This window comes from Hydractinia symbiolongicarpus, chromosome 7 (assembly GCF_029227915.1).
Source record: "Hydractinia symbiolongicarpus strain clone_291-10 chromosome 7, HSymV2.1, whole genome shotgun sequence".
In the NCBI taxonomy this organism is placed as follows: domain Eukaryota; kingdom Metazoa; phylum Cnidaria; class Hydrozoa; order Anthoathecata; family Hydractiniidae; genus Hydractinia; species Hydractinia symbiolongicarpus.
The window spans coordinates 14,527,875-14,672,053 of record NC_079881.1 but is presented as its reverse complement, the minus strand read 5'-3'; the positions used below and the strand labels follow the sequence as shown (position 1 = coordinate 14,672,053).

General features: G+C 37.9%; 4 protein-coding genes across 5 annotated transcripts; 3 read left to right on the top strand and 1 right to left on the bottom strand.

Annotated features, from left to right (window-relative positions):
- The first annotated feature begins 45,535 nt into the window (after positions 1-45,535).
- Positions 45,536-48,605, top strand: LOC130648523 (uncharacterized). Its single transcript, XM_057454575.1, has 5 exons — positions 45,536-45,629; positions 45,813-47,072; positions 47,177-47,779; positions 47,879-48,108; positions 48,501-48,605. Exons 1-5 carry the CDS (start codon positions 45,536-45,538, stop codon positions 48,603-48,605), a joined length of 2,292 nt encoding a protein of 763 aa, XP_057310558.1.
- A 5,049-nt stretch (positions 48,606-53,654) lies between these two features.
- Positions 53,655-119,089, top strand: LOC130649096 (eukaryotic translation initiation factor 3 subunit L-like). The gene is given in 19 exon segments (XM_057455300.1): positions 53,655-54,125; positions 64,567-64,582; positions 66,443-66,528; positions 66,655-66,689; positions 66,778-66,857; positions 66,935-66,996; positions 71,538-71,601; positions 85,314-85,471; positions 85,599-85,844; positions 99,599-99,769; positions 99,851-99,913; positions 100,118-100,208; positions 100,211-100,287; positions 115,069-115,142; positions 115,212-115,269; positions 115,433-115,471; positions 115,605-115,697; positions 118,608-118,688; positions 118,773-119,089. Coding segments are annotated over 19 exon segments (1,548 nt in total). The 5' UTR covers positions 53,655-54,101; the 3' UTR covers positions 118,803-119,089.
- On the bottom strand, positions 112,269-115,099 carry LOC130649097 (uncharacterized). 2 transcript variants are annotated; one of them, XM_057455302.1, is made up of 4 exons: positions 113,665-115,099; positions 113,514-113,587; positions 113,070-113,344; positions 112,269-112,991 (listed from the first exon to the last, which is right to left on the bottom strand). In XM_057455302.1, exons 1-3 carry the CDS (start codon positions 113,697-113,699, stop codon positions 113,079-113,081), a joined length of 375 nt encoding a protein of 124 aa, XP_057311285.1. In that variant the 5' UTR covers positions 113,700-115,099; the 3' UTR covers positions 112,269-112,991; positions 113,070-113,078. The 2 variants fall into 2 exon arrangements, with proteins under 2 accessions (XP_057311285.1, XP_057311284.1); XM_057455301.1 differs by having other exon boundaries at positions 112,269-113,344; positions 113,665-115,097.
- A 4,619-nt stretch (positions 119,090-123,708) lies between the features above and the next one.
- Positions 123,709-124,431, top strand: LOC130648521 (uncharacterized). The gene has a single exon (XM_057454574.1). It carries the CDS (start codon positions 123,709-123,711, stop codon positions 124,429-124,431), a length of 723 nt encoding a protein of 240 aa, XP_057310557.1.
- Positions 124,432-144,179: the final 19,748 nt, after the last annotated feature.

Here is a 144,179-nt window from a genome sequence, read left to right as displayed (position 1 = left end):
GTATATTCCTTTTAATCTCAATGGACTTCGAAGCATTAAGTCGTTTTCCTGACCGCCAGATTCTCGGAACGCTGCTAACTACATGTAGGCATTCCAAGGCTGTAATATGGCCATTTACGACCTTATAAAGAGTCTACACGTAAAGCACGTGATCCACAAGCACAGACAAGTTGCTATCGGTATATTCCTTTTAATCTTAATGGACTGCGACGTATTAAGTCGCTTTCCTGAGCGCCAAGCTCTAAAAACGCAGCTAACTGTGCGCACAGGCATTTAAAGCATGTAATATGGCCATTTACGGGCTAATAAGGAGACTACACGTGAACCACGTGGTTCCAGGAGACCAGACAAGTGGCCATCGCTCTATTTCTTTCAATCTCAATGGACTTCGTAACATTAAGTCATTGTCCTGACCGCCAGGTTTTCAGAGCGCTGCTAACTACGTGTACAGGCCTTCCAAAGCTGTAATATGGTTATTTACAGCGTAATACGAAGTCTACACGTAATTCACGTGGTTCCAGGTGCCCAGAACAGTTGCCATCGCTCTATTCCTTTCAATCTCAAAGGGCTTCGAAGCATTAAGTCGTTTTCCTGACCGCCAGGTTCTCAGAACGCTGCTAACTACGTGTACAGGCATTCCAAGGCTGTAATATGGCCATTTACGGACTAATAAGGAGACTACACGTGAACCACTTGGTTCCACGAGCCCAGATAAGTGGCCATCGCTCTAATCCTTTCAATTTTAATGGACTTCGATGCATTAAATCGTTTTCCTGACCGCCAGGTTCTCAGAACGCTGCTAACTTCGTGTACAGACATTCCAATGCTGTAATATGGCCATTTACCCAATAATACGGAGTCTACACGTACTTCACGTGTTTCCAGGTGCCCAGACAAGTAGCCATCGCTCTATTCCTTCCAATCTCAATGGACTTCGAAGTATTAAGTCGCTTTCCTGACCGCCAGGTTCTCAGAACGCTGCTAACTACGTGTACAGGCATTCCAAGGCTGTAATATGGCCATTTACGCCATAATACGGAGTCTACACGTAATTCACGTGTTTCCAGGCGCCCAGACAAGTGGCCATCTCTTTATTCCTTCCAATCTCAAGAGACTTCGAATAACTAAGTCGTTTTTCTGACCCCCAAGCTCTCGGAACCCTGCTATCTACGTGTACAGGCATTCCAAGGCTGTAATTTAGCCTTTAACGACCTTATAAAGAGTCTACACGTAAAGCACGTGATTCCACAAGCACACACAAGTTGGTATCGGTATATTCCTTTCAATCTCAATGGACTTCGAAGCATTAACTCGTTTTCCTGACCGCCAGGTTCTCAGAACGCTGCTAACTACGTATACAGGCATTCCAAGGCTGTAATTTGGCCATTTACGACCTTATAAAGAGTCTACACGTAAAGCACGTGATTCCACAGGCACAGACAAGTTGCTATCGGAATATTCCTTTTAATCTCAATGGAATTCGAAGCATTAAGTCGTTTTCCTGACCGCCAGTTCTCAGAATGCTGCTAACTACGTGTACAGGCCTTCCAAGGCTGTAATATAGCCATTTACAGCGTAATACGGAGTCTACACGTAAATCACGTAATTTCACGTGGCCAGACAAGTTGGTATCGATATATTCCTTTTATTCTCAATGGACTTCGAAGCATTAAGTCGTTTTCCTGAGCGCCAGGCTCTAAAAACGCTGCTAACTGTGCGCACAGGCATTTAAAGCATGTAATATGGCCATTTACGTGCTAATAAGTTGACTACACGTGAACCTCGTGGTTCCAGGAGACCAGACAAGTGGCCATCGCTCTATTCCTTTCAATCTCAATGGACTTCGAAGCATTAAGTCAATGTCCTGACCTCCAGTTTCTCAGAGCGCTGCTAACTACGTGTACAGGCATTACAAGGCTGTATTATGGCCATTTACGGCGTAATACGGAGTCTATACGTAAATCACGTAATTTCATGTGGCCAGACAAGTTGATATCGGTATATTCCTTTTATTCTCAATGGACTGCGACATATTAAGTCGTTTTCCTGAGCGCCAGGCTCTAAAAACGCTGCTAACTGTGCGCACAGGCATTTAAAGCGGACTAATAAGGAGATTACACGTGAACCACGTGGTTCCAGGAGACCAGACAAGTTGCCATCCCCCTATTCCTTTCAATCTCAATGGACTTTGAAGCATTAAGTCAATGTCCTGACCGCCAGTTTCTCAGAACGCTGCTAACTTCGTGTACAGGCCTTCCAAGGCTGTAATAAGGCCATTTACGGCGTAATACGGAGCCTACACGTAAACCACTTGGTTCCACGAGCCCAGATAAGTGGCCATCGCTCTATTCCTTTCAATTTCAATGGACTTCGATGCATTAAGTCGTTTTCCTGAACGCCTGCTTCTCAGAACGTTGCTAACTACGTGTACAGGCATTCCAAGGCTGTAATATGGCCATTTACGACCTTATAAAGAGTCTACACGTAAAGCACGTGATTCCACAGGCACAGACAAGTTGCTATCGCTCTATTCCTTTCAATCTCAATGGAATTCGAAGCATTAAGTAGTTTTCCTGACCGCCAGGTTCTCAGAACGCTGTTAACTACGTGTACAGGCCTTCCAAGGCTGTAATATAGCCATTTACGGCGTAATACGGAGTCTACACGTAAATCACGAAATTTCACGTGGCCAGACAAGTTGGTATCGGTATATTCCTTTTAATCTCAAAGGACTTCGAAGCATTAAGTCGTTTTCCTGACCGTTAGGTTCTCAGAACGCTGCTAACTACGTGTACAGGCCTTCCAAGGCTGTAATATAGCCATATACGGCCTAATACGGAGTCTACACGTAAATCACGTAATTTTAGGCGGCCAGACAAGTTGGTATCGGTATGTTCCTTTTAATCTCAATGGAATTCAAAGCATTAAGTCGTTTTCCTGACCGCCAGGTTCTCATAACGCTGCTAACTATGTGTACAGGCATTCCAAGGCTGTAATATGGCCATTTACGACCTTATAAAGAGTCTACACGTAAAGTACGTGATTCCACAAGCACAGACAAGTTGCTATCGGAATATTCCTTTTAATCTCAATGGAATTCGAAGCATTAAGTCGTTTGCCTGACCGCCAGGTTCTCAGAACGCTGCTAACTACGTGTACAGGCCTTCCAAGGCTGTAATATAGCCATTTACGGCGTAATACGGTGTCTACACGTATATCACGTAATTTCACGTGGCCAGACAAGTTGGTATCGGTATATTCCTTTTAATCTCAATGGACTTCAAAGCAGTAAGTCGTTTTCCTGTCCGTTAGGTTCTCAGAGCGCTGCTAACTACTTGTACAGGCATTCCCAGGCTGTAGTATGGCCATTTACGGCGTAATACGGAGTCTACACGTAAGTCACGTGGTTCCAGGAGCCCAGACAAGTAGCCATCGCTCTATTCCTTCCAATCTCAATGGAATTCGAAGCATTAAGTCGTTTTCCTGACCGCCAGGTTCTCAGAACTCTGCTAACTTCGCGTATAGGCCTTCCAAGGCTGTAATAAGGCCATTTACGGCGTAATACGAAGCCTACACGTAATTCACGTGGTTCCAGGAGCCCAGACAAGTAGCCATCGCTCTATTCCTTTCAATCTCAATGGACTTCGAAGCATTAAATCGTTTTCCTGAGCGCCAGGCTCTAAAAACGCTGCTAACTGTGCGCACAGGCATTTAAAGCGTGTAATATGGCCATTTACGGACTAATAAAGAGACTACACGTGAACCACGTGATTCCAGGATACCAGACAAGTGGCCATCGCTCTATTCCTTTCAATCTCAGTGGACTTCGAAGCATTAAGTCAATGTCCAATAATATGGCCATTTACGGACTAATAAGGAGACTACACGTAAACCACTTGGTTCCACGAGCCCAGATAAGAGGCCATCGCTCTATTCCTTTCAATTTCAATGGACTTCGATGCATTAAAACGTTTTCCTGACAGCCTGGTTCTCAGAACGCTGCTAATTACGTGTACAGGCATTGCAAGGCTGTAATATGGCCATTTACGGCGTAATACAGAGTCTACACGTAATTCACGTGGTTCCAGGAGCCCAGACAAGTAGCCATCGCTCTATTCCTTCCAATCTCAATGGAATTCGAAGCATTAAGTAGTTTTCCTGACCGCCAGGTTCCCAGAACGCTGCTAACTACGTGTACAGGCCTTCCAAGGCTGTAATATGGCCATTTACGACCTTATAAAAAGTCTACACGTAAAGCACGTGATTTCACAAGCACAGACAAGTTGCTATCGATATATTCCTTTTAATCTCAATGGACTGCGACGCAATAAGACGCTATCCTGAGCGCCAGGCTCTAGAAACGCTGCTAACTGTGCGCACAGGCATTTAAAGCGTGTAATATGACCATTTATGGACTAATAAAGAGACTACACGTGAACCACGTCATCCCAGGAGACCAGACAAGTGGCCATCGCTCTATTCCTTTCAATCGCAATGGACTTCGAAGAATTAAGTCAATGTCCTGACCGCCAGGTTCTCAGAACGCTGCTAACTACGAGTACAGGCCTTCTAAAGCTGTAATATAGCCATTTACGGCCTAATACGGAGTCTACACGTAAATCACGTAATTTTACGCGGCCAGACAAGTTGGTATCGGTATATTCCCTTTCATCTCAATGAAATTCAAAGCATTAAGTCGTTTTCCTGACCGCCAGGTTCTCAGAACGCTGCTAACTATGTGTACAGGCATTCCAAGGCTGTAATATGGCCATTTACAGCGTAATACGGAGTCTACACGTAATTCACGTGGTTTCAGGTGCCCAGACAAGTTGCCATCGCTCTATTCCACTCAATCTCAATGGGTTTCGAAGCATTAAGTCGTTTTCCTGACCGCCAGGTTCTCAGAACGCTGCTAACTACGTGTACAGCCATTCCAAGGCTGTAATATGGCCATTTACGACCTTATAAAGAGTCTACGTAAAGCACGTGATTCCACAAGCACAGACAAGTTGCTATTGGAATATTCCTTTTAATCTCAATGGAATTCGAAGCATTAAGTCGTTTTCCTGACCGCCAGGTTCTCAGAACGCTGCTAACTACGTGTACAGGCATTCCAAGGCTGTAATATGGCCATTTACGCCATAATACGGAGTCTACACGTAAATCACGTGATTCCACAAGCACAGACAAGTTGCTATTGGTATATTCCTTTTAATCTTAATGGACTGCGACGTATTAAGTCGTCTTCCTGACCGCCTGGTTCTCAAAACGCTGCTAACTACGTGTACAGACATTGCATGGCTGTAATATGGCCATTTACGGCGTAATACGGAGTCTCCACGTAATTCACGTGGTTCCAGGAGCCCAGACAAGTAGCCATCGCTCTATTCCATTCAATCTCAGTGGATTTCAAAGCATTAAGTCGCTTTCCTGACCGCCAGGTTCTCAGAATGCTGCTAACTACGTGTACAGGCATTCCAAGGCTGTAATTTGGCCATTTACGACCTTATAAAGAGTCTACACGTAAAGCACGTGATTCCACAGGCACAGACAAGTTGCTATTGGATTATTCCTTTTAATCTCAATGGAATTCGAAGCATTAAGTCGTTTTCCTGACCGCCAGGTTCTCAGAACGCTGCTAACTACGTGTACAGGCATTCCAAGGCTATAATATGGCCATTTACGCCATAATACGGAGTCTACACGTAAATCACGTGATTCCACAAGCACAGACAAGTTGCTATTGGTATATTCCTTTTAATCTCAATGGACTGCGACGTATTAAGTCGTTTTCCTGACCGCCTGGTTCTCAAAACGCTGCTAACTACGTGTACAGACATTGCATGGCTGTAATATGGCCATTTACGGCGTAATACGGAGTCTACACGTAATTCACGTGGTTCCAGGAGCCCAGACAAGTCGCCATCGCTCTATTCCATTCAATCTCAATGGACTTCAAAGCATTAAGTCGCTTTCCTGACCGCCAGGTTCTCAGAATGCTGCTAACTACGTGTACAGGCATTCCAAGGCTGTAATTTGGCCATTTACGACCTTATAAAGAGTCTACACGTAAAGCACGTGATTCCACAGGCACAGACAAGTTGCTATTGGATTATTCCTTTTAATCTCAATGGACTTCGAAGCAGTAAGTCGTTTTCCTGTCCGTTAGGTTCTCAGAGCGCTGCTAACTACTTGTACAGGCATTCCCAGGCTGTAATATGGCCATTTACGGCGTAATACGGAGTCTACACGTAAGTCACGTGGTTCCAGGAGCCCAGACAAGTAGCCATCGCTCTATTCCTTCAAATCTCAATGGAATTCGAAGCATTAAGTCGTTTCCCTGACCGCCAGGTTCTCATAACTGTGCTAACTTCGCGTATAGGCCTTCCAAGGCTGTTATAAGGCCATTTACGGCGTAATACGAAGCCTACACGTAATTCACGTGGTTCCAGGAGCCCAGACAAGTAGCCATCGCTCTATTCCTTTCAATCTCAATGGACTTCGAAGCATTAAATCGTTTTCCTGAGCGCCAGGCTCTAAAAACGCTGCTAACTGTGCGCACAGGCATTTAAAGCGTGTAATATGGCCATTTACGGACTAATAAAGAGACTACACGTGAACCACGTGATTCCAGGATACCAGACAAAAGGCCATCGCTCTATTCCTTTCAATCTCAGTGGACTTCGAAGCATTAAGTCAATGTCCTGACCGCCAGGTTCTCAGAACGCTGCTAACTACGAGTACAGGCCTTCTAAAGCTGTAATATAGCCATTTACGGCCTAATACGGAGTCTACACGTAAATCACGTAATTTTACGCGGCCAGACAAGTTGGTATCGGTATATTCCCTTTCATCTCAATGAAATTCAAAGCATTAAGTCGTTTTCCTGACCGCCAGGTTCTCAGAACGCTGCTAACTATGTGTACAGGCATTCCAAGGCTGTAATATGGCCATTTACAGCGTAATACGGAGTCTACACGTAATTCACGTGGTTTCAGGTGCCCAGACAAGTTGCCATCGCTCTATTCCTCTCAATCTCAATGGGTTTCGAAGCATTAAGTCGTTTTCCTGACCGCCAGGTTCTCAGAACGCTGCTAACTACGTGTACAGCCATTCCAAGGCTGTAATATGGCCATTTACGACCTTATAAAGAGTCTACGTAAAGCACGTGATTCCACAAGCACAGACAAGTTGCTATTGGAATATTCCTTTTAATCTCAATGGAATTCGAAGCATTAAGTCGTTTTCCTGACCGCCAGGTTCTCAGAACGCTGCTAACTACGTGTACAGGCATTCCAAGGCTGTAATATGGCCATTTACGCCGTAATACGGAGTCTACATGTAAATCACGTGGTTCCAGGAGCCCAGACAAGTGGCCATCGCTCTATTCCTTTCAATCTCAGTGGACTTCGAAGCATTAAGTCAATGTCCTGACCGCCAGGTTCTCAGAACGCTGCTAACTACTTGTACAGGCATTCCCAGGCTGTAATATGGCCATTTACGGCGTAATACGGAGTCTACACGTAATTCACGTGGTTCCAGGAGCCCAGACAAGTAGCCATCGCTCTATTCCTTCCAATCTCAATGGAATTCGAAGCATTAAGTAGTTTTCCTGACCGCCAGGTTCTCAGAACGCTGCTAACTACGTGTACAGGCCTTCCAAGGCTGTAATATGGCCATTTACGACCTTATAAAAAGTCTACACGTAAAGCACGTGATTCCACAAGCACAGACAAGTTGCTATCGGTATATTCCTTTTAATCTCAATGGACTGCGACGCAATAAGTCGCTATCCTGAGCGCCAGGCTCTAGAAACGCTGCTAACTGTGCGCACAGGCATTTAAAGCGTGTAATATGACCATTTACGGACTAATAAAGAGACTACACGTGAACCACGTCATTCCAGGAGACCAGACAAGTGGCCATCGCTCTATTCCTTTCAATCTTAATGGAATTCGAAGCATTAAGTCGTTTTCCTGACCGCCAGGTTCTCAGAACTCTGCTAACTTCGCGTATAGGCCTTCCAAGGCTGTAATAAGGCCATTTACGGCGTAATACGAAGCCTACACGTAATTCACGTGGTTCCAGGAGCCCAGACAAGTAGCCATCGCTCTATTGCTTTCAATCTCAATGGACTTCGAAGCATTAAATCGTTTTCCTGAGCGCCAGGCTCTAAAAACGCTGCTAACTGTACGCACAGGCATTTAAAGCGTGTAATATGGCCATTTACGGACTAATAAAGAGACTACACGTGAACCACGTGATTCCAGGATACCAGATAAGTGGCCATCGCTCTATTCCTTTCAATCTTAATGGAATTCGAAGCATTAAGTCAATGTCCTGACCGCCAGGTTCTCAGAACGCTGCTAACTACGAGTACAGGCCTTCTAAAGCTGTAATATAGCCATTTACGGCCTAATACGGAGTCTACACGTAAATCACGTAATTTTACGCGGCCAGACAAGTTGGTATCGATATATTCCTTTTAATCTCAATGGAATTCGAAGCATTAAGTCGTTTTCCTGAGCGCCAGGCTCTAAAAACGCTGCTAACTGTGCGCACAGGCATTTAAAGCATGTAATATGGCCATTTACGGGCTAATAAGGAGACTACACGTGAACCACGTGGTTCCAGGAGACCAGACAAGTGGCCATCGCTCTATTCCTTTCAATCTCAATGGACTTCGATGAATTAAGTCAATGTCCTGACCGCCAGTTTCTCAGAGCGCTGCTAACTACGTGTACAGGCATTACAAGGCTGTATTATGGCCATTTACGGCGTAATACGGAGTCTATACGTAAATCACGTAATTTCATGTGGCCAGACAAGTTGATATCGGTATATTCCTTTTAATCTCAATGGACTGCGACGTATTAAGTCGTTTTCCTGAGCGCCAGGCTCTAAAAATGCTGCTAACTGTGCGCACAGGCATTTAAAGCGGGCTAATAAGGAGATTACACGTGAACCACGTGGTTCCAGGAGACCAGACAAGTGGCCATCGCTCTATTCCTTCAATTCCAATGGACTTCGAAGCATTAAGTCAATGTCCTGACCGCCAGTTTCTCAGAGCGCTGCTAACTACGTGTACAGGCATTCCAAGGCTGTAATATGGCCATTTACAGCGTAATACGGAGTCTACACGTGAACCACGTGGTTCCAGGTGCCCAGACAAGTGGCCATCGCTCTATTCCTTTCAATCTCAATGGACTTCGAAGCATTAAGTCAATGTCCTGACCGCCAGGTTCTCAGAACGCTGCTAACTACGTGTACAGGCCTTCCAAAGCTGTAATATAGTCATTTAGTCATTTACGGCCTAATACGGAGTCTACACGTAAATCACGTAATTTTACGCGGCCAGACAAGTTAGTATCGGTATATTCCCTTTCATCTCAATGAAATTCAAAGCATTAAGTCGTTTTCCTGACCGCTAGGTTCTCAGAACGCTGCTAACTATGTGTACAGGCATTCCAAGGCTGTAATATGGCCATTTACAGCGTAATACGGAGTCTACACGTAATTCACGTGGTTCCAGGTGCCCAGAAAAGTTGCCATCGCTCTATTCCTTTCAATCTCAATGGGTTTTGAAGCATTAAGTCTCTTTCCTGACCGCCAGGTTCTCAGAATGCTGCTAACTACGTGTACAGGCATTCCAAGGTTGTAATTTGGCCATTTACGACCTTATAAAGAGTCTACACGTAAAGCACGTGATTCCACAGGCACAGACAAGTTGCTATCGCATTATTCCTTTTAATCTCAATGGAATTCGAAGCATTAAGTCGTTTTCCTGACCGCCAGGTTTTCAGAACGCTGTTAACTGCGTGTACAGGCCTTCCAAGGCGGTAATATAGCCATTTACGGCGTAATACGGAGTCTACACGTAAATCACGTAATTTCACGTGGCCAGACAAGTTGGTATCGATATATTCCTTTTAATCTCAATGGAATTCGAAACATTAAGTCGTTTTCCTGAGCGCCAGGCTCTAAAAACGCTGCTAACTGTGCGCACAGGCATTTAAAGCATGTAATATGGCCATTTACGGGCTAATAAGGAGACTACACGTGAACCACGTGGTTCCAGGAGACCCGACAAGTGGACATCGCTCTATTCCTTTCAATCTCAATGGACTTCGATGCATTAAGTCAATGTCCTGACCGCCAGTTTCTCAGAGCGCTGCTAACTACGTGTACAGGCATTACAAGGCTGTATTATGGCCATTTACGGCGTAATACGGAGTCTATACGTAAATCACGTAATTTCATGTGGCCAGACAAGTTGATATCGGTATATTCCTTTTAATCTCAATGGACTGCGACGTATTAAGTCGTTTTCCTGAGCGCCAGGCTCTAAAAATGCTGCTAACTGTGCGCACAGGCATTTAAAGCGGACTAATAAGGAGATTACACGTGAACCACGTGGTTCCAGGAGACCAGACAAGTGGCCTTCGCTCTATTCCTTCAATCTCAATGGACTTCGAAGCATTAAGTCAATGTCCTGACCGTCAGTTTCTCAGAGCGCTGCTAACTACGTGTACAGGCATTCCAAGGCTGTAATATGCCCATTTACAGCGTAATACGGAGTCTACACGTGAACCACGTGGTTCCAGGTGCCCAGACAAGTGGCCATCGCTCTATTCCTTTCAATCTCAATGAACTTCGAAGCATTAAGTCGTTTTCCTGACCGCCAGGTTCTCAGAATGCTGCTAACAACGTGTACAGGCCTTCCAAGGCTGTAATATAGCCATTTACGGCGTAATACGGAGTCTACACGTAAATCACGTAATTTCACGTAGCCAGACAAGTTGGTATCGATATATTCCTTTTAATCTCAATGGACTTCGAAGCATTAAGTCGTTTTCCTGAGCGCCAGGCTCCAAAAACGCTGTTAACTGTGCGCACAGGCATTTAAAGCGGACTAATAAGGAGATTACACGTGAACCATGTGGTTCCAGGAGACCAGACAAGTGGCCATCGCTCTATTCCTTTAATCTCAATGGACTTCGAAGCATTAAGTCAATGTCCTGACCACCAGTTTCTCAGAACGCTGCTAACTTCGTGTACAGGCCTTCCAAGGCTGTAATAAGCCCATTTACGGCGTAATACGGAGCCTACACGTAAACCACTTGGTTCCACGAGCCCAGATAAGTGGCCATCGCTCTATTTCTTTTAATTTCAATGGACTTCGATGCATTAAGTCGTTTTCCTGAACGCCTGGTTCTCAGAACGCTGCTAACTACGTGTACAGGCATTCCAAGGCTGTAATATGGTCATTTACGACGTTATAAAGAGTCTACACGTAAAGCACGTGATTCCACAAGCACAGACAAGTTGCTATCGCCTTTAAAGCGTGTAATACGGCCATTTACGGACTAATAAGGAGACTACACGTGAACCACTTGGTTCCACGAGCCCAGATAAGTGGCCATCGCTCTATTCCTTTCAATCTCAATGGACTTCGAAGCATTAAATCGTTTTCCTAAGCGCCAGGCTCTAAAAACGCTGCTAACTGTGCGCACAGGCATTTAAAGCGTGTAATATGGCCATTTACGGACTAATAAAGAGACTACACGTGAACCACGTGATTCCAGGATACCAGACAAGTGGCCATCGCTCTATTCCTTTCAATCTCAATGGACTTCGAAGCATTAAGTCAATGTCCAATAATATGGCAATTTACGGACTAATAAGGAGACTACACGTGAACCACTTGGTTCCACAAGCACAGACAAGATGCTATCGGTATATTCCTTTTAATCTCAATGGACTGCGACGTAATAAGTCGCTTTCCTGAGCGCCAGACTCTAAAAACGCTGTTAACTGTGTGCACAGGCCTTTAAAGCGTGTAATATGGCCATTTACGGACTAATAAGGAGACTACACGTGAACCACTTGGTTCCACGAGCCCAGATAAGTGGCCATCGTTCTATTCCTTTCAATTTCAATGGACTTCGATGCATTAAAACGTTTTCCTGACAGCCTGGTTCTCAGAACGCTGCTAATTACGTGTACAGGCATTGCAAGGCTGTAATATGGCCATTTACGGCGTAATACGGAGTCTACCCGTAATTCACGTGGTTCCAGGAGCCCAGACAAGTAGCCATCGCTCTATTTCTTCCAATCTCAATGGACTTCGAAGCATTAAGTCGCTTTCCTGACCGCCAGGCTTTCAGAACGCTGCTAACTACGTGTACAGGCCTTCCAAGGCTGTAATATGGCCATTTACGACCTTAAAAAAAGTCTACCCGTAAAGCACGTGATTCCACAAGCACAGACAAGTTGCTATCGGTATATTCCTTTTAATCTCAATGGACTGCGACGCAATAAGTCGCTATCCTCAGCGCCAGGCTCTAAAAACGCTGCTAACTGTGCGCACAGGCATTTAAAGCGTGTAATATGACCATTTACGGACTAATAAAGAGACAACAGGTGAACCACGTCATTCCAGGAGACCAGACAAGTGGCCATCGCTCTATTCCTTTCAATCTCGATGGACTTCGAAGAATTAAGTCAATGTCCTGACCGCCAGATTCTCAGAGCGCAGCTAACTACGAGTACAGGCCTTCCAAAGCTGTAATATAGCCATTTACGGCCTAATTCGGAGTCTACACGTAAATCACGTAATTTTACGCGGCCAGACAAGTTGGTATCGGTATATTCCTTTTAATCTCAATGAAATTCAAAGCATTAAGTTGTTTTCCTGACCGCCGGGTTCTCAAAACGCTGCTGACTACGTGTACAGACATTGCATGGCTGTAATATGGCCATTTACGGCGTAATACGGAGTCTACACGTAATTCACGTGCTTCCAAGAGCCCAGACAAGTAGCCATCGCTCTATTCCATTCAATCTCAATGGACTTCGAAGAAATAAGTCGCTTTCCTGACCGCCAGGTTCTCAGAATGCTGCTAACTACGTGTACAGGCATTCCAAGGATGTAATTTGGCCATTTACGACCTTATAAAGAGTCTACACGTAAATCACGTGATTCCACAGGCACAGACAAGTTGCTATCGGAATATTCCTTTTAATCTCAATGGAATTCGAAGCATTAAGTCGTTTTCCTGACCGCCAGGTTCTCAGAACGCTGCTAACTGCGTGTACAGGCCTTCCAAGGCGGTAATATAGCCATTTACGGCGTAATACGGAGTCTACACGTAAATCACGTAATTTCACGTGGCCAGACAAGTTGGTATCGATATATTCCTTTTAATCTCAATGGAATTCGAAGCATTAAGTCGTTTTCCTGAGCGCCAGGCTCTAAAAACGCTGCTAACTGTGACCACAGGCATTTAAAGCATGTAATATGGCCATTTACGGGCTAATAAGGAGACTACACGTGAACCACGTGGTTCCAGGAGACCAGACAAGTGGCCATCGCTCTATTCCTTTCAATCTCAATGGACTTCGAAGCATTAAGTCAATATCCTGACCGCCAGGTTCTCAGAACGCTGCTAACTACGTGTACAGGCCTTCCAAAGCTGTAATATAGTCATTTACGGCCTAATACGGAGTCTACACGTAAATCACGTAATTTCACGTGGCCAGACAAGTTGGTATCGGTATATTCCTTTCAATCTCAATGGACTTCGAAGCATTAAGTCGTTTTCCTGACCGCCAGGTTCTCAGAATGCTGCTAACTACGTGTACAGGCCTTCCAAGGCTGTAATATGGCCATTTACGACCTTAAAAAAAGTCTACCCGTAAAGCACGTGATTCCACAAGCACAGACAAGTTGCTATCGGTATATTCCTTTTAATCTCAATGGACTGGGACGCAATAAGTCGCTATCCTCAGCGCCAGGCTCTAAAAACGCTGCTAACTGTGCGCACAGGCATTTAAAGCGTGTAATATGACCATTTACGGACTAATAAAGAGACTACAGGTGAACCACGTCATTCCAGGAGACCAGACAAGTGGCCATCGCTCTATTCCTTTCAATCTCAATGGACTTCGATGCATTAAGTCAATGTCCTGACCGCCAGTTTCTCAGAGCGCTGCTAACTACGTGTACAGGCATTACAAGGCTGTATTATGGCCATTTACGGCGTAATACGGAGTCTATACGTAAATCACGTAATTTCATGTGGCCAGACAAGTTGATATCGGTATATTCCTTTTAATCTCAATGGACTGCGACGTATTAAGTCGTTTTCCTGAGCGCCAGGCTCTAAAAATGCTGCTAACTGTGCGCACAGGCATTTAAAGCGGACTAATAAGGAGATTACACGTGAACCACGTGGTTCCAGGAGACCAGACAAGTGGCCTTCGCTCTATTCCTTCAATCTCAATGGACTTCGAAGCATTAAGTCAATGTCCTGACCGTCAGTTTCTCAGAGCGCTGCTAACTACGTGTACAGGCATTCCAAGGCTGTAATATGCCCATTTACAGCGTAATACGGAGTCTACACGTAAACCACGTGGTTCCAGGTGCCCAGACAAGTGGCCATCGCTCTATTCCTTTCAATCTCAATGGACTTCGAAGCATTAAGTCGTTTTCCTGACCGCCAGGTTCTCAGAATGCTGCTAACAACGTGTACAGGCCTTCCAAGGCTGTAATATAGCCATTTACGGCGTAATACGGAGTCTACACGTAAATCACGTAATTTCACGTAGCCAGACAAGTTGGTATCGATATATTCCTTTTAATCTCAATGGACTTCGAAGCATTAAGTCGTTTTCCTGAGCGCCAGGCTCTAAAAACGCTGTTAACTGTGCGCACAGGCATTTAAAGCGGACTAATAAGGAGATTACACGTGAACCATGTGGTTCCAGGAGACCAGACAAGTGGCCATCGCTCTATTCCTTTAATCTCAATGGACTTCGAAGCATTAAGTCAATGTCCTGACCGCCAGTTTCTCAGAACGCTGCTAACTTCGTGTACAGGCCTTCCAAGGCTGTAATAAGCCCATTTACGGCGTAATACGGAGCCTATACGTAAACCACTTGGTTCCACGAGCCCAGATAAGTGGCCATCGCTCTATTCCTTTTAATTTCAATGGACTTCGATGCATTAAGTCGTTTTCCTGAACGCCTGGTTCTCAGAACGCTGCTAACTACGTGTACAGGCATTCCAAGGCTTTAATATGGTCATTTACGACGTTATAAAGAGTCTACACGTAAAGCACGTGATTCCACAAGCACAGACAAGTTGCTATCGCCTTTAAAGCGTGTAATACGGCCATTTACGGACTAATAAGGAGACTACACGTGAACCACTTGGTTCCACGAGCCCAGATAAGTGGCCATCGCTCTATTCCTTTTAATCTCAATGGACTGCGACGTATTAAGTCGTTTTCCTGAGCGTCAGGCTCTAAAAACGCTGCTAACTGTGCGCACAGGCATTTAAAGCGTGTAATATGGCTATTTACGGACTAATAAAGAGACTACACGTGAACCACGTGATTCCAGGATACCAGACAAGTGGCCATCATTCTATTCCTTTCAATCTCAATGGACTTCGAAGCATTAAGTCAATGTCCAATAATATGGCCATTTACGGACTAATAAGGAGACTACACGTGAACCACTTGGTTCCACAAACACAGACAAGATGCTATCGGTATAGTCCTTTTAATCTCAATGGACTGCGACGTAATAAGTCGCTTTCCTGAGCCACAGGCTCTAAAAACGCTTTTAACTGTGTGCACAGGCCTTTAAAGCGTGTAATATGGCCATTTACGGATTAATAAGGAGACTACACGTGAACCACTTGGTTCCACGAGCCCAGATAAGTGGCCATCGCTTTATTCCTTTCAATTTCAATGGACTTCGATGCATTAAAACGTTTTCCTGACAGCTTGGTTCTCAGAACGCTGCTAATTACGTGTACAGGCATTGCAAGGCTGTAATATGGCCATTTACGACCTTATAGAGAGTCTACACGTAAAGCACGTGATTCCACAGGCACAGACAAGTTGCTATCGGAATATTCCTTTTAATCTCAATGGAATTCGAAGCATTAAGTAGTTTTCCTGACCGCCAGGTTCTCAGAACGCTGCTAACTACGTGTACAGGCCTTCCAAGGCTGTAATATAGTCATTTACGGCGTAATACGGAGTCTACACGTGAACCACGTGGTTCCAGGAGACCAGACAAGTGGCCATCGCTCTATTCCTTTCAATCTCAATGGGCGTCGAAGCATTAAGTAGTTTTCCTGACCGCCAGGTTCTCAGAACGCTGCTAACTACGTGTACAGGCCTTCCAAGGCTGTAATATAGCCATTTACGGTGTAATACGGGGTCTACACGTAAATCACGTAATTTCACGTGGCCAGACAAGTTGGTATCGGTATATTCCTTTTAATCTCAATGGACTTCGAAGCATTAAGTCGTTTTCCTGGCCATTTACGGGCTAATAAGGAGACTACACATGAACCACGTGTTTCCAGGAGAGATGCGATGCGATGCGATAGCCACTTGTCTGGACAAGTGGCCATCGCTCCATTCCTTTCAATCTCAATGGACTTCGAAGCATTAGGTCGTTTTCCTGACCGCTAGGTTCTCAGAACGCTGCTCACTACGTGTACAGGCCTTCCAAGGCTGTAATATGGCCATTTACGGTCTAATACGGAGTCTACACGTAAATCACGTAATTTTAGGCGGCCAGACAAGTTGGTATCGGTATGTTCCTTTTAATCTCAATGGAATTCAAAGCATTAAGTCGTTTTCCTGACCGCCAGGTTCTCAGAACGCTGCTAACTATGTGTACAGGCGTTCCCAGGCTGTTATATGGCCATTTACGACCTTATAAAGAGTCTACACGTAAAGCACGTGATTCCACAAGCACAGACAAGTTGCTATCGGAATATTCCTTTTAATCTCAATGGACTTCGAAGCATTAAGTCGTTTTCCTGACCTCCTGGTTCTCAGAACGCTGCTAACTACGTGTACAGGCCTTCCAAGGCTGTAATATAGCCATTTACGGCGTAATACGGAGTCTACACGTAAATCACGTAATTTCACGTGGCCAGACAAGTTGGTATCGGTATATTCCTTTTAATCTCAATGGACTTCGAAGCATTAAGTCGTTTTCCTGTCCGTTAGGTTCTCAGAACGCTGCTAACTACGTGTACAGGCCTTCCAAGGCTGTAATAAGGCCATTTACGGCGTAAAACGGAGCCTACACGTAATTCACGTGGTTCCAGGAGCCCAGACAAGTAGCCATCGCTCTATTCCTTTCAATCTCAATGGACTTCGAAGCATTAAATCGTTTTCCTAAGCGCCAGGCTCTAAAAACGCTGCTAACTGTGCGCACAGGCATTTAAAGCGTGTAATATGGCCATTTACGGACTAATAAAGAGACTACACGTGAACCACGTGATTCCAGGATACCAGACAAGTGGCCATCGCTCTATTCCTTTCAATCTCAATGGACTTCGAAGCATTAAGTCAATGTCCAATAATATGGCCATTTACGGACTAATAAGGAGACTACACGTGAACCACTTGGTTCCACAAGCACAGACAAGATGCTATCGGTATATTCCTTTTAATCTCAATGGACTGCGACGTAATAAGTCGCTTTCCTGAGCGCCAGACTCTAAAAACGCTGTTAACTGTGTGCACAGGCCTTTAAAGCGTGTAATATGGCCATTTACGGACTAATAAGGAGACTACACGTGAACCACTTGGTTCCACGAGCCCAGATAAGTGGCCATCGTTCTATTCCTTTCAATTTCAATGGACTTCGATGCATTAAAACGTTTTCCTGACAGCCTGGTTCTCAGAACGCTGCTAATTACGTGTACAGGCATTGCAAGGCTGTAATATGGCCATTTACGGCGTAATACGGAGTCTACCCGTAATTCACGTGGTTCCAGGAGCCCAGACAAGTAGCCATCGCTCTATTTCTTCCAATCTCAATGGACTTCGAAGCATTAAGTCGCTTTCCTGACCGCCAGGCTTTCAGAACGCTGCTAACTACGTGTACAGGCCTTCCAAGGCTGTAATATGGCCATTTACGACCTTAAAAAAAGTCTACCCGTAAAGCACGTGATTCCACAAGCACAGACAAGTTGCTATCGGTATATTCCTTTTAATCTCAATGGACTGCGACGCAATAAGTCGCTATCCTCAGCGCCAGGCTCTAAAAACGCTGCTAACTGTGCGCACAGGCATTTAAAGCGTGTAATATGACCATTTACGGACTAATAAAGAGACAACAGGTGAACCACGTCATTCCAGGAGACCAGACAAGTGGCCATCGCTCTATTCCTTTCAATCTCGATGGACTTCGAAGAATTAAGTCAATGTCCTGACCGCCAGATTCTCAGAACGCAGCTAACTACGAGTACAGGCCTTCCAAAGCTGTAATATAGCCATTTACGGCCTAATTCGGAGTCTACACGTAAATCACGTAATTTTACGCGGCCAGACAAGTTGGTATCGGTATATTCCTTTTAATCTCAATGAAATTCAAAGCATTAAGTTGTTTTCCTGACCGCCGGGTTCTCAAAACGCTGCTGACTACGTGTACAGACATTGCATGGCTGTAATATGGCCATTTACGGCGTAATACGGAGTCTACACGTAATTCACGTGCTTCCAAGAGCCCAGACAAGTAGCCATCGCTCTATTCCATTCAATCTCAATGGACTTCGAAGCATTAAGTCGCTTTCCTGACCGCCAGGTTCTCAGAATGCTGCTAACTACGTGTACAGGCATTCCAAGGCTGTAATTTGGCCATTTACGACCTTATAAAGAGTCTACACGTAAATCACGTGATTCCACAGGCACAGACAAGTTGCTATCGGAATATTCCTTTTAATCTCAATGGAATTCGAAGCATTAAGTCGTTTTCCTGACCGCCAGGTTCTCAGAACGCTGCTAACTGCGTGTACAGGCCTTCCAAGGCGGTAATATAGCCATTTACGGCGTAATACGGAGTCTACACGTAAATCACGTAATTTCACGTGGCCAGACAAGTTGGTATCGATATATTCCTTTTAATCTCAATGGAATTCGAAGCATTAAGTCGTTTTCCTGAGCGCTAGGCTCTAAAAACGCTGCTAACTGTGACCACAGGCATTTAAAGCATGTAATATGGCCATTTACGGGCTAATAAGGAGACTACACGTGAACCACGTGGTTCCAGGAGACCAGACAAGTGGCCATCGGTCTATTCCTTTCAATCTCAATGGACTTCGAAGCATTAAGTCAATATCCTGACCGCCAGGTTCTCAGAACGCTGCTAACTACGTGTACAGGCCTTCCAAAGCTGTAATATAGTCATTTACGGCCTAATACGGAGTCTACACGTAAATCACGTAATTTCACGTGGCCAGACAAGTTGGTATCGGTATATTCCTTTCAATCTCAATGGACTTCGAAGCATTAAGTCGTTTTCCTGACCGCCAGGTTCTCAGAATGCTGCTAACTACGTGTACAGGCCTTCCAAGGCTGTAATATGGCCATTTACGACTTTAAAAAAAGTCTACCCGTAAAGCACGTGATTCCACAAGCACAGACAAGTTGCTATCGGTATATTCCTTTTAATCTCAATGGACTGGGACGCAGTAAGTCGCTATCCTTAGCGCCAGGCTCTAAAAACGCTGCTAACTGTGCGCACAGGCATTTAAAGCGTGTAATATGACCATTTACGGACTAATAAAGAGACTACAGGTGAACCACGTCATTCCAGGAGACCAGACAAGTGGCCATCGCTCTATTCCTTTCAATCTCAATGGACTTCGATGCATTAAGTCAATGTCCTGACCGCCAGTTTCTCAGAGCGCTGCTAACTACGTGTACAGGCATTACAAGGCTGTATTATGGCCATTTACGGCGTAATACGGAGTCTATACGTAAATCACGTAATTTCATGTGGCCAGACAAGTTGATATCGGTATATTCCTTTCAATCTCAATGGACTGCGACGTATTAAGTCGTTTTCCTGAGCGCCAGGCTCTAAAAACGCTGCTAACTGTGCGCACAGGCATTAAAAGCGAACTAATAAGGAGATTACACGTGAACCACGTGGTTCCAGGAGATCAGACAAGTGGCCATCGCTCTATTCCTTTCAATCTCAATGGACTTCGAAGCATTAAGTCAATGTCCTGACCGCCAGGTTCTCAGAACGCTGCTAACTACGTGTACAGGCCTTTCAAAGCTGTAATATAGTCATTTACGGCCTAATACGGAGTCTACACGTAAATCACGTAATTTCACGTGGCCAGACAAGTTGGTATCGGTATATTCCTTTCAATCTCAATGGACTTCGAAGCATTAAGTCGTTTTCCTGACCGCCAGGTTCTCAGAATGCTGCTAACTACGTGTACAGGCCTTCCAAGGCTGTAATATAGCCATTTACGGCGTAATACGGAGTCTACACGTAAATCACGTAATTTCACGTGGCCAGACAAGTTGGTATCGGTATATTCCTTTTAATCTCAATGGACTTCGAAGCATTAAATCGTTTTCCTAAGCGCCAGGCTCTAAAAACGCTGCTAACTGTGCGCACAGGCATTTAAAGCGTGTAATATGGCCATTTACGGACTAATAAAGAGACTACACGTGAACCACGTGATTCCAGGATACCAGACAAGTGGCCATCGCTCTATTCCTTTCAATCTCAATGGACTTCGAAGCATTAAGTCAATGTCCAATAATATGGCCATTTACGGACTAATAAGGAGACTACACGTGAACCACTTGGTTCCACAAGCACAGACAAGATGCTATCGGTATATTCCTTTTAATCTCAATGGACTGCGACGTAATAAGTCGCTTTCCTGAGCGCCAGACTCTAAAAACGCTGTTAACTGTGTGCACAGGCCTTTAAAGCGTGTAATATGGCCATTTACGGACTAATAAGGAGACTACACGTGAACCACTTGGTTCCACGAGCCCAGATAAGTGGCCATCGTTCTATTCCTTTCAATTTCAATGGACTTCGATGCATTAAAACGTTTTCCTGACAGCCTGGTTCTCAGAACGCTGCTAATTACGTGTACAGGCATTGCAAGGCTGTAATATGGCCATTTACGGCGTAATACGGAGTCTACCCGTAATTCACGTGGTTCCAGGAGCCCAGACAAGTAGCCATCGCTCTATTTCTTCCAATCTCAATGGACTTCGAAGCATTAAGTCGCTGTCCTGACCGCCAGGCTTTCAGAACGCTGCTAACTACGTGTACAGGCCTTCCAAGGCTGTAATATGGCCATTTACGACCTTAAAAAAAGTCTACCCGTAAAGCACGTGATTCCACAAGCACAGACAAGTTGCTATCGGTATATTCCTTTTAATCTCAATGGACTGCGACGCAATAAGTCGCTATCCTCAGCGCCAGGCTCTAAAAACGCTGCTAACTGTGCGCACAGGCATTTAAAGCGTGTAATATGACCATTTACGGACTAATAAAGAGACAACAGGTGAACCACGTCATTCCAGGAGACCAGACAAGTGGCCATCGCTCTATTCCTTTCAATCTCGATGGACTTCGAAGAATTAAGTCAATGTCCTGACCGCCAGATTCTCAGAACGCAGCTAACTACGAGTACAGGCCTTCCAAAGCTGTAATATAGCCATTTACGGCCTAATTCGGAGTCTACACGTAAATCACGTAATTTTACGCGGCCAGACAAGTTGGTATCGGTATATTCCTTTTAATCTCAATGAAATTCAAAGCATTAAGTTGTTTTCCTGACCGCCGGGTTCTCAAAACGCTGCTGACTACGTGTACAGACATTGCATGGCTGTAATATGGCCATTTACGGCGTAATACGGAGTCTACACGTAATTCACGTGCTTCCAAGAGCCCAGACAAGTAGCCATCGCTCTATTCCATTCAATCTCAATGGACTTCGAAGCATTAAGTCGCTTTCCTGACCGCCAGGTTCTCAGAATGCTGCTAACTACGTGTACAGGCATTCCAAGGCTGTAATTTGGCCATTTACGACCTTATAAAGAGTCTACACGTAAATCACGTGATTCCACAGGCACAGACAAGTTGCTATCGGAATATTCCTTTTAATCTCAATGGAATTCGAAGCATTAAGTCGTTTTCCTGACCGCCAGGTTCTCAGAACGCTGCTAACTGCGTGTACAGGCCTTCCAAGGCGGTAATATAGCCATTTACGGCGTAATACGGAGTCTACACGTAAATCACGTAATTTCACGTGGCCAGACAAGTTGGTATCGATATATTCCTTTTAATCTCAATGGAATTCGAAGCATTAAGTCGTTTTCCTGAGCGCCAGGCTCTAAAAACGCTGCTAACTGTGACCACAGGCATTTAAAGCATGTAATATGGCCATTTACGGGCTAATAAGGAGACTACACGTGAACCACGTGGTTCCAGGAGACCAGACAAGTGGCCATCGCTCTATTCCTTTCAATCTCAATGGACTTCGAAGCATTAAGTCAATATCCTGACCGCCAGGTTCTCAGAACGCTGCTAACTACGTGTACAGGCCTTCCAAAGCTGTAATATAGTCATTTACGGCCTAATACGGAGTCTACACGTAAATCACGTAATTTCACGTGGCCAGACAAGTTGGTATCGGTATATTCCTTTCAATCTCAATGGACTTCGAAGCATTAAGTCGTTTTCCTGACCGCCAGGTTCTCAGAATGCTGCTAACTACGTGTACAGGCCTTCCAAGGCTGTAATATGGCCATTTACGACCTTAAAAAAAGTCTACCCGTAAAGCACGTGATTCCACAAGCACAGACAAGTTGCTATCGGTATATTCCTTTTAATCTCAATGGACTGGGACGCAATAAGTCGCTATCCTCAGCGCCAGGCTCTAAAAACGCTGCTAACTGTGCGCACAGGCATTTAAAGCGTGTAATATGACCATTTACGGACTAATAAAGAGACTACAGGTGAACCACGTCATTCCAGGAGACCAGACAAGTGGCCATCGCTCTATTCCTTTCAATCTCAATGGACTTCGATGCATTAAGTCAATGTCCTGACCGCCAGTTTCTCAGAGCGCTGCTAACTACGTGTACAGGCATTACAAGGCTGTATTATGGCCATTTACGGCGTAATACGGAGTCTATACGTAAATCACGTAATTTCATGTGGCCAGACAAGTTGATATCGGTATATTCCTTTCAATCTCAATGGACTGCGACGTATTAAGTCGTTTTCCTGAGCGCCAGGCTCTAAAAACGCTGCTAACTGTGCGCACAGGCATTAAAAGCGAACTAATAGGGAGATTACACGTGAACCACGTGGTTCCAGGAGATCAGACAAGTGGCCATCGCTCTATTCCTTTCAATCTCAATGGACTTCGAAGCATTAAGTCAATGTCCTGACCGCCAGGTTCTCAGAACGCTGCTAACTACGTGTACAGGCCTTTCAAAGCTGTAATATAGTCATTTACGGCCTAATACGGAGTCTACACGTAAATCACGTAATTTCACGTGGCCAGACAAGTTGGTATCGGTATATTCCTTTCAATCTCAATGGACTTCGAAGCATTAAGTCGTTTTCCTGACCGCCAGGTTCTCAGAATGCTGCTAACTACGTGTACAGGCCTTCCAAGGCTGTAATATAGCCATTTACGGCGTAATACGGAGTCTACACGTAAATCACGTAATTTCACGTGGCCAGACAAGTTGGTATCGGTATATTCCTTTCAATCTCAATGGACTTCGAAGCATTAAGTCGTTTTCCTGACCGCCAGGTTCTCAGAATGCTGCTAACTACGTGTACAGGCCTTCCAAGGCTGTAATATGGCCATTTACGACCTTAAAAAAAGTCTACCCGTAAAGCACGTGATTCCACAAGCACAGACAAGTTGCTATCGGTATATTCCTTTTAATCTCAATGGACTGGGACGCAATAAGTCGCTATCCTCAGCGCCAGGCTCTAAAAACGCTGCTAACTGTGCGCACAGGCATTTAAAGCGTGTAATATGACCATTTACGGACTAATAAAGAGACTACAGGTGAACCACGTCATTCCAGGAGACCAGACAAGTGGCCATCGCTCTATTCCTTTCAATCTCAATGGACTTCGATGCATTAAGTCAATGTCCTGACCGCCAGTTTCTCAGAGCGCTGCTAACTACGTGTACAGGCATTACAAGGCTGTATTATGGCCATTTACGGCGTAAAACGGAGTCTATACGTAAATCACGTAATTTCATGTGGCCAGACAAGTTGATATCGGTATATTCCTTTCAATCTCAATGGACTGCGACGTATTAAGTCATTTTCCTGAGCGCCAGGCTCTAAAAACGCTGCTAACTGTGCGCACAGGCATTAAAAGCGAACTAATAGGGAGATTACACGTGAACCACGTGGTTCCAGGAGATCAGACAAGTGGCCATCGCTCTATTCCTTTCAATCTCAATGGACTTCGAAGCATTAAGTCAATGTCCTGACCGCCAGGTTCTCAGAACGCTGCTAACTACGTGTACAGGCCTTTCAAAGCTGTAATATAGTCATTTACGGCCTAATACGGAGTCTACACGTAAATCACGTAATTTCACGTGGCCAGACAAGTTGGTATCGGTATATTCCTTTCAATCTCAATGGACTTCGAAGCATTAAGTCGTTTTCCTGACCGCCAGGTTCTCAGAATGCTGCTAACTACGTGTACAGGCCTTCCAAGGCTGTAATATAGCCATTTACGGCGTAATACGGAGTCTACACGTAAATCACGTAATTTCACGTGGCCAGACAAGTTGGTATCGATATATTCCTTTTAATCTCAATGGACCTCGAAGCATTAAGTCGTTTTCCTGAGCGCCAGGCTCTAAAAACGCTGCTAACTGTGCGCACAGGCATTTAAAGCATGTAATATGGCCATTTACGGGCTAATAAGGAGACTACACGTGAACCACGTGGTTCCAGGAGACCAGACAAGTGGCCATCGCTCTATTCCTTTCAATCTCAATGGACTTCGAAGCATTAAGTCAATGTCCTGACCTCCAGTTTCTCAGAGCGCTGCTAACTACGTGTACAGGCATTACAAGGCTGTATTATGGTCATTTACGGCGTAATACGGAGTCTATACGTAAATCAGGTAATTTCATGTGGCCAGACAAGTTGATATCGGTATATTCCTTTTAATCTCAATGGACTGCGACGTATTAAGTCGTTTTCCTGAGCGCCAGGCTCTAAAAACGCTGCTAACTGTGCGCACAGGCATTTAAAGCGGACTAATAAGGAGATTACACGTGAACCACGTGGTTCCAGGAGACCAGACAAGTGGCCATCGGTCTATTCCTTTCAATCTCAATGGACTTCGAAGCATTAAGTCAATGTCCTGACCGCCAGTTTCTCAGAGCGCTGCTAACTACGTGTACAGGCATTCCAAGGCTGTAATATGGCCATTTACAGCGTAATACGGAGTCTACACGTGAACTAAGTGGTTCCGGGAGACCAGACAAGTGGCCATCGCTCTATTCCTTTCAATCTCAATGGACTTCAAAGCATTAAGTCAATGTCCTGACCGCCAGTTTCTCAGAGCGCTGCTAACGACGTGTACAGTGTTCCAAGGCTGTAATATGGCCATTTACAGCGTAATACGGAGTCTACACGTAATTCACGTGGTTTCAGGTGCTTAGACAAGTTGCCATCCCCCTATTCCTTTCAATCTCAATGGACTTCGAAGCATTAAGTCAATGTCCTGACCGCCAGTTTCTCAGAACGTTGCTAACTTCGTGTACAGGCCTTCCAAGGCTGTAATAAGCCCATTTACGGCGTAATACGGAGCCTACACGTAAACCACTTGGTTCCACGAGCCCAGATAAGTGGCCATCGCTCTATTCCTTTCAATTTCAATGGATATCGATGCATTAAGTCGTTTTCCTGAACTCCTGGTTCTCAGAACGCTGCTAACTACGTGTACAGGCACTTAAAGCGTGTAATATGGCCATTTACGGACTAATAAAGAGACTACACGTGAACCACGTGATTCCAGGATACCAGACAAGTGGCCATCGCTCTATTCCTTTCAATCTCAATGGACTTCGAAGCATTAAGTCAATGTCCAATAATATGGCCATTTACGGACTAATAAGGAGACTACACCTGAACCACTTGGTTCCACAAGCACAGACAAGATGCTATCGGTATATTCCTTTTAATCTCAATGGAGTGCGACGTAATAAGTCGCTTTCCTGAGCGCCAGGCTCTAAAAACGCTGCTAATTACGTGTACAGGCATTAAAAGCGAACTAATAAGGAGATTACACGTGAACCACGTGGTTCCAGGAGATCAGACAAGTGGCCATCGCTCTATTCCTTTCAATCTCAATGGACTTCGAAGCATTAAGTCAATGTCCTGACCGCCAGTTTCTCAGAGCGCTGCTAACTACGTGTACAGGCATTCCAAGGCTGTAATATGGCCATTTACAGCGTAATACGGAGTCTACACGTGAACCACGTGGTTCCGGGAGACCAGACAAGTGGCCATCGCTCTATTCCTTTCAATCTGAATGGACTTCAAAGCATTAAGTCAATGTCCTGACCGCCAGTTTCTCAGAGCGCTGCTAACTACGTGTACAGTGTTCCAAGGCTGTAATATGGCCATTTACAGCGTAATACGGAGTCTACACGTAATTCACGTGGTTCCAGGTGCCCAGACAAGTTGCCATCCCCCTATTCCTTTCAATCTCAATGGAATTCGAAGCATTAAGTAGTTTTCCTGAACGCCAGGTTCTCAGAACGCTGCTAACTACGTGTACAGGCCTTCCAAGGCTGTAATATAGCCATTTACGGCGTAATACGGAGTCTACACGTAAATCACGTAATTTCACGTGGCCAGACAAGTTGGTATCGGTATATTCCTTTTAATCTCAATGGACTTCGAAGCATTAAGTCGTTTTCCTGGCCATTTACGGGCTAATAAGGAGACTACACATGAACCACGTGTTTCCAGGAGAGATGCGATGCGATGCGATAGCCACTTGTCTGGACAAGTGGCCATCGCTCCATTCCTTTCAATCTCAATGGAATTCAAAGCATTAAGTCGTTTTCCTGACCGCCAGGTTCTCAGAACGCTGCTAACTACGTGTACAGGCCTTCCAAGGCTGTAATATAGCCATTTACGGCGTAATACGGAGTCTACACGTAAATCACGTAATTTCACGTGGCCAGACAAGTTGGTATCGGTATATTCCTTTTAATCTCAATGGACTTCGAAGCATTAAGTCGTTTTCCTGTCCGTTAGGTTCTCAGAACGCTGCTAACTACGTGTACAGGCCTTCCAAGGCAGTAATAAGGCCATTTACGGCGTAAAACGGAGCCTACACGTAATTCACGTGGTTCCAGGAGCCCAGACAAGTAGCCATCGCTCTATTCCTTTCAATCACAATGGACTTCGAAGCATTAAATCGTTTTCCTAAGCGCCAGGCTCTAAAAACGCTGCAAACTACGTGTAGGCATTCCAAGGCTGTAATATGGCCATTTACGACCTTATAAAGAGTCTACACGTAAAGCACGTGATTCCACAAGCACAGACAAGTTGCTATCGCCTTTAAAGCGTGTAATACGGCCATTTACGGACTAATAAAGAGACTACACGTGAACCACGTGATTCTAGGATACCAGACAAGTGGCCATCGCTCTATTCCTTTCAATCTCAATGGACTTCGAAGCATTAAGTCAATGTCCAATAATATGGTCATTTACGGACTAATAAGGAGACTACACGTGAACCACTTGGTTCCACAAGCACAGACAAGATGCTATCGGTATATTCCTTTTAATCCCAATGGACTTCGAAGCATTAAGTCGCTTTCGTGACCGCCAGGCTTTCAGAACGCTGCTAACTACGTGTACAGGCCTTCCAAGGCTGTAATATGGCCATTTACAACCTTATAAAAAGTCTACACGTAAAGCACGTGATTCCACAGGCACAGACAAGTTGGTATCGGTATATTCCTTTTAATCTCAATGGACTTCGAAGCATTAAGTCGTTTTCCTGGCCATTTACGGGCTAATAAGGAGACTACACATGAACCACGTGTTTCCAGGAGAGATGCGATGCGATGCGATGGCCACTTGTCTGGACAAGTGGCCATCGCTCCATTCCTTTCAATCTCAATGGACTTCAAAGCATTAGGTCGTTTTCCTGACCGCTAGGTTCTCAGAACGCTGCTAACTACGTGTACAGGCCTTCCAAGGCTGTAATATGGCCATTTACGGCCTAATACGGAGTCTACACGTAAATCACGTAATTTTAGGCGGCCAGACAAGTTGGTATCGGTATGTTCCTTTTAATTCCAATGGAATTCAAAGCATTAAGTCGTTTTCCTGACCGTCAGGTTCTCAGAACGCTGCTAACTATGTGTACAGGCATTCCAAGGCTGTAATATGGCCATTTACGACCTTATAAAGAGTCTACACGTAAAGCACGTGATTCCACAAGCACAGACAAGTTGCTATCGGAATATTCCTTTTAATCTCAATGGAATTCGAAGCATTAAGTCGTTTTCCTGACCGCCAGGTTCTCAGAACGCTGCTAACTAGGTGTAGAGGCATTCCAAGGCTGTAATATGGCCATTTACGGCGTAATACGCAGTCTACACGTAATTCACGTGGTTCCAGGAGCCCAGACAAGTAGCCATCGCTCTATTCCTTTCAATCTCAATGGACTTCGAAGCATTAAATCGTTTTCCTGAGCGCCAGGCTCTAAAAACGCTGCTAACTGTGCGCACAGGCATTTAAAGCGTGTAATATGGCCATTTAAGACCTTTTAAAGAGTCTACACGTGAACCACGTCATTCCTGGAGACCAGACAAGTGGCCATCGCTCTATTCCTTTCAATCTCAATAGACTTCGAAGCATTAAGTCAATGTCCTGACCGCCAGTTTCTCAGAGCGCTGCTAACTACGTGTACAGGCATTCCAAGGCTGTAATATGGCCATTTACAGCGTAATACGGAGTCTACACGTAATTCACGTGGTTCCACGTGCCCAGACAAGTGGCCATCGCTCTATTCCTTTCAATCTCAATGGACTTCGAAGCATTAGGTCAATGTCCTGACCGCCAGGTTCTCAGAACGCTGCTAACTACGTGTACAGGCCTTCCAAAGCTGTAATATAGTCATTTACGGCCTAATACGGAGTCTACACGTAAATCACGTAATTTCACGTGGCCAGACAAGTTGGTATCGGTATATTCCTTTCAATCTCAATGGACTTCAAAGCATTAAGTCGTTTTCCTGACCGCCAGGTTCTCAGAATGCTGCTAACTACGTGTACAGGCCTTCCAAGGCTGTAATATAGCCATTTACGGGCTAATAAGGAGACTACACGTGAACCACGTGGTTCCAGGAGACCAGACAAGTGGCCATCGCTCTATTCCTTTCAATCTCAATGGACTTCGAAGCATTAAGTCAATGTCCTGACCTCCAGTTTCTCAGAGCGCTGCTAACTACGTGTACAGGCATTACAAGGCTGTATTATGGCCATTTACGGCGTAATACGGAGTCTATACGTAAATCACGTAATTTCATGTGGCCAGACAAGTTGATATCGGTATATTCCTTTTTATCTCAATGGACTGCGAGGTATTAAGTCGTTTTCCTGAGCGCCAGGCTCTAAAAACGCTGCTAACTGTGCGCACAGGTATTTAAAGCGGACTAATAAGGAGATTACACGTGAACCACGTGGTTCCAGGAGACCAGACAAGTGGCCATCGCTCTATTCCTTTCAATCTCAATGGACTTCGATGCATTAAGTCAATGTCCTGACCGCCAGTTTCTCAGAGCGCGGCTAACTACGTGTACAGGCATTCCAAGGCTGTAATATGGCCATTTACAGCGTAATACGGAGTCTACACGTGAACCACGTGGTTCCAGGAGACCAGACAAGTGGCCATCGCTCTATTCCTTTCAATCTCAATGGACTTCGAAGCATTAAGTCGTTTTCCTGTCCGTTAGGTTCTCAGAACGCTGCTAACTACGTGTACAGGCCTTCAAAGGCTGTAATAAGGCTATTTACGGCGTAAAACGGAGCCTACACGTAATTCATGTGGTTCCAGGAGCTCAGACAAGTAGCCATCGCTCTATTATTTCAATCTCAATGGACTTTGAAGCATTAAATCGTTTTCCTAAGCGCCAGGCTCAAAAAACGCTGCAAACTACGTGTAGGCATTCCAAGGCTGTAATATGGCCATTTACGACCTTATAAAGAGACTACACGTAAAGCACGTGATTCCACAAGCACAGACAAGTTGCTATCGCCTTTAAAGCGTGTAATACGGCCATTTACGGACTAATAAGGAGACTACACGTAAACCACTTGGTTCCATGAGCCCAGATAAGTGGCCATCGCTCTATTCCTTTTAATCTCAATGGACTGCGACGTATTAAGTCGTTTTCCTGAGCGGCAGGCTCTAAAAACGCTGCTAACTGTGCGCACAGGCATTTAAAGCGTGTAATATGGCCATTTACGGACTAATAAAGAGACTACACGTGAACCACGTGATTCCAGGATAGCAGACAAGTGGCCATCGCTCTATTCCTTTCAATCTCAATGGACTTCGAAGCATTAAGTCACTTTCGTGACCGCCAGGCTTTCAGAACGCTGCTAACTACGTGTACAGGCCTTCCAAGGCTGTAGTATGGCCATTTACGACCTTATAAAACGTCTACACGTAAAGCACGTGATTCCACAGGCACAGACAAGTTGATATCGGTATATTCCTTTTAATCTCAATTGACTGCGACGTATTAAGTCGTTTTCCTGAGCGCCAGGCTCTAAAAACGCTGCTAACTGTGCGCACAGGCATTTAAAGCGGACTAATAAGGAGATTACACGTAATTCACGTGGTTCCAGGTGCCCAGACAAGTGGCCATCGCTCTAACTCCTTTCAATCTCAATGGATTTCGAAGCATTAAGTCAATGTCCTGACCGCCAGTTTCTCAGAGCGCTGCTAACTACGTGTACAGGCATTCCAAGGCTGTAATATGGCCATTTACAGCGTAATACGGAGTCTACACGTGAACCACGTGGTTCCGGGAGACCAGACAAGTGGCCATTGCTCTATTCCTTTCAATCTCAATGGACTTCAAAGCATTAAGTCAATGTCCTGACCGCCAGTTTCTCAGAGCGCTGCTAACTACGTGTACAGGCCTTCCAAGGCAGTAATAAGGCATTTACGGCGTAAAACGGAGCCTACACGTAATTCACGTGGTTCCAGGAGCCCAGACAAGTAGCCATCGCTCTATTCCTTTCAATCACAATGGACTTCGAAGCATTAAATCGTTTTCCTAAGCGCCAGGCTCTAAAAACGCTGCAAACTACGTGTAGGCATTCCAAGGCTGTAATATGGCCATTTACGACCTTATAAAGAGTCTACACGTAAAGCACGTGATTCCACAAGCACAGACAAGTTGCTATCGCCTTTAAAGCGTGTAATACGGCCATTTACGGACTAATAAGAAGACTACACGTGAACCACTTGGTTCCATGAGCCCAGATAAGTGGCCATCGCTCTATTCCTTTTAATCTCAATGGACTGCGACGTATTAATTCGTTTTCCTGAGCGCCAGGCTCTAAAAACGCCGCTAACTGTGCGCACAGGCATTTAAAGCGTGTAATATGGCCATTTAAGACCTTTTAAAGAGTCTACACGTGAACCACGTCATCCCTGGAGACCAGACAAGTGGCCATCGCTCTATTCCTTTCAATCTCAATAGACTTCGAAGCATTAAGTCAATGTCCTGACCGCCAGTTTCTCAGAGCGCTGCTAACTACGTGTACAGGCATTCCAAGGCTGTAATATGGCCATTTACAGCGTAATACGGAGTCTACACGTAATTCACGTGGTTCCAGGTGCCCAGACAAGTGGCCATCGCTCTAACTCCTTTCAATCTCAATGGACTTCGAAGCATTAAGTCAATGTCCTGACCGCCAGGTTCTCAGAACGCTGCTAACTACGTGTACAGGCCTTCCAAAGCTGTAATATAGTCATTTACGGCCTAATACGGAGTCTACACGTAAATCACGTAATTTCACGTGGCCAGACAAGTTGGTATCGGTATATTCCTTTCAATCTCAATGGACTTCAAAGCATTAAGTTGTTTTCCTGACCGCCAGGTTCTCAGAATGCTGCTAACTACGTGTACAGGCCTTCCAAGGCTGTAATATAGCCATTTACGGGTTAATAAGGAGACTACACGTGAACCACGTGGTTCCAGGAGACCAGACAAGTGGCCATCGCTCTATTCCTTTCAATCTCAATGGACTTCGAAGCATTAAGTCAATGTCCTGACCTCCAGTTTCTCAGAGCGCTGCTAACTACGTGTACAGGCATTACAAGGCTGTATTATGGCCATTTACGGCGTAATACGGAGTCTATACGTAAATCACGTAATTTCATGTGGCCAGACAAGTTGATATCGGTATATTCCTTTTTATCTCAATGGACTGCGCGGTATTAAGTCGTTTTCCTGAGCGCCAGGCTCTAAAAACGCTGCTAACTGTGCGCACAGGTATTTAAAGCGGACTAATAAGGAGATTACACGTGAACCACGTGGTTCCAGGAGACCAGACAAGTGGCCATCGCTCTATTCCTTTCAATCTCAATGGACTTCGAAGCATTAAGTCAATGTCCTGACCGCCAGTTTCTCAGAGCGCGGCTAACTACGTGTACAGGCATTCCAAGGCTGTAATATGGCCATTTACAGCGTAATACGGAGTCTACACGTGAACCACGTGGTTCCAGGAGACCAGACAAGTGGCCATCGCTCTATTCCTTTCAATCTCAATGGACTTCGAAGCATTAAGTCGTTTTCCTGTCCGTTAGGTTCTCAGAACGCTGCTAACTACGTGTACAGGCCTTCAAAGGCTGTAATAAGGCTATTTACGGCGTAAAACGGAGCCTACACGTAATTCATGTGGTTCCAGGAGCTCAGACAAGTAGCCATCGCTCTATTATTTCAATCTCAATGGACTTTGAAGCATTAAATCGTTTTCCTAAGCGCCAGGCTCAAAAAACGCTGCAAACTACGTGTAGGCATTCCAAGGCTGTAATATGGCCATTTACGACCTTATAAAGAGACTACACGTAAAGCACGTGATTCCACAAGCACAGACAAGTTGCTATCGCCTTTAAAGCGTGTAATACGGCCATTTACGGACTAATAAGGAGACTACACGTGAACCACTTGGTTCCATGAGCCCAGATAAGTGGCCATCGCTCTATTCCTTTTAATCTCAATGGACTGCGACGTATTAAGTCGTTTTCCTGAGCGGCAGGCTCTAAAAACGCTGCTAACTGTGCGCACAGGCATTTAAAGCGTGTAATATGGCCATTTACGGACTAATAAAGAGACTACACGTGAACCACGTGATTCCAGGATAGCAGACAAGTGGCCATCGCTCTATTCCTTTCAATCTCAATGGACTTCGAAGCATTAAGTCACTTTCGTGACCGCCAGGCTTTCAGAACGCTGCTAACTACGTGTACAGGCCTTCCAAGGCTGTAGTATGGCCATTTACGACCTTATAAAACGTCTACACGTAAAGCACGTGATTCCACAGGCACAGACAAGTTGATATCGGTATATTCCTTTTAATCTCAATTGACTGCGACGTATTAAGTCGTTTTCCTGAGCGCCAGGCTCTAAAAACGCTGCTAACTGTGCGCACAGGCATTTAAAGCGGACTAATAAGGAGATTACACGTAATTCACGTGGTTCCAGGTGCCCAGACAAGTGGCCATCGCTCTAACTCCTTTCAATCTCAATGGATTTCGAAGCATTAAGTCAATGTCCTGACCGCCAGTTTCTCAGAGCGCTGCTAACTACGTGTACAGGCATTCCAAGGCTGTAATATGGCCATTTACAGCGTAATACGGAGTCTACACGTGAACCACGTGGTTCCGGGAGACCAGACAAGTGGCCATTGCTCTATTCCTTTCAATCTCAATGGACTTCAAAGCATTAAGTCAATGTCCTGACCGCCAGTTTCTCAGAGCGCTGCTAACTACGTGTACGGTGTTCCAAGGCTGTAATATGGCCATTTACAGCGTAATACGGAGTCTACACGTAATTCACGTGGTTCCAGGTTCCCAGACAAGTTGCCATCCCCCTATTCCTTTCAATCTCAATGGAATTCGAAGCATTAAGTAGTTTTCCTGAACGCCAGGTTCTCAGAACGCTGCTAACTACGTGTACAGGCCTTCCAAGGCTGTAATATAGCCATTTACGGCGTAATACGGAGTCTACACGTAAATCACGTAATTTCACGTGGCCAGACAAGTTGGTATCGGTATATTCCTTTTAATCTCAATGGACTTCGAAGCATTAAGTCGTTTTCCTGGCCATTTACGGGCTAATAAGGAGACTACACATGAACCACGTGTTTCCAGGAGAGATGCGATGCGATGCGATAGCCACTTGTCTGGACAAGTGGCCATCGCTCCATTCCTTTCAATCTCAATGGAATTCAAAGCATTAAGTCGTTTTCCTGACCGCCAGGTTCTCAGAACGCTGCTAACTATGTGTACAGGCATTCCAAGGCTGTAATATGGCCATTTACGACCTTATAAAGAGTCTACACGTAAAGCACGTGATTCCACAAGCACAGACAAGTTGCTATCGGAATATTCCATTTAATCTCAATGGACTTCGAAGCATTAAGTCGTTTTCCTGACCTCCAGGTTCTCAGAACGCTGCTAACTACGTGTACAGGCCTTCCAAGGCTGTAATATAGCCATTTACTGGCTAATAAGGAGACTACACGTGAACCACGTGGTTCCAGGAGACCAGACAAGTGGCCATCGCTCTATTCCTTTCAATCTCAATGGACTTCGAAGCATTAAGTCAATGTCCTGACCTCCAGTTTCTCAGAGCGCTGCTAACTACGTGTACAGGCCTTCCAAGGCAGTAATAAGGCATTTACGGCGTAAAACGGAGCCTACACGTAATTCACGTGGTTCCAGGAGCCCAGACAAGTAGCCATCGCTCTATTCCTTTCAATCACAATGGACTTCGAAGCATTAAATCGTTTTCCTAAGCGCCAGGCTCTAAAAACGCTGCAAACTACGTGTAGGCATTCCAAGGCTGTAATATGGCCATTTACGACCTTATAAAGAGTCTACACGTAAAGCACGTGATTCCACAAGCACAGACAAGTTGCTATCGCCTTTAAAGCGTGTAATACGGCCATTTACGGACTAATAAGAAGACTACACGTGAACCACTTGGTTCCATGAGCCCAGATAAGTGGCCATCGCTCTATTCCTTTTAATCTCAATGGACTGCGACGTATTAATTCGTTTTCCTGAGCGCCAGGCTCTAAAAACGCCGCTAACTGTGCGCACAGGCATTTAAAGCGTGTAATATGGCCATTTAAGACCTTTTAAAGAGTCTACACGTGAACCACGTCATCCCTGGAGACCAGACAAGTGGCCATCGCTCTATTCCTTTCAATCTCAATAGACTTCGAAGCATTAAGTCAATGTCCTGACCGCCAGTTTCTCAGAGCGCTGCTAACTACGTGTACAGGCATTCCAAGGCTGTAATATGGCCATTTACAGCGTAATACGGAGTCTACACGTAATTCACGTGGTTCCAGGTGCCCAGACAAGTGGCCATCGCTCTAACTCCTTTCAATCTCAATGGACATCGAAGCATTAAGTCAATGTCCTGACCGCCAGGTTCTCAGAACGCTGCTAACTACGTGTACAGGCCTTCCAAAGCTGTAATATAGTCATTTACGGCCTAATACGGAGTCTACACGTAAATCACGTAATTTCACGTGGCCAGACAAGTTGGTATCGGTATATTCCTTTCAATCTCAATGGACTTCAAAGCATTAAGTTGTTTTCCTGACCGCCAGGTTCTCAGAATGCTGCTAACTACGTGTACAGGCCTTCCAAGGCTGTAATATAGCCATTTACGGGTTAATAAGGAGACTACACGTGAACCACGTGGTTCCAGGAGACCAGACAAGTGGCCATCGCTCTATTCCTTTCAATCTCAATGGACTTCGAAGCATTAAGTCAATGTCTTGACCTCCAGTTTCTCAGAGCGCTGCTAACTACGTGTACAGGCATTACAAGGCTGTATTATGGCCATTTACGGCGTAATACGGAGTCTATACGTAAATCACGTAATTTCATGTGGCCAGACAAGTTGATATCGGTATATTCCTTTTAATCTCAATGGACTGCGACGTATTAAGTCGTTTTCCTGAGCGCCAGGCTCTAAAAACGCTGCTAACTGTGCGCACAGGTATTTAAAGCGGACTAATAAGGAGATTACACGTGAACCACGTGGTTCCAGGAGACCAGACAAGTGGCCATCGCTCTATTCCTTTCAATCTCAATGGACTTCGATGCATTAAGTCGTTTTCCTGAACGCCTGGTTCTCAGAACGCTGCTAACTACGTGTACAGGCATTCCAAGGCTGTAATATGGCCATTTACGACCTTATAAAGAGTCTACACGTAAAGCACGTGATTCCACAGGCACAGACAAGTTGCTATCGGAATATTCCTTTTAATCTCAATGGAATTCGGAGCATTAAGTAGTTTTCCTGACCGCCAGGTTCTCAGAACGCTGCTAACTATGTGTACAGGCCTTCCAAGGCTGTAATATAGCCATTTATGGCGTAATACGGAGTCTACACGTAAATCACGTAATTTCACGTGGCCAGACAAGTTGGTATCGGTATATTCCTTTTAATCTCAATGGACTTCGAAGCATTAAGTCGTTTTCCTGGCCATTTACGGGCTAATAAGGAGATTACACATGAACCACGTGTTTCCAGGAGAGATGCGATGCGATGCGATGGTCACTTGTCTGGACAAGTGGCCATCGCTCCATTCCTTTCAATCTCAATGGACTTCGAAGCATTAGGTCGTTTTCCTGACCGCTAGGTTCTCAGAACGCTGCTAACTACGTGTACAGGCCTTCCAAGGCTGTAATATGGCCATTTACGGCCTAATACCGAGTCTACACGTAAATCACGTAATTTCACGTGGCCAGACAAGTTGGTATCGGTATATTCCTTTTAATCTCAATGGACTTCGAAGCATTAAGTCGTTTTCCTGTCCGTTAGGTTCTCAGAACGCTGCTAACTACGTGTACAGGCATTCCAAGGCTGTAATAAGGCCATTTACGGCGTAAAACGGAGCCTACACGTAATTCACGTGGTTCCAGGAGCCCAGACAAGTAGCCATCGCTCTATTCCTTTCAATCTCAATGGACTTCGAAGCCTTAAATCGTTTTCCTAAGCGCCAGGCTCTAAAAACGCTGCAAACTACGTGTAGGCATTCCAAGGCTGTAATATGGCCAATTACAACCTTATAAGGAGTCTACACGTAAAGCACGTGATTCCACAAGCACAGACAAGTTGCTATCGCCTTTAAAGCGTGTAATACGGCCATTTACGGACTAATAAGGAGACTACACGTGAAACACTTGGTTCCACCAGCCCAGATAAGTGGCCATCGCTCTATTCCTTTTAATCTCAATGGACTGCGACGTATTAAGTCGTTTTCCTGAGCGCCAGGCTCTAAAAACGCTGCTAACTGTGCGCAAAGGCATTTAAAGCGTGTAATATGGCCATTTACGGCGTAATACGGAGTCTACACGTAAATCACGTAATTTCACGTGGCCAGACAAGTTGGTATCGGTATATTCCTTTCAATCTCAATGGACTTCAAAGCATTAAGTCGTTTTCCTGACCGCCAGGTTCTCAGAATGCTGCTAACTACGTGTACAGGCCTTCCAAGGCTGTAATATAGCCATTTACGGGCTAATAAGGAGACTACACGTGAACCACGTGGTTCCAGGAGACCAGACAAGTGGCCATCGCTCTATTCCTTTCAATCTCAATGGACTTCGAAGCATTAAGTCAATGTCCTGACCTCCAGTTTCTCAGAGCGCTGCTAACTACGTGTACAGGCATTACAAGGCTGTATTATGGCCATTTACGGCGTAATACGGAGTCTATACGTAAATCACGTAATTTCATGTGGCCAGACAAGTTGATATCGGTATATTCCTTTTAATCTCAATGGACTGCGACGTATTAAGTCGTTTTCTTGAGCGCCAGGCTCTAAAAACGCTGCTAACTGAGCGCACAGGTATTTAAAGCGGACTAATAAGGAGATTACACGTGAACCACGTGGTTCCAGGAGACCAGACAAGTGGCCATCGCTCTATTCCTTTCAATCTCAATGGACTTCGATGCATTAAGTCGTTTTCCTGAACGCCTGGTTCTCAGAACGCTGCTAACTACGTGTACAGGCATTCCAAGGCTGTAATATGGCCATTTACGACCTTATAAAGAGTCTACACGTAAAGCACGTGATTCCACAGGCACAGACAAGTTGCTATCGGAATATTCCTTTTAATCTCAATGGACTTCGAAGCATTAAGTCGTTTTCCTGTCCGTTAGGTTCTCAGAACGCTGCTAACTACGTGTACAGGCATTCCAAGGCTGTAATAAGGCCATTTACGGCGTAAAACGGAGCCTACACGTAATTCACGTGGTTCCAGGAGCCCAGACAAGTAGCCATCGCTCTATTCCTTTCAATCTCAATGGACTTCGAAGCATTAAATCGTTTTCCTAAGCGCCAGGCTCTAAAAACGCTGCAAACTACGTGTAGGCATTCCAAGGCTGTAATATGGCCATTTACGACCTTATAAAGAGTCTACACGTAAAGCACGTGATTCCACAAGCACAGACAAGTTGCTATCGGTATATTCCTTTTAATCTCAATGGACTGCGACGCAATAAGTCGCTATCCTGAGCGCCAGGCTCTAAAAACGCTGCTAACTGTGCGCACAGGCATTTAAAGCGTGTAATATGACCATTTACGGACTAATAAAGAGACTACACGTGAACCACGTCCTTCCAGGAGACCAGACAAGTGGCCATCGCTCTATTCCTTTCAATTTCAATGGACTTCGAAGAATTAAGTCAATGTCCTGACCGCCAGATTCTCAGAACGCTGCTAACTACGAGTACAGGCCTTCCAAAGCTGTAATATAGCCATTTACGGCCTAATTCGGAGTCTACACGTAAATCACGTAATTTTACGCGGCCAGACAAGTTGGTATTGGTATATTCCTTTTAATCTCAATGAAATTCAAAGCATTAAGTCGTTTTCCTGACCGCCAGGTTCTCAGAACGCTGCTAACTATGTGTACAGGCATTCCAAGGCTGTAATATGGCCATTTACGACCTTCAAAAGAGTCTACACGTAAAGCACGTGATTCCACAAGCACAGACAAGTTGCTATCGGAATATTCCTTTTAATCTCAATGGACTTCGAAGCATTAAGTCGTTTTCCTGACCGCCAGGTTCTCAGAACGCTGCTAACTACGTGTAGAGGCATTCCAAGGCTGTAATATGGCCATTTACGGCGCAATACGAAGTCTACACGTAATTCACGTGGTTCCAGGAGCCCAGACAAGTAGCTATCGCTCTATTCCTTTCCATCTCAATGGACTTCGAAGCATTAAATCGTTTTCCTGAGCGCCAGGCTCTAAAAACTCTGCTAACTGTGCGCACAAGCATTTAAAGCGTGTAATATGGCCATTTAAGACTTTTTAAAGAGTCTACACATGAACCACGTCAATCCAGGAGACCAGACAAGTGGCCATCGCTCTATTCCTTTCAATCTCAATGGACTTCGAAGAATTAAGTCAATGTCCTGACCGCCAGGTTCTCAGAACGCTGCTAACTACGTGTACAGGCCTTCCAAAGCTGTAATATAGTCATTCACGGCCTAATACGGAGTCTACACGTAAATCACGTATTTTTACGCAGCCAGACAAGTTGGTATCGGTATATTCCTTTTAATCTCAATGGAATTCAAAGCATTAAGTCGTTTTCCTGACCGCCAGGTTCTCAGAACGCTGCTAATTATGTGTACAGGCATTCCAAGGCTGTAATATGGCCATTTACAGCGTAATACGGAGTCTACACGTAATTCACGTGGTTCCAGGTGCCCAGACAAGTTGCCATCGCTCTATTCCTTTCAATCTCAATGGGCTTCGAAGCATTAAGTCGTTTTCCTGACCGCCAGGTTCTCAGAACGCTGCTAACTACGTGTACAGGCATTCCAAGGCTGTAATATGGCCATTTACGACCTTATAAAGAGCCTACACGTAAAGCACGTGATTCCACAAGCACAGACAAGTTGCTATCGGTATATTCCTTTTAATCTCAATGGACTGCGATGTAATAAGTGGCTATCCTGAGCGCCAGGCTTTAAAAACGCTGTTAACTGTGTGCCTTTAAAGCGTGTAATATGGCCATTTACGGACTAATAAAGAGACTACACGTGAACCACGTCATTCCAGGAGACCAACCAAGTGGCCATCGCTCTATTCCTTTCAATCTCAATGGACTTCGAAGCATTAAGTCGTTTTCCTGTCCGTTAGGTTCTCAGAACGCTGCTAACTACGTGTACAGGCCTTCCAAGGCTGTAATAAGGCCATTTACGGCGTAAAACGGAGCCTACACGTAATTCACGTGGTTCCACAAGCACAGACAAGTTGCTATCGCCTTTAAAGCGTGTATTACGGCCATTTACGGACTAATAAGGAGACTACACGTGAAACACTTGGTTCCACGAACCCAGATAAGTGGCCATCGCTCTATTCCTTTTAATCTCAATGGACTGCGACGTATTAAGTCGTTTTCCTGAGCGCCTGGCTCTAAAAACGCTGCTAACTGTGCGCACAGGCATTTAAAGCGTGTAATATGGTCATTTACGGCGTAATACGGAGTCTACCCGTAATTCACGTAATTTCACGTGGCCAGAGAATTTGGTATCGGTATATTCCTTTCAATCTCAATGGAATTCAAAGCATTAAGTCGTTTTCCTGACCGCCAGGTTCTCAGAACGCTGCTAACCATGTGTACAGGCATTCCAAGGCTGTAATATGGCCATTTACGACCTTATAAAAAGTCTACACGTAAAGCACGTGATTCCACAAGCACAGACAAGTTGCTATCGGAATATTCCTTTTAATCTCAATGGACTTCGAAGCATTAAGTCGTTTTCCTGACCTCCAGGTTCTCAGAACGCTGCTAACTACGTGTACAGGCCTTCCAAGGCTGTAATATAGCCATTTACGGCGTAATACGGAGTCTACACGTAAATCACGTAATTTCACGTGGCCAGACTAGTTGGTATCGGCATATTCCTTTTAATCTCAATGGACTTCGAAGCATTAAGTCGTTTTCCTGTCCGTTAGGTTCTCAGAACGCTGCTAACTACGTGTACAGGCCTTCTAAGGCTGTAATAAGGCCATTTACGGCGTAAAACGGAGCCTACACGTAATTCACGTGGTTCCAGGAGCCCAGACAAGTAGCCATCGCTCTATTCCTTTCAATCTCAATGGACTTCGAAGCATTAAATCGTTTTCCTAAGCGCCAGGCTCTAAAAACGCAGCAAACTACGTGTAGGCATTCCAAGGCTGTAATATGGCCATTTACGACCTTATAAAGAGTCTACACGTAAAGCACGTGATTCCACAAGCACAGACAAGTTGCTATCGCCTTTAAAGCGTGTAATACGGCCATTTACGGACTAATAAGGAGACTACACGTGAAACACTTGGTTCCACGAGCCCAGATAAGTGGCCATCGCTCTATTCCTTTTAATCTCAATGGACTGCGACGTATTAAGTCGTTTTCCTGAGCGCCTGGCTCTAAAAACGCTGCTAACTGTGCGCACAGGCATTTAAAGCGTGTAATATGGCCATTTACGGCGTAATACGGAGTCTACCCGTAATTCACGTAATTTCACGTGGCCAGAGAATTTGGTATCGGTATATTCCTTTCAATCTCAATGGAATTCAAAGCATTAAGTCGTTTTCCTGACCGCCAGGTTCTCAGAACGCTGCCAACTACGTGTACAGGCCTTCCAAGGCTGTAAAATGGCCATTCTCGGCCTAATACGGAGTTTGAACGTAAATCACGCGATTCCACGAGTCCAGACAAGTTCCTATCGGTTTATTCCTTTCAATCTCAATGCACTACGGAATATTAAGTCGTTTTCCTGAGAACCACGTCCTAAGAGTGCTGCTAACTATGTGCACAAGCCTTTAAAGCGTGTAATATGGCCCATTACGACCTAATACGGAGTCTACAGGTAAATCACGTAACTCCACGAGCCCAGACAAGTGGTCATCGGTCTATTCCTTTCGATCTCAATGGACTACGACGTATTAAATCATTTTCCTGAACGCCAGGCCTAAGAACCCTGCTAATTACGTGGACAGGCCTTTAAAGCTATGGCCTTTTACAGCCTAATAAGGAGACTACAGGAGAACCACGTGGTTCCACGAGCCTAGACAAATGTGGCCATCGGTCTATTCCTTTCAACCTCAATGGACTACGCTTTTAAAGCGTGTAATATGGCCCAATATGGCCTAATACGGAGTCTAGAGGTAAATCACGCGACTCCACGAGCCCAGACAAGTGGTCATCGGTCTATTCCTTTCAATCTCAATGGACTACTATGTATTAAGTTGTTTCTGTGAGCGCCAGGCCCTAAGAAGTCTGCTAACTACGTCGACAGGCCTTTAAAGTATGTATTATGGATATTCACGGCCTAATAAGGAGACTACACGTAAATCACGTCGTTCCGCGAGCCCAGAGAAGTGACCATCGGTCTATTCCTTTTAATGTCAATGCACTGCGATGTACTAGGTCGTTTTCCTTTGCGCCAGGCTCTAAGAACGCTGCTAACTACGTGTACAGGCCTTCCAAACCCTAGTGTTTTAAAGATCCGTTCAAAAACGAAGAGAAACTTCTCCTTTTTACCTGTTTATCCTGAGGAAGTTCATAAAGTGATACTGAGCCTAAATGCAAAAAAGGCAGTCAGTGGCCCAATTCCAACGAGAATAATTCAGATAGTTGCAGACAAAATGTGCTTGCCACTTACAAACTGCATAAATTTTTGCATCACTGACGGTATATTTCCATCAGTACTGAAACTATCTGAAGTTATTCCCGTTTTCAAAAAGGGTGACAACTCTCGGAAAGAAAATTACCGACCAATTAGTATTTTAAATAGTTTTTCTAAAATTTTGGAACGGCTTCTATTTAATCAGATTTCTAGCTATTTTTAACCAATATTTTCATCATTATTATGTGATTTTAGAAGTAAATATAGCACCCAAAATGCTCTATTTCGCCTAATTGGTAAATGGCATCAGTGCTTAAATAAATCTGGGGTGGTGGGAACTGTCTTAATGGACTTGTCAAAAGCATTTGATTCCATAGATCATGGCCTTTTAATCTCAAAATTGGCTGGTTATGGTTTTGATAGAAAAAGTCTTTACCTTATGAAAAGTTATCTCTCTGGACGTTTTCAAAGAACCAAAATCTGCAGTTCTTTTAGTGAGTGGCTCTCAATTGTTTTCGGCGTTCCACAAGGTTCTAATCTCGGTCCACTTCTGTTTAATATATTTATAAATGACTTATTATTATTTATTGAAAAAACTGATATTTGCAACTTTGCTGATGATAATACAATCTACACTTGTGGATCTCAATTAAATGAAGTCATTGCTGACCTTCAGCATGACTTAAATAAGGTATTAGCCTGGTTTGAAAACAACCAATTGGTTGCTAATCCAGCAAAGTTTCAGATGATGTTTTTAGGTTGTCCACACAGTGATACTTTATCGCTAAGAATAAACAATAACTTCCTAGTCGCATCGGAATCTGTAAAATTATTAGGCATTACTATTGATAGATGTCTCACTTTTAATGAGCACATCTCTAATCTATGTAAAAAAGGAAATAGCAATGTCAGATGTCTTTACAGAATGAGACGATTCATTAGTTTTGAACAATCAAAGTTCTTGCTTAATTCTTATATTTTATCAATATTTACCTATTGTCCCATTATATGGATGTATTGCAGTGCTGTGCAGTATAAATTAATCATTTCAACACACAAACGTGCATTGAGAGCTGTAACAAAAGACTATCATTCCAGTTATCAGGACTTGTTGGTAAATTGTAACAGTGTGCAAATTCACGAACTGCATTTATGTACAATCTGCATAGAGATTTATAAAACATTAACAGACGAAAATCCGTCATTTATGCAGTCTTTTTACGCTAAAAGACGTATCAGTTACAATTTGCGCAGCAAAAATAGTCTACTTTTACCATCCACAAGTTCAACACGCTTTGGTACTAGATCTTTTTTGTTTCGAAGTTGTTTGTTATGGAACTCTTTGCCTGACAGAGTGAAAAGTTCTCTCTCCATCAAGAGTTTTAAAAAGGAACTTATCTCACCTAATCTTTCAGATCTCTGCACATGTAGGCTACATAAGTCGGCTATTCTCGTCTCTTATTTTTAATGTTTGGTATATCTTTGTGTTTTTTTTTGTTTATTTTTTTTTTTTTTTTTTTTTTTACTTTAGTTGGTGTAAATTAGTATTTACCATTTACTATGTAAAACCAACTTTAAATAAATGAAATAATAATAATAAATAATATGGATATTTACGGCTTAATACGGAGAATACGCGTAAATAATGTGATTCCACGAGCCTAGACAAGTGGCCACCGGGCTATTCCTTTCAATCTCAATGGACTACGATGTATTCGTTTGTTTTCTTGAGCGCCAGGCTTTGAGAACGCTGCTAACTTCGTGGACATGCCTTTAAAGCGTTTAATATGCCCTTTTACGGGCTAATAAGGAGAATACACGTAAGTCACGTTCTTCTACTGGGCCAGGAAGTGGCCATCGCTGTATTCCCTCCAATCTCAATGGACTACTACGCATTAAGTCGTTTTCTTGAGCGCCAGACACTAAGAACGCTGCTAACTACGTGTATAGGCCTGCCAAGTCTGTAATATGGCCATTTACGCCTAATACTGATTCTACACGTAAATCACGTGATTCCACGAGCCCAGTTGCTATTGGTTTATTCCTTTTAATCTCAATGGGCTACGACGTATTAATTTGTTTTCCTGCGCACCAGGAACTAAGAACGCTGCTAACAACGTGGACAGGCCTTTAAAGAAGGTAACTTAGATATATACGGTTTAATAAGGAGAAATCACGTAAATCCCGTGGTTCCAAGACCGCAAACTAGTGGCCATCGGTCTATTCCTTTCAATCGTAATGGACTACGCCTTTAAAGCGTGTAATATGGCCCATTACGGCCTGATACAGATTCTACACGTAAATCACGTGATTCCACGAGCCCAGACATGTTGCTATCGGTTTATTCCATTCAATCTTAATGGGCTATGACGTATTAAGTCGTTTTCCTGAGCGCCACGCCTTAAGAACGCTGCTAACTACGTGAACAGGCCTTTAAAGGCTGTAATATGGCCTTTTGCAGCCTAATAAGCAGGCTACAGAAGAACCACGTGGTTCCACGAGCACAGACAAGTTGCCATCGTTCTATTTCTTTCAATCTCAATGGACTACCATTTATTTATCTTTTTTCTAAGTGCCAGGCCCTAGAAAGGCTGCTAACTACGTGGACAAGCCTTTAAAATATGTATTATGGATATTCACGGCCTAATAAGGAGACTACGCGTAAATCACGTGGTTCCACGAGCCCAGACAAGTGGCCATTGGTCTATTCCTTTCAATCTCAATGGACAACGCTTTTAAAGTGTGAAATATGGCCCATTACGGCCTAATACGGAGTCTAGAGGTAAATCACAACAAGACATGTGGCCATCGGTCTATTCCTTACAATCGCCATGGATTACCATGTATTAAGTCGTTTTCTTGAGTGCCAGACCCTAAGAACGCTCCTAATTATGTGCACAGGCCGTTGAAGTATGTAATTTGGATATTTACGTAAATCACGTGGTTCCATGAGCCTAGACAACCTGATAGCCCGCTCGATAGTATCTGTAAACTTAGAGTTGCTAATCCCGATAATCCTCTTTTAGGTTACTTAAATATAAACAGTCTGAAAAATAAAATTGTCGACGTCAGAGAGATCATGTCTAAATTTTCTCCTGACTATTTCGTACTTGCAGAAACTAAACTGGATGAATCTTTTCCAACTGCTCAATTTAATATTGACGGATATGAAATTAGAACCCGAAAGGACAGAAACATACATGGAGGAGGTTTAATTGAGTATGTTGGGAAAGGGGTCATTTGTAAACAGTTACACAATATTGGAATTGTAGAGAATGAAATTATCTGTTCTGAAATTACTATTAGAAATAAAAAATGGATTATAATTAGCATTTATCGGCCACCTTCATATTTGAACTTAACACAATTTTTCTATGAATTGGAAAAAATTCTAAACAATGCTCTTTCTAAATGTGACAATATTATTGTTCTGGGTGATATTAATATAGATTTTTATAATCCAAGTGATAGTGGCTATGGGCAGATGCAGTCACTTTGTGATATTTTCAATCTCAAAAACCTCATTAAAGATAAAACATGCTTTGCAGGAACAGAAGGCTCTTCAATTGATGTCTTATTGACAAACAGATATAGGTCTTTTCAAAATAGTTCAGCGTTTGAAACAGGGTTAAGTGACCATCATCTAATGATAACTGCATTTTTAAAAATGCATCTAGCCCGTTTACAGCCAAAGAAAATATTCTATAGAAACTATAAAAATTTCGATGAAAAGACGTCTTTGGCTGATGTAAAAGCTGCTGACTTTTTTTGTGACACTGCCGATCCTGATTTGAACTATGAAAATCTTCAAGTAATTTTTAGAAATATTGTAGATAAACATGCTCCTTTGAAACAGAAAACATTGCGTGGAAACTATGCTGCCTTCATGAATAAAGAATTAAGAAAGGCTATATACTCTAGGTCAAGGTTTAAAAATAAATATAACAATGATAAAACTGAGGAAAACAATGCCAATTATAAAAGACAAAGAAACAAATGCGTAAAATTACGAAATATAGCTGTTAAGGAATATTTTAAAAAAATAACCCAGGCCGGAGCAGTCGAAAATAAAAATTTTTGGAAAGTTATGAAACCTTTTGTAACCAATAAAAATTGCTTAAGTAATGCAAATATTACGATAATCCAAAACGATAATTTGATTACAGATGAAAATGAAGTGGCAACAACATTGAATAGCCACTTCATAAATATTGTTGAAAATAGCAGTGGTATTAAACCTACCTCTATTGATTTTAAATCTACAGAAATCTTACAGATAAGAAAAAGTTGATTGAGAAAATTTTAAAAACCTATAAAAATCATCCAAGTATCCTAAAGATAAAAGAAAATATTGAAAATGTGTCCGAAAATTTTCAATTTAAGGAAATAGGTGATGAAGAAATCAAAAAAGTATTTAAAGTAATAAACACTAAAGCGTCTGCAGGCGAAGATAAGATACCGCCAAAACTTGCAAAACTAGCTAGTGAGCACTTAATATTGCCCCTCAAAAATGCCTTAAATAGTAGCATCCGTGCCAGTTTTTTCCCAACTAAAGCTAAGCGTGCGGTTGTTACACCAATTGACAAGGGAAGCAAGGAAAAGTACAGTCTCAATAATTTTAGACCTATTAGTGTATTAAATTTTTTCTCTAAGTTTTATGAAATAATAATCAAAGAGCAAATAATGTCTTTCATGGAAAAAAAACTTTCTGTGTACTTATCTGCTTACAGGAAAAACTATAGCACCAATCACGTATTGATACGCCTATTAGAGGATTGGAAAAAAAAACTGGATCTGAATTATGTGGTTGGTTCAATATTAATGGACTTATCAAAAGCTTTTGACTGTGTCCCCCACGATCTACTTATAGCCAAACTTCATGCTTACGGTTTTGATTTAAAATCACTTGAGTATATTCTATCGTATCTTACAAACAGAGAACAATCCACACGAGTAAATGCGGAGTATAGTATATTTGAATTAATTTTGTCAGGTGTGCCTCAGGGTTCTGTGTTGGGCCCAATTATTTTTAATATATTTATGAATGATTTATTTTATTTTATTGTAAATAGTGACCTACATAATTACGCAGACGACAATACGATATCAGCTTATTCAAACACTATTAAAAATCTCATTAAGACTTTAGAAAGGGAATCCGAAATTGCCCTTTCTTGGTTAAATAATAACAAAATCATAGCAAATCCAAACAAATTTCATTCGATCCTTCTATCAAGAGCCAAAATTGATAACTCGAAGCTTGACATAAACATTGGCGATAGAGTCATACAATCAGAAAGGTCCGTAGTAAAACTTTTAGGAGTAACAATTGATGATAAATTAAATTTCAACTTGCACATTAGTAATCTTTGTCGAAAAGCCTCAGCCCAGCTGAATACATTATTTAGATTTAAAAATGTACTATCTTTGCAAACAAGATCTATTTTAGCACAAAGCTTCGTGTATGCAAATTTTAATTATTGTCCCTTAGTTTGGCATTTCTCTTCTTCGAAATCTCTTTTGAAAATTGAAAAACTCCACAACAGGGCTTTAAGTTTTATTCATGATGACCCAAGACCAGTTGATTGCCCCCCAAATAAACATTATATGGAATTACTAAGGCATAGATATTTATGCATAGAAATATTTAAAATTCGGAGAAACATCAGTCCTTCTTTCATGAAAGATATTTTCCTTTTTGAGGAAACTGATAGGCCAGTAAGAAGTCAAAACATGAACAACCTAAAAACCATCAGTGTGAAAACAAGCACCTTTGGTCTAAACAGTTTGCGATGTTTAGCCCCAAAAGTTTGGAATAAACTTCCTTTTCATACGAAGAGTTGCGAAGATCTAGTTAAATTTAAGCAAATGATTAAAAAATGGAATGGCTCTCACTGTTCATGCACAGAGTGTCGGCAATTGATTCCATAACTTGCGTAATCAATACGAAAATGGGAGAGGGGGAATGTTTATCTTTTATTTATTATTTATTCATTATTTATTTATTTTCTTTTCATCTAAATTGTAAATATATAAAAATATTTGGTCGGTTTTGATTAGTTTTTTGCAAAATATTATTTTTTTTAAAGAACTATTGTATATAATAACCGACGGTAAATAAATTAAATCAATCAATCAATCAATCAGACAGGTGGCCATCGGTCTATTCCTTCCAATCACAATGAACTACGATGTATTAAGTCGTTTTCCTGAGCAGCAGGACCTAAGAACCCTGCTAACTACGTGGTCAGACCTTTAAAGTAGGTAACTTGGATATTTACGGCTTAATAAGGAGAATACACGTAAATCACGTGGTTCCATGAGCGCAGACAATTGGCCATCTGTCTATTTCTTTCAATCTCAATGAACTACGATCTATTAAGTCGTTTTCCTAAGCGCCAGGCCCTAAGGACGCTGCTAACTATGTTGACAAGCCTTTAAAGCGTGTAAAATGGCCTTTTACGGCCTAATAAGGAAAATACACGTGAACCACGTGCTTCCACCAGCCCTGACAAGTGGCCATCGGTCTATTCCTTTCAATCTCCGTGGACTACAATGTACTAAGTCGTTTTCCTGAGCGCCAGGCTCTAAGAACGCTGCTAACTACGTGCACAGACCTTTAAAGTGTGCAATATGGCAATTAACGGCCGAATAAGGAGACTACACATGAACCACGTGGCTTCACGACCCCATACAAGAAGTCATCGCTATATTCCTTCCGAACTTAATGGACTTCGAAGCAATAGGACGTTTTCCTGACCGCCAGGCTCTCAAAAAGCTGCTAACTACGTGTACAGGCTTTTAAAGTATGTAATATGGATATTTACGCCCTAATACGGATTCTACATGTAAATCAGGTGGTTCCACGAGCACAGACAAGTGGCCATCGGTTTTATCTTTTCAATCGCAATGGACTACTATGTATTAAGTCGCTTTTTTGAGCACCAGGCCCTAAGAACGCTGCTAACTACGTGCACACACCTTTAAAGTGTGCAATATGGCAATTTACGGCCTAATTAGGAGAATACACGTGAACCACGTGGTTCCACGAGCCATGACAAGAAGTAATCGCTATATTCTTTCCGAACTCAATGGACTTCGAAGCAGTAGGACGTTTTCCTGACCGCCAGGCTCTCAAAAAGGTGCTAACTACGTGCACAGACCTTTAAAGTGTGCAATATGGATATTTACGCCCTAATACAGATTCTACACGTAAATTACGTGATTCCACGAGCCCAGACATGTTGCTATCGGTTTATTCCTTTCGATCTCAATGGGCTATGACGTATTAAGTCGTTTTCCTGAGCGCCAGGCCGTAATATGGCCTTTCGCAGCCTAATAAGAAAACTACAGGAGAACCACGTGGTTCCACGAGCACAGACAGGTTGCCATCGTTCTATTTCTTTCAATCTCAATGGACTACTATTTATTTATCGTTTTTCTAAGTGCCAGGCCCTAAGAAGGCTGCTTACTACGTGGACAAGCCTTTAAAATATGTATTATGGATATTCACGGCCTAATAAGGAGATTACGCGTAAATCACGTGTTTCCACGAGCCCAGACAAGTGGCCATTGGTCTATTCCTTTCAATCTCAATGGACAACGCTTTTAAAGTGTGAAATATGGCCCATTACGGCCTAATACGGAGTCTAGAGGTAAATCACAACAAGACATGTGGCCATCGGTCTATTCCTTACAATCGCCATGGATTACCATGTATTAAGTCGTTTTCTTGAGTGCCAGACCCTAAGACCGCTCCTAACTATGTGCAAAGGCCGTTGAAGTATGTAATTTGGATATTTACGGCATAATAAGAAGACTACACGTAAATCACGTGGTTCCATGAGCCTAGACAGGTGGCCATCGGTCTATTCCTTCCAATCTCAATGAACTACGATGTATTAAGTCGTTTTCCTGAGCAGCAGGACCTAAGAACCCTGCTAACTACGTAGTCAGACCTTTAAAGTAGGTAATTTGGATATTTACGGCTTAATAAGAAGAATACACGTAAATCACGTAGTTCCATGTGCGCAGACAATTGGCCATCTGTCTATTCCTTTCGATCTCAATGGACTACGACGTATTAAATTGTTTTCCTGAGAAGGCTGCTAACTACCTGGACATGCCTTTAACCCGTGTAATATGGACTTTTACGGCCTAATAAGGAGAATACACGTGAACCACGTGGTTCTACCAGCCCAGACAAGTTGCCATCGGTGTAATCTTTCAATATCAAAAGACTTCGAAGCATTAAGTCATTATACTGATCCCCAGGCTCTCAGAACCCTGCCAACTACGTGTACAGGCCTTCCAAGGCTGTAATATGGCCATTTTCGGCCTAATACGGAGTTTGAACGTTAATCACGTGATTCCACGAGCCCAGACAAGTTGCTATCGGTTAATTCCTTTCAATCTCAATGAACTACGGAATATTAAGTCGTTTTCCTGAGAACCACGCCCTAAGAGCGCTTCTAACTACGTGGACAAGCCTTTAAAGTATGTAATTTCGATATTCACGGCCTAATAAGGAGACTACACGTGAACCACGTGGTTCCACAAGTCCAGACAAGAAACCATCGCTATATTCCTTCCGAACTCAATGGACTTCGAAGCAATAGGTCGTTTTCCTAGCCGCCAGGCTCTCAAATAGCTGCTAACTACGTGTACAGGCCTTTAAAGCGTGTAATATGGCCCATTACCGCCTAATACGGAGTCTACAAGTAAATCATGTGGTTCCACGAGCCCAAACAAGTGGCCATCGCTATATTACTTTCAATCTCAAAGGACTACGAAATATTAAGTCGTTTTCTTGAGAACCAGGCTCTCAGAACACTCCTAACTACGTGGACATCCCTTTAAAGCGTGTAATATGGCCCATTACCGCCTAATACGGAGTCTACATGTAAATCACGTGGTTCCACCAGCCAGACAAGTGGCCATTGGTCTAATCCATTCAATCTCAATGGACTACGAAACACCAAGTCGTTTTCCTGAGCGCCAGGCTCTAAGAACGCTGCTAACTACATGCACAGGCCTTTAAAGCGTGTAATATGTCCCGTTACGGCCTAATACGGAAGCTACAGGTAAATCAACTGACTCCGAGAGCACACACAAGTGGCCTTCGGTCTATTCCTTTCAATTTCAATTGACTACGATGTATTAAGTCATTTTCCTGAGCGCCAGGCCCTAAAAACGCTGCTAATTACGTGGACAGGCCTTTAAAGGTTGTAATATGGCCATTTACGATTTAAAGCAGAGTCTACACGTAAATCACGTGGTTCCACGAGCCCAGACAACTTGTCATCCGTCTATTCCTTTCAATCTCAATGGACTACTATTTATTTAGTGGTTTTTCTGAGCTCCAGGCCCTAAGAATGCTGCTAACTACGTGGACAAGCCTTTAAAATAGTTATTATGGATATTCACGGCTTAATAAGGAGACTACGCGTAAATCACGTGGTTCCACGAGCCCAGACAAGTCGCCATTGGTCTATTCCTGTCAATCTCAATGGATTACTATGTATTAAGTCGTTTTCTTGAGCACCAGGCTCTAAGAACGCTGCTAACTACGTGGACATGCCTTTAAACCGTGTAATATGGCCTTTTACGGCCTAATAAGGAGAATACACGTGAACCACGTGGTTCCACCAGCCCAGACAAGTTGCCATCGGTCTAATCTTTCAATATCAATAGACTTTGAAGCGTTAAGTCGTTTTAATGACCGCCAGGCTCTCAGAACGCTGCCAACTACGTGTACATGCCTTCCAAGGCTGTAATATGGCCATTTTCGGCCAAATACGGATTTTAAACGTAATTCACGCGATTCCACGAGCCCTGACAAGTGGCCATCGGTCTATTCCTTATAATTTCAATGGACTACGAAATACCAAGTCTTTTTCCTGAGAACCACGCCCTAAGAACGCTGGTAACTACGTGGACAATCCTTTAAAGTTTGTTTTATTGATATTCACAGCATAATCAGGAGACTACACGTTAATCACGTGGTTCCACGAGGCCAGACAACTTGTCATCGGTTTATTCCTTTCGATCTCAATGGACTACGACGTATTAAATCGTTTTCCTGAGCGCCAGGCTCTACGAAGGCTGCTAACTACCTGGACATGCCTTTAAACCGTGTAATATGGACTTTTACGGCATAATTAGGAGAATACACGTGAACCACGTGGTTCTACCAGCCCAGACAAGTTGCCATCGGTGTAATCTTTCAATATCAAAAGACTTCGAAGCATTAAGTCATTATACTGACCCCCAGGCTCTCAGAACTTTGCCAACTACGTGTACAGGCCTTCCAAGGCTGTAATATGGCCATTTTCGGCCTAATACGGAATTTGAACGTTAATCACACGATTCCACGAGCCCAGACAAGTTGCTATCAGTTAATTCCTTTCAATCTCAATGGACTACGGAATATTAAGTCGTTTTCTTGAGAACCACGCCCTAAGAGCGCTTCTAACTACGTGGACAAGCCTTTAAAGTATGTAATTTCGATATTCACGGCCTAATAAGGAGACTACACGTGAACCACGTGCTTCCCCCAGCCCTGACAAGTGGCCATCGGTCTAATCCATTCAATCTCAATGGACTACGAAGCATTAAGTCTTTTTCCTGAGCCCCATGCTCTAAGAACGCTGCTAACTACGTGCACAGACCTTTAAATGGTGCTATGGCCTTTCGCAGCCTAATAAGAAAACTACAGGAGAACCACGTGGTTCAACGAGCACAGACAAGTTGCCATCGGTCTATTCCTTTCCATCTCAATGGACTACTATGTATTAAGTCGTTTTTGTGAGCGTCAGGCCCTAAGAAGGCTGCTAATTACGTGGACAGGCCTTTAAAGTATGTAATATGGATATTTACGCCATAATACGGATTCTACACGTAAATCACGTGATTCCACGAGCCTAGACATGTTGCTATCGGTTTAGTCCTTTCAACCTCAATGGACTACTATGTATTAAGTCGTTTTCTTGAGCGCCAGGCTCTAAGAACGCTGCTAACTACGTGGACAGGCCTTTAAAGTGTTAATATGGCTTTTTACGGCCTAAAGGAGACTACGGATGAACCACGTGGTTCACGTCCACAGACAAGTGGCCAACGATCTATTTTTCATAGTGCCCTACCTAGGACAAAAGTTTTCAAAATCGGGCACCGGAAGCAAGACAAATATTTTCGCCCGTCTTTGTATAACTCCCGACCTTGTGTGGGACACCTGTCTGTCATAAGTGTCGCGTGTTCTTTTGAGGCAAAGCTTTGACCACATTAGTGCTTTTGACTGCAAGGAGAAGAAAGAAATAATGGGAGAAGATTTTGGACGCACAGTCAGTTTTTTCGATATTTGTTAAGGGAAATTTAGGATGTGTGTTCTTAGATCTGGTTTAACATGCTTTAAATTTTCTGATCATTTTTTAACCAAAATTGCCAACATATTTAAATTCAGCACCAAAGTCTATTGAAACATAGACATTTTCAAGTTTATACACTATGTACAATTATTAGTAGCCAAACTTTAATATTTTATGAAGAAATGACCACCCAAATCAACTATAATGCACTCAAACTCTTATAAAATTTTAAAACTTTAAATTACAATAAATCCGGTTCTAATAGACCACTTTCCACATGACATAGTTGTTTTGATTTTATTTTGAGAACAATGGGCATGCGCGCAATTTTGTGTAGGTAAAAAAGCAGGACCCGCACAGGGTAAAGTGGTTATTAAGGAAGATTAAAGATTTTTTTGGGTAGCATAAGATCCAAGAGGAACTGGAATTAAATTTTAACTATATAAATGAGTTGCAAATGTTTACAAAGTTCCGTATATGCGGGTGCATCCTGACAGGCAAGAAAAGAAGGACCACATAGCCAAATTGAATCTTTAAAAAAAATAAATTGGAATTTTTTTTTCTCAACTATTATCTTTCTGTTTAATTACCTATTTTAGCATCAGTGTATTTTTTTACACTTAATATTTTTGATCGTTGCGGTCTGTTGTTCATATTTTTTGCCTGTGCACATGCGTGCGCATGTCCATTGTTCTCGATGCAAAATCAAAACATTACGTCATGTTGCAACTTATCTATTCTTAAAAAATTTCATCAATTTTGAGCGAATATATCTCTCTTGGATGGATTTCTTCGATTACTTTGGTCTGTTGTTCATATTTTCTGCCTACAATAATGCTTGCGCATGTGCAAAAAATGAAAAAAACTTTTTAACTTTTGTAAACATTGGCAAGTCAAGTATAATCTTTTGGTATTCAAAAGTTCCTATCTTAGATAATTTTCGCTGATAAATCCAATTATACCACTCTTATCCTCGAAAGATTTTTTTTTAAATTTGATAATGTTAATCTGGTCTAAGAATAGCTATAGTCAGCTACGAGTAGTTATGGTACCCCTAGCTCTAACAGGAAAATATATAATCCTGGCCCAAATATTTCTCAGCTATTCGGCGATTAGGTTCAGCTATGTTGCTGTAGTGATGATTGACATTTGGCTTAATTGACTTTGTGCTACATCCACCATTTTTTTTTTAAATTTCGCTGGGTTAAAACAAACCTAGTTCGGGGAAAAATGCTAATAAAATGGAAATAGAAAATAACTAGCTAACGAATGGTAATCACAATCAAAATCTGTCTGGAAATGATGCTTAGCTATCTAGATTTAGCTCTCTCTTCACCTAAAATACGGAAACTTTTCACCTAAAAAAATTGTTATGATGTCAACCGAATCACTGATTAGACGTGACATAGTTGTTTTAATTTCATTTTGAGAACAATGGGCATGTGTGCACTTTTGTGTAGGTAAGAAAGCAGAATTCTTGCAGGGTAAAATGGCTATGAATAAAGAAAGTTTTTTTATATATAAGATCCAAGAGAAACTGGATTTAAATTTGAACTATATATACTCTTCTATATATTCTTCATAAAAAGGTTCACTAATTTTATGCTATTATTTCTTTTTTTGGATGGATTTTTTTATTACTGTGGTCTGTTGTTTATATTTTCTACCTACAGAAATGCTTGCGCATGTGCAAGAAAACCGCAAACGTTTTAGCTTTTGTGAAATTCAGGATATGTCTATTCAGATCAAGGATTTAAGGATTAAAGAGAATTGAAAAATAGAAGTACTTGTGCCACCTTGGCTTAAGTTTTAATAAAGTCATGAATTTTTATTGGAGAGTGAGCTGGCTTTCAAAAACTGCGGGCAGCAAGTGATGAGATAGAAAACTCATTTCAATGTTTTTGAACGAGCTTCTTCTTCTCCTTCTCCTTCTCCTTCTCCTTCTCCTTCTCCTTCTCCTTCTTCAAATTGTTGCTGCATAACTTTTAAAAACAAGTTTTTGAGAATGCAAGTATGTCGTAACATTCTCCTCCATTGTTATTTTTATTATTTTTTGTTGTTGTTCCGATCATACATTCTTTATAAAATTATTTTTATTTCGCTGACCGACCGACTGTAAGCTACTATCGATTTCGCCCGTAGAATAACTAATTAAATTGGAGTCGCCCAAGTTGTAAAAATTACTGATCTATATATAACCTTTTGACCTACTCAAGTGAGTATTGCCAATTTATACATTTTATACGTCGACCAATGCTGAATGGTGTCTTGAATTACGAAGACTGCAACCGCCCCTAACCGTTTTCAAGCTTTAAAGGGGGCTGATTCAGTCCACCTCCCCCAACCTACCTGTACCCTTTTTTATATGTGTGCCATGTTGAACGTTCGGGATCACTCAAAATGTTTGTATGTTTTTTTTCCTATAATTATACAAACGCTACGAAGTACTTCGTTTCGTGTAACGAATGTCATACGAAGTGCTTCGTTTAAAATAAAAAATGTAAACGAAGTTTATACGAACTTTTTTAATATATGATACGAACTTAAACAAAGTTTTTTTATCGTACAAAATGAAATGATACGAACTTTGAACAAAGTAAATTGTTATACCAACTTTAAACGAACTTCAAAAGTACCGGCGTAATTGCGCATAATTATTTCAATAGGAAACCAGAAACAAAAGAATTAAACAATTTTTTTAAAAGACAAAAAGAATTGATACAAACTTTAAACGAAACCTGAAATAAAAAAAGTAAAATATACGAGGTTGACTTCTTTGAAAAGACTAGTTAAATTGCATATTCATAGGTTCAATCTACACAATCTACAGCGATCTTTTTGCTTTCTAGGATCTTGTTTTCATGATTTTTAAACAATCTACGATGATCTTTCCATTTTCTATGATCCTGTTTTCATGATTTTTAAACGATCTACGACGATCTTTTCGCTTTCTACGATCTTGTTTTCATGATTTTTAAACGATCTACAGAATCTTTTAGTTTTATACGATCCCGTTTTTATGAATTTTAAACGATCTACGGAGATGTTTTTGCTTTCTATGATGCCATGGAGGCGATCCCTAAAGACCTTAGATAATAAATCCAATTAAAATAAACGAAGTTCGTATAACAAAACGAACTTTATAATTGTTGAAAAAATTTCAATATAAAACTATAGATAATAGTCCAATTATAATAAACAAACTTCGTATAAGCAAGTTTTTATACAAACTTCTTTAAAAATGATACGAACTACATACGAACATTATTTTAAGTGATACGAACTGTATATTAACTTGTAATTTTGATGATACGAAAAAGTTCGTATTAAAAATAAAATGTTACGAAAGATTTAATAAATCGATACGATGTTTTTTATACGAATTATACGAACAAACATTTTAAACAAACATAAGTTCTTGACATAAAAATCATGCACATCTAATTTAGCTGTGTGAAAAGATATGCAAATTTATTTTTTTTAAATCCTTTGAGAGAACTTTACGCAGAATTATTTTTATCTTTTTTAAAAAATACAAGCATTCAAAAATACCAAGAAGAAACAAACCCAACCTATCAAACACAAAACCTTCCATTAGCCCCTGGGACATCAACATCAACAGAGTGTCAACAAAATCTTTCACAGCCAGCTTCTTCAGAACCCCCTGTCACAGTGGTAGATGATATAGGAGGTGAGCATGAAACAGAAACTGAAAGTCAGGCACCACCAAGTCTGTCCAATGAAGACGAAGAAGATGACATCACCCTGCCAAAAACACAACCAGAAACCTACATTAGGGAAAACCAACGATTGTCAACAGAGTACCCTGAATCGCATGAAGATAGCCAAAAACCAAAACCAACATGCAGATTCTACATTAAAGGAAAATGCAAATTTGACAGAATCTAAGGTAAAGAATGCAAGTTCTTGCACCCACCACCATGTAAGCCCTTTTTATCTCATGGAACCAATGCAAGAAAGGATGCACTCTTGGCAATAAATGTACCTCCTTCCACCCATTAATCTGCTCAACGTCACTCACAAAGAAAGAGTGTTACAACCTAATATGCAACAAAAGCCATATAAAAGGAACAAATAGAATCAGACCATTAATGAGTACCGTGATCAGCCCACCCAACCAAGACCAAATGCTGCCTTAAACCACAAACACAGATTTTTTAGAATACATCCACCACATGGAATACAGGCTTCTTGTGGCAATGGATACCAAAATCAAAGCCATGACTACCCAACAGACCTACAATCCTTACCCAAACCAAAATCAAGTACCAATGCTCAATTAACACAACATCCTTCCCTTCTGTCAACCAGCAAAACCGCTAACCCACCTCATATCACTTCCACATCAACAAATAACAAACAACCAGATCCCAAAGAGGTACTGAACTTCTTCTCATATATTAACATACAAGGACTGAAACCAAAAACTGTTCTATCTAAAGTTTCATATATCTCTGACATACTTCATACCAAAAAGCAACTCTTTATTGGTCTTACAGAAACCTGGTTACACAACCATACAGATGCCGAACTACACATAAACGGTTACAAAATCTTTTGAACAGATAGCACTCGTAGAAAGACATCCCAACTCAGGTGGTGTAGCCATGTTTGTTCGAAACGACCTAGCAGCCACCTTCAAACCAGTCCTAAACTACTCAGACAATGCAATACAGATCATCGTCATCTTCTCAGAGCATGAGAACTTAGCCCTAGCTACTATATACCGCCAACCAGATGACCACCAAAACAACAGATCAACATCAGTAAACTACTCACAAGCAATAAATGAGCTACATCAAGTACTGAACATCTCCCTATCTCCAGACATATACATAACGGGTGACTTTAACCTACCTCACACCAACTGGTCGGATTGCACCCAAACCAAAATAGTAGCAGAGGTGAAAAAGAAATGATCACCATCACAAACAACCTACTACTTGAACTCCGTCTCACCCAAATCATCCGCAAACCTACACACATTGCTGGAAACATACTTGATCTTGTATTCACCAACAACACCAACATGATTCACGATATCTCATTTATACCTATGCTCAGATCGATATCACACCACTGCTTCCTAGATATATCAACATCTTATTACCCTCACATACCCCACAACAGACAATTCCTAGAGTCTTCTCATCCCCTTTCGATCTTCTAAATTATCAGAGTGAAAGTGTAAACTGGACTTGCATAACGGAAAACCTCCAAACAGTCAACTGGGAGCGGGAATTCCAAGATCTTGATGTACCGGACATGCTAAAGAAATTTTACAACATCTGCACCAAGGCATCAGAAATACATGTCCCACCAAGAAAGATAGAACAAACCAACAGAAATAAAATTCCAAGAGAGAGAATGGCACTCATGAGAAGAAGAACCAGGATAAACAACAAATAGTACGCGTTACATCGCCAATACGTACTGATAGGCTCCAGGCAGAACTCATTCAGATTGAAAAGTCACTACAATTCTCATATAGAAATTCAACCATCATGCAAGAAGAGAAAGCCAAAGAATCAATAAAGCGCAACCCCAAATTCTTCTTCTCCTATGCAAAAAAAGTTCTCAAATGTTAAATCCACTGTTGGTCCTCTAATCGACGAGAGTGGGAACTACATCTGTGATTCAAAAAAGATAGCTGACATACTACTGACACAGTACTGCAAGATGTTTAGCACACCAAAACAGTACACAAACAAACAAAACCAAAGTCCAAGCAAACCCTCACTACAAAACGTGATATTCGATGAAACACACTTCATTAAGGCAATCAATGAACTCTCAGCAAACTCCTCTTCTGGTCCTGATGGATTCCCATCAATCCTACTGAAAAAGTGCAAAAACGTCATAGCCACCCCACCCAAGCTGATTTGGACGAAATCATTTGAAGAAGGAACCATTCCAGACACACTAACCAGTGCTATATAATAACCCAAAACACAAGAGTGGAAGCAAAACTAAAGCTGAAAACTACCGCCCAATTGCCCTAACATCTCACATCATAAAGGTCTTTCAAAAGGTTGTACGAAATCAAATTGTGTCATTCATGGAAGAAAATAACCTGTTCAACAGCTCCCAACATGGTTTTCGTGGTGGACGGTCATGTCTGAGCCAGCTTCTTGACCATTTCGACAACATTCTACAAATACTCTGCAACAACTCAAACGCTGATGTTGTATACCTGGATTTCACAAAAGCATTTGACAAGGTCGATATAGACATAGCCCTTAAGAAGATAGAAAACTTAGGTATCAAAGGCAAACTACTCAAATGGCTGAAGTCCTTCCTAAAACAGAACCCAGGTCACCACTAACGCACCACAAAAGTCATCTCTGGCGTACCAAAAGGAAGTGTGCTTGGACTGCTGATCTTCCTGATCCTTATGGGGGATATTGATCTTTCTGTAAAGGACGCATCACTCTCAAGCTTTGCAGATGATACAAGACTTACAATGAAGGTTAGCTCTGAAAGTGACATTGAAAAAATGCAAGCAGACACAAACTCTGTCTACGAATGGAGTAAACAAAGCAACATGATGTTCAACCATACAAAGTTTGAACTCCTGCAGTACCGAAAAAACCTAGATCTGAAGTCAAAGTCAAAGTACAAAACAACATCATCAACACAAATCCAACCAAAAGCACAAACCAAAGATCTTGGAATACTAATGACAGATGATGCTACCTTGAAATCGCATATAAATAAAATCGTAGAAAATACAAACCAACTTACAAGCTGGATTCTTCGAGTCTTTCGATCGTGATCACCAGAAGTTCTCCTACCACTATGGAAATCCCTTGTCATCCCTAGACTCGAGTACTCCTCTTAACTCTGGTCTCCTGCTAGTAAAGGACAAATCAAGGTACTAGAAGCTCTGAAATGGAGCTACCTGAAAAAGATCAACTGTGTACACAGAATGAATTACAACAACGCACTTAAACAGCTCAAATTGTACTCATTACAACGACGACGTGAACGCTATCAAGCCAAATACAGTTGGAAAATAGCTGAAGGCATTGTCCCAAACCTTCACCCACACATGCAAACCCATGCAACACAAAGAAAAGGGCGTCTCTTTCAACTACCATCTGTGCTGAACAATTCCACAAGCTACGCTAAACTACACAACAGCTTCCCTTATCAAGCTCCAAGAACCTTCAATGCCCTGCCCAAGTCTCCAAGAAGCATCACTTTATGTCCAGTTTTCAAGTTTAAAACAGCCCTCGACAGGTTTCTCAAAACTCTCCCAGATGAACCTCCGATCCCCGGGACAAATGAAGCCTCAGAAAATAGTATAGTCACTGTAGTTCGATCTAATCCTCATCCTCCTCTCTTTAGAGATGGAGTAGAAGAAGATGAATAAGTGACTGACGTCTGTCGTCCACGACAGGCGTGAAGCTACAACTTTAAAAGTTAACATAAGTGTAACATAAGTAAGTAACAAGTTTTCTTTGTCAGTGTACAAATATAAGTTAATACAGCCATTATAATTTTCAAGCAGTCACTACCTTTAACATTCCAACCTGCTACTGAGATAAGAAAGGTCCACCTTGTATTATTGTGGTTAGAAACCATAAAATTTTCATGGACATTGTTGTGTTTTGTAGGTTAGTGGAGTTATGAATAGTCTTTAAAAAGATGAACTTGGATGACATATTCCAATAATATGGCACTGTTTCTTTTTTTTATATTTAAATAGCTAACTATCCATATGCTATCTTAGTTCTATTTTTATTCTGTCCAAATGGGCAGTTTTATGCTAGCTAGCTTTGGTGGGAGTGAGGATAAGAATTGGTTCATTACCTGTAAAAAAGTAGTAATAAACTAGCTATAGCTACATATCTGTTCTTCGTTTTCTTGAAAATACCCTTCCATCAATTGCGACCAGGGAGATATGGCTAGCATCATCGCAAGTTCTGTTTGAGGCCTTATGCGTTGTTTAATCGTTGCTTAATCAGAAAGTTACCGAAATATGACCAGGTTATACTGGGATTGTGATGAAATTGCAATATTTTTTTTTGTATAGGGATGAAATCTTATAGAAATGCTATATACTCTGCACTGCAGTTACTTTTATTTTATTTGACTATAATAATGAGGAAAGAGATTCGCTTTTCTCCGCAAAAATTGATAATGCCAGAACCGATACTATACCAACAAACAATTTGTCGGTATTGTGGGTTTATCATTTCTTGAACATAATAATATGAAACTAAACAGACAAAGCAAAACGATAAACAATTTGTGATTACTGAGTATACTGGGTTGAGCCAAAAATATGTTCATTATAAATGTATACTAAATGGAAAGATTAAAGCATAGTAGCAGGGGAGTGTGACAATAACGATGCAGAGCTGGGCAGCACACTATCCCTATGTGCATAGCTATATCTAGAACATCCTACCTATATAATATCTCGCTAGGATAAAAAGCTGGGTAACTTTTTTAGGAAAATAATTATAGTTATATGAAGTTTAAGTAACGTAGGTAATCATATTAGATCTTACAGTATAGAATGTAAACTTTGGGGGAGTAAGAAGCAAGATGTTTGTTGGCTAGCTAGCTAGCTCTAGATAGCCAACAGTAAAAGTGCCAAAAATGCACACTTAATCAACACATATTTATAAGTTTTGTCTCACTACCACTACCAATACCCTCTATATACTTTTATCCACAACGATCCTCCCAATATGGCAGTCAAAAATTATAAAACCAACATTTGTTGATAACTAAGGTCGGAACAAGTAAGCAACTTAGCGTCCTAAACTTTATCCAAACTAACCTCGTTTATATGCAATGTTTTGATTTTACACCACTACAACAGAAATGCTGCAAATAAAACCCTTTGTTACTTTTTTATTGTTTATGGTCAATTACAACTCGCATCTATTGCTGGCAAGTTTGTTTAGAAAGATAAATCTATAAAAAACTGGATTTTGGAGGAATAAATAGTATTTCAAATATTTCACAAAAATAAACACAAACAGAATTAGACCAAACTTTTACATGCTACACGCAGGTAATGAAGATATTATACTAAAAAAAACACACTAAATAACACAAAATAATAAGAATACAATGGGTCAAATTTTATTTATAATGTCGTTTTCAAAGGAATTTCGTTAATAATTTTTACCTATGCCAAATTTAAAGGGATCCTTAGGTCCCTTTACTTGAAATATTTATGCGAGATATTCTCAATGGTATATCCACTTTTTGTTGTAACTTTATGTGACTCGAGATATAGCTTTTCAAACATAATTTTTCTTGTTGCTCCACCGTGATTACAACCTTCCCTTCATTAAACTGCTTCAATTATTACTGACTGTTATAGCCAAAATGGATGCCTTTTTACCACAAAGAGCTAGTTTGAATTTTTTAACAAAGGTTGAAGTGACAGTCAAGTGGTAAGAAAAACAATTATTTAAAAATCAATATCAGGAGTCACATGAACTTTTAACAAAAAGTGGATATATAATTTGGAATTTCTCGTGCAAATCTTTCTGGCAAGTGCAACATGGTCTCTTTAACTTCATTGCTTTTTTGACCTACCTAGTGCACTGTTCTTATAATTGGATCATTAGTTTTTTCTGACTTTTTGTGCAAAGATAGAGAACAATCGCCCCTCAAATGTGACAAGGTTTTTTTTTGAGAACTCTTTTTTTTGTTCCAATAATGGTAGATTCATGGGCAAAATGAGTCAGAACGGTTCAAAAAGTGGATTTTAGAACTTAGAATGTTCAAAATTTTTGATAATAACTAGCACAGACAGTGTTCATTATTTGAATTGTTGTGTTGTTTAAAAGACGATTTAATCAATAAATCAAAATAGGTCCATTGAAGTTTCGATTGCTCTGTTTTGTTTGTTTTGTTTGTGATTGTCTTCTTTGGTCTTTTGTTTCTTTTCAATGTCTGGATTGTTATATTTTTGCGAGCCGGCAAAATGTTTTTGATATTTTGATTTCAAATTTGTCTATATTTTTATATTTATGTTAATAAATTAATAATTTGTTAAAAACCATATTTAAACCATGCAACACATTCTGGAGCACTTTGATTTTGATCTGTGCAGTTATTTCCACTGAAGTAGGTGGAATATACATTTGAATCTCAAATGCCAGAGAAATATAGCCCTTTAATTCACACAAAATTTTCTCTGTTTAAAGTAGCATGCTAAGTGTCAACTTTTATTAGAACTTGACTAATACACATCTTTAAAAGCATGCCACAAACACTTGATGTGTACTGACAACATATTTTGTAAAGGAAGTTGAATTGGGACTGTTTAAGTATTTTTAATTTAATATTGGTTATGATAACGCTGATGTTTGTAATGATGGTATGGTATTACTATGCATCTAATTTCTTTCTATATTTATTTTAGGTGACTCAGGAAGATGGTAAGATTTTACAAATTGTACTTTACTCTCCAGAGGCTGATTTCAAAACTTATTAGAGCATAAGTAGCCTCTGCAGGTGACAATCCTGGTCATAAGAACAGCTGAGGGTCATATAATTAATGTAGGTGTGTTGTGAATACCCACATAGCTCGCTTAAGGATAAAGTAGACCTTTTTGACACATGTTCAACATATTCAAATAATCTCCTTTACATGCCACTTTTTAAAAAAAACTTGTAAATTTTTAAAAAACTGGAATGAAAAAAATAATTAAAAAGCACCCTCCTTCATTAAAGCGTTGGTAACTTCCATCATTTTTTTTTCATTAAAAAACACCTCATTCTGTTACTCCTATTCAGCTCTACAATTTCTTACAACATTTTTCAAAAAAGTATTCCTTCCAAAGTTATGATGCATTTTGTTTTAAAATACTACATAAATCAAAGAATTTACCTCTTTTGATGAATCATTTGTCAATAGCTCGATAATTATTCAATTTTTGAAATAAAAAAGTAAAACATTGTAAACAGACATATAATGGTTTTAAAAAACAGTTTTGACAGTTTTAGACAAAATGGAGGGGAGTTATAAACGCAAACATGCAGTGTATGGACCAGATTTTTTGTTTCAAGAAAAAACTGCTCAAACATTTTCTCTGATACCTGCGCAAAAGGTGTAATTTTAGAATTTTACTTGAAGAATAATTAATGACTCAAAACATTTTTTGTATAAAATTAAAGTAAGTTAAAAAATTGATAACGTAAAAGATGACAATAAAGAATAATGATAGAAAAATAAATTGTAACAGAACAGCATGATAATGACAAACCTTTCTGAACTGTTGTTTTCCAAACCTGCTTCTCATTCTAAATCATGGCAAATTAACCCTTATAACTAGATATTTTAATGAAGGTATTTTTTACATAGAATTTTATGCATTTAATTCTTTTGTCACATAAGTTGTTACAAAGTGTAATTAAAGACTCTTGCTTTTGCTATGCGTTCAGGCTGAAAATCCTGGACACTTCTAATTGTCCACAATAGTCTTGATTTTTGACCAACGAAAAAATTAACTTAATAGGCCATATTAAATTCTTGGCCATCACTCTGAATGCCAGGGATAAAATATTTATTTTAAGCGCTGTTGATTTGTTTTGCTTTCATATTTATTTGAACAATTATATGCAGTGCAGTGTGGCATATACCATCATAAAAAATCGCAACTTTTCTTTCAAAATAATACTTTTGCAATAAAATTCATACATAATGTGCATACATAATTTTGGCTATAACAGTCAGTAATAAGTAAAGAGGACCTGACATAAAAAAGACTGAAGCTAGTTTAAAAATTTTAACGAACTAGGAAGTTCATAATAGCGGTCAATGCTGCATAATTAAATAGCTTTATCTAGAGTCGCACAGAGTTTTAACAAAAAGTGGATATACCATTCGGAAATTCTCATACAAATCTGTCATGTCAGGGGCTGATCCAGAAATTTATTTTTGGCGTGGATAGCGCCGCAGACGAATTTTTTTTAGGGCAAAAAAAATACATGGCTTTAGCATATGCACTGTCTTTTTTTCATGAAAATATATCTTCTCTGTGGTTGAAGACTATAGAAATAAAGCAGTTTTCAAGCATTTTAAGTTACGTGTCTCTAACTTAGTCGCCCAAATTAGATGTTCCCAAAATCGGTATACCGAAGTCTAAATTTGCCTGGATCACCTCTTGCATGTTAGTCCAACTGTAAAAGTACCTCAGAATACCTTTAAAATTACCATTCAAACTGTCACAGTTCTTGCCACCAGTATCTGGATTATAAAGGATACACTTTCAGTATCATTTTCTATTATTATATAGTAGTCGATCACACTGTGCCTGGCTATTTGGTATCTGAAATTGTGCAAAACTTTATTGTGTATTTTCACAAACAAATTTGTGACAGAGTGAGTATCTGATTATAATTATTTATTTTTTTTTTTCTCTTTTTTTTTATTTAAAACTATTTTCCACTCTGGTAAAGTTTGTATGCATCTACTAATGGATCTAATAGATTACCTATTTCCTTTAAGAATGTATACGAGATCCAGCAAATATATGACGAGGGGTAAGTTTTTATGCACTGTTTGGAAAGTTTAAGAATTTTGTGGAAGCCACAAACAAAATAACAAGATATGAGACATTATTTTTTTTAGTTTTAACAGACTAACAGAAGAATATTTTTCAAAATGTGCATGGCCAGAAGCAGAAGATATTGCTCCACTGGTTCAAGATGGTATAAGAACCTGGTATTTTTAACAAAAATTCAAAATGATGATAATCTGGTAAAACATATAATTTACTTTTTCATAGATAAACTGTTTTTGACATTGTACAAAGAATTATACTACAGACATATTTATGCAAAATTAAAGGTAGGTATAATAAAAAAATAGTGTTTATTATTATTCTTTTTATTATGCGATATTTATCATTTTTTAATTTAAAGGTGATCAAGGCAAATAATATTAGTTAAAATGACACAGAATATATTTTAAATAGATAAGACCCAGTTAATTGTTTAAGATATAAAACGTCAAAACTATATCTTCACATGTCCATGGCTCCAATGATGGTTTAAAAGAAGGTTTACAGATGGTTGAAAAAAAGTCATTACTTATGTGTTAAAATGTGAAAAAAGTTCACACCGTCTCATCCAGCAAAAGAGTTTTGACTGTGCATTCAATGATAAAAATACAGCTCATTAGAGTACGTTGATCACATTGGTTAATTTTGAGGAGGTGCTAAATAAAACATTGATAAATGTGCTGTGTCAAAGAGCAGTAAAGAATAAAAGCAATTTGGAAAATTTGCAATTCTTAAAACTTAAAGGGACACTACAGTGAAAAAAAAATATTTGAAAAAAATGTTATTTTGATAAGACAATACATAAATATGTCAGAGTAAACCTTTTACAATCATTAAAAATCTTTATTTATACCTTAATCGGGTCTGTAAACAACAAGGTCGCGTAGAGTCGAGAGGAGAAGGTCCGAATAAATAAGCATACATGACATCCCACAGAAAGTCCGTGAGCTCAGCAGCTCACCTTCTAAAAGTTTGTTTACTTACTGTTTACATTGTTCGTTGATAAGGCGTCTTGTAATAATGACGAAGATTATAACTTAGAAAACATAGAATCGGATAATTCTCTTCATGAAAAAGACTTTACAAAGCTACAGCCACACGATTTCGAACCTCTTGTGTCTCAAATGGGAGAAATTAATAATGATGCAAAGTGACGAGGTGTCTTTTACTGACTCAAAGTAACGTTCTTAGCAAAGTATTTTCTTTTTAAAGAAATAAAAAATATATTTAATCACTTTTTTTCAACATTCTTTTGTCAAAAAACTTTATCATTTGCTTCATTAAAAAAACTTTCTTACTTTACAAGCCAATTTATTTTTATTTCACAATTCAGCAATATTTTTCCTCTGCACGTGCTTTTTTGCGCACAAATGCAAACAAATTTTATGTCATCGTCATCATCATTCTCGGCTTAACGTCCGTTTTCCATGCTAGCATGGGTTGGACGGGGTATATTAATGACCCTCTTCCAATCTGATTTAGACTGTGTTAGATCTAAACTCAACTTACTCTGTATCAAGTCTGTCCTTATAACCTCCTGCCAAGTCTTCCTCGGTCTGCCTCTGGGCTTTGCCCCAGGAACTATCAAGTCTCTACACTTTCTTACCCAATTATCCTCCTCCATTCTTTCCAAGTGCCCCAGCCAATTCAATCTTCCTCTTTTCCTTTATACACTGGTCAACCTCATTATTCCACCACCAGGTCTGTCTATGTCTAGCTGGTCCTTTCGTCCACCCACAGGTATCATCAGAAGCTTCTAGAAGACCTTTCTTCAAAGTAATCCAAGTACTTTCAACATTGTCACTATCACATTGACCATTGTGGGCTAACTGCTGAACTTTGCACTAAATTGTCTTGCTACAATCTCTTCCTTCAGCTTCCAGACTTTTCGACGGGGCCTGTACTTTCCCTTGGCTTCTTTAACACTCTTTAAGATAATATCACAAACCAGCAACCTATGCTGGGAAACACACTCTTCCCCCGATATAACTTTAACGTCCTTCACCACTTTCTTGTCTGACTTTCTAACCAGGAAGTAATCTATCTGTGTCTTAAATTTTCTCCATGATGGAGGACCATTCAAATGCGTGACCGAAAGATCGAATAATGTTCGGGTCGTGATAAGTCGGTAAAACTTGGGTATTAATATTGTATAAATAAAAATCATTCTTATGATTATGGTAGGTCATAAATGAGTTGCAGAAGCTACTGACTTATAAGTAGTTGTTTTGACAAAGCTGTTTTAGAAAATGCATTATCAGCATTACATGCAGCCTTAAACAGTTACAAAGATTGAAGAACATGGTTACATTTACCCCCTGAAAATATTCGGCATGTCCTTCCATGAAAAAAAACTTCTTTTTTGATAACAAAGAATAGAAACTTGAGCGCTACGAAAGATACAGGTGTAACTAGAAAACTTTTTTGTCTGTGTTTGTATTGAAAATTGGTATAATGTTCTTTTATTGATCATAAAAATGTGCAAAACGTTATTTGGTTGTGTTCTGTAGATATAAGTACAAATAATGAAATGAGAAGAAATGAGAAACTTCACTAGCTTCACTAGCTGAAATTGAATTTTTACAAAGTGGCAATATTTTAATTTGGAAGTTTATTTCTTGGAGATCTCTTAAAAGAACTATCTGTAAAGTGCGATAACCAAAAATATAAAAACTTTGATCGCTTGGTAGATCACCAGCACTACGTATGTTGTTTAGCCATTTTTTAATTCTTTCTTTTTCACAGATCGGATTCTGTGAAAACTTACTTCTTTACACTTCTCTAATCGATTGATACATCGAAAAGCAGAGCAACTAACCATTTTTTAAAGATTTAAACGTAAATTACATACAAAAAGCTATTTAATGTAAGCTATAGGTCTTAACATGAACATTCTCTGTGCTCGCTTAAACTTTCAGCACGATGTGATGTCATATTTATAATCGGTTCCAGTCCTCAATGAAATTGCGCCTGTCTGTTTTTTTATGAGAAAAAAATTGAATATGCAAAGGCTTGTACAACAATTTTAAATAAGAAAAACAAGTAAAGTAAGTTTTTTTGATTTCTTATGCTTTTCTGAGTACGTATATAGCAAAAAAGGAAAAAGTGATTTTTACTGGAGTTCCCCTTTAAATCAAAGCCAAAAAGAAAGTAAATATTTAAATGAAAGTCTTTATATTATAAACATAACGGCAGGAAAATGATCAAAGAGCAGCACTTGTGGTTAAATGCACATGTTCAGGCTTGAACATGAATGGTGTGCAATCGCTTGTGAAACCTCCACGCACACTAAAATTGTTCTAGGTGTGCTTAATAACCCCTCCCATTTGGAATGTGCTAGAAAGTGTGATACAAGACGGGTCGAAAATTAGGACATATTTGATGCTCTCTAGGAAAATCGACCACTTCTCTTTTCGTATTAAGCGGAAATTTTGTATTAAAAACTACGGATTTCATATTTTAAAATACACATATTTTTTGAAAAAAACACAATTCTATTTTTAAAAATACGAAATTCGTATTTCGTATTTTTTAAAAATAGAAAATACAAAATTCTATTTTGAAAGATAGAACCTACGAAGTTCTATTTTTAAAAATACAATTTCGTATTTTAAAACTATTTAATAATAGTGTATCAAATGAGTGGTTGAATAAACTGAATAGAAAAATTACTCAATTCTACAAGTTTGTTTTTAATAGGTTTTAAATTGGCTCAATAATTTGACAGGAACGTTTTCTCGTCATTTTAGAAGGAAATATGACAACTTTATAGCTTTGTAGAGACGTTTTCTCGTCATTTTAAAACGAAATACGGCATCTGTAGATCTTCGCAGGCACACTGTCTCGTCATTTTCGAACGAAATACGGCAACCTTAGAGCTTCGCAGGGACAATTTCCATCATTTTAGAACAAAATACGGCAACTTTAAAGCTTCGCAGGGACGTTTTCTTGTCATTTTAGAATGAAATACGTCAACTTTAGAGCGTCGCAGGGACGTTTTCTCGTTATTTTATAATTAAATACGGCAACCTTAAAGCTTCGCAGGGACGTTTTCTCATCATTTTAGAAGGAAATACGGCAACTTTAAAACTTCATATACACATTTTCTTGTCATTGGGGTTACAATTATGATTACGCCAATTTTTTAAAGAAAAGATAAGTTTATATTTCACAAGTTTAATAGGTTTTTAACTAGTTCATTTATTTCAAAATTCGTTTCAATAATGCGTTATGTACCTTTAGCATCATCTTACTTTCGCTTTTTTGACAGAAGTTTAGTGAGGAAGGACAGTATGCAATATATCAAAAACGTTTTATTGCATTATAATTTATCCTTGCAAATCCCTTTTTAACACCTTAGATAAAAATTTCTACTTAGGCACAATTTATTGTTTATTTTTCACATTTTGTGTCAACCTTTGGCAGGGTTTGCAATAAACTAACTGACTTTAACATATACAATGAGAGAGATTTGTGTTTGACATTGATCAGCTTTTTTTGTATATATGTGACGTTTTGAGTGATTTAAATTTTATGGGTGAGATGTATGTTGAAATGCTTTTGAAAACTCCTTTCCTAATAATTTTCGCATTTGTCAGATGGTCAGAGCAGTAATTTTAGTAGATTTAGTTTTTAAATGTCACATATATACTGTAGTATATATTATAGTGTTGTTACTATAGTGTTTTGTTACATTATGTAACAAAACACTATATTGAAGTTGAAATCCCTTAAAGATTAAAGTTTCCAAATTTTTCTGTATGTTAATTTATTTTATTAGAATTTGCATAGTAATGTCAGGGCTAAGAAATTTTTGTTTTTGTTTTAGCCAACACTTGAGCACCGGTATCAATCTTATTACAATTACTGTGAATTATTTAATTATATTCTTGGTAAGTATCCTTGTTATTTGTTTTTATACTGTCTTCAAAAAATATTTTGCTTGATGGTTATTATTGTTTTGCATGTCATTAATTATGTCCCAAGAGGTCAATTAACATACCATAGGTTTGAAGTTAGTTTCAAAATCATCTCTTAATTAACTTCTCACGATTTTTGGGAAAACGCTAACAACCATGATATTGTGCACCAAATAGTGTATTTTACAGATAATTTCTATACTAGTATGGATACCCTATTTCCATACATTTCACCTGCATTACCGATATATTATTAATAATAGCAGTTACCAACTTGTTATAATTAAAGATCACAGGTTTAAGAGTATGAACTCAGGCACCTGTTTACATAATAGCTTATTTTATTTATTTTTATTTCATGAATAATAATCCAGGATGAGAACTTCAGTCATATATACAAACAGTATGTACAATAAGGGATCGTCTCAAAATGTTCGTATGTTTTCTTCGTATAATTATACGAACGCTACAACGTACTTCGTTTCGTTAAATGAATGTCATATGAAGTGCTCCGTTTAAAATAAAAAATATAAACGAAGTTTATACAAACTTTTTAAATACATGAAACAAACTTAAACTTTATCATACAAAATGAAATGATACTAACTTTGAACGAGGTAAATTGCTCGTAAGTTTTTTGAAATATGAAAAAAAATGATACGAACTTTAAACTAAGTAAATTGCTATACAAACTTAAAACGAACTTCAAAAGTACCGGCATAATTCCGCATAATTATTTCAATACAAAACCAGAAATAAAAGGAGTAAAATATATGAGATTGACTTCTTTGAAAAAACTAGTAAATTACGTATTCATAGGTTCCATCTACACAATCTATGACGATATCTACGACGATCTTTTGGTTGTTTACGATCCCGTTTTCATGAATTTTAAACGTTCCACAGCAATCTTTACGCATTGTACGATCCGTTTTGATGAATATTTAAACGATCTACGGTGATCTTTTTGCTTTCTGCGATGTTTTTTTTATGAATTTTAAATGTTCCAAAGCGACCTTTTTGCTTTCTACGGTCTTGTTTTCATGATTTTTAAACGATCTATGGTGATCTTTTCACTTTCTACAATGCCGTGGGGACGATCCCTAAAGACCTTAGATAATAAGTCCAATTAAAAAATTGATACTATCATCATATTGCAAATAGCAGCAGCTAATTTTTTTGTTAGATTTGGGCGAACAGAGAAATCATATGCAACTGCTAGCCTTGTTGTAAGCTCGGTCAAAGTATTTGCTTAATGTTAAGTGATTTAAGTGCAATTAAACTTGATTATAAGATTTTACTACTGGATTGGAAAAAGTTTCGCAAATAAGAACAAGCCCCCCTGTAAAACAGAATTTTTGGCTTTTTCTTTAACACTATTCAGGTTGGAGTCAAAAACTGACATTAAAAAATTAAAATAATTAAAATGACAGTAAAATTTTTAGTTTTGGTCTCGTGATAAATTGCTGATGTCAGCAAAATTTTAAAACTTGCTGGCTTGTAATTTTTTTGAGTAGATAATATGCAAATATGCTCTAAAAGATCAAATTGCACAATTTTTTTTCTTCTGAGCCTAGAATATTGGTGTCTTTAGTTGTCAATTAAAGGTCTACCTATTATTTTATTGAGGTGCTTTATTTAGGTCAACACTTATGTAATAGGGTGCATTTTGTGCTAAAAAATTTAATTAACCCAAAAATGGGGTGCTAAACCGATAAAAAGCAATTTACTTTAACATATGGGCATATTTTACGCCCACATGGCGCAACATAATTTTAGAGGACGTAAAAGGCGTAAATACCACACAATAAAATATAAATCTATTATATTGATCACATATCATAAAATGCGCTTAAAGAATAAAACTCACTTGATAAGTAGTCTCAGAAAAACCCTTATAATTTACCAATACTTTTATATTTTTTTAGTTTTTTTTGTTCCTGAATACTTGATGAAAGATTTTTTTGATGGTGCTATTTTCGTGAGATGGTAATTTTCCAAAAAGAAAATATAATGAAAGAAACACACTCCAATTTTTTTTCACCATACGTTTTAAAATGGCTTCTTTTTCCGAACGCGTGGCCGCACACTTCTCGTTTTCGCACCATTATATTCAGCATAAATTAAATTCAAAAAGGTTCCCGCTTTTTTTTTCTAATAACGTCGTTATGAAATTATTTGTAATTAGATAAAATCATTCAAAAAAATGCATATTTTTTTCTTTCTGTCGTCATAATTCGCTAATCAGTAATTTATAAAAAATCCGGCAACCTTTTGTGCATAATTTATTCAGCTTTTCATTACCGAAAATTTCAATGAGCCAATAGGAAGCTTTCAGAAAAAGAGACCACAAACGTAAAGGCATGTATGCGAAAATTTACTAACAAGATATTTGTTTTTAAAGATTTTCGTAGGTGTTATAAAAATGTGTGAACTGAGTATGCAGAAAGATGATAGAAGTGCGAACTTTTTCTTTATGCTGAATTTTGCTTGCACACGCTCAGAATCATTAATAGACAGAAAAGAGACAGCTCATATGCATATTCCTTAACTTTGATTTTTTTTTAATTTAATAGTGAAAGTAAACTATCTAAAAAATATTATTATGCATATTTTATACAGGAGTTCCATATTATGCATAATGTTTACAAAAAATATTTTAAAAAAATTAAAAAACTTATTTTGCACATATTTTTTCAAAGGTGTGAAGGATATAACAGTTCTAAAAAGGCTTTTTCCAGAAAAAAGGGATGTTCCAAAAGTTTTTTTTTTGCTAAATCAACTTCATATAGATAGAAACTCAGCTATTAAAAATTTTAAGTAAAATAAGCCAGGCAAACAAAAGTTACAAGTAAAAATTGGAAGGGTAGGGCAGACCCCCCATCCCCCTCCAACCTGAATGGGGTTAACAGAGGCATATCACGCACAACACGTAAGCTGTCTTTTAATTCATGGTCGAAAAAATTATTCCTTTGAGCCAAAACAGTAAAATCGTCAAGTTGTACTTGAAAATGTGTGTTACACCCGAAAAACGTTGAAAAAAACTTAATTAGGGTTTTATATTTTACAGGATCAAACAAAATATATTCACAATTTGAAAAAGAATATAAATACAATTTATTAAAAACATTAAGTAAACAGTTTTGCTTTTTTATTCGACGAACATACAAAGAATGTTGTTATTATACTTTCTTTTCGCATAGTTTGCTATAAAATTTATGCGTCAGCAATTATGCACTATATCAGCATAGAAGACAAATCAAGTTAGCGATAAGTATAGCTTAGCATTGTTTCTCGCTATAAGCCTTATCCGCTAATTAATTTATATTTAGCGATGATTTTAACTGTTTTTTTTATCTAATTATCGGCAAATAGCTATTGCTAATTATAGTTGTGTATTAACTTCCCTGGAATCACATTTGAAAAATAAGGAAAAAACTGTCATCTCAATATTTTAGTCCAAGATTGTTGTACAAAAATAAGGTCTGTGTCAGCATGTTGAGGTGGTTTGCTAGACATATATTTTTTAACCAAAAATCAACCCACATTCTCAGGCTTTCATCCATTCGCTTGTTTACCATCTGTCAATGTCAGAATGTGAAATGTTTCATAATTGCTCTCATAATGGATGACAATGATAAAAAAGCACATGGCCCGGCCAGAAAGTGGATACTACATGCTAACCTTGTTTGAGAGTTATTGTTTGATGATACTAGAACATATAGGGAGATAATGAGAATGATTCAGTTTGAAATGAGAGGATTGGACTGTGGTTAGAGCACAACATGTAAGTTACCAGTAACTTTCTTACGACTCATGCATCGCCCCCGAAAGTGTGCGGTACGTTAAAATTCACAATAATAGTGAGAACGTTACTTCATAGAAATCACGGATACGTTATAACTATATGTAAGCGCAGCAATTTCTGATTTATATATATATATATATATATATATATATATATATATATATATATATATATATATATATATATATATATATATATATATATATATATATATATATATATATATATATATATATATATATATATATATATATATATATATATATATATATATATATATATATATATATATATATATATATATATATATATATATATATATATATATATATATATATATATATATATATATATATATATATATATATATATATATATATATATATAAAGTTCCTAGGATAAAGTAACGAAAATTGTTTTTACAAAAAGATGACTGTTCTTTTTTAGCTTTTTTCTTCTCTTTTCTTCAAAATAAATCTGTACAAAAACATTTGAAGAAGGGCATAGTTAATAAATTGAACATAGCAAGGTTTGTAAGGTTTGCCCATGTTTTTTCAGTTTTATGATATTATTGATGCCAGACATATAACATTTCTTAGCTATCTAGCATCATATAAACCAGCCACCAACAACAAGCAGCTAGGAAGTAGAATTTTATCTAATTTATATATGTTCTTTATACCTAGCTAAGTCTCCAGTTTAAATTTAGCTGATGAGCTGTAACGTTAGGTTTAAACTGAAGCTCCCCAGTACCTAGCTAACCTATAAGTTTTGTTGCTATCTATCTATCTTTGAATTTGTAAAATGAGTAACTCTGACACCAACATTATATATACAAAAAGTGGAATTTATTTGAATTAAAATGTAAACATTTTCCTGATTCTTTTTTTTTTTTGAGTAGCGAAGTTTTTTCCTGCAAAAATTTCCTAAAAAAAAAGTACAGAAATTACATTTTTAAAATATAAATTTAATTTGTTCCAAATTATTGATTTTGACATTTTCATGTAAGAATTTGTGAGAAAGACAATAAGCAGCACGATAAAAGAACTGACTTGAAGAACTGAAGGAAATTTTTTGGACATTTTATGTTAATTTTGTGAGGGACCATACACAGAAGATTTTACACCTTGCATGATGTGTATTTCTTTATTTTATATAAATTTTTACTGAAGAGGATGGTGGCCAACATATATGACTGATCCTTATCTATTTCATTTGGTGCCTCTGTTTTTTTGAAATGTTGTGTAACATTTTATCGGTAAGGACAACATGCAAAATATCAAAAGAACAGATTATAGTTGAATCAGAATTACTATGTACAATCATTCTTTTTTTTTTACACATTGTGTAAGTTTTTGTAGATTAGTGAAATAACTAGTTTTTATTGACTACTGTTTTTCTTTGGTATTTTGGATTAAAATGTTGTTTTAGCGGGCTATGCAATATAATATACCAAAATAATTTAATTTTGTAAACTTGATTTTGACAGTAACCTTAACAACGTTTCATTGCATTATAATGTATACTTGCAATCCATTTTTTTACATTTCAGATAAAAAATTCTGGTAGAGGCACTATGCAATATTTCAAGTGTTGTTGCCTGTTTATTTATACATTTTTGTCAACCTTTGACAGGGTGGACTAAGCCTAGCCAATTTTGATAGACTTTTGTTAATTTTTATGAGTTAGATATATTTTAAAACGGTTTGGTGAATTTTTTTCTGAATAATTTTCACATTATTAGAGAAAGTAATTTTAGTTGGTTTAGCCTTTAATTGTCACATATATATACTGCAGTTGTTTTATTTTGTTGTTCACTTATATCACTATGCAAATTATAAGATTCACACTGCTATATTGCTTTTTTTGTCATCCACGTATACTGTTACATGGATTAAATAAAGTGGATTCTTCCACAGGCATACAGCTAGTCATGCATTTAAACAGATATTGGTTGTAATGGACTAATGAATGACTCTGGTGTTTGGACTAACTCTCATTTCCACCAATTTACCCTTAGGACCCATCAGAGTACCTACCGTATGTATTAGTTTCGAAACATGCATGAGAGTTGCATATCTGTCTTCACAGGAGAAGAAAAGGACTACTCCCCCCCCATTTTTGTCTATTTTGTGAATTCGCAGGGTGAACTGCTACAAGGAAGTTGGAGCTCAGAAAAAGAAAAAGTTGAAGTTTTTCTTCATCTTAAATTGTATCACAAGCTGCCATAAAAGCCTGCAAAAAAGTTATTTCGGAAACCTTGATTGAGTATTTCATAAATAAAGGGTAGTGTTGCATGATTTATCTATTTAGTACTATTTTCAAATTGTTTTTTTACATTTCAACAAAAAAAGTTATAATACTAAGTACAATGCTTCAAAATTTTTGCAACATCGCGGCATAGGGTTGAGGCTGTGATTGTTACAGTGGACCCACTCTCATAAATTCATACGTTCTGAAGTTTGAAACATGGCTAGGTAAAATGCATCCTATCACTAGGTGCCCCAAATTAACGGAGTCACGATTAAAATAGGATATAATTTTCTTCAAGTAATGTCTTTTGTTAAGGCATTTACACTATTTGTGTCATTTCCTAAACTCTCTTTTTTAAATTTTTTAAATCTTTTCTAAATCTTTAATTTGTACCAGGTGATGTTCTAAAACCAATAATTCTACTTACATCCTTTTGTTCCGTGTTGCTGGTTTGTTCTATGACCTGTTTTGCAAGCAACATCTTGAACTTTCCTATTTGTTGCTTCCTTACATAAAAATCTTTGTGTATGTTGTTCTGCTAATTTCTGTTGAGTAGATCAACACTAAGTGAAGTGATGAGCATATACACATGATCATAAGCATAAAGCTATTTTATCATATTTTCCATTGCTTGGAAATACAAAGAACTTTTACTTTCACGAGTTGACTTAATGTAGTCCAATGTGTTTGCAACATGTTTACTAAACTTTGCCAAAATGTAGCCGTTGGACAAAGTTGATTGGTTTTAATTAATTCTTCAAACTATTTAAATGAAATACATCACATTTTTTATTGATTCATACATAAAAATAATATCTCTTTTTTAATCAGTGTTGACATATTGATGTCGAGAAACTGACCATTTAAATTTGACATATCCGTGTATTTTATTTTATTTTTTGAAAGCGAGCTTTTGCCAACTCTCAGGTTGGTATGATCACACTAGTTTACAAATTCGTTTTCTAACATATTAAATACTTAAAAGTGTATGTAGTGTTAACATATCAGTTCACTCAAGGTAATCTGTAAGAACTGCTGTTTTATTTTTACTTTGCAGCTGATCATTTAAACGCTGTAATCATTTAAAAACAATCTTAGTTTTGATGGCACAATTGTGCTGCTTTACTTTTAATGAGCTTTTGACAACAAAATGATGGAAAGTGATTAGGAAATGCAATATGAATACTAACGTCTATTCTTTCGTAAGATTAAAAAGGAATCATTCAAACGTGACAGACAACAACGCTCCAAGAAAAAAATGGTAGAGATTGTTCTAGTTCAAGTAATTAACTTTAATTCTAACCATGTACCTGCAATATTATTTTACAGTGGGCAGTTTGTTTAATTGTATATATACTCCCAGAAGAAAAGAGGAGTTGATGTCAATGGAGCTACAAACTTTAATTTTTCATAAAAAATGAAACAAATTAGTTTACCATTATTGTTCTTCTAAAAAAGAGGAGTTGGAACAAGCTACATCAATTATTAGACATAAAATGCATAAGAGAGTGTCTTTTACATGGCCACCATTATCTGATGAATTAAAAAGTGATGGATGGATAAGTTTCATATGTTCCGGGCGGACTTGGGCTATTTAGTTAAGTCCACTCTTTAAATGTGGTAGTTATTGCTGACATTAGCATGGCCATTTTTCACAAATTTCAGGGCCTTTGTGGTCCCCGACTTTGATTATTTCTGTGTGCAGACGTGCTAGAGAATGTCACTAGTAAGTTTTCAATGCTGCCTGAATGACCTACGTGTATGCAATAGTAGCGACCAAAAAACAAAATTTTTGCATCCTTTTTTGTTCAATGAAAAAAATGACTTAGGCAGCTTATTAGCTTTTCCCTTTTTTATTAATTCTGTGAAAAAAGTCCCCTTACAAAGCTTTGCTTAAGTTTTTTAACCTGCTCCCAGGCTAACAAGCTTTCCATTTTAATACAAGAGAGCGAATTTCTCTCCCATGTGCTGAAAATGCATTGTTTCCAGTGCATCTTCGATTGTATTCGTAGAAGGACGTGTTGGTACTATTTAGGCCAGCATGTGATCGAACGTGTGCTTTTTCTTGAAGCTTTATTTTCCAAAGAAGTTGTCAGTTGATGTTTATTTTTACATTCATGTAACATAGTTTTTGGTACACAATACTTCTCTACCACGTCCTTGTTTTCCAATCTCTTCTGTGAGCTTCCGTTTTGCAGGTGCCATCTTGCACAACAAAAAACACGAATGCTTAAATTGTACCAAAAAAGCTTGACGAGAAAAAGAAAAGTTTGACTTATATGAGAGAAATTTCTCCAAGGTACCAACAAATTTGTTCTACCAACTGAGATGTTCAAGTTTTTAAGTATTGAGTTATAGACGTTTTTGTAGCCTGTTCGACCTATTGATATTGTTGCCAACTGTAATTAATGTATACAAACAATGAAAGATGTTTAAAATCTCATTAAACACACATGCTAAATCACTGATTACCTGGTCAACATATCTTATATCTGGAACGTTGTATTGGTCTCTATGTTATGTGGATTACAATCAGTGTAAAAGCAGAAATTGTTATCAGAAACTAAAAATTGATAAAAAAAATCAGCTCTGTTTTCTTTATAAAAAGGAGAACATCTGACTTAATTTTTTCCAACAACAAATTTTCCTTACAAATCTTCAATTATGTAAAAAAAAACACCACTTTATCCAAAATATCCATTGTGCTTCTGTTTATCTAAATCGTCAAAATTACGAAACGCGGAACGGTTAAAGAGATATTGGGTTTTTTGATAACGTTATCAACCCATCTGTTCCAAAACGAGTCATACTTAATCGTGCAGTGCAATGGCTTCTCTTTTTTAAAAAATTCCATTGACATTCGTCTAATGCATTGACGTTGTGCCGTTAAAAAATAACAAGTAAGACAAATTCTTAAGCAAATTTTCTTAGATGTGCTGTGTATTTTTCAATTTCATTTACGTAAAAAAAGCATGAAGTATTTGTAATTATCAACAATATTATGATCTGAAATATATAATATGATTTAAAATCACATTGAAAATCTCGCTGTGTTTGTTAGGGGCAATTTCGACATGTGTTTTCCCAACCCCAGGTCCCCAAATTTTTTTCTGAATAAACAGGTTGATGACGTCATCAAAGAATGTTTAACTTCAATATCTCTGCAACCATTTGTCAAAAGTACATGATCCTATACATTTTCTTGATTAACGTTTCAAGATCTATCTGCGCAGTTTTGGGCAATTTTTGACCTTCATTCATGCGAACTATGTAAAAACCAGAAAGTATGTTAAATTACTTTTTTTGGCTATCAAGAACTTTAAACAGAATGTAAAATCTCTCCGTAAAACGTGAGTAATTGAATGTTATTCTAAGAAATAGAATTCCTAGATTGTCATTTATTCGGAATATGAGAATGGTTAGGTGGATGTGTAACTCCAGTCTGAGAGACAGAAAGAGTTCAGATGAGCTAAAACGTGTGTCACACTTGTGAAGCAGATGCAGAAGCAAGGGAAGTAAGCATGCACGGTTAGTGTGAAGCAAGAAGTGAAGCAAGAGGTGAAGTAAGTAGCTCACACTAGCGCAAAAGGAGCAATTGCATTCTTTTGTTAAACATGGATGAAGAGGAGTATTTAGTTATAATTTTGGGATATTTGTTGTTGAAAAAACGATGGCGCAAGCGACGAGGAAAAACTTTAAATATTTTAAGAAAAGTATGGGTTCGCGAAGTTTTTAAGCATCGTGAGCAACGTGGTGTTTACCATACGCTGGCTCAAGAAGTGTTGCTTGGGGACAGAGAATCTTATTTCAAGTTAGAATTTTTGATAATTTTTTAGCATAAGTTTGAGGAAAGAATTTTTAAATGTTATTGGTCCATCAATAGCAAAGAATGATACTCAATTTAGAAAAGCTATTTCTCTTGCTGAATGATTATCTTTAACAATTCATTATCAAGCTCGGAGTCTTTTGTTTTTATCTTTGTGGTCTTTATCGGATTTATCATACATAAATGTATATTTCCTGACAACTTCGGCAAGTTTTTCATCTGCCATATTTGTTGTTATGATAAGTTCTGTTTTTTTGTTTTTGTTTTTTACCATTTGCTTCACTTGCGCACCTTGCATTAACTGCTCACACTACAAAAATCATGAAGCAGGCGTGAAGCAGATGCAACAATGAAGCAAGAATATCAAATTTTTTTGATATTCTTGCTTCAACGTTTGCTTCATGCTTCACGCTTGCTTCACTTGCTTCAGTCATGCTTCTGCATCAGCATCTGCATCTGCTTCATAGGTGTGACACAGGCTTAAGAAGCCGGCTAAGTGTCCGTAGAATTCAAGTTGTTATCCAGATAAGAAGATTGAATTGGCTGGGGCACTTGGAAAGAATGAAGGAGGATAATTGGGTAAGAAAGTGTAGAGACTTGATAGTTCCTGGGGCAAAGCCCAGAGGCAGACCGAGAAAGACTTGGCAGGAGGTTATAAGGACAGAATTGATGCAGAGGAAGTTGAGTTTAGATCTATCACAGTCTAGATCAGATTGGAAGAGGGTCATTAATATACCCTGTCCAACCCATGCTAGCATGGAAAACGGACGTTAAGCTGAGTATGATGATGATGTAGACATAATAACATTGCTGCATAACCTTTTCATATAATGTTACATATTTGATTGTCGTATTTTTATATAGAAATCAATTTAGAAAGTGTTGCGGAGAGGTTGCCAAGGCAAAGGCATTAAGCACGGCAAGGAAAGGGCACGACAAGGCAGGCAAGAAAACAGGAGGGAGAATTAGCGGAGCAGGGGTAGGCAAGGCATGGGAGGCACAGGCAAGGGCATAGTAGGCAGGCACCATAAAAGGCATAGGAAGGGTAGGGAACAGCAAGGCAGGGTCAGGCACCTTAATAGAAACTCTCTCTCCTCCCCTACGACTCAACGATTATATATACTCAATAAAATAATGTACAATGCAATAAGCTATGTATCATATTAGTCCATGAGTATAGAAATTATTGAGGTGTAAATAATTCAAATTCAATACCTAAATAAAAAGGTATTAAATTTATATAAGGTCAATATACAGTGAATCATCTTAGCAGAATTATGTGCCAAAATACATTAAATGTCTGGTGGATTAATAGGAATTGTAAACTGTGCCACAAGCGTTTTAGTATGCAAGTATGCAATATATCAATAGTTGTGTGTAGCGCACACAGCATGTGTATCAGGTGTAATATATTTTTTTCCAGGGCGAGCACTTAGTACAGGAAAACAATGCCGTACATCCACATAAAAGCCAAAAAAACAAAAAAACTGTAGTGCAACATCAGTTAAATAGAAACACAGGTACCAGCCTGACGTTTACATTGACATCGGTTAGACGTAACACATTTTCCAAAAAAACTTATGCAACTTTATTTAATTAAAAAACAGCAGAAACTCCCTGTTGTTACCCTGTTCGGCTAAAAATCAAACAGCAGTATGTTTATTTCCACAAAAAGTTTTTATGACAGTAGGATATAAAGCTCATATTTCAAACCGAACAAAAGCTTCAAAAGAATAGCAATTAATTAGGCTAGCTTGGGACCTATACCTAAAGCTGGAGTTAAGCATGATATATCTCACTCTATACATATCGGAAAATTAAATAAGAAATATATATATATATATATTCGAAGGTTTTCAAAACATGTTGACGATTGCATAAGAACCACTGGTCAGAATTTAAAAAGCCTCTGTAACAGAGAATGTAGATGTTACTGCAAAAATCTTTTTCAATATATAAATAATTTCTGTTTCTGCAACTTGACACGAACTGGTGCATGCAAAGTTGATTTTCTGACCTACAACATGGCAATGTCTACTACCCGGGTGTTTTGTTATGTGCATCCAATATGGTTACAGTCGTCCACAAAAATATGACTTTCCAATCCAACTCCTTGTCATTCAATGTTAAGAAGTGACATTTGTGGCTGAGCAACGTAAACGATTATACATGACATTATATTATGTACATTATATACATAGACATAATATACATTATACATCAACCTTTATATTTAAACTGATCATGAGTGTGGACGAAATGTATCATCTGCAAAATATGTATAGCTACCTATTTTTTTTTTGCTGAGTTTGGTAAACTTTCTGGTTCTTAAATTTTGGTAAAAAAAATTGCCAGAGACAACAAATTTTGTGGAGGATTGTAGATTGAACAAGCTATGGGATGGAAGCTAGCTGGAAAATATTTTTTTATGATGCTAGCTAGCTATATAGCTAGAAGATCTGTCTGAAAGAATTTTTCTATGTTAGCTAGCTAGCTATATTGCTCATTTTATGCTACCTAAAATAGCTAATTTCATGCTAGCTACATTGGTAGTTTTATCCCAGGTAAGTAGGTAATTTTATGCTAGCTTGGTAGCTTTATGCTAGCCATGTTTGGTCTTTTTCATGCTAGCTCGCTAGCTAGCTAGCTAGCTAACTCTTCAATTCAAATAGCTAGCTAGCTAATGCTATCTAAGTTCTATTATTATTGTATCTAAATCTGCAGTTTTAAGCTAGATAGCTTTAGCTGTGAGTGGTGAATAAGAATGGGTCCATTACATGTAAAAATTAGTGATATACTAGCTGACATACCCTTCCTTCGTTTTCTTGAACAAGTACTTCCGTCAGTTGTGATATACGAAAGTTTGAGTTTGAGGTGCTATGTGTTGGAGAAAAGGTCACGTGATATTAGTAAAAGTAATTTATGTATCAGATGGGTAAAAACTGTAGGCATATTTTGTCTCAACTGGAAACGGCACCATTTACGCTTGGTACGATATTTAAAAAACAACAAAAACTCCATCGCAGTACTAAAAACATGTTATTCGCTCACTTAAAAATGTACTAAAGAATGACCATATTAAATCGCTGGGAAACTGACTCCCAAACGGCAGAACTTTTTTTAATGTATAGGAAGACGAGGCGTGGAAATCATATTGAAATCCTATATACTCTCCACCGTACCTATTTTTCACAATTATTTGCCTTATTTAATGAGCCAATGGGCTGCGCTCTCTCCGCAAAAATATTAGACTCAAGACCATTAATTTTATAAAAGTTAACTTTCGGAAACTGACCATTAGGAAAATTTGCAAAAATTAATTGCTGCAAATTTGGATTTTTTTACCCTTACTAATTAACATGAATTATAATCACATATAACATATATGTATATTATTATATATGTATATTATTATATATATATTTAATTATCACGAAAAATGATGCCCTTAATGTATTTTTTTTAAAAAAAGAACAATGTAGGATCTAACCTTCAAATTTTGAAGGGTTCTGGTTTATAGCTCGGTGTGGCTGCTTTTTTGTAGGTAGGAGTTCTGATTTCTGTGTGTGTGAGTGAATTAGTATTAAATTTTCTTTCAAATGAGGTATAATACATAATTTTTTTTTCCAGAGGAGCTTTTGCTATTATGAAAAAGAGTCAAAAACTCGTTAGTTGTAGGTGGAAGTCATGGCAATGTTTTTCTGAGTTTAATCATTTTTTTAGTTATGGTACATAACTAAACAGCACGCAACATCTGACTATTTTTTTGATAAAAATTTTTTAACACTCTTTTTTAAGATGAGAGTGCACCATCAACACTTGTTCTTCCTAACCAGTGGATGTGGGATATTATTGATGAATTTATATATCAGTTTCAATCATTTTGTCAGTACAGAGCAAAGTTGGTAAATAAACCAGAAGAAGAGATGTTGTCTCTCAAAGACAATGTTTACAAAGTACGATTTTTTCTGAAGGAAAAAGTATCTTCTTATTAAGAATTTAATCTATTTTGATACAAGTCAGCCCAGTGAATGTTTTATTTTCTAATTAGCAATATTTTATTTGAGTTTTCCTTTGTTCTAGGTTTGGAATGTTCACAGTGTGTTGAATGTTTTGTATTGTCTTGTTGAAACGTCACGCATCAATGAACAATTGGAGGTATTTGCAAATGACGAAGATCCAGATACAGTTGCAGGTGATTATGGCAGCCTGCCATTGTACAAAATGTTGGGCTACTTCAGTTTGATTGGTCTTTTGCGCTTACATTCACTTCTTGGAGATTATTATCAAGCCATCAAAGTCCTTGGAAGTGTGGATTTAAATAAAAAGGTTTATTCTTTTCTGTTATGATATTGCATGCTGCTAAAATTGTGTGTGTTTCATTTCATTGTGTTTGTAAGATTTAACTTGACTCTCGTGAATGTTTAACACCTGTGCTATTCAAACTACCTAAACGCGTGTGCCACAATGCGGAATGAATTTTATCGTCATTTTAAAACGGAATACAAATCTTCAAACGTTTAATCGTCGCTTTAGAATGAAATAAATGGCCATTTCTTCATATGACCATGTAATCCATTCCGTATTTACTCTATTATTTTGGCCAATATAAGGCTCTGAGAGGTATGGGACCTAAAAGTTTGGCATGCAGGTGTCTAATAGATAAATATATAATCTCAGTAAGTATCATAGTCATGCAGTATAGCAAAAACCTTATTAAAAGAATGAAAGGTGGGGCGCAGGTTACCTGGATGAACGTATTAACACTTGCAACAATTTTCAGTTTGTGATTGCAATTTTGTAATTGCCCATTGACCCTAAGTATTAAGAATGATATACTTGTTCATAAAGATTGGTTAAGGGTTCCAGATTTGAAACATCTTCTGGAGAGTATAGTTTTTGTTTAAGCATTGTATGTTTATGCAATTTATGATAATCTAAATGTCATTCAACTCAAAACAGAACTGTCTAAACAAAAACTTTTTATTCAGAATTCGAAAGTCATTGTGACGATCAGAAGTTTGCTAAACAGAAAATTGTATAAAATTGATTGTGCAGCAAAAATTATTTTCAGCGAATATTGAAGTTAATTATTCGACTAGCTAGATAAAGATGACATGAGCTTGACGATTTTTATGTTGATTAAGTAACCACGAAGCTAAAGCTTTAAACAGACAAAGTAGTATGTTACTAGTCGATAAGGCCCGTGGAAAAATCCACACAGGCTAAAAACAATGTAAAAAATGGCTGTTTTGGTGTTTTGCTAACGTCAGCAGTGCATATACAAAAAATAAATTGTCGAAGTATAGGTATCCGTTGCCAGTAATGTGTGGAACGCTGAATGTATTGGATTATGTGCTTTTTACGAACTTATAAGGAGATATGAGGACTTAAAATTTTGCTGACATCAGCGAAGACACGACAGAATACAAAAAGTCTATATTATTAATACCCGTATACGTCTGTCTCTCTGTTTGTCACACAAAATGGTAGCAACGGCTTCTTCTTGCTAACTCCTTGAAAAACCAGGTTTTGAAATATTTCATTTTGTTATGTATTAGTATGCTATTTGTTTCTATCCATTAATTAGGAAAGAATATTTATGGCTATCATTTTTAAAAAATACACGTGTTATCAAAAATAAAAAAACAAAATTTAAAAATCAGAAAAATATTAACGCCATTTTAATTATGAACCCTGTATGCTTCAAAGTTCTAGCGTTGACGGTCGTTTTTTGACCTTTTAGTTTTCTAATTGTTGTATTATGCTTTTTATATTTTGTCATGTTCAGATAAAATATTCTCATGTTTTCTAGCTATAAATCATAAACTTTTAGGATTTTGGCTACAAACGCAGATTTTAAGGGAGCATGCCTAAGTCCAGCTCTTCTGGCAAGCTAGCTAGCTAGCCTAATTTATTGCTAATCTTTTGAAGTTGTTATTCATATTTAGCATAAAGAAAAATTTCTGCATACTCGGTTCACACTTTTTCATAACACCTACGAAAATCTTTAAAAACAAGTATCTCGTTAGTAAATTTTCGCATACATGCCTTTACGTTTGTGGTCTCTTTTTCCGAAAGCTTCCTATTGGCTCATTGAAATTTTCGGTAATGGGAAGCTGAATAAATTATGCACAAAATGTTCCCGGATTTTTTTGATTAGCAAGTTATGACGACAGAAAGAAAAAAATATGCATTTTTTTAATTATTACATAAAATTACAAATAATTTCATAACAACGTTATTAGAAAGAAAAAACCGGGAACCTTTTTGAATTTAATTTATGCTGAATATAATGGTGCAAAAACGAGAAGTCTGCGACCACGCGTTCGGAAAAAGAAGCCATTTTAAAACGTACAGTGAAAAAAAATGGTGTGTGTTTATTTCACTATATTATCTTTTTGGAAAATTAACATCTCACGAAAATAACACCATCAAATACGTCTTTCATTAAACATTCAAAAACAAAAAAAAAATTTAAAAAAATATGAAAGTATTGATAAATTATAACGGTTTTTCTGAGACTACTCATCAAGTGAGTTTTTTCCTTTACAGTAACCTTAAAAGTGAAAGTAGCCAAATGCAGTTTAGCTACAACGAAATTCTTAAAGATTCTTATGGTAAATGCAGTAAGATACCTGTCATAAAACCTATTCTACAAATAAAATTGCTGAGATATTGTTTTAGCTGGATGGGGTAACAGCAGGCTTTTTCCTGTGTTTTTATTTAAACAAAAGTTGCAATAAAGTTTGTCTGGAAAAGAGTATTACACCTATACAGATATGCTAGATGGTTAACCTGTCCTAATCGCTCAGTCCAGTGTCACAATTTATTAAGTCTTTAACTCTCACAGAAACTTTTCCTGAATAATAAAACAATGATGTCCAATTGTTTTGCCTTAACAGGGTAAAAATAGGTTTTAAAATCTGTTTTATTTATATTATAATACCCGTATACGTCTGTCCGTCTGTCATGAAAAATGGTAGCTAAGCTGCGCAAGTAGCGAGAAGCACACAATGTATATAAAGGATTGGCGAACCCGTGCTTTTTTCCATGGGCTAACGACTAGTTTTATAAATTTTACAAAACGTTTCTCAAAATAAAATTGCTGAGTGATTGTTTCAGTTTCACCATGTGTTTTTATTCAACCTGAAGTTAGAATATAGTATTTTGGAACAGAGTTATATGCGCTGCTGAATGCGGGAGTGTACCTGTACTAAGCACTTAGCACAGTGTTACGACAGGCTGTTTCCTGTATTTCTATTTAATCGAAGTTGTAATAAAGTTTTTTTAGACAAGGGTATTTATACCTATATGGATGTGTGACACTGTTTACCTGTACTAAGCGCTCAGCCCGGAATAACATTCATTTTTTAACTTTCACCCAGAACATTTTCCTAAAAATAAAAAAGCTTGGCCAAATTTTTTTGCAATGATAGGGTAATAACTGGTTGTAAACTGTGTTTTCATTTTAGCTAAATGTGCAGTTTTTGTTATATTATACCTGAAACACCTTAATGTTGTCTGCGGTTGACCCCATTGGTCGCAGCCTTTTCCTAGTTACCCACGCGGTTAAAAATGACTGATGTCACCACCTCGTTTCCAATTTATTTGGCCTCAAAGTTTTAAGTGCTCTGTAATAGCTTTATAAATTTAAAGTAAGATATTCACGTTAAAGTAGTGATATTGACATCGTGCTGTAACGTTGGAAAATTTAACATTTACTTTGACTGTTGCAGACAGACACAGTCTCTATTATTATAGTGGCTAATCCATAAGGCCCATGGAAAAATCCACTTAGGCAGCAGGACAATGGGTATATAAATTTTAATGACGTCAACAAATATTTCAGTATATTGCGCACGGCCCTTTACCAAAAAAGTGAATCTTAAAATGTCATAAAAGTTGGTTTGCAATGTGCAATTCCCAATTTAACAAAAATGTTGTTAAAATCTTGCACAAAATGTCAAATGCGAAATCACACAAAATATAAAGAAAAACACCTTGCAAGGTGTAAAATCTAGTTGATAGAAATTTACAACACTGACTCATAAAACAGTAACAACGCCGACAGTTACAACACTGATAATGACAACGTCAGGAACAACGTATCTCAAATATGTGTCTTATAAGTGATTAAGTTGAAAACCTTCAATATTTTTATCTGAAATGTCAAAAAGTAGGCTTGCAAAAGTTAGCACATATCAACAACAAAAATAACAATTAGCCATAGTTTGGAACACATCAAATTTAAATCTAGAAAAATTAGTCATTTTGGTTGTATACCTCCCCCACAAGAATTTCTACAAAATGTAAAGATCAACCTATTAGCAACACAAAATATTTTTTTTGGTATGATGATCCATACTGCCCTTTACCAAACATTTTAAATCGAAATGTCAAAAAAGTGGTTAGCAAGGAGTAAATTTCTCATTAACAAAGATTTTTTAAGTCCTTCCTCACAAAAGTTTACACAAAATGTAAATCAGAACGGTTTCTAAGGAACAAATCCAAATCAACAAAAATCTGTTCAGTCAGCTTGTTTTATATTATCTTTACCCATAAAATCTTACACAAAAGTTGCTCATTTCAGTATATTGCAGTCCGCAGCCATTAGATTTTGTACTTGAAAGAAGTAAAGTCTTGTATCAATTTTTTTTACTATTATATATATATTTGTATATGGTCCTCCCTTACAAAAGTTAAACATAACAGGTAAAAAAACAAAACACCATCACCAAAAATATTATTTTCCGCAAAATCAATTGAACTTTGTCAAACTGCAATATTTTATGCCCATAAAAAATTGTGACAATACACGCTTTTTTTATATAAGAAACCAGGTTTGGCTACTGAGGCTCAAGTTTCTTATTTTTTTTCTGATTTTGAGGGTAAAAGTTTCTTAACAGTTTCTTAAGTTAGTAGGTCATTAACCCCCTGTACAGGACATCCTACCAACGTTCAAAAGCTTTGTTTCCAGTTTCACATTCCCTAAGTCCGGTAGAAAGCTGATTCACTGTAATATTTTCTGTAATAGTTTATGGTCTGGAGGAGCTTGAGAAACTGATCCAAACTAAGTTTCTTAATATTTTCAAATTTTGAGCCTCAGGTTTCTTATAAGCGTGTAAAGCGCTTATAAAATAAAGCGTGTAAAGTACAGAAATGACTACTTTTTCTAGATATAAGTGGTTTTTAACATTGGGTTTAAAAATAATGGTGAAATAAAACTGTTTTTTGTTGATTTTAAATTTACTCCTTGCAAGTTGTTCTGTGACATTTTTAGATTAAAATTCAGAACAAAAACAGAAACGTGAAACTGTGGAATTTTCTTCCGGCAAAACTGACATCACATATAAAGTTCTCCCCAACAAAACATTAAATACGCCAAAAATAAAAAACATCAGTTTACACAACAGCTTACAGTGAAGTATATTTCTACAAAAATACGTTGTTGCAGTATTTGCATTTGTATATTGCAGTATATGTCCATTTTCACAACAGTTTACACAAAATTAAAGCAACAGCTGTTTACAACACGAACAATATATATCGACAACCATACCACCCTCTCCTGCAAAATTTAATCCACAACGTAAAAAACCTAAATTTCCCCCCAAAATGTAAACAACTGTCAAAAACAAAAGAATAAAAATTACCAAACTTAACTCACGCGCACCCATGATGTTGCATGTTTACACAAAATGTGAGAAAAGCTGTTTACACACTAATCCTAAACATTTTAGTGAGTCTTTGTGACTTGTTAGCTACATCTTCCATAATTTTTGCTGAAACAGATCCCTAAGTAAGAGTACTAAGGTAGCTAAAGATAGCTTAATAAGAGGAATAGCAACATACTCATAGGTTAGCTAAGACAGTTAAATATAGTTAAACTGGAGAGACTAGCTAGCTATTTATGCTTAGTTAAACACATGTAAAGATATAGTAGCTAGCTAGCTATGGCTATACAAATTAAGGTTACTGTAAAGGAAACAATTTTTTTTCTTAGGTTTTTGCAAAAAATTCATGACATATAGAACAAACAAAAATTCCCTTTCAAATGACATATTTCATATTCCATGAAAATTTTGGAACATCCCTTTTTTCTGGAAAAAGCCTTTTCAGAGGTGTTATATTCGTTTTAATATTCTGAACGCGTGCACGCCTATTCACCATAAAGAAAAAGTTCACACTTCCATCATCTTTCTGCATACTCAGTTCACACATTTTCATAACACCTACGAAAATCTTTAAAAACAAATATCTCGTTAGTAAATTTTTGCATACATGCCTTTACGTTTGTGATCTCTTTTTCCGAAAGCTTCCTATAGGCTCATTGAAATTTTCGATAATGGAAAGCTGAATAAATTATGCACAAAATGTTCCCGGATTTTTGTATAAATTACTGATTAGCGAATTATGACAACAGAAAGAAAAAAATATGCATTTTTTTGAATGATTATATATAATTACAAATAATTTCATAACGACGTTGTTACAAAAAAAACCCGGGAACCTTTTTTAATTTAATTTATGCTGAATATAATAGTGCAAAAACGAGAAGTCGTCGACCACGCGTTCGGAAAAAGAAGCCATTTTAAAACGTCCGGTGAAAAAAAAATAGTGTGTTTAATTCATTATATTTTCTTTTTAGAAAATTAACATCTCACGAAAATAACACCATCAAAAAAGCCTTTCATCTAACATTCAGAAACAAAAAAATAAGTATTGATAAATTTTAAGGGTTTTTCTGAGACTACTCATCAAGTGAGTTTTTTTTTTTACAATAACCTTAAGATTACTAGTCGGTGGCCCGTGGAAAAATCCACGGGTTCGCCCGTTCTTTTTATACTGCATTGCGTGCTCCTCGCATTTTGTGTGACAGACAGACGTATACGGGTATTATGATATAAATAGATAGATGACTGTGACAATTATAAGATAAGTTCAACAAACCAGAGTTTTCCGTTTGGCCAGCAAATTTGTTTAGTAGCTAGCTAATAGCTTAGTGTAGCATTTTGAATTTTATGAAAAACATTAGTTGCGCACAAGGGGATAAATTAATTATGCAAAAGATGTAAACAAATATGCTGGCCATGTTTTAAAACTTAAATAATTTGAGAAGTGGCTTGCGAGTCTGCATGACATTTTAAAGTGTAGCTTACATAAAAACTGAATGCCTTAAAATATTAAAGTTCTTACTTTCTCTGAATTATAACCCACTTTAAACTCTTGCGATCAACCTCTACTTCCAAAAGCTTCTAACTTCATCTTTCTACTTTTTACTTTTAATTTTTTTAATATGCTTTTTTTATCCACTCTACTTCTCCACTTTGACTTTTCTTGCTTTTAATTATCTGCACTTTTTGATGACTAAGGGCTCGTCAAAAATAAGACATTTTTTGTAAAAACGTGCACGCGTAAACTGTGTTTTCATTTCAGCTAAATGTGCAGTTTTTGTTATATTATACCTGAAACACCTTAATGTTGTCTGTGGTTCACCCCATTAACGACATACTGCATACCTCAACTATAGCGCTCCACCTGAATGTGTGGCACAGTTTACAGTTCTCATATTTATTACTACACCAGGGGTTTAATGCTGGGTAATACTCTGCCACTCAGGCAGAATAACAATGAAAGTATAGAAGATTTTAGGAATTTTAATGACGTCAGCAGTGTCCCGTTCATCTATATAAAAATTTTTTTTTTAAAATTTGTTTAGTTGTTGATTCTAATGTATAGACCTTAAAACTCTGATCAAAATAATGTATAGGATCATGCGTTTTTGATAGTTGGAAAGGCCTGTGGGAAAATCCACTTGAACTCTGTAGTTATGAACCACACCCACAAAAAAAATAAACTTTCATAAATAAAGGCATAATCAAAAGAGAGATGTAACTCTGTAAGTAACCAAGTAAGTAACCCTAACAGGTCACTATGTTACAAATTAGAGCTTCGTGTGCCCATATAAATAATATTTGTCGTTCTAAAGTAATGCTATATACTCATTACTGAACTTATTTCAACCCCTGCTGAGTAGAAATATTTTTATCTTAAGGCTTTTTGGTTTATTTAAGTAAAAAAAAAACACTTTTTTCTCAGTAAAATTTATAAATAATCGTCACTGATATCAATATCTTCATCCACTTTATTTTCTTCATCATCGTTATTCCGACATTTAAGGCATTTACACATGTCAATACAAGTAAAACCATTTTTTCGACACTTGCATCTATTAGCTATTGAAACAGTTTGACTTGCAAGAACAACTACTAACTTCAATCAATGCCACTGGCGCTGGTAAATTATCAGTTTAAGTTCGACCATGGTTGCAAGGAAGAGAGGTGATGTCGTGCATTATTGATCTGGTCATGAGCAAAAAACTCCCAAAGTTATTTAACGAATTTAAATGAAGTTTCCATAATCCTTGTCGTGATGCGCGTATGAAAAAAAGTAAGACTTGAAACATTTTCATAAAGTTGTGGAGAAACAAGGCTTCCTTACGGAGAGAGGCATGGAATTCATAAAATCTGATTTAGATGCCTGAGGATTAAATGATCTGGTTCATTTCTGCTTGAATTCGAAGATGCTGATTCAAATCAGATGTGTCAGTATTCATAAATTGAGAAATCTTTTCATATTCTTTAATTGCTAGCCAATCTATATTGCTCTGCTTTAACGCTTCTTTTAAATGAAGTGATGAGGGAGCCAAATACATTGTAAAATATGTTTGATGTGTTTTTCGTCCATTATTTGGCCTAGTGTTATTTCACCATAGATTTCGGCATCAATGAAAAGTCTATCTATACCACTGTATATAATGTATTTTCCTTACACCTTCAGCCTGGCAAAAACAACAGGTAGCTCACCTAAACGAAATATGAAGTTTTCTGCTATATCCTCCCTCTCTCTCAACTGCATACATTTTGCGTATAATTGCAAATTTAAAGTAATCGTCTTCTGATGCGCAGTGGTGTGTATATTAATACCTTGAACTAATGTCAACGATGTCTATAAATTAGACGAATCTGTTGGTAAGCCTGGATACAATGGCAAGTTTTGGCATGTTGTTCTACTACCAATAGGTGTAACAAGAGAATTATATGCAGCCCAAGTTGGAGTTTCGTCACTGCACAAAGTTGAAATTGTCCATAGTTGATCACTACATTGGTGGAACAGTATTGAGCCTTATAAACAAACTTTGGTCTGGTAGTTGTTGTGGACGGCAACCTTACTTTCACTATTCATAGGAAATCTATCACAAAAAACCACATAGAAATATCATACTGAAAATTAGTCCTTTAGCAGGTGGAAACCTGCTACCTTTTACTTCAAATCTCTTATAATAATACGGAGAGTGTGTCCGTCTGTCTGTGACAGGCAAAGTGGATGTGTTCATTTTCCTTTGATGTAGCCGAAATTTCCTTTGAAGTCTCCGAAAAAGTTATATCCATTTTGCCAGCGGGTTTACTTTGTTTACATCACGTGATCTAAATGAAGCAACTTGATTTGCTGAAAAAATTTTAACGGCTAACTCCCGAAAAATGGTAACCCTCGACACAAAAGCAACAACAAGAAAACAGCCCCTTAGTCTTGAAAAATTGCAAAAAGTAATTCAGAGAAAGAAAAGTCCAAGAAAGGAAGTGAGAAGTGGTAGCTAGAGCTAGAAGTAAAGTAGTAAAGTTAGAAGAAGAAAATAGAAGCTAGAGGTTGAAGTGGATTTGAAATCACAAATAGTAAGAACTTTGATGTTTTTAGACGTTTAGTTTTTATGTCACTGGAGCAAGCAGACTCGCATTTTCCAAGAAAAGCCTCAAATTCTTGAAGTTTCATATTTTAGCGCTTTTTTAAAAACAAACCTAGCCACCATATTTGTTTATGTTTTTGTTGCATAATTAATGTATCCCCTGGTGCGTAACTAATGTGTTTGTCCTAAAATTCAAAATGCTACATAAAGCTGTTAGCTGACTAACAAACGGAAAACTTTGGTTTGTTGAACTTACTGATCACTGTAATGTTATTATTTTTACATTACTATTGTTTCTCTTTATATGTGTTTTACTAAGCATAAATAGCTAGCTTTAGTTTTAGCTAAGTGTTCCCAGTTTAAGTATATTTAACTGGGGGTCTTAGCTACTGTTAGCTAGCTAATGTTGTCCTCCATGGGCTAGCTCTAACCTATGACTTATATTGTTATTCCTCTTTTTTAATTATCTATTATTTTTTTTCAGAATTTAAAGCGTGTGTGTTAAGTTATTTTTTATTGTTTTGTTTCTGATATCCTGTTTAACTTTCGTCAGCCTACATGTAAAATGCCAGGTTATTTTTACAGGGGGGTGTAGCTAGACATTTGATTGGAAATTTACATGGGTTTTTGACTTTATTTTAATTTATGAGAGTCGGTTCGGGAAGGTTGTTCGTGTTTTTGTTTGTGTTGCTTGCAAACTGCTGTTTGTTAAAATTTTCTGTAAACTTTTGTGGGAAAAAGACCACATGCAATATATATACTGAAAGTACAAATTTTGTAGAATTGGCCTCCACTAAAGGCTGTTGTGTAAGCTAATGGCTTTTTCATAGTTCGTATTATAAACTTTTGTTGGGGAGAACTAAACTGTATGTGATGTCATTTTTGCTGGAAGAAAATTCCATGGTTTCACGTTTTTGTTAAGAATTTTATAATTGTGGTAATATATAACTGTGTTTGGTGATGATGAAAAAACTTTTTTGTTTTTTATATTTTATGAAATGCCTGATTTTTCTATAATTTGATGTGTTTCATAACCTTTTTGTGGAAGATTTATGGGCAATAGCAATATAGAACATGCTAAATGAACTGATTTTTGTTGATTTGGATGTGCTCCTCAAAAAACGATCTGTTTTACATTTTGTGTTAACTTGTGTGAGGACGGACCGTATATACACTCTGTTTTCCAAAAGTAATATCTTTGTTGATTCAAATTTACTCCTTATTTATTTTTGACATTCACGTTTAAAATGGTTGGTAAAGGTTAACTACTGATCATCATACAAAGGAAAATTTTTTTGTGTTCTTAACCTGTTAATTTTTACAATTTGTGTATATTTTTGGGAAACAGGATAGTATGTAATTGAATAAATGTTTTCCAGATATAAATTTGATGTTTTTTGACACTTCTGATTGAAATATTAAAGGTTTTCAACGAAGTAAATATTTGAGATGTGTTATTTCTGACTTTATTATTATATATTGTTAGTGTTGTACTTGATTCTAACATTATTTTGATTAGTGTTTCAAGCTCTACACATAATCTTTGTTGATTCAAGTTTATTCTTTGCTCATTGATTTTTTGACATTTATGTTTAAAATTGTTGGTTAAGGGCAGTGCGGAACTAAAAGAGAAAATTTTTGTGTTCTTAACTGGTTGATTTTTACATTTTGTGTAAATTTTTGTGGGAGAGGATGGTAATGCAACTAAAATGACTGACTTTTCTAGATTTAAATTTTATGTTTTCCAAACTACGGCTTTTTCATATTTTTGTATAAGCGTAAGGGAAAAACAATATTTAAAATGTGTAAAAAACTTATTTTTGCTAACTCTTGGAGGCCTCCTTTTTGACACTTCAGAATAAAATACTGAGGGTTTTCAACATAATCACTTATAAGATGTAAATATTTGAGATGCGTTATTTTTAAAATTGTTATTATCCGTGTTGTGACTGTTGGTGTTGTAACTGTCGGTCTTCTTACTGTCGGTTTTGTGAGTTTAGTGTTGTGAGTGTCGATGTTGTGAGTGTCGTTGTTGTAACTTTTTATCAACTAGATTTTACACCTTGCAAGCTGTTCTTTTTTATTTTGTGTAAGATTTGTGTGGAGGATTTAATGTGATTTGATATTTGACATTTTGTGTAAGATTTTAAGAACATTTTTTTGTATATACACTGCTGACGTCAGAAAAACATCTAAAAGAACCTATTTTCCCATTGTCCTTCTGCCTAAGTGGATTTCTCCACGGGCCTTATCGACTAGTTACTAATATAATTTGACAATTTAAACTACTAAAAGGTATAAGGTTACTGGTCTTAGCAATATCTAATGAAATATGGAACAAACACATTATAATATAAATACATTATAATGTCTTGAATGATATATAAGAATTTTCAGGGTGTAACACTATTAGATTAATAACTTCAAAACTGCTATAAAAACAATTACTCTGTATAGAATGCACTTGTCTCATATAACTGTACTTTTGTAAACAACTATCATTGCAAAACAAAAACATTTCACTGCCTAAACTTTTTTTTTTTATAGTCACACTAATTTTTTAACTACGTAGTATTGAAACGTAAACAAACAAAACTCGCGACTATTCTCGACAAAGAAGACATATTTTTTTCGGCACCATCAAAGTTTTTTTTGGCGACATCAAAGAAAAATAAGCATATCAACTTTGCCTGTTACAGAGACACGGAACTGAGCTATTATTATATAGATTGACTTTAAATTAGTGTTTTTAACGTCGTGCCGTAACATTAGAAAATTTAACATTTTAGACGTAAGTTTTTTGGCGACATCAAAAAAAAAATAACACATGTCGAAATTGCGCTTCTCAAACACACTGACACACCGTATTATTAAAGGCGATAGCATCAACAGTAAAAATGACGTTGCTTTTTCGTGTGGACTGTTTCTATGGCTTTATGTATTGTAAGAATAATACGTGAAAGCATTTCCAATGCTTCTCAAAATATTTTTCTTAGTTGTTTACACTTTTCCTGATGACAGGCAATATTGTTTCTTTTATTTCCATCGTTATGAATACTAAGCAAATCAGAACCTGGAAATCTGGTTAACAATAAAAAATGCTAAATACGCCACAAATAAAGGAAATAGAGGAAGCTTTGAGGGTGTGCGAAGTTATTAATTTATAAGTAATGGTAATAATTGTATTGCATATTACGCTGATTTGTTATTAATAATCTCTTTAATAATAGCCGTCGTCTGTCTGTCCGCGAAAGACAAGTCCTGTTACGGAAACACGAAATGCGATATATAAATGACGGGCGACCCCGTGGAAAATCCACGGGTTAACGACTAGTAATAATAATAGCTGTATTCTGTCTGTTTGTGCGCAAAATGGTACCGCAAGTAGCAAGTCGCATGCAATGCAATATAAAAAGGACGGGCGAACCCGTAGTTTTTTGCACGGCCGACCGACTAGTAATAATAATAATCAATATATTTTTAACATCGGTTATTCCCGTAGAAAATCGTAAAGAATAATTATGAAAATGTTGATAAAAACAAAAGAAAAAACTCAAGGCTAACTAGAAACTAAACTGCAAGACAGTAACATTTTTTATTTTTTTATTGTTACATTTATTAAGTCACTGACTCAAATTTAATCACTTCTTTAAATACGTTTTAATCCTTTTTTGTTGTCTGAAAGTTTGTTTATTTCTCGGTGCGAGGTTGCCGTTTAAAGCTATTCCATATACTTCAATGTGTTGATTATTCGCGCCAAGTTTCATGTTTTGTTATAAAATGCACGAAATCTTTTGTTCATTTTGTTATGGTAAATTTCTTGTTTTATATTAAAAATTACATTCCAACAGTAGTTGTGCAAAGGTATTTCCTTAGCTGCTCAAGAAATTTTAAACGTGGTATTATAACTCCTATGTAAACTACATAAAGCATTTGCGGTTCAGAAATAAAAATTACGTCCCATTGCATTTGCCTTTTTCAGCAAAATTGTTCGCCATATTTAGCCAGTTCATTTGTCAAAATAACCCCAAAATTTTGTTCTATTTATATTTTGTTCTGTGATAAGCTGCTAGACTACCGTTTTTTGTGTTGTTTTACATCTGTTTCCAGTTTAGTTGGGTTTTTTGTGAATCTAAATTTCTCAGTTAAATACTGACAGTACGCTACTAAGTACTAAGTATCCTTGATTTTTAGTGGCCACCCTAATCTTTTTGTGCAGGATTACCACCTTACCACCTAAAAGAAAACTGAAAACGTTCATGTTTGCCAAATATTATATTTTTTCTATTTTAACCTCCAACAATTACTAGTTGAACAGTAACTTTAATATTTTTAGACTTTGTATTCCCGCGTCCCAGCATGTCAGGTTACAACTTATTATTATGTTGGATTCGCATATATGATGATGAGAAGATACGAGGATGCCATTAGAAGTTTTGTGAATGTCTTACTTTACGTTCAAAGAGCGAAGCAAGTTATTCAAACCAAATCGTATCAATTTGAACAAGTAGATGACCTTTGTTATCTTTTCTTTTAACTTTGCCACTAATTCAGATTTCTGATTAAACCTTACTACATTTTTATTTAGATAAAAAAGAAAGTGGAACAGATGTACACATTGCTGTGTATCTGTCTTGTGCTATGTCCTCAAGTATGGAAACGTTTTTTTTTTATTTAAAGTAAACTTAAACCAGGTTGAAATTTTAAGCGTGAAATAAATTTTACTTCACCAGAAGTCGTTTCACCTAAAGTCGTTTCACCTAAAGTCGTGAAAACATGAAGTGCATTTTCGTGCAACATAAAAAATAATGCTGAATTAAAACAAAATTTAAACCACGTGAATACTATATTATAGAGAATCGATGAAAGCGTGAACCAACAGCTACGCGAAAAAACACTTGATAAGATGCTCAAGATGCAGAAAGGAGATACCAGTGTTTTTGAAGAAAGTTTTCTTATGCATGCCCAAAATTTATTTCCCCTATTCCACCGAATTATGACAGTCCTCCAGTCAATTCCCATTTGGTAAGTTGTTTAAGCAACATGAAAATCTTTATCGTGCATAGAAAAGACTACCCCAAAACAAACTAATATAAAACTGAAACTTTGTAACACAGTTCTTACATATGTGTAGTTACCTTGGAGAAAACCTTCCCGTCATAGCCGTTGAGTGTCTTCCGCAATATGGCGAGAAAGGAGGGTACCTCCTAATTCTGAAAATACAAAGGTTTTTTAAGGATTCTGAAATAACACCAAGTTGAAATTTTATGTTCCTGCCAGAGGAATATTTATAATTATTTAAAATTTATCTGTCTTGTTCAATATGTGCGGGTATTAAATTAATATATGAAAGAAAATATTCCGGAGGGTTGTTACAAAAAATAACAGGCTAAAATGGACCAACATATTTTTTGTTAATTTTTAAGCATAAGGTACCATCACAGGGGTTAGAATTAAATTATGCTTTTCTTCTTTCGCATGTCATTAAAACATTAGATGTTGCACCAGATCAAACTTACTGTTTACTAATTTGTGCTTACGATTTCAGAATATGTAAGTATTATTAAACAAGTGAAATTCTTAAAACTTAACTTGACCCATTGTCTCACAAAATAAGTTCCTGTGAAAATTCTAAAAATTAACCATGATTAAAAAATAGTTGTGAGTACAACCTACCACCACTTAAACATTAAACAGGCTATCGAAACTGTTATTGCATTGAGAATCAAAGGTACAGTTATCCCAGCTAAAACCCTGGAAATGATATTTGAGAAATTGTCCGTTTTTTCAGCTCTTTCTCGAATGGGCAAACGGTATAACTTCAGTGCTCTGTAGGATGTTGTTTCTTGTTCTATTTATTTATTTAGAATATAATAATACGCCAGTTCCGTGTGTCTGTAACAGGCAAAGTGGATATGTTCATTTTTCTTTGATCTTACCGAAAAATGCATGTCTAATATGTTATATTTTCTGACGTTACGGTGCGACGTCAATAATACTACTTTAACGTCAATATCCTATATTAAAATAATGAAGCCATTACAGTGCATCTAAAACTTTGAGGGCAAATAACTTGGAAACGAGGTGGTGACGTCAATGATTTTTCACCGCGTGGGTAACTAGGGACCACCTAGGACCAATTTGGGTAATTTTCCCAAACCTGGGTCCCCGAATCCGTTTCGGAATGGACGGGTTAATTACGTCATCAAAAATCTTCAAACCCTAATATCTCTGCAACCGTTTACCAAAAGTACATGATCCTATACATTTTCTTAATCAGTGCTTCAAGATCTATTTCTTAAAAAATATTTTGGGTTTTGACGGTTCATTGCTGACGTCAGCAAAATTTTTAAAACCTTATATCTCCTTAGGCTTTTGTCGAAAACATATGATCCTATACATTATTTTGATCAGCGTTTTAACCTCTACACATTACAGGCAACAAATAAACTAAACTTCGCCAATTTTTTTTGTACCTGCACTGCTGACGTCAGCAAAAAATCTAAAAAAACCTATTTTCCATTGTCCCTCTGCCTAAGTGGATTACTCCACGGGCCTTATCGACTAGTTTAGAATATTTATACATCGTTTTTTTTTTCAGCAATATAAATAACCTTTTTGAAATAAAATAAAATCAATGTATGATACAGTGTAAAATCATTAAAAACTAAAACATTCCACGATACAAACGTTCAGAGACAGAAAAACCATTGACAGACACTGGCTACCACCATGACAAGCAATGATTGAGAATCAATATATGAGAGCAAAGGAGATGGAAAAAAAGAGCAACTATAAAAATGCCATTATTAAATATTACCTGAAGTGGGTAAATTTTGGCGAGTATTTTATTTGGCGAATGACCAAAATGGAATATTTGACGGGGATTTAATTTTGGCGAATGATAACTTTTATAAAATATGGCGAGGATTTAATTTGGCGAATGACCAAGATGGAATATTTGACAGAGATTTTTTTTTTGTCGAATGATAACTTTTATAAAATTTGGTGAGGATTTAATTTGGCGAATACAAAAAATGTTTATTTTGGCGGAGATTTATTTTGGCGTATGACACAAAAAAATGAATTTTTTTGACTTAAAATGTTAAAAAAATAAAAATAAACGTATATATAAACACAAGATTTGTTATAGAGTTCAAAATTCTATTCTTCTTTATTATTATTATTAATAAAACATATTTATACAGGGTAAAAACCTTTTAACGTATATATATACATTGCTATCAATAGGTGCCTGTTTAACAAAAAAAAAAAAATTAATGTATTGAGATAAGGGAAAATGTTAAAAACATCTAAATATGTATATATAATATAAGTATGTTCGCTATAGGACAGTGTAGGAGGGACACACAGTCGGAGAGAGTATCGAGTGCAAAGGACTGTCGAAGTTGGGGCACTCTGAAAAACAAAAAAATATGACGCATGTGGTTAAAACTAAAAACATTAAAACTATAGGTCGAGAAAATGAAGAGTGGTGAGACACGTGCAAAGCTGTGGCGGGAAGAGAAGTTAAGGTCCGAGACAAGGGTATATAGAAACTAAAAATGTCTTTGCAGCAGTGTTTGAAGCGAACTAACGAAGTTTCATCTTGAACACTCTTGCTTAGGTTATTTAAATATATTTTCCCCGTGATATTTAAATGACCTCCGACCAGATTCGATGCGGAGCTTAGGCGATATAATGAGAGAATTATTTCCCCTAGTTATTTTACAATGGTGTAATCGTGTAAAATATTATCGAAAATTTTCAGGATTAAGCCCATTCAAACACTTACGGACGTCTACTCCACAACGTAATTTCATTTCGTTTTTCACGGATCTCCAGGGGTAGGATTTACGCCCATAGACAATACAATTCGCTCGATCCTGAAGGTGTTGTAGTCTTGTGGTCTTTGTAAACAAACAAGTTGGAGCAATAAAACATAATTGGAGAAACAGTAGCTTTGAAAACAGATTCAGCCACGAACGAACTCATGTGTTGGCGTACTTTTGTCAGAAGACTTAATCTAGCAGAAGATTTTTGTACATCAAGGATTGCATCAAGGTGATCGATATAATTGAGTGATTGGTCCAGGGTTACTCCAAGGTATTTATATGTGGTTGTGCGGTTGAGAGTGATTCCCTTTGTTTCAACCTTCACCGGATCTAAGTTCTTTCCGTGCTGTACCAAAGATCATGTACAAATTGACGATAAGATTGTTCATCTAAAACCAATTTGTTAAGTTATCGAGATCTTTATTGAGCTCAAGCAGCAACAGTATCGAGGTTTGCGTGCGATGTATATATCACTGTATCGTCAGCATACATTAATATTTTACAGTCACTCAAAACAGAACTAATATCATTCATTAATATTATAAATAGTATTGGTCCCAGAACGGAACCTTGGGTAACACCACACAAAACTGAGTCCATTGTCAATTTAGTGTTGTCCAATACAACAACTTATTTTCTTTGAAAAGGTAGCTTTCCAGCTATTCCATAACATTTTAATTTTGATATGATGCAACCATGGTCTACGGTGTCAAAAGCTTTGCTCAGATCTATATAAGCAGCACCTGTCAGTATACTATTATCAATACCACGCCTAATATGGTCGGTAAGTATAGTCACTGCATGTTGAGTAGAACGGTTTTTCTGAAACCAAACCAGATGAATTGAGAAATTGATTTGCCTCTAGATAAGAGTAAACTTGTTCATGGACTATAAGTTCGAATAGCTTCAAAAAGCATGTCAAAACGGATATGCAGGGTGACCACTCATCCTTAAATTCCTTCAATGACCATGGAAACTAAAATCTTCTTAAAAGTACTTAAATATACTTAAAAAAATTGAAATTTTAGATATTCTCCTTAATATCTCCTTATTTCTTATTTTTTTATCGTAACTTTTTGGAAATGTGTTCGTGGATTGTTCATCACCAGTGAAATAAGACATTCTCTGTTACCTGAAATCCTATATTTTCTGTCTTTCAGGGCATAATTTATATGTATCTATATAATAATACGCTAAATGTGTCTGTGTCTCTATAACAGGCAAAGTGGGTTACATTTTTTACAATTTTCTTAAAAGCGTCTATAATACATCCCCTATAAAAATGTTCTGTATTTTAAAAACGTTTTGTTTACGATTTTAATTGGCTAGAATAAATATGATAAAATAAAGTGATTTCATTCGTTGGGACTTTTATTGCACATGCTAATTTAAATTTAATGTGACGAGTACTTTGTTATCAATTATTGTACGAGCAAAGTCACAAGCAATCAACGTTGTTGTTGTTGTTGTGGTCCATTTCGTTTAAAAGATTTAGTTTATTGTTTATGTCTTTTAAATGAAATTGACAACAAATCATTTCGCCATACGTTTTTGAGTGGACATCCTTCACTGGATTTTGTTCACCTAAAATGTTTTTTTAGCCTCCTTTTTAATGAATTATTCTCAAACCTTTTGTGATAAAAAGCAGAATAAATTTAAGTGGATTCTCCACCATTTTAAATAACTAGTAATATTTAATTGAAAGGCTTCCTACTGCTTCTTTTTTTGGACTTGTTAGATTAGATGTGGAAGGTAACCAGGGATTTCAACAATTTTGTCTGCCATACTATCTCAACATTCACTAGACACAAATCTGTTTTAGCGTCGCACAAATCGCCTACATAAACGAAGTTTAATCCAAACTCGTCCCCAGGGTCTTTTATTTCTTGTCTATATAATAATACGCCAGTTCTGTCTGTCTGTCTGTCTGTCTGTGACTTTGGCAAAGTGGATTATTATCTTCACTACTTTCTTTGATAAAGTCTCTAAAACATCACCCATAAAACGGTTCTGTAAATTATCAAACTTTACGTTAAAATAGTATTGACGTCAAAGGAAAGTTAATTAAGATTAGTGAAGCCATTACAGTGCACTTAAAACTTTGAGACCAAATAACTTGGAAACGAGGTGGTGACGTCAATGATTTTTCACCGCTTGGGTAACTAGGGACCACCTGGTACCAATTGGGGTAAGTTTCCTAAACCTAGATCCCCAAATCCGTTTCGAAATGTACGGGTTAATGACGTCATCAAAAAACCTTCAAACTCTAATATCTCTACAGCCGTGTCAAAGTACATGATCCTATACATTTTCTTGATCTGCGTTCTACTTATTACAGGCAACGAATGAACTAATTTTTACCAAATGTTTTTTGTATCTGTACTGCCGACGTCAGCAAAAAAATCGAAAACAACCCCTTTTCCATTGTCCATTTCTCCACGGGCCTTATCGACTAGTAATATATATAATTTTCTTATCATAGAACATAGTATGATGTAACATTAAAGATAGAGAACTAAAATTGGTTTTTTCCTTAATTATCCTTATTTTTTTATTCTCGTTCGCAGCAAAATATCCTTAAAAATGTCAATTTGTCTACTTAATTCTCCTTAATATCCTTACTTTTCTTCTCATTTTATTTAGTGGTCACCCTGATATGGGTCGATAGTTACCTGTTTTCTGTTTTGATTCACCTTTATGTATAGGTGTAATTTTTGCGATTTTTTTAGCTGTTGGAAATACAGATATGCTAAACAGTTGTTTATTACACGAACAATGGTTGGTGCTATTTCTTCAGCAAAATCTTTGAGAAATTGTACCGGTATATCGTCATATCCTGGCAATTTGGATGAATTAAGTGAAGCTATTCTCTTTATTATAGTTTCAGTTGTTACTTTCTGAAACGTGAAACGATGATCATTGGGATTTAGTTTACGTTTGATAATAGAATGATCGTGTTTCTTCCATATGCCAGTTTCAGAGAACCGTAGTAATTTCTGAAGAGTTGGTTTAGTTTCCGATTTTGCTTTGGATTTGCCGATGCACTTTTTTATTCTTTGACAGAATTGTTTAGGTTTTGTGATGGTTTCATGTAAAGTTTCACGCTTATGATTTGCTTTACTCGTTTTTATTTTAAGCGTCACGGAGATGGTAGTCACGATCCTTCATCTCGGAACGTATGTCATCAGTAAGCCATGGACAATCCTTCCCTCTAACATTTCATTCTACTAGTGGTCCATGCTTCTCAACTATAGCTCGAAAAACGGATTTAAAGTTGCCATGCCCCGTCGGCGTCATTGTGAATGTAAAATTAAAATCGTTTTTTTGGGAAAAAAACATTTTTTTTTCTTAATATTTTTAGATTTGGCAGGGATTTAATTTGGCCAACGATAAATTATGTTAAATTAGGGATTATTTAATTTGGTGAATAGTCAGTTATCAAAATTTTGGCAGGTATTTATTTAATTTGGCAAATTTCGCGTCTCGTCAAAATTTATCCACTTAAGGTAGATATTAAACATTAAAATGAAGTCTAAGACCTTTTTAAATAAATTCAAATCATTTTTTTTTTCTGAGTTCAATTGGTAAGCGATTATGAAGTTTCGCTACTTCAAAAATAAAGCCATTCTACCGAATTTAAATTCAACTTTCGGTAGACGCACCAGCAAACCATTATTTCGGGTGTTGCCGACGTAGTTTGTGCTATTGATTGAGATTAAGCGAAACCTGAGAGAAGACTGGCCATTCTATGTCCTCAGAATTATCAAGTTCAACAACTTGTGTTCTTTAAATCAATAATCTGCGAACCAATCGAAATTTCTACACCATAAGATTTCAACTTTGATAATTATTGACTGGCTGATAGTATCAAACGCCTCGCTCAAATCTATGAACACGCTCCAACAAGATTTCGACAATTGACTTTAAATCTTAATTATTTACCATTAGTGTTGATGCCTTATCTAGAGAACAATTCTGTCTAAAACCGTTAGGGTTAGGGTTAGGGTTTCCCAATTTTAGGCACTTTACCAGATTTAAAGAAGAGATTTAAAATGTGACACAATTATTAAGTCGGATTTTAAATTGTCAACTCCATTTGCTTTACGAAGAAGATTTTTTACTACTTTATGATAAGTACTTTCGAGATTTATCGCAAATTGAATAGCTTATGTGTTCTCGTTTTAATAGATCTTGGATATTTTCTTACAAAATTTGGAAGCAAAATCGATTTTTCTTTATTAAGATTTCTGATAGTGCAGGTCAACTTGTCGAAAAAAATAATCCCGTGTGCACAGACTTGTTAGAAGCAAACTTTCGATTAAATAAATTCATTAGGTGGTGAATATGCAAAATAATCATGGTGGCATTTTTGGACTCCCCTAAGTAAAAATTGATGATGTCAGCAGTTTTACAGCCAGCAAAATGAAAAATTCAATTTTCTCAAAAATGTTGATACCAATCAATAGATAATTTCAATCGGAACAAAAGATGTGTAAAAACTATATGTTCAAAATGTACGGTTCTCAAGTTATAGTGGTTTTAAGTTATGTAAAATACAGACTGGAAATTCGCAGACCAGTATCTTTAAATCTGAAACAACTCCATAATGACAGGTGATCAAAGCTTTAAACTTTGTACGTTGGTAGATCTTATCTAGTTTGTGATACAGTGAAACATAATGAATACCATAATGGCAGAACTCAAAGAAAACGCTGACGAGAAATTCACAGACCTGTTTCTTGAATTTGCTATATTTTGTGAATAACAATTAATTATACTTTCAAACACAGTAGTTGATTTTATTAATCACTATGGTGCATATATTAATACAGTATACAAATCTTGATATTGTAGAAAGCATCAGAAACACACACATCAGAAACTCCCAGAACTGCTGTTCAAAATTGAAAAGCGATAAAAAAATATTTAAAAGTGTTGAATATCTAAAAATCATTATCATTTTCTTCACTGCTGTCCTCCTCATCTATATAATAGTTGATTTTGTCGTCACTTTTATCCGCGTCATCGTTTTTACACCTAACACACACATGTTGGTATAATTCATTTGGTTTTACAATTCGTTTTACAACTGCATACACTTAGCTCAATGATCTCAAGGGGTGCAGGAAGTATGTCTGTCAAAATGAAAACATAGCGCTGGTCAGGAATTGTCCAATCATAGTTGAAAGGCGAAGTACCATTTGCAATGGTTGTAAAGATCTTCATAGAATCATCGTGAGGAAGTGATTGCAAAATACCTTGTATTTAAGTGCTGCCATAGTCGAGGCAGTTTTTAAGTTTCAAGTTGCAATTTCGAAAACAGGTACCATTGAAGCTGATGAATGGTCTTGATACTTTCTGGTTGCTTTTTACCACCATATGATGTAACAATCCATCGCTCTAGAGATTCTATAATACTTCAAGTGATGGCAGATGCTCGCCTTCATCTGAAAAAATGAATGATGTCATTTAAAACTCGTAGTACGTAAATTGGCTTAATAGCAGAAAGACAAGGACACAAACCTATCAATATATCATCTTCACCATCTAGAAACTGTTTCTACCAAAACCATTTTGATTTTCCACTAAACCTGCCAGTTTGGTCGCATCAATTGAGGGTGTGGAATCCTAACAGTGCGTTTGCTTGTTTTGCAGCAAGAGCTTTAAAGCAGTTTCGAACAGAGATGTCATGAAATGTTTTACCTTTACCAGTACGAAATACCAAGCACTGAGGTAGAGATTGAAAGTGATGAATCAACAACAGAAAAACGTCAGTGTCTAGAGAATATACAATAAACTATGTGAATGGATCAGATCTTGCTATGTCCCAACAGTGCAGAATCAACAGCGTATCAGCTTCTGTATAATTGTGTTCCATCTCCACAGAAAGATGGTTAATATAACTGATATTGCTATAGGTAACAACATATTTCTGAATTATTTCTTCTAGAGCTGGAATAATATAGTTGGCAAGATAGACTGTTAGGTCTTGCTTGGTATCAATATGAGACAACAACTGTTTTATGGAATTATTTCAATGTTAGTCAGCGAATCTCGTGTCCAGATGTTCGTTTGCTTCGTGTATGAGCTTTCAATGATTCCTGCATGAAGCGATCGGATACCAACCGAACCTGTATTCCTCGACGGGTGAGTGTGATGATTCTTCTGGCAAAGGCTGCTACAAGGTCCTAAAAAGAAAACATTGAATATTGTATCATACTAAACCATAGCCAAGTATACTTATCTTCATTCTAACACCCTGGAAGATGCAATTACAGAATCAAAATTGAAAGCTTCATTGAAGCTTCTTTCAATTGGAGAGCTATGTGCCATGACACTGCATAATCTTTCTGATTCATTCCTACACTTCATTCCTTCACAGTTTTTTTATCTAAGATAGTTTGTGGTGATTCTTCCAGTGAATTCTGTACTAACTTAATAATTTTTATGGCAGCAAGTACTCTGTTTATATCTTCAATTTCTTTTAACATGGAAGAAGAGGAATTGTCATTGCGTTAAGCAATTACCCAGCAGTTGAGATGATACTTTATTTGCAATGGCAACTGAGGCATTTGGAATTAAATTCATATTGATCGATTGTGTGCCTAGCTAGCTTGTATTTAAAAAATAAATTTCCTCAAATTCTTTTTTATTCCATTTTTTTCGTATATTATCTTTTAGCGTTATAAAGCTATGAATTATTTTCTCTGACAGTGATAATTTTTTAAATAGTTTTTTAATTAAATTTTTGTTGCTGTTGATCTGCTGGTGAATTTTACCTTCCATCACACTTTTTCTTGTTTTACTTACAAGTATTTATTCATTTAATGATACTAATGGCTAAAAAATCGTTCCAGAGGATTGGTACAAATAATAGGGAAAAATTTCACTCCTTAACAATTTTTCCCTATTTTTGGTCTCCTAGAAAATATGTTAATATATTTTTTTTACTGATTAAATTCTGGGCAAAACCAGAGAGCATGATTTCAGAAACTTAGAAACGCTTTTATTTTCCTAATTTTTAAACTTAGATATGCTCCTTTCTCAATACATTGTGGAAGACGCTCAACTCCTATGATCAGTGTTTTTTTTTTCAGCTTTATATTTATTTTGCATTTAACCCTGCTGCTTGCACTATTATCAAAGTTTTGATATTCAATTTTTTCACACAATCCGCAGCAAGTTATGTGCAAAACTTTTGATGCAAGGCTCGATGTTCTACTATTACTAAACATCTGCCACTATGTTTGGCCATCTTCATAGACTAAGTTATCTGAATATAAATTCTGTGTGTTTCTGACTTAGTAAGAGTGCCTTTCGGATAAAAAGTAAGTGCCTTTGGGATAAAAAGTTGGTGCTTCTCTGCAACAAAATTCGTAAATTTAGATGCATTGCGAAATGGTTGCTTACTGAGGTTGGTTATGGGTTGAATGTTCTGCGAATTAAGAGCAGTATGTTCAATTAAAATATTTTTCCTAAATATCAAAGTGGTGGCGAATGGCAACATTTAAAATAAAGTCTCAGATCTTGGGTTAACATCGTTATTATTTACGTTGCATGATAAAAATTTTAAAAGTTCTTTTGCTGGCAAATCTTGCTTAAAACTCGCGTTTTCAAAAATATGCCTGTTATATAATTCATATGGTGCATGACTTGAGAGTATGCTTATAGAACCTTCTTTTAATCGATAAACCCTACTATGGAAAATAATATTTTTATGGTTTCTCTAAAATTATCTTCTCAACCCAAATTACGCATTTCGTTGCAAAATTTGCTGTCCATGTAGAATTCACAACGGTGTGCAATTGTTCTGTTTTCTTTAATAAAATTGTTAAAATTTCAGAACGCGACGCTGGGCAATCAACGTTGTTATTGTTGCGGTCCATTTCTCTTAAAAGTTTTAATTAATTGTTTATGACTTTTTAATGAAATTGACAACAAATCATTTTGTGATAAGAAGCGTGCATTAAATTTTAAATGTTTTTGAGTTGATACCTTCACGGGATTTCGTTTAAAACGTTTCTTTTTCAGCCTTCTTAATAAAATTATCAACAAATTTTTGTGTGAATATTTTTACGAGTTTTTATAACTAGTCTATAATAATTTTTGAGCGGAATTTTACACGAGATTTCGTTTAAAATTTTTAGCATTCTTAACTAAATTATCAACAAACCTGTTGGTAATAAGAAGCACATTAGATTTAAGTGGATTCTTCCACGGGTTTAATTAATTTAAATACACTAAATAAAGTGTATTTATAAAGAAAAAGCGTGTATCTTATGTTTACGTTTTTTTTATCAAATAGTTGTCTATTCATAAGAGGAATCCAGCTCTATGATTGACGTAACAGTTCTTAAAACCTGAGTAGAAAATCACTGTCTATTGAATTTAACTTCCACAGCTGACACGATGTTAGCGAGAAAAAAAATATTTTTGTTATTAAGATATGCAGGCAGGGTCAAAAATTGGTTAATTTTTCGCAAACATGATGACTTTTATTTCAAAATCTGCCAATAACAAGGTGTTAAAAAATTGAATTTCGCGAATGATGGAATTGAATTGAAAATTTGTGAGAATGCGAATTTTTTTTTTCCTTAAATGGTTGGAAGTAACCTTGATAGTTGGAAGTAACCACTGATGGTTGGAAGTAACTCAATTTATGGTGAGAAGTAACTTGGAAGTCAATCTGATATTCCGATATTATTTCGGATGAATTCTTATGGTTAGAAGTAAGTTATAAACAAACATGGCTGATCACGAAGATGTGTTGTCTTCTATAAACGCAATTCAAAATCAGTTCAGAGGTGGTAAAAATACTGAAAAATGTTTCGCATACCTTGAAGAAATTATCCCTGTTAGTTTAAAAGAATACAAAGTTGAATCAATAGAGGGCGATGTGAATAAGTTCAAGGCTTATATTGATTGTCGACTAGTGAGTAAGGAAGAAGTGGGAAAATTTGTTGCATCGTACAACATAAAAACAAACGAAACGTTGAGAAAGCGAACATTGACTTATCCGAGCGAAAAAATGAATATTCAGCATGTTTTTATAATCGTTGCTAACACAAAACAGGTCATCAACCTTCAATGAATCCGAAAGAATTTTTGCAGAGAAACCTTCGAAAAGATTAACGAGTACTAACTGCCCCTTCAATAACGAGGCTTATCAAAAGAAGCTGGGAGGACAATGGCGTCAAAAACGATATATTTATTAAAGAATTGTACGCCTTCCTCAAAACAAAACCTTCCATCATACACTTGTTTTTATATAAGAAACCTAAGCATTTGGTTGAGCCTCGAGTTTCTTAAAATTTCGATAATTTGAGTCTGAAATGTTTCTTAAGAAAACTCTTTCTATTCTGTTTCCCTCCCTTTTTCTGTTATAATTATATCAGTTTCTTAACTTTGAGATTTCACAGCCTGCTCAAGTTTCTTAAAAGTTTCTTAAATTTTTGACTTTTTGAGCCTATGGTTTCTTATAGACTGGTTTCCTATAAAAAAATAAACGTGTATTTCATTCTATGTGGTCTAAAGTGTAAAGACAAAAAAATAGACGGTTTTTTCGTGTCTCTTCAAAGTTTCCTTTGTTGAGAATGTATGTTTGCATTTCTGACATGCATACGACTCTCCGAGTCATGAATAACTTATGACGCTTCAAAGCTTGATTACTGCCGAACACTTCCTCGCAGACTGAGCACACCTGGGAAGCATCAGGATTGTGTACCTTAACGTGCAGAATACTCTGTTTGAGTTTTCTTCCACACCACTCGCAATCAACGTCTTTACAGTTTTTACGTGGAATTTATATGTTTTCTCCTTGTTATATACTTTTCCGCATGTAAGACATTTATACGTTTGATCTAGCAGTTCCCTTTGAGCTTTTTTGTTCCAATCCTATAAGAATACACAAATTCAATGACAGTTCTCGTAATTATACAACATAATAAATTATGGAGTTTCGAAAACTTTTACCTCTCTTTCTCAGTCATTCAACCTATGCCAAGCCATTGAAGCCACTTTGCTCTGATCCGATATAGATGTCTTGCTTTTGCTAACATCAGTGAGTGTTTTTATCAAGAACATCCTACTAATATTGTTTTTTATCATAGAATGGTAATTGTTGAGTCTACTTTTTCGAAGTATGCATGTATGATAGCGATCATTTTTTAATAACATAATTACCGAACATTGCATCAAGAACATTTGGTAGCCTGTAATTGATTTCTTCTTTTTCGGTACAGAAGAGCCTACAAAATACAGAAATATTTTTAGTGCTAAATAGATATTAAATCACCTAAGAACTAGGTTCATTAGTCAAGAAGACAGTTCAATGCTCGCAGCTCTTTTATGTCGTTTAAGTTTTCATCACACATAGAAACATTTTAACGAATAAATTTTCATATAATCATTACCAACCTTCCACAGTCATATCAATACTGTCATCAACCACACTACTAGTTTCTGCTATTTCAGAAGTATCATCGGTAACACTAAAATTAATTTCCAAAATACACGTGAATATCATGACAATAAAAAAATGCGTCCACTTATGCAAAAGAAGAATTACCTTGACAAAGAAGCAGCGGTGAGAAGTTTTTTCATTCCATCTCTAGAATCTTGGAGGAAAGAATACGGAAGGAGAAACAACTCTTTTAAATCTATTGAAACACTGCGTGAGGTTCTAGCAGGTGTCTGTATAGAAACTTAATTTAAAATTTTGGCGGTTGTGTGACTAAATTATTCGTGAATAACAATTCACAACTATGATTGGTTATAAAAACAATTAGATAATTTGATGATGAATTTGATAGTATTATCAAAACAAGAAGCCATATTGAAATCGGTAAAATTTCTTTTGTTCTTATGTTAACATAATTAGCGAAGAAGCACATGCTGGAAACTTTTGTAAACAAAAAGAAAAAGCTTATATCTCGTTTTAAAACGACGTTCTGTTATAAGAAGTTATTTCTTTAGTTAGAATAAACATTAATCCAGCACACATTTTGTCGGCACTCGTCCGGCGCATATCTATCTATATTGTTTTTCATGATCAAAGTGGTATACTCAAGCCTGCAAAATAGGTTAATATCATGGTTAAACGCTTATTTCCAAACGTATTGTTGAGGTTTTTAACAGTAATGTTTACCGTCTTATATTAGGAACACTTTCCATACAATAATCACGTGCCTGCAGCGTGTTACAGTCAGATTTCAATAGAAAAAAGTTAGCCCCTATTAAAGGAGAATATAGAATTTGATCATTTTTTTGCGAAAAAGACTCGGTTGAGCACCTCACGCACTGATTCTTTTGAAATTAAAAACAATAGAAAATTCAATACATTTGAAGCGTACAGAAATGAAGTTGTTTCTCCTTCTGTATTCTTTCCTCCAAGCTAGAATCTAATAAATAAAACTATATAAGCATAGCTGGGCAAAATTTTGAATACGTATTTTCACATACCGATGGCTGTTTCCGAGTTTGTTAGCTTCCTTTAGCAGCCATAGTACCAAGCAGTAAAACTTCTCTCTTCGAATATCAGTAGAAAAAGACGTGTATTAAACAACTAATCTCCACACTTGAAAGTTAAAAAAAATATCACAGCTAATAAAAATCTACGTTCATATCATGCTCAAAACCAAAGAAAAGAAACTAAATGAAAAAGGATCGAAAGTGCCAAAGATCAAAGTTCATCACGGGTCATTCTTCTAAGTTACCTGCAACCATCACTGAAATTCAAAATTAGAGAAAACATTCCAAGTTACTTCTCACCATCAATTGAGTTACTTCCAACTATCACTTACTTCCAACCATTAAGGTTACTTTCAACTATTTAAGGAAAAAAAATTGCCGTGGCGGCAGTGGGAATTTAAGCATTTCGCGAAATGTACAAAACTCGCAAAGTTTAATTCTTGCAAAAATTTATTCCATTAAGGTACCTGTTCTGTTTTTCTATTACTGATTTATATGTTAGGATCCTTTTAATCTACAACTGCGTATGTTTATGGTCGAGGTACAACAACAAAGTATTATTCCAGTTATTCGAAGGTAACAAGAAAGTTCTTTGGAAGTCCTAACAGTTTTGCAAAGAAGTCTATAAAGCTATTGTTTTTTTAGTTATCTAAAACTATATACAACCATGTCGATACCTAAGCTTGCCTCGCTCTCAGAACTGGTAAGAATTTTCCTTTTCTGATGAAAAACGACTTTACTTTTAAAGGGCGAGAACTTAATTTCTCGAATAGCAAGATTTAAACTTTCCACGATTTTAATAAAAATTTGCGAAATCGCAGAAATTATTCCAGCAAAAATATACACCATTACGGTAATCATTTTAGGACGAAGGAACGCTCCAGACAGCTTTGTTATGTTTTAAGGTTAGTTCGCTTTCGCTGCATACAGTTTAATAGTTTGAAGTTCTGTGTGCCAAATTATAATTGTTTCAATTTTTTTCTTTGCGATGTTCTTCTATACAATACAGTAAAGTTTTTATTTTTCACATATTCTTAGCACAAACAAAGAAACTTGGTTTGGACGAAGGGTACAGATGCACTGGAGGGAGAATTTCTATCTTCTCCCGAGACAGATTTCTACATAAATAACGTAAGTTTGCACACGTTTTGACCATGTACTATTTTGCTGAATATCAGAGAAATCTTACCTTTCAAAATTCCATAAATTAAATTTTAAATGTAGATCGTTCTTCTTGAATAGCCCATCGCAATTAAAAAGTGGCGTTTATTCGGAGAAACTTTTTTTGTTAAAATTTGAAATAAAGGTTTTTTTCTTTTTCTATAATTATCCTAAATTAAAGTTTACACAGGGTGTCTATTGTACCTTGAAAACCTGCAAATTAGACTAGATGAAATTCAAACCTTGAATATCTATAAAACGTTGAAATATAAATTCTTTTTAAAAACATTTTTCTCTTATGAAACAAGATGTTGCACTTTTCCAAATAAATAAATGTGCAGTACTGCCGTTTCTGTGTCTTCTTTCTGTTTCCTTCTGTGTACATACAACCCTGGACATATTTACGGAGTTTTTTTCCCGCAAGTCCGGGGCACTAGCGAAGCGCTTGTAGGGACAAATCTTGTTGGGTTTTTTTTGACTTAATAGCCCAAATAAATTTCATAAAGTTTTTCATACCTATTTGGTTAGTGCTGCAAAAAAAAGGCAGGAATGCACAATCCTACCTGGTGTTTCTTTAACTAAATTTCTCTTTAAATAAATTTTAACTGACGTTTTACCTTCAAAAAAACGTTTAAATGTTGCTACTGGTCTCTTTGTATTGTATTCACATGGATCAAATGTTCGAAGCAAAGTAAACTTTAAGTGACTTTTACGGGGAGGCAAGAAAGGACATTGTTGATGTTGGTTTTTAAAACATTTATCACCTGCTTAAATTAAACATTACATCTAAAGTTGACTTTTTGTTGGAAATTAGTATGACATATGTTACACTGTATTTTGCTGTTAAAGAGAAATTTTGACAAGGTCAACTTTCCAATTTTTTTATAGTCAGAAATTTTTGTACATTTACAATATGAAATATTTTGCATATATTAAATTTCTGCGAATTAACAATCCAAAAACTGTTAACGTCACGAAGCTTGTTTGAAAAAGTTATATCCAATATTTTTTTAGAATTTGTAAAATAGCCATATGTGTAAGACTTATTAAATTTACTCTGTTTACTTCCTGTTTTTAATACAAAAAATGAGTGCTGAAAATAACAACTTAAACTATCAAACTGTAAAGAGGTGTATTAGCAGGTTTAACAATTATCCAATTCAACAAGGCTAATGTGCCTTTTGTGTGCCAACAAGTAATAAATACTGGAAATTGGCTTAACAAAAATATCACTTTAGGCTCTATTGATGAAATTACACCATTTGAAAGAAAAAGGACTATTAACTTTTCTAGTATTTCGCATTTGTGACTCATTTTGCTTTATACAGAAGGTTGAAAAATCTGATTCTTAAATATTAAAGATAATTAAAAGTTGTTGTGACAACTCACTCTTCCCCGGAGAGAGTAACAACACACAGCTCCAGAATATTGTGCTTTATTTAAATATCACGATTTTTACATACAAACAAACGGCCCGATGAAAGATTACGTAAAACCTTTTTTTGTAAAAATCCAATGAAATGCACATCGCGCTTTGATATCAAAGGCATGCTGAAACAATAGAAATTAAAATAGAATTTTAATGCGCACTGAGATGAGTTCAATCTCCTTCTCTAGTTCTACCTCCATGAATATATTCAAATTAAAACAAGATGAGCTAACATTTAGAGAATAAGTGTTATGTGATCCAATTTTCAGCATCATGGGCACTTACCCAATTACCGTCCATATAAGGCTAAAAAACTAAAAAATAAGAGTTATTTTAATTTTCATCTTTGCGTATAAAAAATTTAGGTAGCTAGCCCTGCCTACTCAAAATTTATAGGAAACACAAATAAATACTTTTGGAATTGTTATTTAATACCTATTTTTATAATGAGCTACACTTTTTTTTGCCCGTAGCTATATATAAATCTTCCATGACATGCTACCTATGCCATATGATGAAAAATTATTCCAACATGTTTGTTGTGTTATCTCCTACCCCGATTATAGCTAGCTAGCTAAGTCTAGGTTCTGGTAGTTACTTCCTGTTTTATGAGTACTGTAGTTTTTGTGCGACAATAGTGAAAACTTGCGATGTAACAAGCGACCAAAATAAGGTTTCTTTCTCTTTTGACTGTAGCTAACATTAAGATTATAAGATATGGGTGTAGCTACAGCTTAAAGCAATTAATAACCAAGTTTAGGTCTTAAACTTTGTCTCTTCTTGATAATGTCAGTACTGAGTATCCTTTCTTTAAATTATTGTGAAATCAATATATCGCACCAGTTTTAAAAGTGAAAATGCAAAGGAAAAAGTGACTATAAATCTCGTTGCAGCATTATTTTTTCCTAGCAAATGCCTTACGCTCTGTGTAGGGTTTCAAAATTTGTCCCTTCAAAGCACTTCGCTAATGCCCAGATCTGCGCGTTATAAAATCCCGTAACATTTGTTCCAGTAGCCGTTTTTCGGTTATTTCTTGAAATGGCATGGAATTTCAAAATTCACAATTTCCTCTTTATGAAACAAGGGCCCGGAAATGTCCGAGAGATCCGGGAATTACTCACACTAACGTCTGCAAAAATTATTTACTGTTTAAGATTTGTCATCTAACCAACTAACCTTAGGTTCTAGTTCTGGTCTAACACTGATATAACCGTTGTCAAATGTACTTTCACACGTTCGTAGTGCGGCTTTCTCGATTGATTGTGGTTGCGATCATAATGCCGCGCTCCTTTCCACTAATTTATGTCCGAGGTTGCTGGTATTTTTTTGTGCTTTTGTCCTCGAGAACCTTAAAATATTTAAGCATCTTGTTTTTATCAGGAATGAAAAGATGTTACGCGGAATGCTTTAACAAGTAGTTTTTTTTTTTGTTTTTTTTTTGTTTTTTTTAGGACATGATTCACATCGCCGATACGAAAATTGCGCGAAGATACGGCGATTTCTTTATCCGACAAATTAATAAAATTGATGAGGTATATTCATATTTCATCTCCCATCAAACACCTCCCAAAATGTGTCCCCGATACAGATAATTTTCAAATATCTTTTGGCTTTAGATCAACAGAAGCTTATGGAAGCAAGCCTAATTACCGAAAAGAATTCACATTGACATTAGTTCTCGTCATCTCTTATTTTGATTCAAAATACCGTTTTCGTGAGAAAAGTAGCTAGATGTGTGGCATTAAGTGATTTTACGAGTGAAACTTTGCTTTTCCCAGAACCTAAAGCAAACTGAAAGTTTGAATTGCAAAAATAAATTTCTTGAAAATGTCATATATTTAATTTTTTCTTTTGTGTGAACCCCGTCTAAATATATGGAAATAACGACTACAATTTGAATAGTAAAATGAAAAGCCCTTACAGGCTAAAAGATTTCGGATTCTTGTTTGTGTGTAATTTTGTTCCCTATACCTTTCGAGGTCGCCAGTAGCCTCTTTTGTACAGAACTTCTACAATGTTCCCTCATTTCAAATAAATAGGTATTATTCCATGGCATTATCTTGAACTTGAAAATTGTTTCATGCAGTGCGTGAGATATAGGCTAGAACAAGCCAGCGCGTTACTGTTAGCGGGCCAACAAGGGTCACAAGTTTAAGTAGCCCAAAAACGAAAGGCGCTCAAACTTCACAGATGCTCGTTGGAACATTTCGTGTAGTAGTCAACCAAACAAATTGCTTGAACTTTTTGTTGATTTAATGCAGACCACTACGTATCCCCGTGTGCACAGACGTGTTAAAAACAATTTTCTAGGGTCAGTGAAAAAAAAGTCAAAATATTCAAAAAAAGTTTATACCAGCAGAAAGAGGACAAAAAACTGACCAAAAACATAGAATAACCCAACCTCGTCCCCAGGGCATCTTGTATCTTTTCTGACCCCGTGACGGCGATACGAACATGGCCCTGGAGGAGGCCTCGTTACGTGACCCTCCAATACACAGTATTTCTGTGTGTAATATTTAATGAGATTTGTCTTAATGTACCAAAGTTTTATATATAACCTTGCAGAGCTAAGTGAGTTCGGCGTTTTACCTCACAGATACGTGCGGCGAGTTTGTTTTGATTCCTCTCATCGCAACACACAAACTTCTCGCATATTGTCCTTGATTGTTTTGTGGAAATGTATAAATATACAATAATGTTATTTAGGCTGCTGTTTACTTGAAGAAATTCAAGCAATTTAGTTATGTGTTTTTCACTGAATTGGTTACCTAGCAAGCACTGGGTTGAAAACTTGTAGCTAGGGGAAACTTGGAAATTAGTAAATGATTTGCTCATCTGAACGTAGCACTTCGTTGGTTCTCTAAGGTGCAAATATGGCTACATAATTTTCTAATGTTCGTATCATTCTAGGTGCCTGACTGAAAGTAGCTGGGCAGAAATTTAACCTCATATTAACATTTACATTTTTTATTCATTTTGGCTGAACTTTGAATTCTCATTTACCATGAGTTCATATCCGTGTCTGCATTACTGCTTTTATATGATGACAAAGATTTTGCTGTATTTAAACAATACTTAACTGAAACTAAATTCATATATGGTGGACTCACTGCTTGCAGTTATATTGGGTGAAAAAGGCTTCAGAAAAGTATTTTTTTCTTTTACTTTTGTGGCCTTAACATTTCCAAAAAGCCACCCATTAGTGATAAATTCTGCTTTTTCTTTTCTTAATGACATGTTTTTAAAACGCCTTGCAGCTTTTTTATTTTTTTACTCAAAAAGCTCACATTTAATTTGCACACACAGATATACAAAAACAAGGTTTTTTCTGTTTAAAACATAAATAATCCAAAAATTGTATCAAGAGCATTATGCTGGTTTGAAAATTGAAATCGACAAGTCTACGTGTGATCTGTTTTCTCGATTTAATGTATCACTGCCTTAATAGTTTAGAAAGAATTGGTATACGACTTTACCAACAGCAAAGTATTACCTTGAGAAAAAAATGTTTTGGGAAATAATTTTTTGAGGAAATAATTTTGGGGATTTTGGACCAAAATTTGTTTCGTAAATTCGCACTTTTTAGAGCTCATCAAAATTCTGCTGCTGTTCAAAAATCGATTTTTTATTGATATATACATCTATTTATTGTTATCATTCTGCTTGGAAAATATTTAAAATGCCAAGCTAGCTAACCGTGAAGATTAATTCAGTATTCTCATAAGAGCATCCATCACAAAAAGATATCAGCAGAGATATTCCTTGCAGCTAAATTTTTTTTTTATCGGCATAATTTTAGGTTGAATCTTATCTGACCTATTTCTGAGGTTAGAATAGCTTTTAAATTTTCTGAAGCTGTATCTTGGTCAAAATTGATATGCTCTGAAAAGGGCTAAATTCTGAAACTCAGAAAGTATGATGATAATAGAACTATTTTTTGGCTCAAATTCATCAAACCAATCTAAAACCATATCATACCAAATCTCAAGTCAATGTTTGAATTTTTACTGAAGTTATGGGACGCTATATAAACTCGGTTTAGACTTTTTTTGTTATTTTTTATGTTCACTGCTTTGTAATTTGTATTAAAACTCTTGAGATAATATATCACTGTGGTGAGCTGTTAAATGTCTATCACCATCTTCAGTACATCCTGGATTTAATCATATGCCTGATTGAGCGCTCAATCAAATTTGATTGAGTTCGATTTTCTGAAATTTCTTCATAGCGTGTTAAAAAAGGCCTAGCAAGAATCAGTTTAAGAAAATCTTCCTACCTTTCTCTCTTCCTCAAAATGGCTTTGTAAATTTTTTGCCTCGTGTAAAATTATATTTTATCAGATTGGTTTAAAAGTACTCCTTAACAAGTCAATAACTTTGTTTTTTTACTGAAGCTATTGCACTTTGAATTTTCTTGAATTAGGCCGGGTAAATGTGCATTCAATAATAAAATGGCTCCGACGGTTAACCTACTGGCTTTTTATATCTTTTATAGTAACCAAAGCATATAATGGAATAAAACATGCCCACTAACAACAACCTGATATAATTTAAAACGTAATGTATACATATTTTGTAAAAAAAACATTTTCGATATTTTGTGCAAAATTATTTTGTCTATTGGCATCGCAAAAACAATCCGTAAAGATGTTGGCGAGGAAGGACGTCTTTTTATGCTTATGTCTTGCGATAGCATGCCTTCTGATTATGAGAACTTTTAGTGATGATAACTCACCAGAAAGAAGAGACAATTCATTGAGAAAATGTGGAATATGTTTACTGGGAGAAAGGCAATTTCGACGACATTATCTTAGAATTCCCAAACTACAAAAGAGAACTTTGATGTTTATGTTGCTTCTTCTATGTAGTGGAGATATTGAATCATGTCCAGGGCCATTTCAAAAGAACTTTCAAGAGCTGTCAAACATGAGAGGAATAAAACTGATTCATCAAAATATCAGGAGATTGTTTGGTAAGAGAGATATGATACAAACTTTGTTTACAAGCGAAAAATCAAAATTCATTCTAACTCTATCGGAAACACACACAACCTCTACAACAAACTCAGAACTTTTTAAGATGCCAGGGTTTCAGTTTATTCGTAAAGATCGCCCTGACGGTATTGGGGGTGGTGTTGCTATCTATTTATCTGATGATATTAAATGGAAAAGACAAACCAGATTTAGCAACTCATAGAATTGAATGTATTTGGGTTGAAATTGAGATTTTCAAGGGGAAAAACTTTGTAGTTTGTTGCATATACAGACCCCCCGATTCGTCAAATTACTTGAAAAAAGATTTCAACAGTTTTCTCAACGATATGCTGTCAAAAGTTAACAAAATCTCCATGGAAACTTTTCTCTTGGGGAATATTAATGTAAACTTTCTTACAAAATCGAATAACAAAGAAATTAAAAATATTTTTGTCACCCACGGACTTACACAAATCGTTAAATCACCAACTCGTGTAACAAAAGACACACAAACTTTAATTGACGTTATTCTAACAAACAATTTCTCTCATGTTCATTGTACGGAAGTTATTCCCCTGAGTCTAAGTGATCATGATTGTGTTGCATGTGTACGAAAATTAAACCATCGTAAAGAACAATTCAGAACAATTGAATGCAGAGATTATTCAAAATATAATCACACAAACTTTTCTTCCGATGTTGCAAATTTTAATTGGAAACCATTTTACGAAACACAAAATGTTAATAGAGCTTTGAGTTACATGAAAGAAGGACTTACATCGATTGCTGATAAACACGCACCTCTCATCACAAAACGTGTCAAAGGTAGGCCCTGTCCATGGCTTAGGGGCTGTTTATATGAGAGGCGGGACGGGACGATTGCCGGGACGGGACGTTTGCCGGGATGATTTTATCCCGCCTTTATATGGAAAAAAGTGCGCCGGGACGATGTCACAACACAAGCGCCAAATTTAAATTTTTCTAAAGTATAATGGCGCGTCAAAACGAAAACAAACCAAAATTGCAAGCGAATAAACAGATTTTTTTAACATCATCAACATTGTTGTTGCAGCTCAATACATTGTTAATGATTTTAGCACTTCAATACACTCACTATAGAACTCTTTTAACTGCATCACTTTTGAGTGGAAGCAAAAGAAACTGTTGGATAAAAAAACAGAAGGCATTGAAAGAGCAAAGGAAAAACCGAATTCCTCGTTCAACATGGTTCAAACAAGGACGAGTGGAACAGTGGTGGTTGAACATGTTTTTTGATGTTCTTCCCGAGAAGAATTGGAAAAAGAACTTCAGAATGACAAAGGCTATGTTTACTGATTTAGTAGATCAAATACGCATATGGATTACTCCTGACAACACATCTCCAAATTATCGAGCCTTGTCTGCAGAAAAAAAGTTGCAGTAACGTTGTACTACTTGAAAGACACAGGATCTTTGTCAATGACAGCAAACACTTTTGGCTTGCACATATCTACGGTGTCAAAAGTCATAACAGATGTTTGTAACTGCATAACTTACAAGCTTAGACCAAAATACATAGCCCTGCCAAAACAAAAGAAGAGATGCTTGAAAGGGTAGGAGAATTTGAGGCCAAATTTGGAATGACGCAAGCTTTTGGCTGCATAGATGGCACCCACGTACAAATTTTACGACCTAGTGAACATTCACAAGATTATTTTTCTTACAAAATGTATTTTTCTCTTAACGTTCAGGCAGTATGCGATTTCCGTGGCTATTTCATGGATGTTGATTGTAGGTGGCCAGGCAGTGTACATGACGCGAAGGTGTTTGCCAACTCAAATATTGCTGCTAAACTTAAAGATGAGGAAATACCCATTACTTATAAGGACATCCTGCCAGGCCGAGCCAAAGTTCCAAACTATTTGATTGGTGACCCTGCATACCCCTTGACACCGTACTGTATGAAAGAGTACCATAGTTGTTCAACAAATGCTCAAGTGTTATTTAACAACATGCTCCGGTCAGCAAGAAACCCAGTCGAGTGTGCTTTTGGACGCTTAAAAGCCAGATGGGGTTTTTTAGCAAAGAAAGTTGATTTAAAAATAGATTTTGTTCCTGTGGCAATCTATGCATGTTTTGTGCTGCACACTATATGTGAACTTAACAAATGTGTTATTGACCCTGATTTGGTGAAAATTGAAATGGAAAAGCATAAAGCAGAGACACAACAATTAGATTACTCTGTGTATTTAAGAAATCTTGCAGAGGGTGATATTGTACGGGAAGTAATAACAAATTTTATACAGGACAGTCTTCCATACTAACAATTATATATATATACAATATATACAAAAAATGTAAAGATTTATAAAGTATTGCATGTTCTGTAAAAGGAAATGATAAAGGCTAAATTCAAACATTCGCACATTAATTTCAATAAAAAGTTTCTTCTGATACTGCTAAAGATTTGAAAGCCTATTATGCTCAATGTAACTCACAGTGAAAATATTTTTGTTTGTTGTTAATTTTTGTTAAAAATCTACGGATTAGAACGTTTTGGGCATATAGTTTGTTGGGCAACTAACATAACATAAATGTTTAGGCAATCAACATAATATAACTTTTAGGTTTGTCTGTGAACATAAACTTGCATCAATGTAATTGTTCCTGAAACACTCTCTGAACTATATACACATGTTTTTTTTTCGTATCATTCCCTCATTAATGATTGATAATAACCACCGCCACTGGGATCGTTGGGACTTATGTTGTTGTTTTGGGTTACGATGCTTAAGACGACATTACAATTTGGATTTATATGCTGAAAATGGTGATGTCTACCATAGCTTTCATAATTTTGTGAGCTTGGACCCACTTGCTGGCTGAATGATTGTGCCATCAGCTGCATGGAGTGTGACATAGTTTCGCTAATTTGCAACATAGCCTGGCTTATATTATTAAGTGCAGCTGTAAAGGACTCATTAGAATTTTTAATCATCTCTTGGAGCTCTTTATGACCAGATCTTTCTTCTTTTGCTTCTCTCAACAGTAAGGTATCACGCTGAGCAGATGACAACTTTCTCTCAAGTTGTTTTCTTTTATGATCAATAAGTTTTGGCACTGCTGATGTAGTTTTTGGTGTGGAAGTAACAATGCATGAATTTTTCGAGACTGACTGATCACTTGATGACAAGCTCAAATTATCGTCATCTGCTGGATCTTCATATTCACCACTGTCAACACTATTAATATTTGCAGTTGGATCATCATGGTCAGATAACATTTTATTACTTGATTTTGTTTGATTCACATCAGCGCACTATCAATGTCATTGGGTAGGGGCTCTGTGTTTGCACTTCCACTCCAAAGGAGCTTCAAACTGTCATAGTGTTCATACACTAATCTGCCACAGCCACTACGCTTGCCACTAATTACTGCTTTAGAAAATCCCTGCCGTAAATCTTTTATTTTTTCTAACACTCTTTGGTAGCCTCTTGCTATCATTTTTTTCATTTCCCTAACATTTTCTAGGGAGAGCTCAGTGGAGGTATCCTCCACTGGCCCAAACACTTCTTCTTCATTTTGATATAATTTTGCCAACTCAGTTCGAATGACTTTGTATTGCATTGGTTTGTCTGCATCAAAATCAATGTTCTCAAACTCACACTTCGCTTTATAATTTAATAGACAGTTAATGAGGTTAAAAACCATTTCATCATTGAATCTAAAACACTTTTTCTTGGTTGGAACATCTGTTGGCTTCTTAACAAGTGCACGTTTAGCAGCCATTTTTTTTTTTCTTTCTATTGAAATATGCTGATAGTGCAAATATTACCTTGTTTGTCCCGGACGGTGTGTTTATATGGAAAAAAACGTCCCGCCTAAGCCGGGATCCCGCTCAGCTCCAAGCGGGATCCCGCTCAGCCGGGACGGGACGAAATTGTCCCGGGACAAAAATTTTCCATATAAACGCAAGGTGATTTTAAGTATAATTATTAATGAGAGCGGGATCCCGGCAAACGTCCCGTCCCAGCAATCGTCCCGTCCCGCCTCTCATATAAACAGCCCCTTACTTATGATTTGAAAGCGCTCATGAACACAAGAGACAAGTTGCTTCGCAAAGCGAGAAAATCGAAAAAAGAATGTGACTGGTCGACTTACAAAAGACTTAAAAATTCTTGTAACAACAAAGTGAAACAAGCAAAACAGAAATACCACAAGTATCTTCTACACGAGAATTGTAAAAACCCGTCTAAGTTTTGGAAATGCATCAAAGAAATATTTCCAACAAAAGAACATCCTCCAGCTTCTGCAACTACGAGCATCGATCAGGAAAAGAACCTGAATACTGCGAACGTATTGTGTAAGTTTTTTACAAACATTGCACAATCAATTAAATCCAAAGCTTTCAAGCTAAGAAGTTTCGTCTGGGAGATACCACCAAAACTTGTTACGTCAGAAAAAGTGTTTACTTTCGGCTACGTTAGTCGAATATTTGTAGAAAAAGAACTGAGATCACTAAAACGGAGAAAAGCTGCTGGTTGTGACAACCTACCTCCAGGAATCCTGAAAGATGCTGCCCAACCCCTATCGGGTCCATTAACTCACCTCATCAATATGTCGATTTCCACTGGCCTGGTTCCAACTGAGTGGAAAATTGCGAAAATTACCCCAATTCACAAAGGAGGTGCAACTGACAGCAACAACAATTATCGACTGATTTCCGTACTTTCTTCCTTATCAAAAATCCTCGAGAAAGCTGTCCATAAACAACTATCTGAATACCTCGAGAATAACAACATCTTATCAGAAAATCAGTTCGGTTATCGGAAAAGACGTTCAACTGAGCTAGCTACCATCCTGCTGACAGACAATATTTGCAAAGCTGTCGACAAAGGCAACTTGGTAGGTGCACTTTGTCGACAGCTTTGCGAATATTGAATGGTTTAAAGTGTCAAAGGCTTTTGACACTTTAAACCATTCAATTCTCCTGGAAAAGTTGAAAAGTGTTGGAATCAGAGGTTCTGCTCGAAATTGGTTCGCTGACTACCTTTTCAATAGGGAGCAATACTGTATTGTTGAGAAGTGTAAGAACGTATGAAGATCACCTGTGGAGTGCCCCAAGGCTCGATCTTGGGACCACTTCTTTTCTTGATTTATTTCAATGATTTTGAGAAATGCTTAAAAAACACGCATTCTTTGAACTTTGACTTGAAGTTGATTTCAACATATTTCCAAATCAACCAGCTAGTTATCAACTTGAATAAAGGCAAAACCGAAAGTATGCTTTTTGGTACCTCGAAAAAACTATCATCCTGTAGTAAAAATATGTCCTTGTTGTTTGATGACACTGAGATACAGGCTACTGAAACATACAAATACTTGGGAACTACGTTGGATAGTTCACTTTCACTCTCTACTAATTTTGATAAAATCTACAAGCGTTCAGTATCCAAATTACGTATATTGTCTTCTCTTCAAACTTATCTCGACGATTCATCAAAAAGAAAGATTTATAATGGAATGATTCTTCCTTGCATAATATACAACTGTACGGTAAACTTAAATTTAAGCCAAACTTGATACTGCTGATACTGCTGATACACCTCCGCCATTTTAATACGAACAGCTTCCTCCTGTTGGTCACAGACTCACCGCCTCGCCAAAATGTTTTGTATGACGCAATAATTATTTGACATATCCGCGCCAATCAGGTTTCATATCGGACGAGCCTCCTCCAGGGCCATGGTCGTATCGCCGTCCCGGGGTCAGAAAAGATACATGATGCCCTGGGGACGAGGTTGAGAATAACCATACCTTGAAAATGTTTTATTCTCGAGATATTAAGGTTTTAATAATGTAAAAAAAACAGTACCGGTAATTTACAGACCAGATATAAAAAAGGCAATATCTCGAGAACGGTGCAAGCTACACAGCAAAAATTTCGTATCCTTACTTCCACGCTAATATTCTCTTAAATTATGCTCTTAGCTCCTTAATCATAATTGCAGATATTGATAAAATCAGGACTGATAATTTGCAGACCAGGCACAAAAGTTATGGTTTCTGCACACTAATTTGTTAAAAATTGTGGAAAGTTGGCAGAACTACTCACACCCTTGCTGCCCTTCATATCGACCTTTATTAAAACTCAAAATAGTTCCATAATGGTGGAAACTATGACTGACAATAAAAAATGCAGACCAGATTGGGCACTGTAGACTTAGACCAACAAGCTGCTAGAAACGTTTTGAAGTACAATTAAAATCTCAACATCATGAAATACACTAAGTACTATCATCATTAACTTCAAACTAAACGTTATCATTCTCATCTTCAGAGTCATACTCTATCTCTTCATCGGAACCATCGCTCATTTTCACAATCAACACACTTGCACATATCTGTGCACTGCAAATTGTTCTTTACAGTCTAATTAGGCGTTTTACAGGTTAGTTAAAATGTACAAAACTTTGATCCTCGAAAACACACATTTAACTCAATTTTAGCATCTATCTAACTAAGTAATCCAATATTTAACCCATATAAACATCTCCAATATCTTAGTTTTTTCGTAGCACCCCAGAGATCCGCTAAATTTGAAATTTTAAATAAGCTGCTTAAATAGGCTGTATCACGTGACGTGATATCCTAACTAGGATGTAGTACAGCTTAAATAAACATCGCTACATTGAACCATTGTTTCTATTCCATATCTTTTGAACCCCGGGTGCTGGAAATACCATTCTTTTTTTTTATAATATAGTGGTCAAACTGATAATGAAAGAGCTGCAGTGGTGATTCTGCTAAAATTTACATTTTTCGAGAAATCGAGGAAAAACTTTTTCTACCTCCTAATTTAGATGTATGTCACCTAATTAAGCTGTATGATACAGCTTATTTAGAAGATTTCCAAATGCATATACCTAACGAAAGAGCTGCAGTGGTGATTCTGCTAAAATTTACATTTTTCGAGAAATCGAGGAAAAACTTTTTCTACCTCCTAATTTAGATGTATGTCACCTAATTAAGCTGTATGATACAGCTTATTTAGAAGATTTCCAAATGCATATACCTAACGTAAATGTATGGTTTTTATACAATGAAATGCGATATAAAAGTCGGGCGACCCTGTGGATTTCTCCATGGGTAAAAGACTAGTTGCCATATTTTGTCATTTTGTCTGTTAGTCAGTCTGTACTTTGTCTGTTTGACACCCTCTTAAGTCATTATATTATGACCCACTCCCCCCCCCCCTGCTTATTCGACCCCCCTACAATTAAGCACAAAAGAGTAATAGCCATATTTTGTCAGTTTGTCGGCCAAAAGCGTCTTGTGTAAAACCACACACTAAATGAAATGCGATATATAAAGGACGGGCGTCCCTTGTGAATATTTCCGCGGGTAAACGTTTAGTCTCTATATTAATAATAGCCTTATTTGTCTGTTTTGTCGGCCAAAAGCGACTTGTGTAAAACCACACACGAAATGAAATCTGATATATAAAGGACGGGCGTCCCTTGTGAATATTTCCACGGGTAAACGATTAGTCTCTATATTAATAATAGCCTTGTGTAAAACCACAAGCGAAATGAAATGCGATATATAAAGGACGGGTGACCCCGTAGATTTTTCCACACATAACGATATATCATGAAATGTTGTTTTAAATTTATGGTGATTAAATAAACGTATATAAATGTAATTATGAAGGTTTCCAGAAATTGAATTCTGTCATACTGAGGCTAGGGATTTTCTTAACATTTTCTTAAGGTTTTTAGGTTTTGAAGCTCATTTTCTTATAAAATAAAATTTCTGATATTGAAAAAAACCCTGTATTTCCGTTTACAGGTCAAAAAACAACACAGTTTTTTCACTGAAATTACATCCTGAAAATTTTATTCTAAAAATAACAAAGTCTTTTTTTTCTCAACGAAAATAGTGTTTTAAAACAAAGAAAAATAAAAGAATAAAAAGTAAGAAAATTTCAGCCCAGAAGCATTTTGCTAATAAAATTAAAGCAGGTCGAAAACGCTTTTCTTGCGCGAAAGAAAAACGTGTATACAACCAGTTAATCTGGCAAACCTGTGGATTACAACAGGTTAACAGCTAGTATTTTATAAACGATTTTCAAGTTATAATTTATTTAAGAGTGGGACGTAAAATCTGCTTTAAGTGCAAGTTTTACATACTTTTTAATTTCATTTTGTGAGGTGTTGGTATCCTAGCAGACATAAGTTTGTTAATTTTTATACCGTGCTATTGAAAAAAAAATACAATGAATTTCTTTTCTTTTTTTTAGGTTTAGGAACCGTCACTCGGCAGTGTATAAAAGAGAAGAAACTCAACAGAGTATAAAAGCTAGTTATTCAGAACATTCAGATGTTCAGAATTAATTGAAATTACTGAACCTTGAACTTGAATTTACTTATTGGTGAACTTAATAGTGAAATTATTGGTGAACTACTTAATAGTGAACTTATCGGTGAATTTATTAGTGAACTTATTGGTGAAATTACTGAATTTTTTGAGCCCGCTTCAAAACAAAATGACAGAGGTTTCTTTAGCTTTTAAGAGTTTTTTTCTCGATCACACGTTACCACCACTATTGTGAACCCCGCATATAAAAAATGTCGCCGTATGGTACTTTTAATTTCTGGTGATGTTGAAACTAATCCAGGGCCTTGCACTACCGTGGCTGATTACAACGTTTTGTTTTCATTTAAAATAGGCGCACTGTAAAAGACGCGGCCGCGTGAAATTATGTGCGGCCGCGTTTTAAAAAGCGCGGCCGCGTCTTTATAGCAGCGGCCGCGTGTTTCACCGCGAGTTTTACCGCCAGTTTTCAAATCTGGTCTGCAGAATGTGGCAGTTAAAACAGGTACTAAAATACGCGGCCGCGCTTTTTGCCACTGATTCTGCCGTTAATTTTAAAGTAAAACAGGCGGTAAATGACGCGGCCGCGCTTTTCTTCTCGCAGAAGATTTTCGAAAAACAACGGCATGAGAGATAGGAAAATGCCGATCCTAGGACAGCGATTAATATGTTGTGCCACTCCACGTCAATTTATAGATCATCCACGTCAAATCAACGATAGAAGAGTCCATAAAATCCATGTGCACTTTACCACTTTACGTTAAATAAGCGGGCATGCTCTATAATATCTGTCCAAAACCCCCTCCCCAGCCGTGTCCCCCTGGCCCCCTCCCCGTCCCATGGGTCCCTCCCCACCCTCATCTGTCGTGCCCTATAATTTATAGTGATATGTGTCTATAATGTCCTCTTGCCAGTGTGGTAATACCATCTTCCAAAATTATGCGTTTATCATCATCCGCATTGAGCGCCAGTTTATTTGTTTTCACCGTGTGAACATCATGCTTAATCGATCGAAATGTCATTTGGGTTCTGTAAATGTTCTCACCCTCAAACAGGCATCTCTTATAGTCATCGAAACCTATGGTCTCCCTCACCACACATTTCTTCACCCCCTTACATCTCTTACCCTCCCTACCAGCTGTTTGTATGCGTATGTCTTAGCTCTTAGGGCGATGAACTCAGTCATCACCTTACCACCCAACTCGTCCTTCATCAGCCCAATGATCTTTTTATTCAAACCTAATGGTAGAGGTCTACCATCTTCCTTATCATACCCAGATGTGTCAAATCTCGCAGACACATCGTTCGCGATATCTTTGTAGAAGTCGTCTGTTTTTATGTGGTAAACGAATGAATCCGTATCCATGTAGCAAAGCTTCACATCATCACCATATTTCGGTCTCATGTAATCATGGTGGAACTCATACATAACCATCTTGGATAGATGGAGGATTGTGGGGCCGAGGTAGATCGGTTTGTTCATTTTGATCTTGATCTTGGACATCTCTATCCCCATCAGTGTTTCCGAGAAATGGATTGCACCCCTGAAGTTTGGCTTCATCACCATTTTCTCATAATTCTTTTGGTTGGTGGCCAAACGTATATCCTTCTGTTTTCGCTGATTCTCCATTGTCTTACCAAAGACAGAATTGTTCATCAGCTTGAAGAAATCCTTTTCAAAGTCATTCTTTGACTCCGTGCGCAGCTGTGTATTGAAGTCGATGTAAGGTTTCAACCATGCAATCTGATCAAACCTCAGTACCCTATGAACCTTATCCAGAACAAGACCGTGATTGAAAGCTTGAGCAAGCGCACGGATATGAATCACATAGTTCCTCTTGTCCGAAAGACACGGTGTCAGCTTCTCGACACCATTGATAACCTTCCTCTCGGGCATGAAAGGAAGATCGTTATGTGTGTCATGAAGATTATGTGGATATCTAACATCAACCTCAAGCATGTACCCCTTTTCACCGTTTTCCACAGCCAACTCTGAAATGAGTTCGGGTGTTAATTTACCGGAATCATCCCACTCAAACCCCCCGGTGGGCATCTTCTGTATCATAGCCCATCCATACAGATTGTTAGCATCAAGATACTGTAGATAGGTTGTATCTTCTGAAGTATTATACATATCACCCATATATGGATTATTTGCCTTCGCGTGTCTGTGAACGGCCTGACAGAGACCGCCCCTACTACCCATCTCCACAAACAGTAACATATCCATATCTGACAACAAATCCAGCTTAACATCTGTCTTTTTCAGGCATGCCTGCCAAGCTAATCCGGGGGCCGTGTAAAAATGAGCGGGATCTAGTTTATAGTTTCTCAAACATGTCTCTCTGAATGTCTCAAACACATCACTCAGAAGCAGAACATCCGTCTTGAGATAGATATCATGATAAACGCCCATATTTTCAACTTTCATGTCCTTCCACACCTTCTGGGCATGCGCATAATCGGCATCGCTGATACCATTCATGTTCAACTTGCTATAAAAGTCATCTTTCGAAGGAAGCCTGGTTTCATTAAACCTATCGAATGAATCAACATACTCATATGGGTATACACCCTTCCTTCTCATTATGTTGAATTGCTCATCATTGAAGAATTTTCTAAGGTTTTTACACTGATCATCGGATAGATTGTCAGCTAAGGAACCTAATCCTCTTGACATAAATCTAAATGAATCGATGAATCTCAGCTTTATCTTTTTGTCTTTGGTCTCACCATTTTTGTCGGTGTATTCACCAACCTTAACATCGGTCGAGAAAGAGATATATTTCTCTTTATTTTCAGCGATTACACTCATACCACCTTCTCCATACTTCTTCGCAAGCTCTTTGATAAATAGATGTGAATCATATCCACTCAGATTATGGAAGATAACCGGAATATAATTAGGCACCTTGTAACGGAGATTACATTCCATGTGTGCCGATCCACGAAACTTTCCGGTAAAACGACAGTGATCCCTAACCTTGGTATCATATTCACCAAATTCTCTCATGCAGATGTGGCAGTTGGTGGAATTTTCATATCCATCAAGTTCTTCATCGGTTAGATCTTGCATACCAAGTTGTGGAAACATGTTGTATAACCTTTTCGCCTCGGAAACCACATGATCCACAAAGCGCGGAACACAGTCATCACCACGGTAAAGCTTCAGAGGGTCCAAAACTTCACCATGAGCATATTTACTATAACAACAGAATCCGGTGGGGATATGTTTACCAACTTTCTCGGTGGACGATCCACACTCTATCTCTTCAGGTTTTGTAAAAGCTTCGAAATCGGCATACATGATGAATGGGGCTTTGAGCTGGTACTGACCGTGGGTGAAGGTTAAGGTGCTTCCCTCCCTAGGGAGTTGAATATTAACGGCATCGTTATTCTTACAATCCTCAAAGTGCTCATCCCTTTTCTGTTCGCTTGGAAAACCAGAGAGACAATTCAAGCAATAATACTCTTTATGTTCATGCTTTGAGTTGGCCTTGCTCAGGACACCGCTCAGGTTCTTAACAGCGATATAATGCCTCTTATCCCCTTCACACAGTAAAAACAAAACAACCGTCTCATCCCGGTCAAGATGCTTCGACTTTCGACACATATAGACACCCTCTATGTCATCTTTTGTCAAAACATGCACGGCGATATCAGGGTTCCTTCTCTCAAACAAATCTATTTTATTTAGCGCCATTGGGAAAGATAGACCATCCCAATTGCACTTGTCTTCAAACTTCTTAAGGATTGAGATTCGTTCAGGATGATTATCAATCTTATCATGATATAAGGCAGCTAAAACGGCCCATTTGAAGCATTCTTCATCCTCGTTATGAGGGTTAATCACGGAGAACTTTCCACTGAAATTCTTAGGTAGCGGCAAGTAAGAACTACCTCTAGTTAATTTTAGTTTGTGAAAGTCCACATGCATATGTAGGATCCTTTCGATTGTGAATCCGCTGGCAGGTAGAGCAGGGTTTTCAATCTGCTCGATTATCTTATTACACATACGATCAAAAACATCAGAAATGTCACCATGGGCATGTAGTATCTCCATATAACTATTAAACGCTTTGTTGACATATACACACGGGGCATCGGTCGAGCTGGTGTCCTCCTTTACCCATTTCACCCACAAGGTCGCCTGAGTCTTCAGCGACTTCTTCTGCCCGAGCACGTCACTCATCAACCTCTTGACGACATGCTCGACCTTTTCGAGAAAGACCTTGACATTCTTCCCACCATCCGAGTTTATTTTGAAACGTTTGTATGAACCTACAAAAGCTTCTTCAATGGGGGTATAGGGGTTTTCCTCCTCTTCCTCCTCCTTCACCTCTTCCTCCTCTTTCACCTCTTCCTCTCCACTGCCCTTTTTATACAAACCCATGATCTTATCCTTCATGGTTTTGAAAGCTTTACTCGCTTTCTCCTTAATAGCCCTAGGTACATGATTTATTAACCAGTCTCTCCATTCAATCAACTTGCTTTTCAAATCCATGTCTTGTTGGCTAGTACCGGATCTCGAGGGTCTAGGCATCGGTATTGGTCTATTTAGTTTCGGCGCTGGTACTGGTCTGGTGGGTCTCGGCATGGGTACTGGTCTAGGCATTGGTATTGGTCTCGGCGCTGGTACTGGTCTGGTGGGTCTCGGCACGGGTACCGGTGCTGACACAGTAGTGGGTGTCAATAATTCGATCAGATCGGCCTTTCTAAGCCTTGAGTAGCCACGTAGGCCGCGTTCTCTAGCGAGAGCTCTTAATTCAACAACTGTATTTCTCGAAGTCATATCGGGTTGTGATATACTATATGTAGACCTTTAAGATGGCTGAATACAATCGTGAAACCAAAAAAAAGATTCATAACATTTGTTACTCGCGTGAGTAACAAAAAAATCTGACCCCCAACAAATCAATTATATTGTCTAATGACAAGATCGATGGATGCACGACATATAGGGCATTTATCCCCCCTATTCTCCAATTTATATGCGCACGATAAACAGCAGCAAAAATGCCCTGTTCTACCATGAACAATGGTTGCGTTCTTTCGTTTAGAAAGACAAATGATACATTTTTCCTCATCATCCTCATCATCACTCACATCATTCTCAACCGGCGATGGTACCGGTCTCGGCATTGATACATTTGGTCTCATCACGGGTCCTGAAAATTCGGTCACTTCGAGATCCAGCATCCCTAGGACGAGCGGCAAAGTCATATCGGGATCTCTTGTGGGTACTGTTGATAACAATAATTCGATAAGCTCAGACCTTCTGAGCCGCGAGTATCCACGTATGCCAAGGTACCTCGCTCGGGCTCTTAAATCAGGGACCGTGAAAAGATCAAAGTCATCAATATATTCTCTACTGTATATCAAATCGAGAACGATTCCTGAAGACATGCTTGGTTGTGATATACGATTTTGTAATCTTTAAGATGGTTTTATAAATCGTAAACCGTGTTGGAGTGTAATGAGTGTCATCGTTTGTAATACAACCATCACGCTAAAACACACATACATCGATAGACCATGGGTACCCACCCACCAGCACCTCGAGGGTCCACATTTGTTACCCGATCGGGTAACAAAAAACAATCCGGGTTGTTCAATCAATATTTTTGGCCGACGCAAAACTCGCAACAACATTTGTTATAAGAATTATCATCCTCATCATCATCAGAATCATTAACATGTCGTTCACATCCTAAGTACTTTAGCAATGGGGTTATTAATCTGTATTTCACATCCTGTTCATAGGTCATGCATACGATATTCCCATCCTTGTCGCAGGTCTCACCATAACCCTCTACATAGATATCATAACCCTCGTCTTCAAACGATTGTTGGCTATAAAACCCCCCCAATCGATGCCTATTCACATGTCTATTTGCAACAATAGGTACATATCCAATAGGTACTTCGACCTGGTGTTCATTAGGAGCATCAACGGATGTTGACACAACATACCATGTCAAATGATTTATAATGTCATATCGATCCTCATCATCCTCATCATCACTCAAGTTATTTCTCAGTTCATCATCACTTATTTCGAGTCTTTGGGCTATATATCTTACATCGTCAATCGTTCTATTATTTCTGATGTAGGTTTTGAATTCAACATGCCTTATGGGTACTCTGGGATATTTGTATTCGATATCTTCATCGTAGAAAAATCTTCGGAATAATATCCAGTCCATTTCGCAGGTGGATGGTTTGTTATCAACTGTATTTCTCGAAGTCATGCTTGTGTACGATATACGATTTTGAATCTTTAAGACGGTTTTATAAATCGTGTTGAAGGGTCGTGAGTGTCCTAGTTTGTGGGGCAACCACCATGCTAAAATTGTAGTAAAACACGCTAAAACACACATACATCGATACACCATGGGTACCCACCCACCAGCACCTCGAGGGTCGTGAATCACATTTGTTACCCGCTCGAGTAACAAAAAAAATACCCAATCACTTGGATCTCTTGTCGTTATAACGTTTTTGAGCTTTTAGATATGCCTCCCTGTTTTTCGACCTCCACCTTGAACAGTATCCATACCATTCCTTCTTGGTATCCAGATCGATGGTGTAGGATGGGTCGAGATCATTCTTCTCAATCACCTCAACCAGTTTAGCCTTTTTCATCCCCACGATATACTTAATTCCACGGGATTTAGCAACCTCTCGCAACTCTCTCAGTTTCATCAATTTGTAATCTGGTGTGGTATTCATGTCTGACATATTAATATAATATAATATAAAAAACTTTAAGCACTTTTATCGTACCACATCATAACAAAAAGGAGATAAATAAAGGTGTGCATAAATAAAACATGTCAAACTCTAAACTTCAAGAGACTTACTATCAACCTCAAAATTTATGGAAAGGACAAAAGGCTGTTCAGAATTTAAGAGGATTCGGTTTCAAGCCAAAGGAGATTAAGAAGTGGCTATCAAAACAAGCATTTTGGCAAGTACATTTACCCGCTCCAAAACATGTTGAAAGACCACATTATGAAGTTACCACCCCTAATGATTTACATCAATTCGATTTATTGTACATGCCCGGTGACATACTGTATGGTAATAAATATAAGTACATTTTGTCGGGAATCGATGCTGCTTCCAGATACAAAGTAGCCCGACCTTTGAGGAGTAAGAAAGCCAAAGAGGTTGCCGCTATGATTGAGGACATCTACAAGGCAGGACCATTAACTTATCCGAACACTTTCCAATGTGATAACGGTTCAGAATTCAAAGCAGATGTATCAAAGCTGTTGGAGAAGTATAAGGTTGAAATTAAAAGGGCGACTACAAAATATAAGCATACGCACACAGCTTTTGTTGAGGCGTTGAACAAGATACTTGCGGAAAATGTATTCAAAATACAAGATGCTCAAGAACTGAATGATTCGGAAAAGGTATCATCTACATGGGTTAAGCATCTGTATAAACTGATTGATAGGCTAAACGGTACAAAGACGCAGATGATTGGTATGAAACCAAAAGATGCTATTATAATGAAAGAGGTGCCTCTTGCTAAACGAGAGAATTATCCACCTGAAGTAGAATTACCTAAAGATGGTCTGTATAGATATCTACTACAACCTGGTGAAGAGCATGATGATGGGCGGAGACGGGCAACCGATAGAATATGGTCGAAAAACACATATAGATTGCGTGAGGTAATAGCGCAACCTGGTAACCGTGTAATGTACTATGTTCAAGACGGACCCGGACGGGCTTTTGTAAAAGAGGAATTGATGTTAATACCTGAAGATACAGAATTACCTCCTGATTATGTGCAAGGTTGGTGAAAAAGGGGGACGATACATAAAAAGTATCTATACCTGTATCTGGTAAAGATGATGCCGGGGATCGCACAGGGCGGTCGGCAGATAGGGCCGCTATGGCTCGGCACGATCGCGCCACATAATGTCACAAACCGCCTTACTTTCAAATATTAATTTTTCGAATAGCACACGAAATATGCTAATGGTATGCAGGCACACATTACTAACTTTGTTCCTGATTTAATGTCTTTTTTAGACTTTGGACCTCGGCCATTAGACTTTTTTCAAACTGGTTGCGCGTTTCGCTCTCCATCTTTCTGTCGGTTTTCGTAATTTTATCCAGAGCTTCGTAGTATATACCGCACAGGGTTTGAAATTCAATGTGACTAATGTCATCATTATTCAGGGCCCGCGAGAAGGAGTTTTCAAACACGGCGATGGCAGACGTCGCAACATCATATAATTTCATGACTTTGTCAAGTTTGCTCTGATATCTTTTAATCATGGCTGTGATAATGCCGGTGGAAATAGAGCCAGATAGGGCCACACCACCCAATCCGACAGAAACGGGGATTCCAATAAGGGTAGCGCCCGTTACTATTGAACCAATACCGGAGGCAATGGTTAGGGTGCCCGCGCCGGCATTTAAAAGCACTAATCGGTGTAATGCCTTGTTGTATTTCTCATACTTTGTGTTGAATTTGTTTTTTAATTTTATCAACTCCTCAAGTTGGGAATTAACTGTATTTGTGTTAAACTTGTCTTGCTCGCTCGAATACTCAGGAGCCGTGGGTAGCTTCGGATAAATCTCTGCCATTGGTTACTACAAAGAAAAAAACTTTACTCTAAATAACCTATATCTAGTTTATCCAGATCCTCGAGAGTTCTGTGATATGTATCACACAAACTTTCAAAATCGGCTCTACAGATGTACCGGCTGTTTGGTAGCGTTTTATCGAACACATCGATGGCATTTTGTACAACGTGACATGAGGCTCTGACTTTGTTAAGTTTCTCCCGATATATCTTAACATATTCGGTGGTAACCGCACATGAAGCAGAGCTTAATAGACACATACCCGAACCCCAAACTGCGCGGCCTTTTCTAATAATGGTCGCTGCGGTCGCTATCGAGCTGGTAACGGCCACGGTTTCGGATATACCCTCCATAAGCGCCAATATGGTCAGAGATTTGCCGTATTTGTATATCCTATCATGGAACTTACCTCGTAATTTCAGCAGCTCCTCAAGTTGGAAATTGGATATATCTGTTTTAAACATTTCTACGGGACTAGAATGCTCTGCCATTTCTATTATCTTAAGAAAAAACTATCCTCTAAATAAAATAATGGCGGACATTGATATTGATCCGTTTGGTGACCATGGTCAAACCGACGAGGGTCCCGATGAAACCACGCCCCTGGTACCGAAGGAACGCACACGGGTACAGATACATACACCCGATGAAAAGGAGACATCATTCGGTGGAGGCTCCTCTCAACGCGCTAGAGTTACTAGTGAACGGGTTAAATCACTCTATGAGGTGCTACTAACTAAATATCCAAACGAGGACCCGAGTGTGATACATACCGATCTGTTTGAGATTCGTGGTGGTGAACTATACTACAAGGGTGATAACAGACCGCTGACACATGGTGGATCTCTAAAGTCCACCGGTACCATTGCAGATCTACTGGGCAAGAAAAGGCTGCGCAGTTTGGGGTTCGATATACCGAAAGGTAGTATAACCCCCCGACAGGCCGCCAGACTAAACAAAATAGAAGAGAGACTACCGTCACCTGATAAAATAGAAACAGCGACCGATATAGAATTAGAAACCATGTCTGGAGATGTTGTGAACAGTGCGGAGGACCTGGTATCGCTGGTCGATGATGGTACACTGAGAGGTGAATATCCCGCGGGTGATATTCGTGGATTGGATAGTTCCGTGCAAAAAATTCGGGGGAGTCTCCAACTCGCGACCGCTAAAAAGGTAGATATCGAGAACAATATACATAAGGAAGAAATGAAGTTGAAGGTGTTGGAAGATCCCTCATACACGGATGAACAGAGGGAGAAGGTGGCCGAGAGGTTGGAAAAGCTAAACGATATGTTGGAGGCTAACCAGGATGGTATCGATATCCTCAAGGGTGAACTTAACACCCAGATAAAAAGCATCAAGGAGACAATCGCCAAGGTACTTAGCAAAGAAACCACATTGGGTGAAAAGATACGAACGCTATTCCGTGAGCAGGGTATCACCGTTGTCAGTGTACTAACGGCATTTGGTATGGTTATCGGCCTTCTAGTTGAAACTTTGACACCAGGGGGTGGGGGGTCATCCACCAGTAATACAAAAAATCATGAAAAAACCGAGGGTGGTGCAAGGGAATGGATAAAGAACAAGCTGAGTGCACTAGGATCTCTCCTGGGTAGATTAGCCGGTGCCGCAGCCGCATCACTACCGGGTATAATTGGATCCATCGTATCGTGGATCCTAAATAGAGCAAAGGAGGCCGTTGGTTGGTTGAGTCAAAACCTTTGGGCTTTGATAGTTGGAATCGGAGGTCTGATATACACCTACATGGTTACAAAGCGTTAGTGGAATCTGGAATATATGTTACATGTGTCATGTAACATAATACCTGTGGTATCGTACTATTTTTCGAAATACCACACGGCGCCCCCAACACCAATCATGCTTAGCGCGATAAATGCCAATTCCCGTTCATATTGGCCATTGCCGGGTGTATAAAAGTCGCTCAATACGGGTTCGCGAGGAATATCCGTGAGGGTGCTCCAAACACTTTTTTATATTCACGCATCGCATCATCCAGCTCTGTGAATTTACCCTCGGCCTTCTTCTCAAGTCTGAGCTGCTTATTGATAAAGTCCACCCTCTCTTGTCTTTTACGTTGCCATATAACCTGAGCCTTCTGCAGTTGTTCTATGGCTAGATCATGCCGCTTCCGTTCCTTATCTATCCTGTCCTTGGATAAACTTGAAAAGAGATAGCTTGATCCGGTGAAAGCCAAAGCGTTCGCGAAGGCACCTCCCAACATCATTGCAATTGAAGCCATGTTTTATATAATCCGGTATAATTTAGTGGCGTTATTTTAATACGATAGCTTCGGAGTCTATGACATCCGTATCCACCTCCGTATCCACCTCCATGTATTCCACCTTGGGTAAAATCCTCTCAACTTTCTTACGTTGACATAAAACCCAGACCAACCATTCCAGTATTCTCAACATTATATATTTATAGTTTCAGGTATAATTTTTTGCTTAACTAGATATTCTCTTGTCATTTCACTTGCGGCGACTATGGCTACAAGCTTTCCGGTATCTTCCAGGTCAAACTTCTGAATTGAGGGTGGTGTCATTTTTAATACCTTTTTCCCGAGCATTGAATAGCCTACAGCGAAAACGCATACGACCGATGCTTTATAAATATCGTTGACTATACTTTTCTTATCCATGTTTTATATATATACTTTGAGATTATATTATCGCGATATTATCCCTTTATTCCATTTCAAGTTTACTTATTCTCATAGTTTTTTTATTACCTGAGTTACTTGGTGGGGTACCCTTCACCTTAATATTTTTGTCCTTATTTTTATAGACCACCAACGCTCCAATTAGTAGCATAACTATCACACCACCACCCATTATTGTGTAGTTCACTCCACCGTGTTTAGGACCATCTGTCACAGAATCCTCAATGACAATATCCTTAGGATCCTCCAACTGTGTCTGAGGCGCTGACTGTGTCTGAGGTGCCGGCCGGGTTTGTGTCTGAGGTGCCGACTGTGCCTCCGTCTGAGCCATGAGCAATCTTTTATATTCTTCCCTATTTTTACGATTGTATTCAGCAAGCCTCTTACCAGCCTCAACCTTTTTAGGGTTCTTCGTTGTCACCTGAACTGGAGTATCCGACATCTTTAGTATCCGTATCGATATTGTTTAAATTTTTTCCCGCGATATAATGCCTACCTGTTATTAAACCTACAATGATTGGTGATAGTAGTGATCCGAACTTATAATATAGATCACATGTGAACCTTTGGAGTGCCGAGTTTAGGAATGGATCATTCTCCACGTCATCACTCAGAGCTTTTTGATTTTTTATACCAAGGGCTGTACAGGCACCCAGGGAGTACATGTGGATTATTGACTCCCCTAGAGACTTTACCATTTGACCGGATAGTTTAGCCTCGTATATTGTGAAAAGTTTATCCACCTCATCATTCTTGAGCTTCTGGATCTCCACCTCCGTATACATCTTCCCAAGATATAACTTGCTATTTCCGGTCAGCACGCACTCGAGCAATTTCTGTCTCTTCCCATCATCCTGGTCCTCGATAAAAATTAGGTTGTCAATTGCGGTTTCAGCCATTTTCAATAGCGATAGGTATTTTTTAATACAAAAAAGACAAAAACTAACCAATACCAGCAATAGCACTACAGCTATCACCAGTAATATGAAATTTATATATTCTATCATTATAGGATAGTACTGTAGTTTTCCTATAGATTTGTTACAAGGGTCTTGTAACAAAAAAACTTCCAATCTAGCAAATCACGTGGGTTCTTGGATGTTCCATCCTCATGACTAAATGTGTATATTTGCCATCTTTTAGCCTTTCCTTAACCTTCTGTATCTCTGATGATTCAATGACACCATTCTCCTCGTGGATAGTTGCGAGATCATGTCTGTCCTTCGGATACCACACATATAACATTTTCGCCTGCCTTCGTAAGTTCTTCGGTATCGCGGTGTATGATTGTGTGAGTAGCCACATGGTGTGGTTTCGATGTCGACCACTGATGGCCAGCTCCAGCAATGGTTGCCTCTTTTTGTCCAGTTTTTCATCCGCGATGATGTCATCGATCAGGAATAATGTTTTGTATCCGGCACAGAAATCCGTCATCTTTTGGATCCATTCATACAACATACCCATGGGCTCAATTAGAATCACATATTTATCCCTCCAGAACCATTTTCGACACATATATGTCTTGTTCCATCTTAATGTTGGACATATAATCACAATGAAATCAAAGTGATCAAAGTATTCACTCTCTAGTAGTGTTACAACGCGTTTGGATTTTCCGCAGCCCGTTGGACCGACGAATAGCGCCGTGTGAGGATCTTTCATGTAGTCCATCTTAATATAGTACATCCATAATTTCACCGTTTTGAATATTTAATTGAGCATCCATGATTAGATATATGTAAGCGTTTAAGGATCCCGCTGCCTCGGCCGTCTTTTCAACTTGCAGTGTGATGCCCTCACTCGCATTTTCAATCCGTCGACCAGTCCCGTGCAGTGAGTTTTCATCTATGGTTCTGAAATCCAGCCATAGAGCATATTTCGTGGTTAGGTAGTCGGAGACTTTCACATCATGTAATTGCAAATGTTTTTGTATTTCACCGGCATTGCCATCCCTTTGCTTGCCCTCCGCAAAATACTTGCAAATTTCACCATAATGCTCAAACGGTTGCATTCCCTGAGCGAAAAGTTGGTTAGGCTTACCCTCAACTATAGCGGATACCTTTTTGATCTTAGGATTGTAGAACCTACCTGTATCTCGTTTGTAAGCTTTCTCTTCCTCAAACAGAACCAATATACCCTTCAGGGACTTGCATGGTGTATTGAATGACCAATTCCACGTTGTGTCTGACTTATCCACCCTAATTTGTCTATGTCTCAAGAATCTGTCGTAAAGTACGGCCATGTTTTCGTATTCATTTGAAATGAATCTGGCAAGTGTCGGTTGTGTCACAATCTCATATTCCAGAGATATGTTGGAGATTTTGTATTTAGCATCCGGCGCCGATGCCGCGGCGGCACCGGAAGGTTTGGTCGGTGTTGATAATACGACCCTATCGTAAT

Excerpts from the sequence above, each read along its gene's own strand:
- LOC130648523 (XM_057454575.1), top strand. The coding sequence starts at position 45,536 with ATGGCCCATTACGGCCTAATACGGAGTCTAGAGGTAAATCACAACAAG. Across the intron at positions 47,780-47,878 it reads ATTTGAATTAATTTTGTCAG|ACGACAATACGATATCAGCT; the intron begins GTGTGCCTCAGG and ends ATAATTACGCAG. Across the intron at positions 48,109-48,500 it reads CCGTAGTAAAACTTTTAGGA|GCCAGTAAGAAGTCAAAACA; the intron begins GTAACAATTGAT and ends GGAAACTGATAG.
- LOC130649097 (XM_057455302.1), bottom strand. The coding sequence starts at position 113,699 with ATGAAAAAACTTCTCACCGCTGCTTCTTTGTCAAG. Across the intron at positions 113,588-113,664 it reads ACCGCTGCTTCTTTGTCAAG|TGTTACCGATGATACTTCTG; the intron begins GTAATTCTTCTT and ends AATTAATTTTAG. Across the intron at positions 113,345-113,513 it reads TATTGATATGACTGTGGAAG|GCTCTTCTGTACCGAAAAAG; the intron begins GTTGGTAATGAT and ends TGTATTTTGTAG.
- LOC130648521 (XM_057454574.1), top strand. The coding sequence starts at position 123,709 with ATGCTTGAAAGGGTAGGAGAATTTGAGGCCAAATTTGGAATGACGCAA.